This window comes from Oncorhynchus mykiss, chromosome 19, assembly GCF_057628025.1.
Source record: "Oncorhynchus mykiss isolate SJ-2025 chromosome 19, ASM5762802v1, whole genome shotgun sequence".
In the NCBI taxonomy this organism is placed as follows: Eukaryota; Metazoa; Chordata; class Actinopteri; order Salmoniformes; family Salmonidae; genus Oncorhynchus; species Oncorhynchus mykiss.
The window spans coordinates 57,002,196-57,146,374 of NC_143040.1; the positions used below are offsets into that span (position 1 = coordinate 57,002,196).

A 144,179-nucleotide genomic window follows, 5' to 3' on the forward strand; every position below is an offset into this window, starting at 1 on the left:
CACATATCTCTGTAAATCGCTCATAGGGTGCCATGTCATTCTTGGTTCAGAGCCCGTTGAAGGCCTTTATAATGAAAAATGCCAAAGAACACTAACATGCAGTTTGATGATAAGTGGCTTTGGCACTACAGTATAATCTACCATACTGTAATATACTGTATGCTTTCACTCTATGATCCATGGCCTGTTATTTCCTCCTCATAACTGAATGACCACAGGATCCTCTGTAATATCCAGACTGTATGACAGAGATCAGGCAAAAACATCTCTCGGTCTTACAACAACAGTCTATTGACTTTTGTTTACCTCCTGTTGTTGTCAGTCCGTGGGGACTTGTCTTATGAAAGTGGGTCTCACTCTCAGACAGTGTTCTACTGCTTCTAGCAGCTGTGGCTAAATTATACCGTACTGCTCCTTTAAGAGTCAGCTAGGTATTAGGCTGAGGCTCTGTGCCACAGGAAGGTGATAAGTGATAAGGGAGGAGTCCTCTGGGTACTGATTTGACAGAAGGAAGGTAACATCAGGGAGAACTGGATAATGAATGATACTACTAGATGACGTTATGGGTCTGAGGGAACAATGACGTTTGAGACCTGAAACCTTCTAAATGATTAATGAGACAATAGTTTTACCTGTTTATTGTTCTAGTTTACTTAATGTCAGATTAAAGCCAAAACCAAGATGTCTTTCTGTGTTTGATGAATTGATCTGAAAGGGCTATGCAGACGAATTCTTAATTTCATGGTGTGGTTTTTCTTCTACTACAAGGTTCAATGTCCACTTATAGCTAGCCCAGAAATGCACAGCTAGTGGTTCCTGATCTCCAGGGTTCTGTAGTTTACCGGGTAAAAAAGTGCACTAGCATGGAATTGTAGTGCTGAGGCTGGGGATGCATCCTCCAGGGATGGCCCAACCCAGCCCCATGTTTCACACTGCTGTGTCAAGGGGTTTGAGGCTTTGATCCTCAAGTTTACCTTCAAGGACAAGTGTTTTTCACAGACAGCCTCAACATGGCTCAAAATGCAACCCTGTGTGAAGTGTGTACTGTCTAATATGCTGTGTGTGTGTGTGTGTGTCACAAGGACATGCAGTTTGCTCATGATATAGACACCCCACTATTACACCCCCCCCCCAGTGTTTATACCCTGTGGAAGTGTGTCCTCACTGACATGGCCCAAGGCTCCATCCCTGAGACACGATGTCAGACTAAACAGAGAGAGGATGTAGGAGTCATCCAGGGGCATTAGCAGGGGAATACCAGGTCACAGGGTGCTAGCGGAGAATAGGGGAGGGCAAGCTCTCTTTGCTCCAGAACAGATGGCCTATAGCGTAGAGGCTATTGAGAGGCACAGGGCTGCAGGCAGGGTCCAGTGTTGTTGTCAAGGAAGATGTGGTCCCCTCCCCCAAAACTGTTATATAGCTCCGGTTCAGCCCACAGCACAAGGCTGACGTCTACGAGAATGTGAGTGTGCTTGTGCCTTTGCTTTTATTCAGGCAAAGGAAGGCTGCAAGTTTGAAAAGCTCAGTCAGAAGTTGGCTCTGTGTCAGAACTAGCAGTGAAAGGAACTGGAAGCAGCCATTGTGACTCCTGGAGCACACCAGATGATTTTGTCTATTTTCTCCTAAAGAGCTTTGTTTGGTTTCAACTTATTCATTTTGAACGATAGGGAGCAATTCCCCTGCTTCAAACTCTTTAGCTTCGAGGGGCTAATCATTGTCAAAGCTAATCAGAGAGTCAGAAGGTTGGCTTTATAAATACATTAGATTTGATTTGATGCGGAGACTACGGCAGATGGATGGTAAACCTGGCCGAGGACAGGCCGAGGACTATTAGCCTGGTGGAGGGGCCAACTGCAGTCGACCAGGCACTCATGACCTCTTAATCTTGAACACGTGGCCTCTGGCCTTAACTTGGCAGCCCTGGGAACTTTAGCTGCCAAAGGGCTTCAACTTAGCAACCCTTCTAACTGTATCTGTCAGAGATAAAGGTCTTTGACTTGGCAGCCCCTCTAACTGTATCTGTCAGAGATAGAGGTCTTTGACTTGGCAGCCCCTCTAACTGTATCTGTCAGAGATAGGGGTCTTTGACTTGGCAGCCCCTCTAACTGTATCTGTCAGAGATAGAGGTCTTTGACTTGGCAGCCCCTCTAACTGTATCTGTCAGAGATAAAGGTATTTGACTTGGCAACTCTAAACACTTTCTGTCAAGATTTCTGGATTATAATTAATGGATATGTTTTTGTGGGGATTGATACATTTTACGTTAGAGGTAATCAAATCTGAAATGTGTTTGTTGAAATAAAAAACTTTAGAAGCCTTTTTAATCCTTCAATACACTACACGTTTGCAACTTCTCATCAACAAAAGAATGATCAAATGAAGATCCAACATCTTTATCTATAGAGAATAGATGCTTTAATTTTATCACTGTATGACCTATGTCAAGTTCATGATCTGTGTCGTGGTTCTACACGTTGTGGGAACAGCTATAGCTGGTGAAGGCTAGCAGCAGTTTGTAATAGGTCAGGACTAAAAACAAACTTGGCTAAACTGTTTGCCTTGTGCCTGACCCATTTCGTAGAAGCTTGATAGAATAAATTCTCACAACCAAGGCTTCATAACCTTTTAACATGGTGCTGTTTGTCCCTCTGACCACATTGGGAAGGTCACAGGTACCAAACAAAACACGTTTGTGTGACTGTGACATCACACTTATGCTACAGATCTCCTTTACTCTCAAGCCGGAGCTGTGGATTCCTTATTACCCTCAGTCTATATGCTGCAGTACAGAACATCTAGTCATTCTCGAAGGTCTTAAAAGTCAAGGTGCAGTAAGAAGGAGAGGTAAACAGCAGTAATGCCACAGATCAGTTAATCCCCAGGGTATTTACACTATGGCCTGGCCTCTCACATGCTGTATGTGTGCTGCTGCTGCACCAGTAGAGGATGGCTTTCCTGGAGCGTGAGCTACATGCTTATGGAAGGTTTATACTGCAAGGGTCGTTCTCCTCCTTCCGCTGAGCCCACAGCTACAGTAAGAACACTCTCCAGCAGTTTCTGTTATTTGGAATCTGCCCCTGGACAAATGTGCCATTGGGAAGCAAAGAAAAGGCTGGAATTTCCGTGTTTAAAAATAAACAGCGGGGCAAACTGTAGCAGGCTTTCAAAAACTTTCCCAACCGATCAAAGAAGACGTCAGTGAGTTCTGCAGAGTAGGAAAAATGTGAGTAATGTTTAGGTTGGAGAGGAATATAAAAGGGATTTTGAGTCAGAGGAGAGGAGTGAGTTTCTACAGTAGTCATGGAGACAGAGTGGCACAGCAGAGACCGACCTGGGCTGACTCCTTCAGGATCACTGTGATGGAAACCTGGTGCAGGTTTGAGCCTAACACATGGAAGCACTGTATTTCTGTACTGTATATGCTTTTGACAGGGAAAGCTTGTAGTTGTAATTCAATTTTAGTATACCAAGAATGTCCTCTCTTCGGATGAGCTACAGTAGCCATGTGGTGGGGTTCCTCTTGTAAACAGACATTGTGGATTTTGCAAAGTGAATCTGTTCTTCAGAAACCTTAATGGAAAGTAGTCCTCTGATCATTGGCTGGGTGTCCTCTTCTTAACCACTAAAATACCAAAGCTCTACTGAACACCAGATTATGACTCAGCCCTAATTGCAACACCTGTTATCAAACATTGGGGGTTGTCACAGGCAGTTAACAGAGCTGTGTGTCCATAGTGATAACCCAATCGCTACCTAACCCAACCACTTTCCTTTGTGTGTCCCTCAGATGGTCCTGGCTGTTCAGCAGGAGGAGAGAGGGTCGCCTGAGAGCAGAGGAATCCAGGACCACCATGCCCACTGAAGGAACTCTGAGACGAGACTGAGACTTTAGAACACACAGGTGAGTCTCCTATCAGCGATTATTAACAGTGCTTTTATAAGTGGTAGTGATTGTTGGCAAGTGTCAGCACGTTTAAGTGGTGCAGGGAGTGGAAAATGTTAGGCTAACGCTAATGTAGTATTGTCAACTATGCCGATTTATGAAATGAAGTGCGCCATAGCAGCAAGTGCGCCATAGCTGCCTTCAGTAACATATTACAGTTGACAAAGCAATGTCAAACCAAGCCACTACATGCCTCAAACCACGTTCTTTGATTCATTTCCATCACACATAACAGCCATGAAGCCTTAAAGCTTGTTGGTCACACTGGTGATACTGTCGCCTTGGTACCTTTCCTGGAGTGAAATGAGAAGAAAAGGATGTCTTTGCAATTATTAGACTTTTTCATCCTGAGTCTCTTTTGTCTTCCAGATCGCAATGGGAAACTCTGAGAGCCAGTACAGCATTCAGGGGTCCAAGGGCACCAGCTTAATCTTCCCAGGGAAACAAAAGCCCTACTCACTAAAGTTCCGCTCAAACAAAGAAGAGGTTCTATCCCCCCATACATGGTGGAAAGGTGGGCCGGGGGGCTCTGGGTACAAGGCTAGGGCTGTTGGTCGAGGCTGCCTCTCCCCCCTGCAGAGGAGAGGAGAGCCGTACATCTCCAGACACTATGATTACGTCACCAAGGGGGTGAAGGGCAGTCCAAACTGCCATCTCTGGCATGGCTCCCCACCAAGAGGCCGCTCACACCTCCCAGCTGAGAATAGATGCTGCCCATATGAGGGCAGGGGAAGCCTGTACAGTAGAGCATCAGGGGATCTGAACGACTATGCTCTGAACGGACACAGGACCCCAGAGAGGATGCGAGGAGAGGGAGATGAGGGGCTTGAGGAGCAGAGCAGTCCCAGGGTGGTCATCAAGAAGGATGGTAGTCTGAGGGTGGAGTTCACCAACACTAACAGTGGTCTGCTGCTAGATGAGGCATCTGGGCCAGTGCAGCTGCTCAAGTTCTCCCCCACCCTGGAGTCCACCTCTAGTCTGCCTGGCAGCAGCAGGCCTGAGGCCCACCATGGTGCTCCGCAGCCAGCCTCAACCTCCACCGCCAGGACTAGCAAGGGCAGCTCGCTGAGCTCAGAGGGCTCTTGGTACGACTCGCCCTGGGGGCCCAGCGTGGAGCTCTGCGACCAGGACCAGTCCTGTTCCTCCAATAGGTCTATGGGAAACCGTAGGTCTGACCAGTTGGATTCCTTTGGCCAGCAGTCTCCTCCTGTGTCCATCTCAGATCTCTACAGGGACCCCAGTATGGCTGCCACCTTCCCCACAGCTAAGGACCTGTCGGCCCAGTACAGGGAATCCCCTCTTCACTCCCATCACATCCAGCACCAGGCCTCCTTTGTTTCGGCCCTGGACATGTCTGCTGAGGAGCAGTGTCCAGAGGCCCTGCAGTACTCATCCTACACCCTGCCCTGCCGTAAGGCCCAGCCTAATGGAGAGGTTTCCACCCTGAAGAAGGGCACTGGCTCCGTCAGGAGCCGCATGAGACGCCTCAGCGACTGGACTGGAAGTCTCAGCAGGAAGAAGAGGAAGACACAGGTGAGTGGGGCTGTCATCTGGGGCTGTCTGTGTTTGAGCACTGGGACCCTGATCTACAATCTATGAATTTTGTTATATTTTGTTACAGAAACATTTGTCAAAAAGTACTAAACAATGAGCAAACCGAGCCAGTGGCAAGGAAATGCTTCCGCTCAGGTTCTAAAGGGATGTTGTACTTCACAGGTCATAGATCTGTACACACCCTACCTTCATGGCTTGGTATGTACAACCAGTAGGCCTACAGCGTGTTTGCAGTTAGGTCTGTAGCCATAGCATATTTCTAGTCGTCAATCTGTAATAGAGGTACTGCTTTAGCTGCATCAGGTGTTTCTAATCTCCTTAGGAATTTCCCTGCTTTGAGATGTGATTGTCTGCAGTTCCTTGGCTCCACAGGAGAATATGATGACTCTGGAGTCTCCCAGTGCTTGGCACAGACTAGTGTTCCAACCATGTTAGTGAGGGAGGGGAGGCAGCAGAGGAAGCAACTCTCTGACAGGTACTTGGCTGGGGGACTGTTACTGGGCATTGTGGTCTCACCAGGAACACAACGTTGTCCCCGATCCCGAGTACCACAATACCAGCTGTCTGAGTACAGGGAACTACAGGGTACCGCGGAATGAAATTTGGGAAGCGGATGGTGCATTGTGTAGGGACTAGAGAGGCAGTCGTCTACCGGAGAATAAGGCATGAAACCGAGGGAAGGGGAGGAAGGATGAAAAGACAAGGGGTCTGCAGATTCCATGACTACGTCTGGGTGGGTACAAGAGGTCATGTCAGTTTAGTGTTTTTAGCAAAATCATGTCAATGAATGGAATATGTAGAATGCCCTGTGTTGGAAGCATAGCTCCATTGTATATAATTTGCTGTTGAGTGCATTGTTACGATCAGACGATACCCTCCAGTTTGGGTCTAGATGATTGTTGTTACACAGTGGAGATTGAAACAGTGTTTTTTTTTCTCTTGTGTATAAGCTCGTCTGTGCATTTCATTGAGATATTGTGTGAGTGGTTGAAAATGGATGTTATCTACCAGTAGACAGCAGGTCTGTATGATGTATTGTGATGCAATAGAACCAGACCTGTAAAATGACACCAGGCTGTTTTGTACAGTATTAGAAGAACCAGGACTTGTATGCAAATCATTGGATAGAGTGTGTTATGGGTCTGTAATAGTTAGAGCATTTAAACCCCATAAATGTAATCACCATAGTCATATTTTCTGCAACAAAGGCTAAGTAGTTAATTCCTAAAAATGTGTGTTAGATATTCCCAAATTAGCTTAAAAACTGCTTGAAACGTGGCCCTCCGTGACTTTGAGGCTTTAAATCATACAATCCCTAATTCTCTTGTAAACTTTAAAATGCTTTTCAAACCATTCCAAGATAATTGCTGTAAGCCTATGAAATCTCTGTTACTGAAACTAATTCCCAGCTGAAGATTTCGAAACCCCACCCCACTCTTAATGATGTGGTCGTCATGGTGATTATGATTTGGTGGCGCTGCTCTGGGTTTCTACTCAACACTCTGTCCTCCTCTCCAGAGACCCAATCCACTAGTGTGTACTCTATGGATAGGTACTCGTTCATTAGGGCATTAGGTTCTAAGTAAAATATCTGGGTGTAACCGGCGTTGGCACAAGAGGGTTAACTTCTCTTGGGGCCAGAGCTTGCACTCTAAAGTTCCTATTGTCATGACGTTGCACTTTTTGGGTACAGCGAGCACCCCCCCTCTCTCTCTCTCTCTCCTCCCACACCCAGTCTGCTGTTAGGCAGGTCATAAATTCCTGGAGGAGATTCTTCCTCATGGCCAGACAGTATAGAGTGAGAGAGTGAGTTTTCATAGAGAGAACAAGGGAACTCCTTCCACCTCACAAAACTTGAGAACTGAACAATATTCATGTTCTGGAGAATGTATAAAAGGTTGGTGAAGTAGCCAGCTACGAACTGGTCCGTTTGGTACAATTTTGTGAAACTCATGAGACAATACAGCCACATTACCATAACCCTGTTTATACAAGAGTCTCGGTTGTGGGACTTGCATCTAATTGTTGTATGGGATGAATGAGTAAAGATTAAACTATTTGTGAAATGATGTAATGTGATTTTAGACTGTTTAATGAAGGAAACTCTAATTCCCTTTGGAGTTTAACCGCCTCATGAGCACAGACATTGATCTGGCGTCGTGGGACAGCCCCTTTCTGCTCTCCCGAATATAACCCCCACCTTGGGAATTTATCATGACCAGTTCCTCATCACAGAGGGCTAAGGTTTGAATAGAGACCATGCATTTATCTTGCTGAATTCTTAACCATACCACGCGATTAAACTCTTAGACTATCTAACCGACAGAATAAGAACAAATATTTGATACTAATTACTAGTTTGCAGCTAGGAATTCGGTATCATCGAATGCGAAGATCGACAACCACCGAAACATATACTCTATAACAACATTGCTGAATGTTACTCTGAACTATATATATATATATATATATATATATATATATATATATATATATAGAGAGAGAGAGAGAGAGAGAGAGAGAGAGAGAGAGAGAGAGAGAGAGAGAGAGAGAGAGAGAGAGAGAGAGAGAGAGAGAGAGAGAGAGAGAGAGAGAGAGAGAGAGAGAGAGAGAGAGAGAGAGAGAGAGAGAGAGAGAGAGAGAGAGAGAGAGAGAGAGAGAGAGAGAGAGAGAGAGAGAGAGAGAGAGAGAGAGAGAGAGAGAGAGAGAGAGAGAGAGAGAGAGAGAGAGAGAGAGAGAGAGAGAGAGAGAGAGAGAGAGAGAGAGAGAGAACTTTCCAACAGAGATCAAGACGACACACTGAGCGTAAATATATATTGATTGCAATTGTTCCCGAATGAGTGAGCGTTCATGTGCAAAGGATTAGCATTTCAATTGCTATAATTATCAACTTTCTAGTGTCTTTTATCTAGGTCGACCCCCACTTCCCTATTACCACCAAGCCGCCATGCCGGTTTAGCCCACTAGGGCACATTCACTCATAGTGAAGACTGGGTTTGTGCAGATAACCAACCATTTACGACGTTTGGAATGAGACTAACATGAGGTAAAGAATAATTAATTAATGAGAAGACTAATTGATCAGATATTAAAACAGTATCTGACAGTTATATTAGGAAATGTATAACTTTGTAATCTGAATATTTTCCTTGGTGCCCCAACATCCTAGTTGATCACGTAATAATAATTACAGAGAATTGATTTGATAAACTACAAATAAGTCTTCAGTTTAATGATGCCAAAGACACGACTCTATCTTAAACCCTGATAATCTCTTGCAATGTGTTAGGTTTGGGGAGCGACCTAGGATACAACGTCCATGCAGTATTGAACTTGACCTTTTAAGTGAGAAGGACAGGGGCTATTGAGGGACTGTGATTGAAGTTGTTCAAGTTCCCAGCAAAGCTTCAAAGGTCCATGAGAAACACCCCAACAAGCTCCAATCAGTAGCAATCTCATCCCTATTCTCCGTTCAACTCTAACACACATCAAATGTTCGTATCTGTAGGCATTGGGCAATCCCAGGCTTCAGAACAGAATACTAATGAGCAGAGTGATATTTGTTTAGATAAATGGTCTCTTTCAGTGTTCTGACTCAAACTTCTTCGTGGGCAAATGTTGGAGCGTGATGTTTCCAACTGAGCTCTGTATAGACTAGACATTCAGAGTTGTCATAGCTTCATGCTGACACATTCATTGGGTCTCTCTGCACTCTGGTGACTCTGTGGTGCCCCGGACAGAGCTGATTCAGGGGTCCACACTGGCCTGGTTCTGCCCCTGTTTGGAGTTCTCCGCTGGGTCTAGTTCCACCATGGCCACCTAATCACCGCCAGCTTCCAATTGGCTCAATGAACCCTATTTCACCATGTATCACAAAGTCTGGCCACTCAGCCTCTTTTCAATGGGTCGACCCAAATCAGGACTAATTCCAGCTCTCGTTGCCCTCCACCTGGGCTTCAGGGCTCTCGCTGCGCTGCGCCCTCCAAGCCAGACACTCAGGCCCAGCCCACGTTCTAATGAGAAACAGCTGGGGGAGACGGCGGGAGAAGGGGATTGGGAAGGAAAGCGGAGACTATGGGATACTAAGGGGAAAAAGGGTAGATGGGGAGGTACTGGGGGAGGATTTTGAAGACTGACATACAGGGAAGGAAGGGAGAGTTTGACGGACAGGGAAGGAAGGGAGAGGTTGATGGACATGGAAGGAAAGGAGAGGTTGGCAGACAGTGTGAGGAGGGGGGTAGACTCGGCAAGAGACTGAGGAAGGGTTGCTTTGGAAAGTCATTGGAACACTGTGTTTGAAGTTTACCCAACCGAGTTGCCAGGGGAGAATCAATGTTTCAATCTAGTGGAGTGCAGGTGGGATGTCATTACCCCTGAAAGAGCGCAATCACATGAAGTAGTGTTTCTACTGAGATCAGGAAGCCACGGTGTCCTCGCAGACTCAAGAACTTCAGTCGCACTTCATCCTACCCTCACCCCAAAGTCTTCCCCTACCCTCTCTCCCTACTCTCCCCCTACCCTCTCTCCCTACTTCACCACAGTCTCACCCCCCCATCCCTACTCTCTCCACAGTCTCCCCCCACCCTCTCTCTCTACGCTCTCCCTACTCTCACCCCACCCACCCTCTCTCCCTACTCTCACCCCACCCACCCTCTCTCCCTACTCTCACCCCACTCACCTTCTCTCCCTACTCTCACCCCACCCACCCTCTCTCCCTACTTCACCACAGTCTCACCCCTCATCCCTACTCTCACTCCACAGTCTCCCCCCACCCTCTCTCTACAGTCTCCTCTCAAACTCCCATCACCCCACCCTCTCTCCCTATGCTCTCCTCACACTCTCACTTCATCCCTCTCCTCACCTTATTATCATCTCTGTGCCCTTCCAGGAGCCTAGGTATAAGGACAGCAGAGAGGCCTTTGACAGTGGAGTGGACGGTCTGACAGCTGCCACCAGCTCTCCCTCCCAGGTATCCAGCCTGTGGTACCCTGGCGGACCTGGCAATGTTGGGGCCTCCCGGGCCCAGTCTGCAGGGGCCCTCCACCACAGCAGCGACGCCCTCCACCAGAACATCTATGAGAACTTCATGCAGGAGCTGGAGACAGGGATGGGGCAGGGCAGTAGTGGAGGAGCAGGGGGAGGAGGTGAGAGGAGAGACCCGTCTACGGGGACAGAAGGGGGGGAGAGCAGCAGTGAGTCTGCAGGCGGCTCTCTGGAGCAGCTGGACATGCTCTTTGAAAAGGAGCAGGGGGTGGTACGCAGGGCTGGCTGGCTCTCCTTCAAACCCCTCCTCACCCTGCACAAGGACAGGAAGCTGGAGCTGGTCACACGCAGGAAGTGGAAACAGTATTGGGTCACCCTGAAAGGTGAGTAGGGGTGGGTGGTCAGAGAGAAAGACGGTTTGCGACATTGTAATCTAAGGTCCAGTCAATATACACATTGAATTGGACCTTCAATACCTCACTGAAATGAAGTTGAGCTTGATGCTTAATAGGTTTGGTCACATTGAAAGGTCGCGTTAAAGGTGTGAGGAGGTTAATAGGGCAACTAAAGGTCAAAGTGTAACTTGAACTTTAGCGTTGGAGGCATTACATCCTCAGGTTCAGTAGATTTAACCACTACATTGTTTGCTGAATACATAAACTGAAATGTAGTTTACGCTGGGCGACAGAGGGGAATGTCTGTTTCTAACTTTAAATCACATTTAAAGTTGAAGTAAAACCAGACATATCACTTAAGAGAGGCAGCAGCAGCTCTTCACATGGTTTTTCTGGAAGACTACAGTGTGTCGTTTGCAGAGTCCATCTCCTTTACTTAGCCTGTTCATTGCATTTATCGTACACTGATCCTTTCCTATCCTAAAAGCTTACAGGGAATTTTACTGCTGCATTTACCGGCTAAATAGATCAACCTCAGGCCAGGAGCATGAGAGTGTGTGTGTCCTTCAGCCTTCCACTTTACTGTAAATGACTGAAGAATAGCAGAGACAAATAAATGACAGATTATGAGGACATTCCTCTGAGCTGTGTTCATCGTCACTCTCATGACCAACCTCTTCCTCCAGGTTGTACCTTGTTGTTCTATGAGACCTATGGTAAGGGTTCTCCAGAGCAGGAGCTGTCTCCACGCTACGCCCTGTTTGCAGAGGACTGTATCGTCCAGGCCATTCCTGAGCACCCCAAGAAGGAGAACGTCTTCTGTCTCAGCAACACCTACGGAGATGTCTACCTCTTCCAGGTGAGGTCTACCTCTTCAAACTCACTATCAAAACTACAGAATGTAGATGTCCACAGTATTTATCCCCAAGTGGGTGGAAATGCTGTAGAACCAGTTTTTTTCAGAAAAAACATTCCATATGTTTGTATAGCAACAGCAAATTTTCATGTGTTCATAAATGTCACACTACAACTATATTGTTCAGTCCAGCTGGTGGTTCCTCCATCCTAGAGCCTGTGCGGCATTAGCTTGGCGTTAGCATGTTGTTAGCTTAGCGTCAGCTTCATGAGCACATCATGGCGTTCGTGCTCTGATTTCCCCCATTTACTCTGCTCTGCTTGTTGAAATGCTTAGTGTTCCAGCCAATCCAACACACAAATGAGGAGAAGAAGCTGTTACTTAGTGGGGAATGTTTTTTGTAGTTGGAAAGGAAAGTGTGCTACTGTGGCAGCCTGGTCTGATAGCCTCTTCCTGCTTGGGCAGCCAAGCAGATTGGTGTAGTCTACTGCTAGATTACGCTGACTGTGTCAGTCGAACAATAGGGAACAAACGCACTGTTCAGCATATTCACACTGTATAGTAGTGGACGAATATGTTTTCCAAATATAGTCACACACATACAATCACACACACTTGTGTATTTTTAGACTGTATAATCTAGCACATCAATTGAATGATTCTAGCTCGTAAATGACTGCAATTTAACTCTCCAGTTGGAGCTTTTCCGTTTGTATGGCTGAACTTATTTTCACTGTTGGATGCAGAGGCCTGACTTGGCATCACTAGTTTTCTCTTTTCTGAGGGTATTGCATGAAATCCCAGTTGTGGTGTTCTAATAAAATGGTCAAGTGGATTTAACATCACTTGAAACTCTAAAGAGGTCAGGAAACCATTAAGTCGATAAAATGAAGCACCACAGAAGCCTGTGTTCTCCCTCATGTGTCCTACATGAATCACTTCTCCCTCGTATTCCTATCACATTTCATACCATGTCCTCTGATAATGTAATCGTTTTTGTCAAGCTATATGATCCTTTCAAGATTGACTGTATTGACTGTGAAATGACGTAATGGCGTATAGATGGGAAAATTGGGAAAATCTGGCATGAAGATGATAATATACCATGCGGAAGATAGGAACACAATATGGGCACAAAGTGCTCTCCTCTTTTAACTGTCAATCATTCAGATATAGAGCCCAACCCGGAAGCATGTCGTTTATGGCATCACTTTCATCACTGTGTCTTGCAGTGCTTATACCATCACATAAGCCATTGAGGACGAAGTCTCCTTCAGTAATAATCTTGTTTTACCATTTCTGGTCTTACCTCAAACATCCATCTAATATCCTACCTTCACCTCTGTGTGTTCAGGCTAGCAACCAGACAGACCTGGAGAACTGGGTGACAGCCATCCACTCTGCCAGTGCCTCTCTGTTCGCTAAGCGCCATGGGAAGGAGGACACGGTGCGTCTGCTGAGGAGCCAGATCAGAGGCCTGCTGCAGAAGGTAGACATGGACGGTAAGATGAAGAAGATGGCTGAACTGCAGCTGTCCATCGTCAGTGATCCCAAGAACAGGAAGGCCATCGAGAACCAGGTGAGGATGAGGTAGATGATGAGGTTGTTGATAGTGGTGTGTTCTCACAGTGAAGCAGTGGTTAGTGTCCCAGACAGATATGGTCTGTTCTGTTCAGTGTGTTTGTTTGTTAGGAATCTAGCAGCTCTAAAAATATGAGCTGTGAATCAACCCACGCGACTAAAACCACATGTCTTATTTTCGGAAGCGGGAGAAGTAGCCTAAATGTAGCTAATGGCTGTCCAAACATATACTCAGAGGAGAGGAGCGGCAGGCTGCTGCTTCCCATTGGATCAGATTGGGATTCCAGATGTTGTTCTATATAATGACCTCTCAACGTTAGCCCCTCTAACACCCTGCCCGAGGAGAAAAACAGACCAATCACGGATTCTCCCCGCAGCTAAAACTGTCCTGTACATATAATGTAGTGAGCCATGGAGATGGCTAAAGACTCAACACCAAGCTAGCTTGCCCACCCCTCAACAGCCCCCTCAACAGTCCCAACTACTAAAGAGTATATATCAGATTTATAGTGCAGTAATTCATCCTTCGGAGGTGGATCTGGTTGCTTCAAAGCGTTTCAACTCTGAATTAGAAGATAGTGATTTTGGACTTGCAACATTGTGGGGGGTGTTTGTGATGGTTGGATGTTTGTGTTGGGAAGGTTGTGAGTGCAAAGACATCTACCTTGACTGCAAGAAATGAAAGCTCAACATCCAGGATTTTGCTTCGTCTGAAGGTGGATGTTACTATGATTTTATAATATTCTTATCAATGAGGTAACATAGCTGTGAAAAAGATGAATGGCTCATGGCTGTCATGACCAATGGGAATGACATGGAGGGCAGTGTCTGTCTTTCAGACTGACTTGGTGCCTGTTTTCTGTTAGCTATCACAGCACCTCGAGACAGAGAGGTCTGGAGCCAATGATAGGGTCAGAGGGGAGAGGGCGGGGTTAGGCCCTGAGACGGGTGCCCACAGCTGATGATGGATTTAGGATGGGGGTGATTGGGCTATGAGAGGGCACTTTGATGTTTACCCTCCCCCTTCTCAAAATCTGTGCCTTTTTGAAGTCTCTCTTTTCCCCTCCATAGTGAAGTCATAATCAGGTTGGCATGTACAATCATTAAGAGAGAGAGGGGGAAAGTCAAAGGAGGCTGTATGTAAAAGGAGGCCCATTCCTGCCACTTAATGGGACTGAAATGGGAGTAAACAGGATTGCCGTAAGGCCAGATGGGTACAATATGCCTTCAGCGGTAAAGAGACCGACACACACACACACACACATCCATGCCAGCCTCTTTCTGATTCTCAATCTGATAATGGCCATGCTTCTTTGATATGATGATGGATTAACATTGCCTGACAGAAAGTAAATAAGATGTGATCGATCAGACATGGGTTTGTGTGTGGCGCTTCCAATTGTGGCCATGCGGTGTCCAATATTAAACCGTATCAACTATCAAACCATGACCTTCCTGTCTTTACTCTGGGGGAAGAGGAGTCCATCTAATTGAAATGTAATTGTATTGGTCATGTACACATATTTTTCAGATGTTATTGCAGACGCAGCTAAATGCTTATGTTTCTAGCTCCAACAGTGCAGTAATACCAAATAGATACTAAACAATACACACAAATACAAATACAAAAAAAGGAAAACACAAATTCAGAAATATCAGAACGAGCAATGTCAGAGTCCGGAATATAAATATATATCTGTATGGTGGTGTGTATGGACAGTATATGAATAGAAAAGGTGTGTATGTATAGATAATATGGACAGTATATGAATAGAAAAGGTGTGTATGTATAGATAATATGGACAGTATATGAATAGAAAAGGTGTGTATGTATAGATAATATGGACAGTATATGAATAGAAAAGGTGTGTATGTATAGATAATATGGACAGTATATGAATAGAAAAGGTGTGTATGTATAGATAATATGGACAGTATATGAATAGAAAAGGTGTGTATGTATAGATAATATGGACAGTATATGAATAGAAAAGGTGTGTATGTATAGATAATATGGACAGTATATGAATAGAAAAGGTGTGTATGTATAGATAATATGGACAGTATATGAATAGAAAAGGTGTGTATGTATAAATAATATGGACAGTATATGAATAGAAAAGGTGTGTATGTATAAATAATATGGACAGTATATGAATAGAAAAGGTGTGTATGTATAGATAATATGGACAGTATATGAATAGAAAAGGTGTGTATGTATAGATAATATGGACAGTATATGAATAGAAAAGGTGTGTATGTATAGATAATATGGACAGTATATGAATAGAAAAGGTGTGTACAGCAGTAGTTATATAGGATGAGCCTTGACTAGAATACCGTATATACATATGAAGTGGGTAAAACAGTATGTGAACATTATTGAAGTGACCAGTGTTCAATGACTCTGTACATAGGCCAGAGTTGAGTACTGGGTTGTACCCGTCTAGTAACGGTGACTAAGGTTCAGGGCATGGTACTGGGCCGAGGTCGGCTAGTGGGGGCTGTTTAACAGTCTGATGGCCTGGAGATAGAAGCTGTTTTGATAAAACTCGGTCCCAGAGATTGTATTGTCTCTGCCTTCTAGATGGTAGCGGGTGAACAGGCTGTGTTTCGGGTGACTTGAGGTCCTTGATGATCTTCCTGTGACACCAGGTGCTGAAGTTGACAATGCTTTCCAAATAAAATGATCCTCTCCTGTCCCCCAGAATACCCCACTAGCCTTAGACGTAGGGAGACAGGGTTGTCTCAGCGGATTTACCAAGCATGACACTTAGGACCACACAGCCCTGCTCAGACTCTAACCCATGGATGACGCTATATTAATTTAACATTTTATTTTACTAGGCAAGTCAGTTAAGAACAAATCCTTATTTTCAATGACAGCCGTGGAACAGCTGCCTTGTTCAGGGGCAGAACAACAGATTTGTACAGCTCGGGGATTCGAACTTGCAACCTTTCGTTTACTAGTCTAACACTCTAACCACTAGGCTACCCTGCCGCCCTAAATATTAATGACACATACACTAGATGTATGGTTCACATTGGCTCCAGAAGGGCTAAGTGTTCTTAATGTTATTGGGTTGAACCTTTTGTGTTAGCTCTGTCTGAACACACAGCATTGTGCAACAGGATCTGTCATGTACTGTCATGTTGTGTCTTGTCTCTGTCCTTTCCCTTCACCCTGTCTCCCTCTGCTGGTCGTTGTTAGGTTACCTTTTCTCCCCCGCTTTCCCCCAGCTGTTCCTTGTCTCCTCTGACTACCCATTCATTCATTTAATACTCTGATTAGGTCCCTATATCTCTCTCTGTTTCTGTTCCTGTCCTTGTCGGATTCTTGTTTGTTGTGTTTCATGCCTGAGCCAGACTATCGTCATGTTTGCTGTAACCTTGTCCTGTCCTGTCGGAATCTGCCGGTCTATCTGAGCCTACCTATGTTTGGTTATTAAAGAAGCTCTGTTTAAGTTAGTTCGCTTTTGGGTCCTCATTCACTCACCATAACAGAAGAATCCGACCAAGAATGGACCCAGCGACTTCGGATCCTCTCCACTCAGCCGTCGGGATCCAGGGAGCGATGCTAGGCAGACACGAGCAGGAAGTGTCTGCTGCTCGACATGCCGTTGAGACCCTGGCCACCCAAGTCTCCAACCTCACAGAACAGGTTCACCATCTCCGCCTCGATCCACCGGCCACTTCCAGGGCTTTCGAATCTCCGGAGCCCAGAATCAATAACCCGCCGTGTTACTCTGGGGAGCCCACTGAATGCCGCTCGTTCCTCACCCAGTGTGATATTGTGTTTTCTCTCCAGCCCAACACTTACTCCAGGAGCACTGCTCGTGTCGCCTACGTCATATCTCTCCTTATTGGACGGGCTCGTGAGTGGGGCACGGCAATCTGGGAGGCAAGGGCTGAGTGTACTAACCAGTATCAGGACTTTAAGGAGGAGATGATACGGGTTTTTGATCGATCTGTTTTTGGGGAGGAGGCTTCCAGGGCCCTGTCTTCCCTATGTCAAGGCAATCGATCCATAACAGACTACTCTATTGAGTTTCGCACTCTTGCTGTCTCCAGTGGCTGGAACGAGCCGGCCTTGCTCGCTCGTCTTCTGGAGGGTTTCCGCGCAGAGGTAAAGGATGAGATTCTCTCCCGGGAGGTTCCTTCCAGCGTGGATTCCTTGATTGAACTCGCTATTCGCATTGAGCGACGGGTTGATCTTCGTCACCGAGCTCGTGGAAAGGAGCTCGCGCTCTCCGTCGCCTCCCTCTCCGCATCACTACCATCTTCCTCTGCCGGCTCGGGTGCTGAGCCCATGCAGCTGGGAGGTATCCGCATCTCGACTAAGGAGAGGGAACGGAGAATCACCAACCGCCTCTGTCTCTATTGCGGTTCCGCTGGTCATTTTGTCACTTCATGTCCAGTAAAAGGCCAGAGCTCGTCAGTAAGCGGAGGGCTACTGGTGAGCGCTACTACTCCTGTCTCTCCTTCAAGATCCTGCACTACCTTGTCGGTCCATCTACGCTGGACCGGTTCGTCAGCTTCCTGCAGTGCCTTAATAGACTCTGGGGCGGAGGGCTGTTTTATGGACGAGACCTGGGCTCGGGAACATGACATTCCTCTCAGACAGTTAAAGGAGCCCACGGCCTTGTTCGCCCTGGATGGTAGTCCTCTCCCCAGGATTCAGCGTGAGACGCTACCTTTAACCCTCACTGTTTCTGGTAATCATAGTGAAACCATTTCTTTTTTAATTTTTCGTTCACCTTTTACACCTGTTGTTTTGGGCCATCCCTGGCTAGTTTGTCATAATCCTTCCATTAATTGGTCTAGTAATTCTATCCTCTCCTGGAACGTCTCTTGTCATGTGAAATGTTTAATGTCTGCTATCCCTCCTGTTTCCTCTGTCTCTTCTTCACAGGAGGAGCCTGGTGATTTGACAGGGGTGCCGGAGGAATATCACGATCTGCGCACGGTGTTCAGTCGGTCCAGGGCCACCTCTCTTCCTCCACACCGGTCGTATGATTGTAGTATTGATCTCCTTCCGGGAACCACCCCCCCCCGGGGTAGACTATACTCTCTGTCGGCTCCCGAACGTAAGGCTCTCGAAGATTATTTGTCTGTAGCTCTTGACGCCGGTACCATAGTCCCCTCCTCCTCTCCCGCCGGAGCGGGGGTTTTTTTTGTCAAGAAGAAGGACGGGTCTCTGCGCCCCTGCATAGATTATCGAGGGCTGAATGACATAACAGTGAAGAATCGTTATCCGCTTCCTCTTATGTCTTCAGCCTTCGAGATCCTGCAGGGAGCCAGGTTTTTCACTAAGTTGGACCTTCGTAACGCTTACCATCTCGTGCGCATCAGGGAGGGGGACGAGTGGAAGACGGCGTTTAACACTCCGTTAGGGCACTTTGAATACCGGGTTCTTCCTTTCGGCCTCGCTAACGCTCCAGCTGTCTTTCAGGCATTAGTCAATGATGTCCTGAGAGACATGCTGAACATCTTTGTTTTCGTTTACCTTGACGATATCCTGATTTTTTCACCGTCACTCCAGATTCATGTTCAGCACGTTCGACGTGTCCTCCAGCGCCTTTTAGAGAATTGTCTTTTTGTGAAGGCTGAGAAGTGCACTTTTCATGCCTCCTCCGTCACATTTCTCGGTTCTGTTATTTCCGCTGAAGGCATTAAGATGGATCCCGCTAAGGTCCAAGCTGTCATTGATTGGCCCGTCCCTAAGTCACGCGTCGAGCTGCAGCGCTTTCTCGGCTTCGCGAACTTCTATCGTCGTTTCATCCGTAATTTCGGTCAGGTGGCAGCTCCTCTCACAGCCCTTACTTCTGTCAAGACGTGCTTTAAGTGGTCCGTTTCCGCCCAGGGAGCTTTTGATCTCCTCAAGAATCGTTTTACATCCGCTCCTATCCTTGTTACACCTGACGTCTCTAGACAGTTCGTTGTCGAGGTTGACGCGTCAGAGGTGGGCGTGGGAGCCATCCTTTCTCAGCGCTCCCTCTCTGACGACAAGGTCCACCCATGCGCGTATTTTTCTCATCGCCTGTCGCCGTCGGAACGTAACTATGATGTGGGTAACCGCGAACTGCTCGCCATCCGGTTAGCCCTAGGCGAATGGCGACAGTGGTTGGAGGGGGCGACCGTTCCTTTTGTCGTTTGGACTGACCATAGGAACCTTGAGTACATCCGTTCTGCCAAACGACTTAATGCGCGTCAGGCGCGTTGGGCGCTGTTTTTCGCTCGTTTCGAGTTCGTGATTTCTTATCGTCCGGGCTCTAAGAACACCAAGCCTGATGCTTTGTCTCGTCTCTTCAGTTCTTCAGTAGCCTCCACTGACCCCGAGGGGATTCTCCCTGAGGGGCGTGTTGTCGGGTTGACTGTCTGGGGAATTGAGAGGCAGGTAAAACAAGCGCTCACTCACACTCCGTCGCCGCGCGCTTGTCCTAGGAACCTTCTTTTCGTTCCCGTTCCTACTCGTCTGGCCGTTCTTCAGTGGGCTCACTCTGCCAAGTTAGCCGGCCACCCTGGCGTTCGGGGTACGCTTGCTTCCATTCGCCAGCGTTTTTGGTGGCCCACCCGGGAGCATGACACGCGTCGTTTCGTGGCTGCTTGTTCGGTCTGCGCGCAGACTAAGTCCGGTAACTCTCCTCCTGCCGGCCGTCTCAGGCCGCTTCCTATTCCCTCTCGACCGTGGTCTCACATCGCCTTAGATTTTGTCACCGGACTGCCTTCGTCAGCGGGGAAGACTGTTATTCTTACGGTTGTCGATAGGTTCTCTAAGGCGGCTCATTTCATTCCCCTTGCTAAGCTTCCTTCTGCTAAAGAGACGGCACAAATCATCATCGAGAATGTTTTCAGAATTCATGGCCTTCCGTCAGACGTCGTTTCGGACAGAGGTCCGCAATTCACGTCTCAATTTTGGAGGGAGTTTTGCCGTTTGATTGGGGCTTCCGTCAGTCTCTCTTCCGGCTTTCACCCCCAGTCTAACGGTCAAGCAGAACGGGCCAATCAGACTATTGGTCGCATCTTACGCAGTCTTTCTTTTCGTAACCCTGCGTCTTGGTCAGAACAGCTCCCCTGGGCAGAATACGCCCACAACTCGCTTCCTTCGTCTGCGACCGGGCTATCTCCTTTTCAGAGTAGCCTCGGGTACCAGCCTCCGCTGTTCTCATCTCAGTTCGCCGAGTCCAGCGTCCCCTCCGCTCAGGCTTTTGTCCAACGTTGCGAGCGCACCTGGAAGAGGGTCAGGTCTGCACTTTGCCGTTATAGGACGCAGACTGTGAGGGCTGCTAATAAGCGTAGAACTAAGAGTCCTAGATATTGTCGCGGTCAGAGAGTTTGGCTCTCCACTCAGAACCTTCCCCTTAAGACGGCTTCTCGCAAGTTGACCCCGCGGTTCATTGGTCCGTTCCGTATTTCTCGGGTCATTAATCCTGTCGCAGTTCGACTTCTTCTTCCGCGATACCTTCGTCGCGTCCACCCGGTCTTCCATGTCTCCTGCATCAAGCCCGTCCTTCGCGCCCCCGCTCGTCTTCCCCCCCCCCCCCCCCCCCATCCTTGTCGAGGGCGCACCCATCTACAGGGTCCGTAGAATTTTGGACATGCGTCCTCGGGGCCGTGGTCACCAGTACCTCGTAGATTGGGAGGGGTACGGTCCTGAGGAGAGGAGTTGGGTTCCCTCTCGGGACGTGCTGGACCGTGCGCTGATCGAGGATTTCCTCCGTTGCCGCCAGGTTTCCTCCTCGAGTGCGCCAGGAGGCGCTCGGTGAGTGGGGGGGTACTGTCATGTACTGTCATGTTGTGTCTTGTCTCTGTCCTTTCCCTTCACCCTGTCTCCCTCTGCTGGTCGTTGTTAGGTTACCTTTTCTCCCCCGCTTTCCCCCAGCTGTTCCTTGTCTCCTCTGACTACCCATTCACCCCGTTTCCCACCTGTTCCCTTTTTCCCTCTGATTAGGTCCCTATATCTCTCTCTGTTTCTGTTCCTGTCCTTGTCGGATTCTTGTTTGTTGTGTTTCATGCCTGAGCCAGACTATCGTCATGTTTGCTGTAACCTTGTCCTGTCCTGTCGGAATCTGCCGGTCTATCTGAGCCTACCTATGTTTGGTTATTAAAGAAGCTCTGTTTAAGTTAGTTCGCTTTTGGGTCCTCATTCACTCACCATAACAGGATCATTGTTGGTCTTTACAGTCCTGTTTCGATGGTGGAATGTTCTAGGCTCAGATTGGTCCCCTGTCCAATTCATTCCCTACCATGAAGGATTCCATCAGTCTGAATCAGTGTAAATGAGAGGGTGGATTCCGTACTGGTCTGTATTGTAAATGAACTCTCTGCATACTAGCACTATAAAAGTAAATTGTATAGAGTCGTTAAACTCCACAGTTCTCTCATTAAAGTTAACCCCCCCAAGCTTACAAATAAGCACCATCTCATACTTTACAGTACATGGTGCTAAAAGGGTCTGGACGCATGTGTTCATTCTCCGTGTTGGTGAGTGTGTTGTGTGTGTTTTTAGGGGGAGGGTTATACGGTGGTCTGGTGCTCGTCAACCCCTTCCCATGACTTTTATTGCAGTGAAATAAGATACACTGCATTAAACACACGCACACGCACACACACACTACAAACCTCCATCATTATATCATCAACCTTACTGCCCTCAACCAGCACCAGTTTTTGCCCCCCACTCCCACCACCACATCTGTAAGCAATCCCAGCTTGTTGGAATGCACCCTAAATGTTCTCTCTGACCTCCCTTCCCTTCACCCCTCTCTTCTCCTCATTTCTCCAACCCTCCCTCAGATCCAGCAGTGGGAGCAGAACCTGGAGAAGTTTAACATGGACCTGTTCAGGATGCGCTGTTACCTGGCCAGCCTGCAGGGCGGCGAGCTGCCTAACCCCAAGAGCCTGTTGGCTGCAGCCAGCCGGCCCTCCAAGACTGCCCTGGGACGCCTGAGCATCTTCTCAGTGTCCTCCTTCCATGCACTGGTCAGTCTCTGGTTGGGATGGAGGGTGTCTATATAGACTGAAGTTGAAGCAGGTTGTGACTGCATAGGTAGATCTAGTCCTGACGGTGTGTTATGTCTGTTATATCGTCAGGTCTGTTCCAGGGATGAGGCCACTCTGAGGAGGCGCTCTGTGTCCCTGAGCCAGAGATCATGCAACAAGAAAGGCCTCTTCTCCTCCCTCAAAGGCCTGGACAATCTCACTAAGAGGGACCGCGACAAGAGACCGTCCGCAGGACAGGTATGGTACCTGGACATACTGCACAGACAGGACACACCAAATGCCCATACAGAGAACACACACATACCTACAAGGAAATTGACGCAGGACTTTTTCATATTTCTAAGAGAATGTTGAAATGGGGCCCTGGTGTGCATTTGTACCCCATAAACATGATTTTATTTTTTAGAGGTAATAAGCTCATATTTTTTGTTGTTGTAATTACTCTTCTCCACACGCTCATTATCTATTGATGTTGTCAGTCCCCACCCCCTATGCCCTGAAGGTACAGCCCAGCAGTCTTCTAAGGCATGGAACAGACCTACTTCCCAGGATCTAGTCTATTAGGAAAACCAATGCATTTGGATAATGGTGTAGTACACTAGATTAAGATGTCAGTGCTTACTTCAGTACAGGTGAATGTCACAACATCCCTACAATTTTTTCTCTGATATAGACAGTATTCTGCTTTGCGTTGCGTCTGAGCTGGAGGCTTCACTTTGAGGATTCATAAATGTTTCTACGGCCATGTCTCTTACTGGTTTTGACTGATGGACTGACGTTGATTGTAGGGATTATTAAGCACCCATCTATAATGTAGACGCTGCTAACTGCCAGCTTCTGATTCTCTGTAGTGCTCTTCCAAACAGGAAGACAGGTGTCCTTAATGCAGACTAAACCGAGTCTTCCCTGCTCCCAGTACTCTCGTCACCCCTCCACCTCCACGGGGCTCTGTGTGTGTGATGTTGATTGTGGTGTTTGGGAGCTCCAGCAGGCTAGCTAATGAGACCCAGTTTGGTTTCACAGCGCAGAAGGCCGAGGTGGCTCACAGCGCACGACGAGCAGGAACAGTTCTGTACCATGAATTATTAAAAGCCATATGTGGTAAATTGTAGCCTGCTGTACCCAGCCCTACAGCGACAAACAGATGGTTTGTGTAAGTTCACTAAATATTAAACAGCCCCACAGTTATTCACAGGTTCCCCTGCAAAGCTCTCCAGTTGAGATATGTTTCTGTTCCTTTTCTATGATGTTGGTGCCTATTAAAAAGAGTGGCATATTGCTTCGAGTGGAGTAGTGCCGGTCTAGTGCCGGTCTAGTGTTTAGTTTCCCATCTTTCCTGGAGATGAGTTAAGCCTTCAAGTTGCGTGACATCATTGCTCTCTGTCCTCCCAATGAGTCAATATGACACGTGTTTATTACAGAGGGATTTATACTGAACAAAAATATAAACGCAACATGTAAAGTGTTGTTTCATGATTCATGAGCTGAAATAAAAGATCCCAGAAATGTTACATACGCACAAAAGGCTATTTTTCTCAAATTTTGTGCGCAAATTTGTTTACATCCCTGTTAGTGAGAAGTTCTCATTTGCCAAGGTAATCCATCCACCTGACAGGTGTGGGATATCAAGAAGCTGATTAAACAGTATTATCATTACACAGGTGCACCTTGTACTAGGGACAATAAAAGGTCACTCTAAAGTACAGTTTTGTCACACAACACAATGCCACAGATGTCTCAAGTTTTGAGGGAGCTTGCAATTGGCATGCTGATGACAGGAATGTCCAACAGAGCTGTTGCCAGAGAATTGAATGTTCATTTCTCTACCATAAGCCGCCTCCAATGTCGTTTTAGAGAATTTGGCAGTACATCCATCAGGTCTCACAACCGCAGACCACTTGTAGCCACGGCAGCCCAGGACCTCCACATCCGGCTTCTTCACCTGCGGGATCATCTGAAGCGGGGGGAGTGTCTCTGTCTGTAATAAAGCCTTTGTGGGGAAAAACAAATTCCGATTGGCTGGACCTGGCACCCATGGCTGCGCCCCTGCCCAGTCATGTGAAATCCATAGATTAGGGCCTAATTAATGAATTTCCATTGACTGATTTCCTTCTCTGAACTGGAACTCAATAAAATCTTTGAAATAGTTCCATGTTCCATTTTTACATTTTTGTTCAGAATAAACAGCAGGCTGATCTCATAATGCCAAACTCTCACTCCTTTACTTTCTCTCTCACATCCTCATTCCTTTTTCTCTCTCTCTTACCCTGGCTCTCTCCCTCCAGCTCTCTTTCTCTACTTCTATAAACATTAGCTACCGGCTCCCCTCCCACGACGTCCCACAGTCCTCTTATTGAGTCATCTCAGTTGACTAAGCGCCAATCCTATTTTCCCTGCTTGGTGATTCCAAAATCAAAAGCTCTCCCTCAACACAGGCCTCTCTCTGTTAGACAAGGGTGTGTAGCGTTACCCTGTGAGCTGCCTGGCCAGGGTTCAGTGGCTGCAGCAGGCCGGAGGGCCCGGGGATTTGTGGGAGAAGTTTAAGAGTTCTAAAGTTAGTGGGCTTTGCGGCAGTCAGGCAGCGGTGTTTACAGCTACTATAATAAGACCTGCTCGGTGCCTCATACAGCATGTATAACCTCCATAGACGGCGGTCAATGCTCTGTATATCACTACTACTGCCATCTGTCTGGAGAGGCCATGTTCATTTCTCATCTGAAGCGAAGCAGAGTGTTGGGTTTAGCTGTGTTAAAGTACATTAGAGCAGTGGTGTCATCATTCTGAACCTGCTGAGTCACCCTTCCTAGAGGGCTTAGGGACTCATCACATGCCTACCTGCGTGCCTGCTACAACATGCTTTACATCGGGAGGGAGGAAGGGAGATAGAGAGGTAAGGGATCAAGAAGAGAGAGATTAAGAGGTAGAGTTAGCGAGAGGAGATCTGGAGGAGGAATCCTCCGCCCTTCTCTCTACCCTGGCAGGCTGTCTGTCCTCTCATCTCTTCTCTCTACCCTGGCAGGCTGTCTGTCCTCATCTCTTCTCTCTACCCTGGCAGGCTGTCTGTCCTCTCATCTCTTCTCTCTACCCTGGCAGGCTGTCTGTCCTCTCATCTCTTCTCTCTACCCTGGCAGGCTGTCTGTCCTCTCATCTCTTCTCTCTACCCTGGCAGGCTGTCTGTCCTCTCATCTCTTCTCTCTACCCTGGCAGGCTGTCTGTCCTCTCATCTCTTCTCTCTTTCACACTCCTGCCACACAGTAGTCCTGTTTCTGTATCTCTACACTACTTTTTACTGCCTAATCCTAGCCCTAGTCCCAGCCCTAGTCCCAGCTGCAGGGTCAGCCCTAGTCCCATCTTGCAGCCCTAGCCCAAGCCCTAGGCCTAGTCCCAGCTGTAGCGTCAGCCCTAGTCCCAGCCGCAGCCCTAGCCCCAGTCCTAGCCCTAGTCCCAGCTGTAGCCACAGTCCTAGTCCCAGCCGCAGCCCTAGTCCCAGCTGCAGCCCTAGCCCCAGTCCTAGGCCTAGTCCCAGCTGCAGCCCCAGCCCTAGTCCCAGCTGAAGCCCTAGCCCCAGTCCTAGGCCTAGTCCCAGCTGCAGCCCCAGTCCTAGGCCTAGTCCCAGCTGCACCCCCAGTCCTAGTCCCAGCTGCAGCCCCAGTCCCAGCCCCAGTCCTAGCCCCAGTCCTAGTCCCAGCTGCAGCCCTAGCCCCAGTCCTAATCCCAGCTGCAGCCCTAGCCCTAGTCCCAGCCCCAGTCCTAGGCCTAGTCCCAGCCCCAGTCCTAGGCCTAGTCCCAGCCCCAGTCCTAGGCCTAGTCCCTGCCGCATCCCTAGCCCCAGTCCCAGCTGCATCCCTAGCCCCAGTCCCAGCTGCAGTCCTAGACCCAGTCCTAGTCCCAGCCCCAGTCCTAGTCCCAGTCTTAGCACTAGTCCTAGTCCCAGCTGCAGGGTCAGCCCTAGTCCCAGCTGCAGGGTCAGCCCTAGTCCCAGCTTGCAGCCCTAGCCCAAGCCCTAGGCCTAGTCCTAGCTGTAGTGTCAGCCCTAGTCCCAGCCGCAGCCCCAGTCCTAGCCCCAGCTGCAGCCCTAGCCCCAGTCCTAGCCCTAGTCCCAGCTGCAGCCCTAGCCCCGGTCCTAGTCCCAGCCTTAGCCCTAGTCCCAGCCTTAGCCCTAGTCCCAGCTGCAGCCTTAGCCCCAGCCCTAGTCCCAGTCCTAGTCCCAGCCGCAACCCTAGCCCCAGTCCTAGTCCCAGCTGCAGTCCCAGTCCTAGTCCCAGCTGCAGCCCCAGCCATAGTCCCAGCTGCAGCCTTAGCCCCTGTCTCAGCCCCAGCCCTAGTCCTAGTCGCAGCCCTAGCCCCAGTCCTAGTCACAGCCCTAGCCCCAGTCTTAGTCCCAGCCGCATCCCTAGTCCCAGCCCCAGTCCTAGCCGCAGCCCTAGTCCCAGCCGCAGCCCTAGCCCCAGCCCTAGCCCCAGTCCTAGCCCCAGCCCTAGCCCCAGTCCCAGTCCTAGCCCCAGTCCTAGCCGCAGTCCCAGTCCTAGCCCCAGTCCTAGTCCTAGCCCCAGTTCCAGTCCTAGTCCCAGTTCCAGCCCGCATGGAAATAGTATCAAAGCACCAGGCCCTCACTGCACACTTTTTAATTAGCTACATAATAACAAAGTTTGTGTAATAAGTCTGCTGCTATGGGTTACCGCTGTTTAATAGATGACTACAGGGATTTTAACAAGTCAAGGAAACATGTTTCTCTCTGTTGCAGATCTTTGAAAGTGATGGAGGACAACCCTACTGTCTCCCACCCACTAGTTCTGAGGTCAGTCCATATTACACTTTCATATGACTGTTTCATCTAATTCTATTACCTTTTAGAAGTAAGGATATAAACATGTCAAATATCATATATATTTAGTTTTGATTTCTACTTCAGATTAGATATCAAACAAGTGTCAAACAATCATACAATTCATTGACTGAGAATCTACAGGCTAGATTTTCTAAGTGAGCACATATGGCTGAGACATAGATCAACAGTATCATGTGTCTCAGCAAGCCTCATGGTTACGCATTACGATGACAAGCCGTGGGATGACATCTCCCAGGTACAGGGGTCAGGGGTTAAGCGTCATGCCTGCAGCTTGTGACTGAATCTGCAGACTTTGGGCTGGGGTCTGTCCTGTACATAGGACCAGAGCGGGATCAAAGGTAAGATACCTTAGATGCCAATCTGCAGGTGTCTGTCTATCTGTACTGCCATATCTGAATATCACAAAGAGAGAAATCTGCACCCCATTGTATCTAAAGGGCAATAGATCCCACTATAAGCAATTCTGTACAAAGCCAAGATCATAAAGGAATTCTAATGTTTTATTTATAAGTGCTGAAAAGGGTGTGCACAATGAGTTATTTAACCTACCAGAACCAATTGGTTACCAACTAGTAACGGTTAGACACCGTGTCCAATAGAGCCCCTGGTGTTCAATATTCCACCCCTCGTCTGAGCAGCAGGGGTAAAATACAAGACAGGTTCTGGAGATGTAGTGAGTGGCTCCGGTCATAATGGAAATTGCAGAGAGAGAGTGTTGAAAAGCTCGGTCTTGCTCACTTTCCATCTAGAAGCGCCAGTGTTATTGTTTCCATCAGGAGTGTGACCGGGAGCAGGGAGGACTAAAGATTGACACCTTGTAAAGAGCAAAATCAACAACCTCTGCATCATCAAGAGAGTTGCTTTGTGAGAAGGTGTCAACCATACAAAGGTTAACCCATGTTCACAGTTAAATGGCAGCTGAAAAGTGCAGATGTCCAGGCTTTGGCCCCAACTCCAAGCAGGTCCTCTGAGGCCATGGCCCAGTGAGACATGAGTGCCGGTCCATGGAGATGGAAACAAAAGTCTGAGCCTTTTGGGGAAATCACTGAGGTGAATGTGAGGAGTGAGGAGTGAATACTAGAAATACACACCATCTGAGCAGTAACTTTAAATCCCTTTGGATCACACATTGGAGCTATTAGCTGGTTACAAACATGTTGTCAGGCAGTTACAAATAGACTGGCATTTTCTCACACATATAGCATTGTTCCTCTGGTGTCTGTGGCTCTTCCGCTCTCCTCTTCCTCTCTGCAGAACAACTTGTCCTGAATGTGTTGGGATCTATGGGACAGATAAAGATTGACATGAGGGGTCAAAATGAACAGACAGAGAGGGCAGGATATCCATCCGGTAGGCTCACGTCACTATTTCCCTGGGCACAAAGCTCTGTATTGAGACTGAGTCTGAGATTAGGGGACCAGGGTGAATGTGGCCAATGTTGGAGCCATGAACTGCTCCACCCAGCATCAGAATAGCCTGTGGCTGATGTGGCTAGGGACAACAACATCTTTTCTTTAGGACGAGCTTTAATGTTGTTGTCAAAGTGTCATGATGTATTTCTCACTCCTCTTTCTGTTCTGGAGTTGGATGAAGTATGTCCTGGAGTCCATTTTGATTTAGAGTTGGGCTCCTTTATGTCAGAGGAAGCTGTATTGATTTATGCCCCCATGCGTTTCATCCTCTGTTTCTGTTCTCTCTCAACACACACTGCTGTCTCCTGTTTGTTCTCTGCCCGTGTTGGGTCTTTCTTGGTCTTAGTTTCAGCAATGTTTCTATTAATCAGTCATCTAATTCCCTAATCCACTGAAGGAAGGGGTGGATGGGTGGGGGTCGTCTGTGGGTGTCTGCGTCTATGTTACAAGATGGGCAGTAATGCTGCATATCAGCGGTTGGTTCAGGGAGTTTCAGTTTGTTGATGGGGGGATATAAAGGACTCTGACGGTGTCTGCCAGCGAACCCTCACCTGTATCCCATAGGAATGTCATCATGGGGTTACTGTACACACCGTTGACTCTCCAGGGACCATGACAGGCCATTTCACACCTGTGAGATCCACCTCCCATTCCCCCACCACTGCCCCCATCCCACCTATGTTCAACCAGAAGTCCTGTCAGACCTGTTGTCCTGTAGTCCACACCTTGCCCCCTCTTCCTGCCCGTACTTCTGGCCCTTCCTTGGACACTGAGCTTCAATGCCATACAACACTCCTTCCGTGGCCTCAAACTGCTCTTATCGCTAGTAAAACCAAATGCATGCTCTTCAACCATTCACTGCCTGCACCCGCACGCCCGACTAGCATCACCACCCTGGATGGTTCCGACCTAGAATATGTGGACATCTATAAGTACCTAGGTGTCGCTACATATTCGTCGCCAGACCAACTGGCTCCAGGTCATCTACAAGTCCATGCTAGGTGAAGCTCCGCCTTATCTCAGTTCACTGGTCACGATGGCAACACCCACCCGTAGCACGCGCTCCAGCAGGTGTATCTCACTGATCATCCCTAAAGCCAACACCTCTTGGGCCACCTTTCCTTCGAGTTCTCTGCTGCCTGTGACTGGAACGAATTGCAAAAATCGCTGAAGTTGGAGACTTTTATTTCCCTCACCAACTTTAAACATCAGCTAACCGATCGCTGCAGCTGTACATAGTCCATCGGTAAATAGCCCACCCAATTTACCTACCTCATCCCCACACTGTTTTTATTTATTTACTTTTCTGCTCTTTTGCACACCAGTATCTCTACCTGCACATGACCATCTGATCATTTATCACTCCAGTGTTAATCTGCAAAATTGTAATTATTCACCTACCTCCTCATGCCTTTTGCACACAATGTATACAGATTCTTTTTTTCTACTGTGTTATTGACTTGTTTATTGTTTACTCCATGTAAACAACTCTATGTTGTTGTCTGTTCACACTGCTATGCTTTATCTTGGCCAGGTCGCAGTTGCAAATGAGAACTTGTTCTCAACTAGCCTACCTGGTTAAATAAAGGTTAAATAAAAAAATATGAAGGTTCATGGTGGTGGTTTGCTGCTAGAAAGAGGGTTATGAAGGTTCATGATGGCGGTTCTTTGCTAGAAAGTGGGTTACGAAGGTTCATGGTGGTGGTTCGCTGCTAGAAAGAGTTATGAAGGTTCATGGTGGTGGTTCGCTCCTAGAAAGAGGGTTACGAAGGTTCATGGTGGTGGTTTGCTGCTAGAAAGAGGGTTACGATGGTTCAAGGTGGTTCACTGCTAGAAAGAGGAAAGTCTGAGAGGAAAGTCTGAAGTATAGGTTTGAGTTTTGACACACACACTCACACATACACACTCACACATACGTTAAGGGCCGGCGCGTGCTGAGGCTTGGTAGTGTCTGTGGAAAGATGACCAGGCCGTTACAACCCTGCCTGGGTAAATTAATGACTGAGTCCCATGTGGCTCAGGTGGTAGAGCATGGTGCTTGCAACACCAGGGTTGTGGGTTCAATTCCCACGGGGGACCAGTACTCACTACTGGATAGATAAGCGTCTGCTTAATGACTAAAATGTAAAAATGCACTTGGCTTGAGGTGAAGAGGCAGACTGGTCGCCAACTGCCAACAGAGCAGTTATTTTCCAATCACACCATGTTAGATGGACGGACAGACAGACAGGCAGGCAGGGCGGTTATGCATCCTTTCCCAAGACAACCATTTTTCTCTCCCTCTGAAAGTATAACCATGACCTCATTAACCCACAGGAGTGGACAGAAAGTTGTGAAAGAACCAGCTCTCTGTTGCTTGTCTCCACAAAGCTTAGAGCAACCCGTTGGCCAGAACATTGGTAGGCTTTATGTTGGCAGCGCTCTGTCAGGTTTCTCTTCCCAGATGGACATGTTGCTGGAAAATGAAATGACTGTTTTCTTGTTTTCTTGTACAACCATGTTTTTCCAGCAACCTCGGTCAGAAAGCCACTTTGGTATCCTCGCCAGACTCTCTGTGTGCGCGTGTGACTATATGTTTATGCCCAACAAACATAGGCCAGGTCAAAGAGACCTTAGTCCCCTAGTCTCACTCTGGTCTCTGAGGGAGAATGTCTCCCAAGTTTTTCCTCTGTGACACACAGACAGAGTCCAGGAGACACACACCACTCTCTGTAGTCTATCAATGTGCTAAAACGCCACTATTCTACTTCAGTCCACACAGCAACTCTAGTGATGTTTCCATTGAAGCGCTGCTGAATCATTGGTTGTTTCTGCTGGTTGTGATTTTTTAAACATGTTTGAGTGTTTACTCGCTATGTGGAGCCTTGTATAGCAGCTGTGGTTTGTGTAGTTACTGTGGCATCGCCCACAACCCCTTAATGCAGCAGTGGCTGTTTTCCCTTCAGAGACATGGAGTCGCAACCAAAACCCAAATACTGCTGCTTCTGAGGCCCCGTGGCAGGACAACCCAGCATTAATACTAACCCCAACCTCATTGTTAATGTGGATAGGGAATAATTGGCCTGATGGACTCCAGGAAGGAGCCTGTCAAGGCAGCCATTACTCCATCACTAAACATGAAATCATCTGGATGGCACTCAGAACTAAATGAGCCTATTATCATCATGATGATGTAGTCTTTTTGTAGATCGGTGTAGATGTCGCCCAGGCTAGACGCGCTCCTCACAAACTCTTCCAATAACCCCCTGTAATCAATTCCCTTGTGTACACCATCATTATGATGGCTATTATATGAAACAACTGCGTCCTGTGATGTCTAAATGGCTAATTGCATGACATCTTTGTACATGACATCATGACATCTTTGTACTAAACTTTGAGCCACTGCCAGTTTCTGGATCGGTTTAATGGAAACCTATTGATCTGTCTTCTCTCCCTTCCTTTCTTTCTCTCTCGCTCTCTCTCTCCTTTTCTTCCTCCCTTTCTCATTTTCTTGCTCTCCCTCTCTCCCTCCTGTCAGAGACTGGACAGCCTGGCCAACCACTACTCTCTGGCTCCCCCTGAGGGCGGTCAATGGGAGAGCAGTGGTGAAACACTGGGCTGTGTTTACATGCCTGACAGCCACGCCGTCCAAGTGCCTATGAGACGGGACCATACAGTGGCTGATGTCGTCTCCCTAGCCTGCAAGGTGAGAGTCAAGGCTCAGTGAGTGTTTTAATATTAGGGTTCTGGGAGCACTGAACACTTAGTTTTAGTTATGAAACAGTACTTAATGAGAGAAGCTTTTACTTGAGGTTATGCCTTGCTCTTATTAAGCCTGCTTTTATTAAAAACAACTCTTGTCAATGTAGTCATGTTAGAAGCTCCAATCTGTCAGTAATTTGACCAACCCATGCTCTTGAGCCTTTTGTGAACCCCTCATTTCTTATTTAGTGTTATGCCCATTGTTAGACCTCTTCTGTCCATTTTTTAAATGGCTTGTACAGTAGACAGTTCCAGACAGTTACTTTGCTGTCTCATTGTCTGTATCCTACCCCCTGCCCTTAGGGTCTGATGTGTGTGTGTGTGTGTGTGTGTGTGTATATATGTATATATATAATATATATAATATATAATATATACACACACTCGGGTGTGACAGCAGTGGGATGGCTGGCTAGCTCATTCTCACACCCACACAGCAGACACACACACACTTTATTCATCAAACTTGACGCCACTTCATCTTAATCACCTTTGAGCTGTAGTGAACACATCCCACGTCATATGCCTTTTTGTGTAGACCAGGTGCCTGGTCTAGACTAGTTGTATTTGCTGTTTATTGCTGCATTCAGGGTGTTGACAGATAATGTTTCCCTATCACAGTTGACGCAGCTGAACCCTAACCTGCACTGTCTCAGACTGCACAGATGTGTGGCCCAGAACGTAGAGGTCCGCACCCCAGCACCCAGCGAACTCCTACATGACCTGGTGAGCTAACACCTTATTCAGCATAATACTTCACTGGAAATGCAGAGAGGATTTTAGTTGTTTAACATCGCTGACCTATGTGTGAAGGTGTTATCTGACTGAGTTGTTTCCTTTGTGCAGTTGTATGACGAGCTAGAGGTGTTTCCAATGAATGTATTCACCCTGCACATGACGAGACCTGCCTGCACTGGAGACTTTGGTAGGTGTTCTGTACTCTAGCAGACAGGAACCGTATGTGTGTGTCATTGCATCATAGATCCTATAAATCATTAGTTCAGCTCTATTTGTAAATATATGGTCATTGCACTCTACTAGCCATCGTTGACGCTGTCTCTCATCTCTGATGTCAGGCTTTGCAGTCACAGGGCACATAGATGGACAGAGGAACAGCCGCATCTTTGTCAGTGAGGTTTTGCCTGATGGACTGGCCTTCAGTGAAGGTATGTTCACTTCACTTAACTTTGATTAATAAACTCTGCAAAAAAGAAACGTCCCTTTTTCAGGACCCTGTCTTTCAAAGATAATTCGTAAAAATCCAAATAACTTCACAGATCTTCATTGTAAAGGGTTTAAACACGGTTTCCCATGATTGTTCAATGAACCATAAACAATTAATGAACATGCACCTGTGGAGCGGACGTTAAGACACTAACAGCTTACAGACGGTAGGCAATTAAGGTCACAGTTATGAAAACTTAGGACACTAAAGAGGCCTTTCTACTGACTCTGAAAAACACCAAAAGAAAGATCCCCAGGGTGCCTTGGTGGAAGAGTGGGGTAACATCTCACAGCAAGAACTGGCAAATCTGGTGCAGTCCATGAGGAGCAGATGCACTGCAGTACTTAATGCAGCTGGTGGCCACACCAGATGCTGACTGTTACTTTTGATTTTGACCCCCCTTTTGTTCAGGGACACATTATTCAATTTCTGTTAGTCACATGTCTGTGGAACTTGTTCAGTTTATGTCTCAGTTGTTGAATCTTATGTTCATACAAATATTTACACATGTTAAGTTTGCTGAAAATAAATGCAGTTGACAGTGAGAGGACTGTCAACTTTTTGTTTATTTACACTACTTACATATCTCTGTGTTACTGTAGTGTGACTTTATTTCTTACTGTGTGTTCCTCACCCAGGCCTGAGACCAGGTAATGAGATTGTGGTTCTGAACGGTCGAGGCGTGTCCACTTTGGACCTGGGTCTGATCCAGAAGCTGTTCGCTGAGCAGACCCTCCAGCTGACCCTCAGACGGGACGCACCGCCCACCTCACCCCTGACCTCTGACCCCTCGACTCCGACCCCCCTGTCCAACCAATCACAGCTGCTGCAAGACTTCCTGGACACACACCACCATGCCAAGTCCACTACAGGTGAGATTGTGCACCCTCACACACACACTAACACACACACTAAGACACACGAGCACACACACAATACTGTGTCTTCGCCAAAAGGCTGGTAGGCATCACTTCACAGGTCTAACGCAATTACTGTAAATATACAGTGTGGGAAAATCCTTTGCGCTTCAGGTCACTGGCTCAAAGAACTGGCATCAATGGTATGATCGATCTCAGAGCATCAGCTGGTTTACTATGAAGCTAACTCAATCACCAACAATTACATTACACAGTCAGATAACTTATTGATATCTGCCTTGGATTAGTATTTTATACCAGGGGTCTTCAACCTTTTCTTGTCCAGGGGCCTCCATTGAGGCGGCCCAGGGACCCTCATCATATGTTAAGGATATACATTTTTTCTTGTCTTATCAGGTGAATGATAATGTCTAGGAGAGGTAATCACATGTTTTAAATTAATAGATTTGGTAGATTGTTTTTCATTATTTTCACCTCCCCACATAATTGGAAGAAGTATAAACTCTACCATAGCCTATTAGCTAGGAGAACATTTTAGCTAATAGCAGCTGGTTAGCCATGTGTCGGCAAAAATGTATGTCCAAGTCAAAACAGGTTACCAGCAGCCAGCGGCACTTGCCGTGACCCGTACTCGAGGGTGCTTTTTCAAAGCATATGTCAGAGACTCCAGTGAGTGTAATGAGTTCCAGTGAGTGTAATGAGTTCCAGTGAGTGAAATTTGGTCATTAGAAAGAAGATATTCTTCTCTATTCTGTTGCTAGCTATATTTTTATATATGTGTGTGTGTGTGTGTGTGTGTGTATAACTCATATACAGTGCCTTGCGAAAGTATTCGGCCCCCTTGAAATTTGCGACCTTTTGCCACATTTCAGGCTTCAAACATAAAGATATAAAACTGTATTTTTTTGTGAAGAATCAACAATCATGAAGTGGAACGACATTTATTGGATATTTCAAACTTTTTTAACAAATCAAAAACTGAAAAATTGGACGTGCAAAATTATTCAGCCCCTTTACTTTCAGTGCAGCAAACTCTCTCCAGAAGTTCAGTGAGGATCTCTGAATGATCCAATGTTGACCTAAATGACTAATGATGATAAATACAATCCACCTGTGTGTAATCAAGTCTCCGTATAAATGCACCTGCACTGTGATAGTCTCAGAGGTCCGTTAAAAGCGCAGAGAGCATCATGAAGAACAAGGAACACACCAGCCAGGTCGAATACTTTCGCAAGGCACTGTACATACTGTATATAGCAGATGTTATTGCGAGCGTAGTGAAATGCTTCTGTTCCTGTCTCTAACAGTTCAGTAATATCTAAGAATACACACAAATCTAAAAGTAAAATAATTAATTTTAGAAATATAGAAATATTAGGACGAGCAATGTCGGAGTCCAGAGTATAAATACAGTACCAGTCAAAAGTTTGGACACCTACTCATTACAGGGGTTTTCCTTATTTTGTACTATTTTCTACATTGTAGTGAAGACATCAGAACTATGAAATAACACATATGGAATCATGTAGTAACCAAACAAGTGTTAAACAAATACAAATATATTTCATATTTGAGAAATCTTTGAGAGATTCTTCAAAGTAGCCCACCCTTTGCCTTGATGACAGCTTTGCACACTCTTGGCATTCTCTCAACCAGCTTCACCTGGAATGCTTTTCCAACAATCTGGAAGGAGTTTCCACATATGCTGAGCACTTGTTGGCTACTTCACTCTGCGGCCCAACTCATCCAAAACCATCTCAATTGGGTTGAGGTCGGGTAATTGTGGAGGCCAGGTCATCTGATGCAGCACTCCATCACTCTCCATGGTCACATAGCCCTTACACAGCCTGGAGGTGTGTTTTGGGTCATTGTCCTGTTGAAGAAAAAATGATAGTCCCACTAAGTGCAAACCAGATGGGATGGCGTATCGCTGCAGAATGCTGTGGTAGCCACGCTGGTTAAGTGTGCCTTGAATTCTAAATAAATCACAGACCGTGTCAACAGCAAAGCACACCCACACCATCACAACACCTCCATGCTTCACGGTGGGAACCACACATGCAGAGATCTGTTCATCTACTCTGCGTCTCACAATGACATGGAGGTTGGAACCAAAAATCTCAAATTTGGACTCTTCAGACCAAAGGACAGATTTCCACTGGTCTAACGTCCATTGCTCGTGTTTCTTGAACCAAGCAAGTCTCTTCTTCTTATTGGTGTCCTTTAGAAGTGGTTTCTTTCTAGCAATTTGACCATGAAGGCCTGATTCATGATGTTGAGATGTGTCGGATCCTTGAACTCTGAAGCATTTATTTGAGCTGCAATCTGAGGTGCAGTTAACTCTAATTAACTTATCCTCTGCAGCAGAGGTAACTCTGGGTCTTCCTTTCCTGTGGCAGTCTTCATGAGAGCCAGTTTCATCATTGCGCTTGATGGTTTTTGCGACTGCCCTTGAAGAAACTTACAAATTTATTGAAATGTTCCGTATTGACTGACATTCATGTCTTAAAGTAATGATGGACTGTTGTTTCTCTTTGCTTATTTGAGCTGTTCTTACCATAATATGGACTTGGTCATTTACCAAGTAGGGCTACCTTCTGTATACCATCCCCACCTTATCACAACACAACTGATTGGCTCAAACGCATTAAGAAGGAAAGAAATTCCACAAATGTACTTTTAACAAGGCACACCTGTTAATTGAAATGTGTTCCAGGTGACTACCTCACTAAGCTGGTTGAGAGAATACCAAGAGTGTGCAAAGCTGTCATCAAGGCAAAGTGTGGCTACTTTGAATAATGATTTGTTTAACACTGTCTTTGGTTACTACATTATTCCATATGTGTTATTTCATAGTTTTGATGTCTTCACTATTATTCTACAATGTAGAAAACTCTGTAGGTGTGTCCAAACTTTTGACTGGTACTGCATATACACACTACCTTTCAAAAGTTTCGGGTCACTTAGAAATGTCCTTGTTTTTGAAAGAAAAGCACATTTTTGTTGTTGTTCCTTTGTCCAGTGTCTGTGTTCCTTTGCCCATCTTAATATTTTATTTTTATTGGCCAGTCTGAGATATGCCTTTTTCTTTGCAGCACTGCCTAGAAGCCCAGCATCCCAGAGTTGCCTCTTCACTGTTGACATTAAGAATTGTGTTTTGCAGGTACAATTTAATGAAGCTGCCAGTTGAGGACTTGTTAGGCGTCTGTTTCTCAAACTAGACACACTAATGTACTTGTTCTCTTGCTCAGTTGTGCACCGAGGCCTCGCACTCCTCTTTCTATTCTGGTTAGAGCCAGTTTGTCCTGTTCTGTGAAGGGAGTAATGCACAGCGTTGTACGAGATCTTCAGTTTCTTGGCAATTTCTCACATGGAATCGCCTTCATTTCTCAGAACAAGAATAGACTGACTATTTTCAGAAGAAAGTTATTTGTTTCTGGCCATTTTGAGCCTGTAATCAAACCCACAAACAGTTTTCAGCTGTGCTAACATAATTGTAAAATCGTTTTTTTAATGATAAATTTACCTTTTAAATTGATAAACTTGGTTTAGCTAACACAATGTGCCATTGGAACACAGGAGTGATGGTTGCTGATAATGGGTCTCTGTACACCTATGTAGATATTCCATTAAAAATATGCCGTCTACAGCTACAATAGTAATTTACAACATTAACAAATGTCTACACTGTATTTCTGATCAATTTTTTGTTATTTTAATGGACAAAAATGTGCTTTTCTTTCAAAAACAATGACATTTCTAAGTACAGAATAGATATTATGGACAGTATGTGGATAGAACATGTAGTATATCTGAAGAAAACGTAGGATAGAATAGTATATGTACAGCAATAGTTGAAAGGGATGGCCTTGACTAGAATACAGTATATACATATGAAATGGATAAAACATTATGTAAACATTATTAAAGTGACCAGTGTTCCATGTCTATGTACGTAGGGCAGCAGCCTCTAAGGTGCAGGGTTGAGTAACAGGGTGGTAGCCGGCTATTGAAAGTGACTAAGTTCAGGGCAGGGTACTGGGTGGAGGCCGGATAGTGATGTCCATTTAACATAATATGTTTTTCAGTCCCAGCTTTGATGCACCTGTACTGACTTCACCTTCTGGATGATGGCGGGGTGAACAGGCTGTGGCTCGGATGGCTGAGGTCCTTGATGTCTTCTGGGCCTTCCTGTGACACCAGCTATAGATGTCCTGGAGGGCAGGCAGTATGCCCCTGGTGATGAGTTGGGCAGACCGCACCACCCTCTGGAGAGCCCTGCGGTTGCGAACGGTGCAGTTGCCGTACCATGTAGTGATTCAGCCTGACAGGATGCTCTCAATAGTTCATCTGTAAAAGTTTGTGAGGGTCTTAGGGGCCAAGCCAAATTTCTTCAGCTTCATGAGGTTGAAGAGGCGCTCTTGCGCCTTTTTCACTACACTGTCTGTGTGGGCGTACTATTTCAGATTGTCAGTGATGTGTATGCCGAGGAACTTGAAGCTTTTCACCTTCTCCGCTGCGGCCCCATCGATGCGGATGGGGCTGCGCTCCCTCTGCTGTCTCCTGAAGTTCACGATCAGCTCCTTCGTTTTGTTGAGGGAGAGGTTATTTTCATTGCACCACTCCACCTGGGCCCTCACCTCCTCCCTTTAGGCTGTCTTGTCGTTGTTGGTAATCAGGCCTACGACTTGTGTCGTCTCCAAACTTAATGATTAAGTTGGAGGTGTGCGTGGCCACGCAGTCATGGGCAAACAGGAAGTACAGGAGAAGGCTGAGCACCCACCCTTGTGGGGCCCCTGTGTTGAGGATCAGTGTATTGGAGGTGTTTTTGCCTATCTTCACCACATGGGGGCGACCTGTCAGGAAGCCCAGGACCCCCTACAGTATGGTCCACGGATCCCCGGTTGAATACACCTGATGTATACTATACTACCGTGCACTGAGACCAGTAAACTGAGACCAGTAAACATACAACATGTCTCTCTACTCAACGCTGCCAACAAGTGTTCCTGGCTGTGGCAGATGGCTGGTGATATAGTCACAGTCACACTTCCACAGAATTGCTGCTACTTGGCAGATACTGTGTTAGGACTGGGCCTACTATCAGTAGGTGTGGGTACCACCAACCTTCCTCAATTCCGCTCCCAACACTTTCTCTGGAAATGGTCTATCGACAAGCTGTTGCGCTGACTTGCTTCTCTCCACCAATGTGATCTCATTATTGAAAGGATGCCAGAATATCAGACAAATGCTGTAGGGTTCTGTGGAAAGTGCCAACAATTGGTTTTCTGTATGAAATGACATTACTATTATAAACATTATATAAACAAAATAATAATCATCACTCGTCTATCAAATAATTTGGCTGACAATTCTCCATCTCTCTCTCTTTTACAGCCCTCCCTTCCTTCCCTACGTCTGCTTATCTCTGCTTATCTCTGCTTATCTCTGCTTATCTCTGTCTGTAGAGAAGATCATTTAGATGATCTGTTTGTCACTTACACCCTATTAAGTCACCACAGAAGTCCTTTTAATGAGAGTCAAATACTTCCTCAAAACCCATCAGCCCCAATACATTACACTTCCTCATAACCCATCAGCCACAATACGTTATACTTCCTCAAAACCCATCAGCCCCAATACATTACACTTCCTCATAACCCATCAGCCACAATACGTTATACTTCCTCAAAACCCATCAGCCCCAAAACATTACACTTCCTCATAACCCATCAGCCACAATACGTTATACTTCCTCAAAACCCATCAGCCCCAATACATTACACTTCCTCATAACCCATCAGCCACAATACGTTATACTTCCTCAAAACACATCATCTCCAATACATTAAACTTCCTCATAACCCATCAGCCCCAATACATTACACTTCCTCATAACCCATCAGCCACAATACGTTATACTTCCTCAAAACCCATCAGCCCCAATACATTACACTTCCTCATAACCCATCAGCCACAATACATTACACTTCCTCATAACCCATCAGCCACAATATGTTATACTTCCTCAAAACCCATCAGCCCCAATACATTACACTTCCTCATAACCCATCAGCCACAATATATAATACTTCCTCAAAACCCATCAGCCCCAATACATTACACTTCCTCATAACCCATCAGCCACAATACGTTATACTTCCTCAAAACCCATCATCTCCAATACATTACACTTCCTCATAACCCATCAGCCACAATACGTTATACTTCCTCAAAACCCATCATCTCCAATACATTACACTTCCTCATAACCCATCAGCCACAATACGTTATACTTCCTCAAAACCCATCAGCCCCAATACATTATACTTCCTCAAAACCCATCATCTCCAATATGTTATACTTCCTCAAAACCCATCATCTCCAATATGTTATACTTCCTCAAAACCCATCAGCCCCAATACATTACACTTCCTCATAACCCATCATCTCCAATACGTTATACTTCCTCAAAACCCATCAGCCCCAATACATTACACTTCCTCATAACCCATCAGCCCCAATACATTACACTTCCTCATAACCCATCAGCCACAATACGTTATACTTCCTCAAAACCCATCATCTCCAATATGTTATACTTCCTCAAAACCCATCATCTCCAATATGTTATACTTCCTCAAAACCCATCTCCAATACAAAATACTTCCTCAAAACCCATCATCTCCAATACTTTATACTTCCTCAAAGCCCATCAGCCCCAATACATTATACTTCCTCATAACCCATCAGCCACAATACGTTATACTTCCTCAAAACCCATCATCTCCAATATGTTATACTTCCTCAAAACCCATCTCCAATACAAAATACTTCCTCAAAACCCATCATCTCCAATACTTTATACTTCCTCAAAACCCATCAGCCCCAATACATTATACTTCCTCATAACCCATCAGCCACAATACATTACACTTCCTCATAACCCATCAGCCACAATATGTTATACTTCCTCAAAACCCATCAGCCCCAATACATTACACTTCCTCATAACCCATCAGCCACAATATATAATACTTCCTCAAAACCCATCAGCCCCAATACATTACACTTCCTCATAACCCATCAGCCACAATACGTTATACTTTCTCAAAACCCATCATCTCCAATACATTACACTTCCTCATAACCCATCAGCCACAATACGTTATACTTCCTCAAAACCCATCATCTCCAATACATTACACTTCCTCATAACCCATCAGCCACAATACGTTATACTTCCTCAAAACCCATCAGCCCCAATACATTACACTTCCTCACAACCCATCAGCCACAATACGTTATATTTCCTCAAAACCCATCATCTCCAATATGTTATACTTCCTCAAAACCCATCGCCAATACAAAATACTTCCTCAAAACCCATCAGCCCCAATACATTACACTTCCTCATAACCCATCAGCCACAATACGTTATACTTCCTCAAAACCCATCATCTCCAATACGTTATACTTCCTCAAAACCCATCATCTCCAATACGGAATACTTCCTCAAAACCCATCATCTCCAATACTTTATACTTCCTCAAAACCTATCGGCCCCAATACGTTATACTTCCTCAAAACCCATCCTCTCCAATACGTTATGCTTCCTCAAAACCTGGTTCACCAACTACTTTGCAGACAGAGTTCAGTGTGTCAAATCGGAGGGCATGTTGTCCGGTCCTCTGGCAATCTCTGGGGGTACCACAGGGTTCAATTCTCGGGCCGATTCTTTTCTCTGTATATATCAATGATGTTGCTCTTGCTGCGGGTGATTCCCTGATCCACCTCTACGCAGACGACACCATTCTGTATACTTCTGACCCTTCCTTGGACACTGTGCTATCTAACCTCCAAACGAGCTTCAATGCCATACAACACTCCTTCCGTGGCCTCCAACTGCTCTTAAACGCTAGTAAAACCAAATGCATGCTTTTCAACCGTTCGCTGCCTGCACCCGCACGTCCGACTAGCATCACCACCCTGGATGGTTCCGACATAGAATATGTGGACATCTATAAGTACCTAGGTGTCTGGCTAGACTGTAAACTCTCCTTCCAGACTCATATCAAACATCTCCAATCCAAAATAAAATCTAGAGTCGGCTTTCTATTTCGCAACAAAGCCTCCTTCACTCACGCCGCAAAACTTACCCTAGTAAAACTGACTATCCTAACGATCCTCAACTTTGGCGATGTCATCTACAAAATAGCTTCCAATACTCTACTCAGCAAACTGGATGCAGTTTATCACAGTGCCATCCGTTTTGTTACTAAAGCACCTTATACCATCCACCACTGCGACCTGTATGCTCTAGTCGGCTGGCCCTCGCTACATGTTCGTCGCCAGACCCACTGGCTCCAGGTCATCTACAAGTCCATGCTAGGAAAAGCTCCGCCTTATCTCAGTTCACTGCTCACGATGGCAACACCCACCCGTAGCACGCGCTCCAGCAGGTGTATCTCACTGATCATCCCTAAAGCCAAAACCTAATTTGGCCGCCTTTCCGTCCAGTTCTATGCTGCCTGCGACTGGAACGAATTGCAAAAATCTCTGAATTTGGAGACTTTTATCTCAACTTTAAACATCTGCTATCTGAGCAGCTAACCGATCGCTGCAGCTGTACATAGTCCATCGGTATATAGCCCACCCAATTTACCTACCTCATCCCCATACTGTTTTTATTTAATGTAATTTTCTGCTCTTTTGCACACCAGTATCTCTACCTGCACATTTATCACTCCAGTGTTAATCTGCTAAATTGTAATTATTTACTCCTGTGGCCTATGTATTGCCTACCTCCTCATGCCTTTTGCACACAATGTATATAGATGTATATAGACATTACACTTCCTCATAACCCATCAGCCACAATACGTTATACTTCCTCAAAACCCATCAGCCCCAAAACATTACACTTCCTCATAACCCATCAGCCACAATACGTTATACTTCCTCAAAACCCATCAGCCCCAATACATTACACTTCCTCATAACCCATCAGCCACAATACGTTATACTTCCTCAAAACCCATCATCTCCAATACATTACACTTCCTCATAACCCATCAGCCCCAATACATTACACTTCCTCATAACCCATCAGCCACAATACGTTATACTTCCTCAAAACCCATCAGCCCCAATACATTACACTTCCTCAAAACCCATCGGCCCCAATACGTTATACTTCCTCAAAACCCATCGCCCACAATACGTTATACTTCCTCAAAACCCATCGGCCCCAATACGTTATACTTCCTCAAAACCCATCGCCCCCAATACGTCATACTTCCTCAAAACCCATCAGCCCCAATACGTTATACTTCCTCAAAACCCATCGGCCCCAATACGTTATACTTCCTCAAAACCCATCAGCCCCAATACGTTATACTTCCTCAAAACCCATCGGCCACAATACGTTATACTTCCTCAAAACCCATCGGCCACAATACGTTATACTTCCTCAAAACCCATCGGCCCCAATACGTTATACTTCCTCAAAACCCATCGGCCCCAATACGTTATACTTCCTCAACCCATCGGCCCCAATACGTTATACTTCCTCAAAACCCATCGGCCCCAATACGTTATACTTCCTCAAAACCCATCGGCCCCAATACGTTATACTTCCTCAAAACCCATCGGCCCCAATACGTTATACTTCCTCAAAACCCATCGGCCACAATACGTTATACTTCCTCAAAACCCATCGGCCACAATACGTTATACTTCCTCAAAACCCATCGGCCCCAATACGTTATACTTCCTCAAAACCCATCGGCCCCAATACGTTATACTTCCTCAAAACCCATCGGCCACAATACGTTATACTTCCTCAAAACCCATCGGCCACAATACGTTATACTTCCTCAAAACCCATCGGCCCCAATACGTTATACTTCCTCAAAACCCATCGGCCCCAATACGTTATACTTCCTCAAAACCCATCGGCCACAATACGTTATACTTCCTCAAAACCCATCGGCCACAATACGTTATACTTCCTCAAAACCCATCGGCCACAATACGTTATACTTCCTCAAAACCCATCGGCCACAATACGTTATACTTCCTCAAAACCCATCGGCCCCAATACGTTATACTTCCTCAAAACCCATCGGCCCCAATATGTTATACTTCCTCAAAACCCATCGGCCCCAATACGTTATACTTCCTCAAAACCCATCGGCCACAATACGTTATACTTCCTCAAAACCCATCGGCCCCAATACGTTATACTTCCTCAAAACCCATCGGCCCCAATACGTTATACTTCCTCAAAACCCATCGGCCCCAATACGTTATACTTCCTCGAACCTAACGTAGCAGGCTTAATAGAAACACCTTTAACTAGATCCCCCTATATACTGGTCTTAACGGGAGGAGAGAGAAATAAACTGTTTGGGGAGGTTCTCTTCTACACTGTTCAACCAATTCGGTAAATGTGGAGTTGAGACGGAGTGTCTCCTTGGTTAACATACAAAAGTGGAAGTTGCGTCACGGTCTCTTACCATTTTCCCTGAAAACTGGAGCATCCAGTTGTTGAGGACTCAGCAGAGGCTATACTTCCTGAAAATCCTTCAGCCACATTGACCCTTCAGAGTCAGCCGGACCGATGAGCAGTGGAAATGTCTAGAAAGCATAGGAACATGTATGTTCAGGGGAGAGAGGAAGTGTTTTAATAAGAAGATGTTTTACTGAAGGGCTCTTCCTATCGTAGGCTTAGTTTCCGGTGATGACTGACACAGTGAGGCAGGGTACTGGAGTAACGCCTCGCATGCAGCGAGCTGAAACAGTCAGTTGTATGAGCAGGCAGTTTTACTCTTCCCTGACTGGGATTCATTTCTAAGGTGAGGGTATCAAAATATATAGTCATGTTTTCCTGTACTGTATATTTGTTTCATGACTTTGAAGAAGTGTCTTTTACACAGTGGAAATGAAGTTTGTGTAATTGCTTTAGCTGGTGACGCTTCAGTCTGTCTTCATAGTTTTGCTCGTTAGTGAAATGATGATGGATTTTCATGCAGCAATTTGAATCTCTGAGGGATTATCTCACCACGCTATTTATACAGATAAAGTTTTCATGTAATTATGCTTTAGGTCATTTATTCTGCGTATGAGAACTGAGAAAGTTTCTCTTTCAAGTAGTTAGGGTGTTGAGTTCTCACAGTTGTACAAGAGAGTGAATGACAGTAATTTGTCATGACAACATCCTGAACCAACACCCCAGGCAACACTTCACACTACAGGACTGATGATGACATGTAATACAACTTACCCGAAAACTGTGTAGCCACTGGCTTGCCACTCAGATGGAGATAAAAGCATCTTACTGTACAAGATATGAGAGAGGCCTGCAACATGACTGCAGTTTCATCCTCTGCCTCTAGAGGGGGTGTGATCCCAGTCAGGCTGACGAGGGTGATGAGAGGTCAACTCGCTGAACCATACTAGTGTGACAACAACCAGGCAAGACTCCTGGGGTGTGTGAAATGTTTTGTGTCATGTTATATTGCTTTGAGATATGCTTGGTAGGGAAAGGGTTTGTCCAGCTACATATCTCTGATAAGTGCCTCTGAAAAGCCTCATTCTCCAGGTGTTTACCTACCAATCAAAAGGTCAAATCATTGATTGTGCTCATGTGCTGAGTTGATTTCCCAATAGCCTGTGAGTTTGTTAGAAGCAGGAAGGGAAGAAGGCAGGAAGGGTATATGTCCCTACCAGACCCAGTTAGTGTAATCAGATCTGACCTCAGTTAATCTAGTCAGGTGCCTTTAACCAGAGGCACTGTGTGACTTTCCCAAAATGTGATTTTTAGGAAAAGCGCTACAGGAGTGAATTATCATCAGCTCTCCGCTGAGACCATGTCCAACAGACGAAGGGAACTGTTCGATTGGTTCCCTTGACTGACAAATGGAAGAGTCACTTCACTGGGATGATGTTTTAGAATGCTGCTGTTCTAGTCCACATCTCCCTGTAGACACCTATGATTGCATGGTAGACTGGTACTACAGAACTGTGTGTGTGCTATGTGGTCAGCAGATGGATGCTGAACTGTAATCATCACCCCATCTCAGAGGAAATAGTGTGTGACAGCACTGGCCTCGAAGGCAACAGCATTTCCTTCATATATACCACTATTCCAATTGGCTGTGCTTGTATTAAATGGCCAAGCCAGTTAACTATAAAACACTGGACATCATCCTGTAAATGTCATGCTAATTGCTGTGTCTTGCAGATGTGTCCTTGGTGCCAGAGGTCCTTGGTGAGTCCTTAAGCTCTGGGCTGGAGAATGGTCTACAGCACTCCCACAGCAGCCACAGGGCCGTACAACCCAGCAAGGTAAGACTGAATCTACGCTGCCCACACTGGTACTGCCCACACTGGTACTGCCCACTCTGGGCAGGATGAGTCAGAATAAACATACAGAGAGGAATGAGAGAGAGATTAATTCACACTACAGAATAATCAACAGAGCTTTGAGATCATGAACATAAGCAATCTTGAAACACAGTTGCTAAAGTATATGTGTGCGTATAAATGTGTTTACTGCTCGGCGCCCCTCATCAAGGACAGCTGTGCTGTGGTAGCGAGGCTGAAGATGACTTGGCACCACTCTTAGAGAGAGCTCTATATAATTGCACCGTCCTGGGCTCAGTCGAAAGACGGCTTGTTACTGTCACACTCAGAGAGATGTGCCCTGTGTCTCGGTCTAATGCCCATACTGTCAACCTTCCTCTGCCTGCTACTAACCTTCTCACTGTCACGCTGAGTATTACCCCAGATAGACATCCTGAACAGTAGAGAGTTGTAAAGACAGTCAGGGTTGGTCTGCTAGGGATGAGGCAGGGTACTGAGCTCCAAAGCCCACTGCTAGCATAATTTCCTTAATGGCGCCATCCCTAGCATGGAGGGAGAATAGACCTCTGTCTCTCTCTCTCTCTGTCGCTCTCTCTGCCTCTCTCGCTCTCTGCCTCTCTCGCTCTGCCTCTCTCTCTGCCTCTCTCTCTGCCTCTCTCTCTGCCTCTCTCGCTCTGCCTCTCTCGCTCTGCCTCTCTCTCTGCCTCTCTCTCTCTGGCTCTCTCGCTCTGCCTCTCAATTCAAATGTCTTTATTGGCATGACGTAACAATGTACATATTGCCAAAGCGTACAATATTAACATAATTCAAATGATAATAATAATAATCAAGATTGTCAACTCAGTATTCAGTAACCAAAATAATCATACAATAACAATGGCTTAGAGGACAGTGCCTGTCAGTCACTGTCCCTCATCTTGTGGCAGGCAGCAAGGTTTTGATCAGTAACCATGGTTAAATAGTTTTCCATGGTGTACTGCCCATTTTGGGCCAGATAGAACTGCATTTTGCTTTGTGCTTGTGTTTCCCAATAGGTTGTGTAGTTTTTGTTTTGACTGTGTTGTAATTTGGTTGTAATGCTGATTGATTGGGCTTCAGTGTGTTCAGTGTGTTAGAAGAACAGGTTTGTGAACTCAGGACCAGCTGGATGAGGGACTATTTTCTTTGCTTCACTTTCTGCATTGCAGGGCTTGGTAATGATATGAGAGGATGTAACTGTATTTATGTTGTTTCCAAAACTAAATTACTATTTTTATTTTATTTTTATTATTAGTGGATGTTGGCCTAATTCTGCCCTGCATGCATTGTTGTAGTTTTCCCCTGGACATGTAGGAGAATCTTACAGAACTCTGCATGCAGGGTTTCAGTGGGGTGTTTGTCCCATTAGGTGAAATCGTGTTTTGCAAGTGGACCCCACACCTCACTGTCATAAAGTGCAATTGGTTCAATGACACATTCAATTTGTTTTAGCCACGTTTTTATAGTTATTTCAATTAGAATTTGTTTTTTAATTCCGGAAAATGCCTTACGTGCTTTCTCTCTCTGTTCATTCACTGCCTCATTGATGTGTCCAGATGAACCTACGTAATTGTAGTGTGTGCAATACTCAGTATATTTTGTACCAGATGAAAACTTTGGTCTTATTCCCTGAGATCTGGATCTTCTCTTGAAAATCATTATGTTAGTCTTTTGGGGGTTTACTGCCAGAGCCCAGGTCTGGCAGTACTGCTCTAGCAGGTCCAGGCTCTGCTGTAGGCCATGTGCTGTGGGGGTTTACTGCCAGAGCCCAGGTCTTGCAATACTGCTCTAGCAGGTCCAGGCTCTGCTGTAGGCCATGTGTTGTGGGTGACAGCAGGCACAGGTCTTTTAACCTCTTAATTGTGGAGACTCGGTCTCTCTCTTTCTCACAGTCTCTCTCTGTCTTGTACCCTCTCTCTGTCTGTCTCTCTCTCAATTCAATTTTCAATTCAAAGGGCTTTATTGGCTTAGGAAACATATGTTTGCATTGCCAAAGCAAGGGAAGTAGACAATAAACAAAAGGGAAATAAACAAAGGAAATAAGCAGTAAACATTACGTTCACAAAAGTTTTAAAAGAATATAGACATTTCATAAGTTATATTATTGGCTATGTACAGTGTTGTAACAATGTGCAAATAGTTGAAGTACAAAATAAACAACTACATATAGTTAGTTGTATTTACAATGGTGATAGTGCTCTCCTGATTTATTTGTCTGTCTGTCTGGTCTGGTCTTGTCTTGTCTGGTCCGTTCTGTCTCAGGAGGTTTGTTTTTCATTCCTATCTGGGTGAATATTGTTAGCAAGCAATTATACCCCAAGCCTACATTTTTGATTTCAAAGAGTTTGTTGTGTTATCATGTTCTGATTTAGGACTGAATAGTGACTTGGTCAAGGAGGTGAGGCTGGGGAGCTCTAAACCAGCTCTGTAGCAAGAAAAGTGTAGGTCCCGGCTAGTGCACCGCAGCTTTCATCACTTCCAAACTATAAAATCTCCACTTTTCGTTCTGTAAATATGCAAATGGATGTCTCTTGATTCAATTCATGTTTATTTTTGTCCCAGGGAGTTTTTGTTCTTGTCAGTTTATTTTTACATGTAAATAATAACTTATTTATGTCATTAAAGTGTGTTTATGCGTCCTGTTGGAACACTTTATTATTGGGTTGCATTAATGAGTTCAGTCATCTGAAGAGCCAGGTTTTAATGATCTGGACTTCAGTGGACTGAACAGTAACAGTGCAGCACTGAGGAGAGATAATGATCTGTATGCTGTTTGATTCTCCTAAAATATCCCTCTGGAGACTCTACACTGGCTACACATCTAGGCTGACTATTTGCTTGCACCCCTGTGTCCAGTACTTGTATACAGCAGATTGTCAATGTGTCATTCTGTAACGCCCCAATGCACTGTTACATTATAGATCACAGTGCTACCATGCCTGTAGGGTTTACTGTGTAGTATGTCCAAGTCGGCTGTGTTCAGTCTGTGTAGTAGCTGGTCTGAGGTCAGTGAGGAGGTGGATTAGCAAGGACAGGCTCTTCTGCTCTCTCTCTGTTTGCCCAATGACAAGAATGAGCCCAATGACAGGAATGGGACCTGCCCTGCAGTACCTCTGGCTGCTGCTGCACTGGCCACTGTGCTTGTCTTTGTACAAACTGAGAGGTGTGTGTGTGTGTGAGAGAGACTGTGTGTGTGTGTGTGAGAGAGACTGTGTGTGTGTGTGAGAGAGACTGTGTGTGAGAGAGACTGTGTGTGTGTGTGTGAGAGAGACTGTGTGTGTGTGTGTGAGAGAGACTGTGTGTGAGAGAGACTGTGTGTGTGTGTGTGTGTGAGAGAGACTGTGTGTGTGAGAGAGACTGTGTGTGTGAGAGAGACTGTGTGTGTGTGAGAGAGACTGTGTGTGTGTGTGAGAGAGACTGTGTGTGTGTGAGAGAGACTGTGTGTGTGTGAGAGAGACTGTGTGTGTGTGTGAGAGACTGTGTGTGTGTGTGAGAGAGACTGTGTGTGTGTGTGAGAGAGACTGTGTGTGTGTGAGAGAGACTGTGTGTGTGTGTGTGTGTGAGAGAGAGACTGTGTGTGTGTGTGAGAGAGACTGTGTGTGTGTGTGTGAGCGAGACGGTGTGTGTGTGTGTGTGAGAGAGACGGTGTGTGTGTGTGTGTGAGAGAGACGGTGTGTGTGTGAGAGAGACTGTGTGTGTGTGTGTGTGAGAGAGACGGTGTGTGTGTGAGAGAGACGGTGTGTGTGTGAGAGAGACTGTGTGTGTGTGAGAGAGACTGTGTGTGTGTGAGAGAGACTGTGTGTGTGAGAGAGACTGTGTGTGTGAGAGAGACTGTGTGTGTGAGAGAGACTGTGTGTGTGTGTGTGTGAGAGAGACTGTGTGTGTGTGTGAGAGAGACTGTGTGTGAGAGAGAGACTGTCTGTGTGTGTGTGAGAGAGAGACTGTGTGTGTGTGTGTGTGTGTGTGAGAGAGAGACTGTGTGTGTGTGAGAGAGAGACTGTGTGTGTGTGTGAGAGAGAGACTGTGTGTGTGTGAGAGAGAGACTGTGTGTGTGTGTGTGTGTGAGAGAGAGACTGTGTGTGTGAGAGAGACTGTGTGTGTGTGTGAGAGAGACTGTGTGTGAGAGAGAATGTGTGTGTGTGTGAGAGAGAATGTGTGTGTGTGTGAGAGAGACTGTGTGTGTGTGAGAGAGAGACTGTGTGTGTGTGTGTGTGTGTGAGAGAGAGACTGTGTGTGTGTGTGAGAGAGACTGTGTGTGTGTGTGAGAGAGAATGTGTGTGTGTGTGAGAGAGAATGTGTGTGTGTGAGAGAGAGACTGTGTGTGTGTGTGTGTGTGTGAGAGAGAGACTGTGTGTGTGTGAGAGAGACTGTGTGTGTGTGTGTGTGTGTGTGTGTGTGAGAGAGACTGTGTGTGTGTGTGTGAGAGAGAGACTGTGTGTGTGTGAGAGAGAGACTGTGTGTGAGAGAGACTGTGTGTGTGTGTGAGAGAGACTGTGTGAGAGAGAGACTGTGTGTGTGTGTGAGAGAGAGACTGTGTGTGTGTGTGAGAGAGACTGTGTGTGTGTGAGAGAGAATGTGTGTGTGTGAGAGAGAGACTGTGTGTGTGTGTGTGTGTGTGAGAGAGAGACTGTGTGTGTGTGAGAGAGACTGTGTGTGTGTGTGTGTGTGTGTGTGTGTGTGAGAGAGACTGTGTGTGTGTGTGTGAGAGAGAGACTGTGTGTGTGTGAGAGAGAGACTGTGTGTGAGAGAGACTGTGTGTGTGTGTGAGAGAGACTGTGTGAGAGAGAGACTGTGTGTGTGTGTGAGAGAGAGACTGTGTGTGTGTGTGAGAGAGACTGTGTGTGTGTGAGAGAGACTGTGTGTGTGTGAGAGAGACTGTGTGTGTGTGAGAGAGACTGTGTGTGTGTGTGTGTGTGTGAGAGAGACTGTGTGTGTGTGTGTGTGTGTGTAAGAGAGACGGTGTGTGTGTGAGAGAGACTGTGTGTGTGTGAGAGAGACTGTGTGTGTGTGAGAGAGACTGTGTGTGTGTGAGAGAGACTGTGTGTGTGAGAGAGACTGTGTGTGTGAGAGAGACTGTGTGTGTGAGAGAGACTGTGTGTGTGAGAGAGACTGTGTGTGTGAGAGAGACTGTGTGTGTGAGAGAGACTGTGTGTGTGAGAGAGACTGTGTGTGTGAGAGAGACTGTGTGTGTGTGTGTGTGTGAGAGAGACTGTGTGTGTGTGAGAGAGACTGTGTGTGTGTGAGAGAGACTGTGTGTGAGAGAGACTGTGAGTGTGAGAGAGACTGTGTGTGAGAGAGACTGTGAGTGTGAGAGAGACTGTGTGTGTGAGAGAGACTGTGTGTGTGTGTGTGTGTGAGAGAGAGACTGTGTGTGTGTGTGTGTGTGAGAGAGAGACTGTGTGAGAGAGAGACTGTGTGTGTGTGAGAGAGAGACTGTGTGTGTGTGAGAGAGAGACTGTGTGTGTGTGTGTGTGTGTGTGAGAGAGAGACTGTGTGTGTGAGAGAGACTGTGTGTGTGTGTGAGAGAGAATGTGTGTGTGTGAGAGAGAGACTGTGTGTGTGTGTGTGTGTGTGAGAGAGAGACTGTGTGTGTGTGAGAGAGACTGTGTGTGTGTGTGTGTGTGTGTGTGTGTGTGAGAGAGACTGTGTGTGTGTGTGTGTGAGAGAGACTGTGTGTGTGTGAGAGAGAGACTGTGTGTGAGAGAGACTGTGTGTGTGTGAGAGAGACTGTGTGAGAGAGAGACTGTGTGTGTGTGTGAGAGAGAGACTGTGTGTGTGTGTGAGAGAGACTGTGTGTGTGTGAGAGAGAATGTGTGTGTGTGAGAGAGAGACTGTGTGTGTGTGTGTGTGTGTGAGAGAGAGACTGTGTGTGTGTGAGAGAGACTGTGTGTGTGTGTGTGTGTGTGTGTGTGTGTGAGAGAGACTGTGTGTGTGTGTGTGAGAGAGAGACTGTGTGTGTGTGAGAGAGAGACTGTGTGTGAGAGAGACTGTGTGTGTGTGTGAGAGAGACTGTGTGAGAGAGAGACTGTGTGTGTGTGTGAGAGAGAGACTGTGTGTGTGTGTGAGAGAGACTGTGTGTGTGTGAGAGAGACTGTGTGTGTGTGAGAGAGACTGTGTGTGTGTGAGAGAGACTGTGTGTGTGTGAGAAAGACTGTGTGTGTGAGTGAGAGAGACTGTGTGTGTGTGTGTGAGAGAGACTGTGTGTGTGTGAGAGAGACTGTGTGTGTGTGAGAGAGACTGTGTGTGTGTGAGAGAGACTGTGTGTGTGTGTGAGAAAGACTGTGTGTGTGAGTGAGAGAGACTGTGTGTGTGTGTGTGAGAGAGACTGTGTGTGTGTGTGTGAGAGAGACTGTGTGTGTGTGTGTGAGAGAGAGACTGTGTGTGTGTGTGTGAGAGAGACTGTGTGTGTGTGTGTGTGAGAGACTGTGTGTGTGTGTGTGAGAGAGACTGCGTGTGTGTGAGAGAGACTGTGTGTGAGAGAGAATGTGTGTGTGTGAGAGAGACTGTGTGTGTGTGTGAGAGAGAATGTGTGTGTGTGTGAGAGAGACTGTGTGTGTGTGAGAGAGAGACTGTGTGTGTGTGTGTGTGAGAGAGACTGTGTGTGTGTGTGTGTGTGTGTGTGAGAGAGACTGTGTGTGTGTGTGTGTGTGAGAGAGAGACTGTGTGTGTGTGTGTGTGAGAGAGAGACTGTGTGTGTGTGTGTGTGTGTGTGAGAGAGAGACTGTGTGTGTGTGTGAGAGAGACTGTGTGTGTGTGTGTGTGAGAGAGACTGTGTGTGTGTGTGTGAGAGAGACTGTGTGAGAGAGAGACTGTGTGTGTGTGAGAGAGAGACTGTGTGTGTGTGAGAGAGACTGTGTGTGTGTGAGAGAGACTGTGTGTGTGTGTGAGAAAGACTGTGTGTGTGAGTGAGAGAGACTGTGTGTGTGTGTGTGTGTGTGAGAGAGACTGTGTGTGTGTGTGAGAGAGACTGTGTGTGAGAGAGACTGTGTGTGTGTGTGAGAGAGAGAATGTGTGTGTGTGTGAGAGAGAGAATGTGTGCGTGTGAGAGAGAGACTTTGTGTGTGTGTGAGAGAGACTGTGTGTGTGTGTGAGAGAGACTGTGTGTGTGAGTGAGAGAGACTGTGTGTGTGAGTGAGAGAGACTGTGTGTGTGTGTGAGAGAGACTGTGTGTGTGTGAGAGAGACTGTGTGTGTGTGAGAGAGAGACTGTGTGTGTGTGAGAGAGAGACTGTGTGTGTGTGAGAGAGAGACTGTGTGTGTGTGAGAGACACTGTGTGTGTGTGAGAAAGACTGTGTGTGTGTGAGAGACTGTGTGTGTGTGTGAGATACTGTGTGTGAGAGATACTGTGTGTGAGAGAGACTGTGTGTGAGTGAGACTGTGTGTGTGTGTGTGTGTGTGTGAGAGAGACTGTGTGTGTGAGAGAGACTGTGTGTGTGTGTGAGAGAGAGTGTGTGTGTGTGTGTGTGTGTGAGAGAGACTGTGTGTGAGAGAGACTGTGTGTTTGTGTGAGAGAGACTGTGTGTGAGAGAGACTGTGTGTGTGTGTGAGAGAGACTGTGTGTGTGTGTGTGAGAGACTGTGGCCGAGCTCCCTTCCATTCAGGACCTCTATACTAGGCGATGTCAGAGGAAAGTCCTAAAAATGGTCAGACTCCATCCACCCAAGTCATAGACTGTTCTTTCTGCTACCGCATGACAAGCGGTACCGATGCACCAAGTCTGGAACCAACAGGAACCTGAACAGCTTCTACCCCAAACCATAAGACTGCTGAATAGTTAGTCTGGTAGCTATTTGGTTAACTGTTTAACTATCTGCATTGACCCTTTTTCCACCAACTCTTTTGACTCATCACATATGCTGCTACTGTTTATTATCTGTCCCTTTACCCCTACCTATATGTACATATCTACCTCCATTACCTCGTACCCCTGCACATAGACTCAGTACTGGTACCCCGGGTATGTAGCTGAGTTATCATTACTCACTGTGTATTTATTATTACGTGTTTTACTTTTCTGTTATTTCTCTAGTTTATTTCTCTCTGCATTGTTGGGAAGGACCCCTATGTAAGCATTTCACTGTTAGTCTACATCTGTTTACCAAGCATGTGACAAATGAAAATGTATTTTATTTTGTTTGTGTGTGTGTGCGTGTCGGAGGTGTGTTTGTGTAGTCGTAAGCATGTGTGAGCGAGAGATACTGAGACATCTTGGTACATGCAGTAAAAGCGAGCATTTGAGATATTGTTGTGGCAAATCTGATTACCAGAGTCAATTTGTGTCCCCGAGAAAAACAATCTAGTCGATGGGAAGAATATCACCCATGTATCAGGAAGGCAGCATAGATACCCACTGCCGCAGCAGCCAGCCAGCCATCCAGTCTGTGATTGAATGGAGATGAATGGGAAGGAAGGACTCATTTCAAGCCTCTTGTCACAGCATGTAATCACCTGCTGCAGAACACTGACTGACTTTGATTAATTGTTCTAGTGTTTTCTAATTTGCTCATATTACAGGGATGAGCAGTGTTGTTGTCTAAAAGTGCTTACAAATCTTCCCTGCCTGCTGCCATGTTGTTGTTGTTTGGGGACTTGTTGCTAATGCTATTGGTCTCGAACCCCAGGCTGTAGTGACGCTGCAACACTGTGATGCAGTGCCTTAGACCACTCTGCCACTCTGAAGGCTGATTGGATCATTTCTAACAAATCAGAGTATCAAAGCCAATGACTCTTTTTCAAAATGCTGCTTTATAACCTACAACACAAGGACAATAACCTACAACACAAGGCCAAATCTACACTGGAGTTGCTTACCAAGGAGACAAGTGAATGTTCCTGTGTGGCCAAGTTACAGTTTTGACTTAAATCTGTTAGAAAATCTATGACAAGACCTGAAATTGTCTAGCTATGATCACCAACACCTTGACAGAGCTTGAAGAATTTTGAATAGAATACTGGGCAAATATTGCACAATACTATTGGTGGGCAAAGCTCTTGGAGACTTACACAAGAAGACTCACAGCTGTAATCACTGTCAAAGGTGATTCTAACATGTATTGACTCAGGAGGTTGAATACTTATCTAATCAAGGTGTATTAGTCTTTTATTTTTCATCCATTTTTTAGTATTCAAAATTTTCTTCCACTTTGAAATCAGAGTATTTTGTGTAGATCAATGACAAAAAAAAAATCACAATTACCTTCATTTCAATCGCACTTTGTAACGTAACAAAATGTTACAAAAATCAAAGTGGGTAATACTTATGATACCAACTATAGATACCATCCATAAACACTATGACACAAAACATTTTCAACCACATTTACAGCTTGTTGTAATACCAGTTTGTTGTAGTCATTAATACCAGTTGAGGAGCTGTACCACTGAATGAAATAGCATATTATGTCACACTTCACCAGCCTCTATAGTCTGGCAGTGGTATGAAATTGTTGTGTCACAGATACCGTTGGTCAACTGACTGAGCAGAGTAAGTTCCTTAACTTCCTCCACCCCCTCACTAAGATCCTTTTAAAGGGATTTTACCACACAAAGAGCAGCAACCACACCCTTCCCTTACCCTTCCTTTCCACCAAAGTCCAGTGGCTTAGTTTGATTCACTAATTGATGATTTAGTGACTGTGGGGAAATGAAACATGGTGCTTCCAGAAACGGACTGACAGCGTATTGTAAATGGCAGCATGTATTTTGGGTGCCATTGCTGTTAAGAATTCAGTTGCTCTAGGCTGAGAACAGCTGAAAGGGGTGTTCAAAACCTTTTTGTATGTGTGAATGTGAGAGGTCAGACATGCTCTCCATTCACTGTGTTATTACTACTCTCCTCTAGATGTTTTTTGGACCACATAACAGCCAGCAAAGACCAATGGACTCTAGAAATAAAGACCAATGGACTACAACCCCTTTAAACTTCTCCTACTTGGGGGGAGGCCCCTAAACGCAGACAATCCCAGTCTCCCCTCTCGTGCCTGCCTGTGGAGTGGGTGGTGGTGATGACTAAGTCTATCAGTCACCATATGGCTGTGACTAGCCTAATAATCTGGGTTTATGGCTGGGGAGTGTCCCCAGCATCACTGCAGAGTGATAGAGGGAAGGAGAGGTAGACCTATCGAGCTAGGCGTAGATGGCTCGCCAGAGGAGAGGAGGAGGTGAGCTGGGGAGCGTTGGAGTCAGCCCTATAACATAGCTCAGGGCTGGTTGGTGGTTTGATGGGTGAGAGGAGGAGGAGAGTGGTGGTGGTGGTGGCAGAGGAGGAAGAGGCCAGGCCCTGCATCTACCTCACCAACCTCATTTTTATTTTTTTATTTCACCTTTATTTAACTAGGCAAGTCAGTTAAGAACAAATTAGTCATTATTTACAATGACTGCCTTCCCCGGCAAACCCGGACGACGCTGGGCCAGTAGTGCACTGCCCTATTGGACACCCAATCACGACCGGATGTGATACAGCCTGGCTTCGAACCAGGGAGTGTAGTGACACCTATTGCACTGAGATGCAGTGCCTTAGACCGCTGCGCCACTCGGGAGACCAGTCCCAGGCTCGGTGCTCCCTGCTGGCCATGGTCAGTTAAATTCACTCTGATATACTACTAGGTCAAGAAGGCATATTTATTTATGTATTTATTTATTTATTTATTTAGATCCCCATTAGCTTTTGCAGAAGCAGCAGCTACTCTTCCTGGAGTCCACAAAAAACCCAAAACAAGACAAGTAACAAAACACTGATTGATACACTGATAGTCAAGGACAGTCACACACATTTAAAATACAAACCATTTTACCAACAATACAACTGTAGTGCTAGCATTGGGCTACTGTATCACTCTTCCTCTTCTATTTAATACAATATAATATTGGTACTTTTTACCACTTTCGTGATATCCAATTGGTAGTTACAGTCTTGTCTCATCGCTGCAACTCCCGTATGGACTCGGGAGAGGCGAAGGTCGAAAGCCATGCGTCCTCCGAAAAATGACCCCGCCAAGACACACTGCTTCTTGATATACTGCTCGCTTAACCAGGAAGCCAGTAGCAGCCAATGTGTCATGGGAAACACCGTACAGCTGGCAACCGAAGTCAGCGTGTATGTGCCTGGCCGCCACAAGGAGTCACTAGAGTGAGATGGGACAAGGACATCCCAGCCGGCCAAACCCTCCCCTAACCCGGACGACGCTGGGTCAATTGTGTGCCGCCTCATGGGTCTCCCGGTCGCAGCTGGCTGAGACACAGCCTGGGATCGAGCCCGGACCGGTAGTGACGTCTCTAGCACTGCGATGCAGGCCCCACTCCTCCTCTTCTATCTCAGTATTCATTTTCACCCAGGATAGTCCTACTGGTTGGTCAACCTGTCTCTGGGAAGAATTTATTACCAAGTAGGTCAGAGGGAAGGTTGGCTTGGCTGTTACTGGTTTTATGGTTGTGCTGTGTATTAGGGACCGTTCTGTGGGTAGCCTGCTAGATGCCCAATTGGATGTTATCAGACATCCTCTGTGGCAGGTTTGTGGCCCAGCGGGAGTGTTTGCTATCACCATTCTCTGTTTTATATCAGGGCACCAGGTCATGCGGCTAGCAGGTTTTACCATGCTTCTTCCTGTGCTTTCAATTTATATGAACTGGTCTCATGTTGAGAAATTGTTCACTACTATATTAGTGTCTTTCCTATGCTGTTGTTTTATGTCAGTCATATTTGGCAGTTAGGGGTGCTGCTAGCGGTTTCCTACTTTGTTCTAGACGTGGGGATGCAGTATAATACTGTTGTTCTCAACCCCCTATGGGGACTCATCAGAATGGATTTTTAATCTGAGGGTGTTTCATTATTAAAACATTGACTCTGAAGTCTCCTCAGAGACCCCGGTGGAATAATATTAGTTTAGAATGAATAATGAAGCATATAATGGGAATAGAAGAGGGACTGGGGCCCTCCCTCCCTGTTTGATTTATGAGAAACTGTCTTTATTTATTGAGCCCTAAAAAGCAGATGGCAACATGACACAATAGGCCTAACCTGAGGGATGAATCTGCCTCTGTCAGAGCCTTACTGTGGTGTGACGGGACACTCTCCTGTGAGCAATGGGCTGAGCCGGCCTGAGGGACACCCCATATTTTATCCCTGGCTTTACACTTTAGACGTTCCATTCAGGTTTGTTTATTTTCATAAAGAGAAAGTAGTTTGGCGCCTGGAGGATTCTTCTTTGATTTGAAAAGCGGTTCATAACTTAAAGTAGGCTGAGCCTTCTGCTTTTAATGACTCTGTTTTAATGTCTGGTGGTGAGAGGGGAGAATGAACAGTATCCAGCTTCACTCAACTGTTTGACAGCTCTTGTTTGACTTTGGGCTGTGTTTGTTTCTAACCTCACTGTATATGAATACTATTTGAATAACATGTCAGTGTAGCCAGGTTGGAGTGTGTTCTGACCTTGGCTTAGGAGACGTTAGGAGACACAATCTACCTAACTCATCCCCATATTGTTTTTATTTACTTTTCTGCTCTTTTGCACACCAGTATCTCTACTTGAACATCATCATCTGCTCATCTATCACTCCAGTGTTAATTTTTCAAAATTGTAATTACTTCGCTATTGTGGCCTATTTCTTGCCTACCTCCTCACACCATTTGCATACACTGTATATAGACTTTATTTTTTTCTATTGTGTTATTGACTGTACGCTTGTTTATTCCATGTGTAACTCTGTGTTGTTTGTGTCGCACTGCTTTGCTTTATCTTGGCCAGGTCGCAGTTGTAAATGAGAACTTGTTCTCAACTAGCCTACCTGGTTAAATAAAGGTGAAATAAAAAATCTAAAAATTGGTTCTGACCTTGGTTTAGAAGACCTTGGGTGGGAATTACCAGGCTGGTTAATCTCCCCAGTGGGCGAGCAGGAGTAGTAATCTCTCCACAAACCACTCCTCTTCACAAACAGCTCCTTCTGACCTCTCCCAGGTCAACATGCTTAGGCATTCCCATGAACAATACCTAAGCCTTTGCAATCACATTGGAGTTTGTGAAAGAGATCATTAACATATATCCAGTGTTATATCTTTAGTGCAGTTAACCACATACTTTCAGACATTCCGACACCTTTAGACACTGATTTTGGTTGCATTCTCAGAATGCCGTTAACCTCAAGGGGTGAGGAGCTAGTAGAATGAAATATCTTGTTTCTATACTGAAACCTTAGTAAGGCTAGTTATTTGTGTTATGTGTTGGAGTGGTCTGCCCCCACAGACCTGAGCCTCTAGTCAGGTGACCTGACCTGGGTTTGGAACAAGATGGTCTCTGTGAGTGTCACTCAGCTACAGTAGTAGCCTCTACCAGGCTTTCACCTCCACGTCGGAGAGTGAGGCCTGGAAGCCAAAGCTACTCAGCTTGTGACCTCGGGTAGCTTTGTTTGTAAACACTGGACTCAAATCCCCCTCTGTTGTCACACCAGACGCCTCAGTAAGATGTTGTTTTCCGTGATGCACAGCTTCTAAAGATAGGCTTGGACTCATGTTTTTCTTCAAAAGCACCCAAAATACTACATTAAAGGGCCCCTCCTCCCTACAGCGTGACCTGTGTTGTCAGTTTAGATGAATGCCCCTGAATCCCCCTGGCCTGTTGAACAGATGCAGCTATTCCTGATGGTGTCACAGTATATCCAGCAGCCCAGAAGAGTCCTCATTGTATTGATGTGTTGAGGCTGCATGGCCAGTAACACCCGCAGCCTGGCATTATACTCTCTGGAAACTGACCAGGGTCACGTGGACCAGAGATGGGATGGTAGAGAGAGAGAGCGTGAGGGAGGAATGCCCCTCCGTTTGCACTGTCCGCTCGGTCCGGCCGTCCACCCCGATTGATATGCAGATTGGTGCAGGCAGCAGTTCTTTGTCAAATGCCTACACTCTCAGAACCTCTAGGTTCAGGATTAATAGCTAGATCCCATCAAGTACAGTCCAGTCAGCACCAACCACGTGTGGTTTATCGGTCAGACACAGTCCAGCCGTGATGCCAGCATCCAGGCCAGGCAGGCTGCATAGGAAGGGCTGTAACCTGGCCCGTAGGACCCAGAGACAGGCCACAGCAGCCTGGAGGCTCCTCTACAGCCTGCTCTTCATGGTGAGTAGGACAGAGAGGGATTGAGATCGAGAGGCTTGATGATTGCCATGGGAGTAGAGTTGACCGTTTGGGAAGGACAGCAGTAGTGGGTATATGGGGTTAAGGTGTGGCGATGGGTATTAACCTCTATGGCTCAACATGTTTTAGGGCTGTAGTTGCTGTGACAGATGTTGAAACTATTCCTCATGGTGAGAGGGAGAGAGAGATGTCTGGCTTTACAACAGGGATAGGAGATGGGTTGTCCAATTTGGGCTAATTGACAGGATAGGATTCGGCTCATTCTACCTAGCATTCCCACAGGCTTTATGCTTGTGAAATCAGAAAACCCCCACAGTTCTGGGTTTAGTTTTGGGTTAACCGAGGGATGTAGAATTGAGACTAGCGCTGTCGGATGTGCTTGCCCTTTCTGCGACTTCATCCCTGTCTCTCCCTCTCCTCCCTGTCTCTCCCTCTCCTCCCTGTCTCTCCCTCTCCTCCCTGTCTCTCCCTCTCCCGCCTCCCCGGCTCCCGAGCCGGCTTTGCAGGTCTTAATTGGATATTTGGGTCAGGCGTTGGACATAGACTTTGTTGTTGGGATTGTTGTGTGAGACAGACACTTCTGAGTCACGTCTGAGTCTCTATCTCCCTCTAGTCATGCTCTTATTAAGAACTGATTAAAAGTCATGCTGCGAGAAAGGGAGAATCCCTGTGTGTGTGTGTGAGCGCATGTGGGTGTGTGCGTGCATCCATGCCTGTGTGTGTAGCTCTGTGTGTGTTTTCTCCAGATCCTCTGTAGGCCTAGGACCTCAGTGACTGCAGCAGAAACAAACTGCAGGCGAGAGCCGCACACAATTACTGCTATCTGTCTGTGTGAGACAGGTTTGTCTCTGAAGCTGCCGCAGGGTATTTGAATAATATGTCAACATGATATTCTTCAACCCTTTTTCCTCCTTGAGCTGGTCTCCAAGCCTTTCAGCTGCAATATGGAGGAGCTTTGGTCTGTGTTAGTGTGTGGGTTAAACATATCCACTACTTTGTGTGTGTGTGTGTGTGTGTTTGTGTGTGTGTGTGAGAGTCTGTTATTTTGTATATCTACAGTCTACAGCAGTATAGAATCCTGTCAGTGTGGTGCTCTCCTCAGTAGCATAGTGGGACAGTTGAGTCTCAGTGTCATTATCATTGCTCACGCAGAGACCCAGAGCTGCTGACTGGGTGGCCCTGTCTCGAGGCCAGCCTAGCCTATCCCAGGCCTGAATCCTCTTCCCCACAGTGGGTCCCTGAGCCACCAGCCTCCAGCCTCATGCCGTAGCTATACCGTAGCTGCTTTGGCACCCTGTTTCCTGATTGGCCATGCTAACTGATGAGCTGCTGGCTTAATAGAGGACTTGATTTGGGTCCTGCTGGGTTGTTGTAGTGTATTGATTTGTATGGTGTGTGTGTGAATGTGTGTGCGCTGTGCAATATTTATGGTGACAAGCAATTTTCTGAGACTTGCTTTTTTTATGTAATCAGCGTTTCTCTCACTCAAATACACACACGCTCTCTCATGTGCACACACACACACACACACACACACACACACACCCACACCTGTCAGTACTGGCACTGTAGAGATACTAGAACTATAAGAGCCAATCACAACTAGGACTGTGTGATACTGTAAACTTGTTAAGTTGCGCTCTATGCTATGGTTTGGTTTTGTGTGCTTCGTACTGTATGACAGCTTGTTATGGTGATCGTTTTTGACAGAGTTAGTTCGGAAAGTATTCAGACCCCTTGAAAACAGGTGTTTAGACATTTTAGCATATGTATTAAAAATAAACAGAAATACCTTATTTACACAAGTATTCAGACCCTTTGCAATGAGACTTTAAATTGAGCTCAGGTGCATCCTGTTTCCATTGATCATCCTTGAGATGTTTCTACAACTTGATTGGAGTCCACCTGTGGTAAATTCAATTGATTGGACATGATTTAGAAAGGTACACAACTGTATGTATAAGGTCCCACAGTTGACAGTGCATGTCAGAGCAAAAACCAAGCCATGAGGTTGAAGGAATTGTCTGTAGAGCTCTGAGACAGGATTGTGTTAAGGCCCAGATCTGGGGAAGGGTACCAAAACATTTCTGCAGCATTGAAGGTCCCCAAGAACACAGTAGCCTCCTTAATTCTTTTTTTTTTTACCCCCTTTTTCATGGTATCTAATTGTTTAGTAGCTACTATCTTGTCTCATCGCTATAACTCCCGTATGGGCTCGGGAGAGACGAAGGTTGAAAGTCATGCATCCTCCGATACACAACCCAACCAAGCCGCACTGTTTCTTAACACAGCGCCATCCAACCCGGAAGCCAGCCGCACCAATGTGTCGGAGGAAACACCGTGCGCCTGGCAAACCCAGTCTCTCTGGTGGCACAGCTGGCACTGCAGTACATCTCCCTTAACCACTGCGCAACCCGGGAGGCCTCCTCCATCATTCTTAAATGGAAGAAGTTTGGAACCACCAACTCTTCCTAGAGCTGGCCGCCCGGCCAAACTGAGCAATCGGGGGAGAAGGGCCTTGGTCAGGGAGGTGACCAAAAACCCGATGGTCACTCTGACAGAGCTCCAGAGTGGAAAAGGATACCCATCTCTGCAGCGCTCCACCAATCAGGCTTTTATGGTAGAGTGGCTAGACGGAAACCACTCCTCAGTAAAAGTCACATGACAGCCCGCTTGGAGTTTGCCAAAAGGGACCTAAATACTCTCAGACCATGAGAAACAAGATTCTCTGGTCTGATGAAACCAAGATTGAACTCTTTGGCCTGAATGCTAAGCGTCACGTCTGGAGGAAACCTGGCACCATCCCTATGGTGAAGCATGGTGGTGGCTGCATCATGCTGTGGGGATGTTTTTCAGCAGCAGGGACTGGGAGACTAGTCAAGATCGAGGGAAAGATGAACTGAGAAAAGTACAGCGAGACCCTTGATGAAAACCTGCTCTACAGCGCTCAGGACCTCAGACTGGGGTGAAGGTTCACCTTCCAACAGGACAATGTCCCTAAGCACACATCCAAGACAACGCAGGAGTGGCTTCGGGACAAGTCTCTGAATGTCCTTGAGTGGCCCAGCCAGAGCCCAGACTTGAACCTGATCGAACATCTTTGGAGAGACCTGAAAATAAGTGCCCAGCAACGCTACCCATCCAACCTGACAGAGCTTGAGAGGATCTGCAGAGAAGAATGGGAGAAATTCCCCCAAATTAAATCAATCAAATGTATTTATAAAGCCCTTTTTATATCAGCCGATGTCAAAGTGCTATACAGAAACTCGGCCTAAAACCCCAAACAGCAAGCATGCAGATGTAGAGGAAAAACTCCCTAGAAATGCAGGAACCTAGGAAGAAACCTAGAGAGGAACCAGGCTCTGAGAGGTGGCCAGTCCTCTTCTGGCTGTGCTGGGTGGAGATTATAACAGTACATGGCCAAGATGTTCAAACGTTCATAGATGACCAGCAGGGTCAAATAATAATAATCATAGTGGTTGTAAAGGGTGCAACATTTACCTTAAGAGTAAATGTCAGTTGGCTTTTCATAGCCGATCATTCAGAGTTCGAGACAGCTGGTGCTGTAGAGAGAGAGAGTCGAAAACAACAGGTCCGGGACAAAGTAGCACGTCCGGTGAACAGGTCAGGGTTCCATAACCACAGGCAGAACAGTTGGAACTGGAGCAGCAGCACGACCAGGTGGACTAGGGACAGCAAGGAGTCATCAGGCCAGGTAGTCCTGAGGCATGGTCCTAGGGCTCAGGTCCTCCGAGAGAAGAGAAAGAGAGGGAATTAGAGACAGCATACTTAAATTCACACAGGACACCGGATAAGACAGGAGAAATACTCCAGATATAACAGACTGACGCTATCCCCCGACACAGAAATGATTGCAGCATAATTACTGGAGGCTGAGACAGGAGGGGTTTGGGAGACACTGTGGCAGGATAAAACCCCACCCACTTTGCCAAAGCACAGCACCCACAGCACTAGAGGGATGTCTTCAACCGAGTATAGCCCACAAAGATCTCCTGACGGCACGAACCCGAGGGGGGGCACCAAATACATGTGTGCCAGGCTTGTAGCGTCATACCCAAGAAGATTTGAGGCTATAATCGCTGCCAATGGTGCTTGAACAAAGTACTGAGTAAAAATACTTATAGTACCAGTCATTCGTTTGGACACACCTACTAATTTTTCTATATTTTTTACTATTTTCTCCATTGTAGAATAATAGTGAAGACATCAACTATGAAATAACACAAATGGAATCATGTAGTAAATAAAAACGTGTTAAACAAATCAAAATATATTTGAGATTCTTCAAAGTAGCCATCCTTTGCCTTGATGACAGCTTTGCACACTCTTGGCATTCTCTCAAACAGCTTCATGAGGAATGCTTTTCCAACAGTCTTGAAGGACATGCAGAGAACTTGTTGGCTGCTTTTCCTTCACTCTGCGGTCCAACTCATCCCAAACCATCTCCATTGGGTTGAGGTCAGGTGATTGTGGAGGCCAGGTCATCTGATGCAGCACTCCATCACTCTCCTTGGTCAAATAGCCCTTACACAGCCTGGAGGTGTGTTGGGTCATTGTCTTGTTGAAGACTAACCGCAAACCAGATGGGATGGTGTATCACTGCAGAATGCTGTGGTAGCCATGCTGGTTAAGTGTGCTTTAAATTCTAAATATATCACAGACAACGTCACCAGCAAAGCATCCCCACACCATCACACCCCCTCCGTGCTTCACGGTGGGAACCCCACATGCAGAGGTCATCCGTTCACCTACTCTGCGTCTGACAATGACATGGAGGTTGGAACCAAAAATCTCAAATTTGGACTCATCAGACCAAAGGACAGATTTCCACTGGTCTAATGTCCATTGCTCTTGTTTCTTGAACCAAGCAAGTCTCTTCTTCTTATTGGTGTCCTTTAGTAGTGGTTTGACCATGAAGGCCTGATTCATGCAGTCTCCTCTGAACAGTTGATGTTGTGTCTGTTACTTGAACTCTGTGAAGCATTTATTTGGGCTGCAATCTAACTTATCCTCTGCAGCAGAGGTAACACTGGGTCTTCCTTTCCTGTGGTGGTCCTCATGAGAGACAGTTTCCTCATAGCGCTTGATGGTTTTTGCGACTGCACTTGAAGAAACTTTCAAAGTTCTTCAAATATTCCGTATTGACTGACATGCATGTCTTAAAGTAATGATGGACTGTTGTTTCTCTATGCTTATTTGTGCTGTTCTTGCCATAATATGGACTTGGTCTTTAACCAAATGGAATTATCTTCTGTATACCACCCCTACCTTGTCACAACACAACTGATTGGCTCAAACGCATTATGCATAACTTAACCTGTTAATTGGTGACTACCTCATGAAGCTGGTTGAGAGAATGCCTAGTGTGCAAAGCTGTCATCAAGGCAAATGGTGGCTACTTTGAAGAATCTAAAATATGAAATATATGTTGATTTGTTTAACACTTTGTTTGGTTACTACATGACATATGTGTTATTTCATAGTTTCAATGTCTTCACTATTATTCTACGATTTAAAAAATAAAGAAAAACGCTTGAATGAGTAGGTGTGTCCAAACCTTTAACTGGTACTGTATGTAAATGTGACATTTAAGTTTTCTATTTGTAATACATCAGAACACATTTAAAACCTGTTTTTGCGTTGTCATTTTGGGGTATTATGTGTAGATTGATGAGGGGGGGAAAGAATAAGCCTGTGATGTTACACAATGTGGAAAAAGTCAAGGGGTCTGAATAATTTCCGAATGCACTGTATATATACAGTGCCTTGCGAAAGTATTCGGCCCCCTTGAACTTTGCGACCTTTTGCCACATTTCAGGCTTCAAACATAAATATATAAAACTGTATTTTTTTGTGAAGAATCAACAACAAGTGGGACACAATCATGAAGTGGAACGACATTTATTGGATATTTCAAACTTTTTTAACAAATCAAAAACTGAAAAATTGGGCGTGCAAAATTATTCAGCCCCCTTAAGTTAATACTTTGTAGCGCCACCTTTTGCTGCGATTACAGCTGTAAGTCGCTTGGGGTATGTCTCTGTCAGTTTTGCACATCGAGAGACTGAATTTTTTTCCCATTCCTCCTTGCAAAACAGCTCGAGCTCAGTGAGGTTGGATGGAGAGCATTTGTGAACAGCAGTTTTCAGTTCTTTCCACAGATTCTCGATTGGATTCAGGTCTGGACTTTGACTTGGCCATTCAAACACCTGGATATGTTAATTTTTGAACCATTCCATTGTAGATTTTGCTTTATGTTTTGGATCATTGTCTTGTTGGAAGACAAATCTCCATCCCAGTCTCATGTCTTTTGCAGACTCCATCAGGTTTTCTTCCAGAATGGTCCTGTATTTGGCTCCATCCATCTTCCCATCAATTTTAACCATCTTCCCTGTCCCTGCTGAAGAAAAGCAGGCCCAAACCATGATGCTGCCACCACCATGTTTGACAGTGTGGATGGTGTGTTCAGGGTGATGAGCTGTGTTGCTTTTACGCCAAACATAACGTCTTGCATTGTTGCCAAAAAGTTCAATTTTGGTTTCACCTGACCAGAGCACCTTCTTCCACATGTTTGGTGTGTCTCCCAGGTGGCTTGTGGCAAACTTTAAACGACACTTTTTATGGATATCTTTAAGAAACGGCTTTCTTCTTGCCACTCTTCCATAAAGGCCAGATTTGTGCAATATACGACTGATTGTTGTCCTATGGACAGAGTCTCCCACCTCAGCTGTAGATCTCTGCAGTTCATCCAGAGTGATCATGGGCCTCTTGGCTGCATCTCTGATCAGTCTTCTCCTTGTATGAGCTGAAAGTTTAGAGGGACGGCCAGGTCTTGGTAGATTTGCAGTGGTCTGATACTCCTTCCATTTCAATATTATCGCTTGCACAGTGCTCCTTGGGATGTTTAAAGCTTGGGAAATCTTTTTGTATTCAAATCCGGCTTTAAACTTCTTCACAACAGTATCTCGGACCTGCCTGGTGTGTTCCTTGTTCTTCATGATGCTCTCTGCGCTTTTAACGGACCTCTGAGACTATCACAGTGCAGGTGCATTTATACGGAGACTTGATTACACAGAGGTGGATTGTATTTATCATCATTAGTCATTTAGGTCAACATTGGATCATTCAGAGATCCTCACTGAACTTCTGGAGAGAGTTTGCTGCACTGAAAGTAAAGGGGCTGAATAATTTTGCACGCCCAATTTTTCAGTTTTTGATTTGTTAAAAAAGTTTGAAATATCCAATAAATGTCGTTCCACTTCATGATTGTGTCCCACTTGTTGTTGATTCTTCACAAAAAAATACAGTTTTATATCTTTATGTTTGAAGCCTGAAATGTGCCAAAAGGTTGCAAAGTTCAAGGGGGCCGAATACTTTCGCAAGGCACTGTATATATATATATATATATATATGTGGTAAGATAAACAAGATATAAAAGTCCCTGTAATCCTAGTAAGCTTTGTGTACATGTTATTCATGCAGTCCCTAACCTGTCTCTCTCTATCGCCCACTGCAGAGCGTGGAGACGGTGTGCATGCTGTACCACACCTTCCAAGAGGGCTCCGGGGGCTTGATGGAGGGCCGCAAAGACCCCCCGGCTCCAGGGGCCGCGCCCACACTGCACAGACCTTGTCCCCGACACATGAGTGCCACCGAGAGGCTCCGCAAGGTCATCCAGGAGCTGGTGGACACAGAGAAGTCCTATGTCAAGGTAATGATTTGTTATCTGGCTATTATTTGTTTAAGATAATGGCTAATTTCCCCAAAACAGTCAATTCAGTTGAGCCAGGATGAGATGGAAAGAGAAAGGAAAACCACTGAATAGTACCGAGACACGGTCTGTGTGGACGGACCTACCGACCGACCGCATCATTGTTTATACTCTACAGTACACAGGCTCATTATTCAGAGGCCCTGTACAGCTCAAGTTTCCGTTTCACTCCTTTTCTCAGAGCACATTAAAGAACTCCTTTCATGATCTGCACCTCGTCTCTTAATCCCTGTCAGCTCTCTCTCTCTCGGTCTGTCTGTCTCTCACTTGGTCTCTCTCGCTCAATCTCTCTCTCTCGCTCAATCTCTCTCTCTCGGTCTCCTTTCTCTCTCGCTCAATCTCTCTCGGTCTCGCTCAATCTCTCTCACTCGATCACTCTCTCTCTCGGTCGCTCTCGGTCTCCTTTCTCTCTCTCATTCTCTTTCTCTGTCTCTCGGTCTCCTTTCTCTCTCTCATTCTCTCTCGGTCTTTCTCTCTCGGTCTCTCTCGGTCTCTCTTGCTCAATCTCTCAGTCTCTCTCTCTCGGTCTCTCTTGCTCAGTCTGTCTCTCTCTTTCTTGGTCTCCTCTCTCTGTCTCGCTCAATCTCTCTCTCTCTCATTCTCTCTCGGTCTCTCTCTCGGTCTCCTCTCTCTCTCTCTCATTCTCTCTCGGTCTCCTCTCTCGCTCACTCTCGCTCAATGTCTCGGGTCTCTCTCGCTCAATCTCTCTGTCTCGGTCTCTCTCTCTCGCTCAATCACTCTCGCTCAATCTCTCTCTCGCTCGCTTGGTCTCTCTCGGTCTCTCTCTCTCTTTCTCTCTTTCTCTCTCTCTGGGAGGCGGTGGGTGGGTGATTTGTAGAGGGGAGGAGAATGTCTTCCCAGCGTCCTCTGCAGCGGCTGTAACCATTTGTCTGTGATGTGCGGCGGGGGCCGTAAATCAGCCTAATAGGAATATCACCAGTGAAGCCCTGACGATCCACAGCCACATTAAAACACAGGGAGGAGAGAATGGAAGAGGAGGGGATAACGGATCACTTCTGGGGGGGTTGAATAACTGTTGATACCGATAGCAGCCCTATGATGCAGTGTTGGATTCCCTATCCCACCTCTTGTATTTTTCCTATTTCTGTCTCTGTCTTTCCTTCCTCCAGGACCTGAGTTGCCTGTTTGAGATCTACCTGAAGCCACTGCAGAACGAGACCTTCCTTACGCTGGATGAGGTAGAAGAGGGTGCCCTGGGATGAGGGAGTGGAGGGGTTTGGAGGGATGGGAGAGGGGGTTGGTGGGATGGGAGAGGGGGTTGGTGGGATGGGAGAGGGGGTTTGGTGGGATGGGGGATGGGAGAGGGAGGATGGGAGGAAGAATGGGGGATGGAAGGGAGGATTGGATTGGATGGGAGATGGGAGGAAGGATGGGGGATTGGGAGATGGGGGAAGGAGAATTAGATGGGAGGAAGGATAGAGGATGGGGGGATGGAGGATTGGATGGGAGGAAGGATGGGGGATTGGGAGATGGGTGAGGGAGGATGAAGGATTGGGAGATGGGGGAGGGAGGATGAAGGATTGGATGGGAGATGGAAGGATGGAGGATGGGGGATTGGGAGATGGGGAGGGGGGATTAGATGGGAGGAAGGATGGAGGATTGGGAGATGAGTGAGTTCATAGAAATTGAGAATTTTAGGAGGTTGGTTCATAAGAGGTCACAGATTGAGAGATGGATAGCTTGATTAGATTCGGGTGGGGTTAAATTAATTTCTAGTAGCAATAAACTCTAAGGACCTCCCCTTCTTAAAACCCCTACTGATATAGGACCAAAACGATGCTTATACCTCCCATTAGATTATAGTCTTCCATTTTTAATCGATACACGATTGACTCTTCTCTCAGGTTAAGATTAGTCCTTATGTGCCTGTCCCTCCTCTGTGAGCCCAGAAGGCCATGGCTGGGGAATGCTAATGGAGATCCACATCCAGTAGCTAGTGAACACTGATGTGAACTGAGCATGACCTCAGTCTCAGGACGACACTCTCAAAGGAGAGATCCATCGATACACACTGAGCAGTGGGGCTGATTAAACCAACATTATCAGACACTCAGACGTGTCTAGGCACAGAGCGGACAAGAGCGGAAGACACCCTGAACACCTTTTAATGATGGTGTGAGAGAGTGAGAGACTGTGAGATTGTGCCTTTTGTCCCTTAACAGAGAGTACCCAGTGGCAGAATACATGAACACTGTGAATGACGCAAAATTAAGGAACGCTTTGAATATGTACAGACTCAGTGAGCATAGCCTTGCTATTGAGAAAGGCCGCAGAAGGCAGACCTGGCTCTCAAGAGAAGACAGGCTATATGCACACTGCCCACAAAATGTGAAAACTGAGCTGCACTTCCTAACCTCCTGTCCAATGTATGACCATATTAGAGACACATATTTCCCTCAGATTACACAGACCCCCAAAGAATTCGAAACAAAAATCTAATTTTTATGAACTCCCATATCTATTGGGAGAAATACCAGTGTACCATCACAGCAGCAAGATTTGTGACCTATTGCCGCAATAAAAGGGTTAACCAGTGAACAAACACCATCGTAAATACAATCCATATTTATGTTTATTTATTTTCCATTTTGTACATTTAACTATTTGCACATCATTATAGCACTGTACTTAGCCATTTGACATTTGAAATGTGTCTATTCCTTTGAAACTTGTGAGCGTAATGTTTACTGTTAATTTGTTATTGACTATTTAACTTTTGTTAATTATATATTTTCACTTGCTTTGGCAATGTAAACATGTTTCCCATGCCAATAAAGCCCTTTGAAATGAATTGATAGGAAGAGAGAGAGGCTGTTCCTAAGTGCCTCTCACCTGAGACATCAGAGGGGGATGTTAACTAGTGACTGACTGCTGTAAAGAGAGAGCTATCGCTGACTGACTGCTGTAAAGAGAGAGCTATCTTTGACTGACTGCTGTAAAGAGATAGCTATCGCTGACTGACTGCTGTAAAGAGAGAGCTATTGCTGACTGACTGCTGTAAAGAGAGAGCTATCGCTGACTGACTGCTGTAAAGAGAGAGCTATCGCTGACTGACTGCTGTAAAGAGAGAGCTATCGCTGACTGACTGCTGTAAAGAGAGAGCTATCGCTGACTGACTGCTGTAAAGAGAGAGCTATCGCTGACTGCTGTAAAGAGAGAGCTATCACTGACTGCTGTAAAGAGAGAGCTATCGCTGACTGACTGCTGTAAAGAGAGCTATCGCTGACTGACTGCTGTAAAGAGAGAGCTATCGCTGACTGACTGCTGTAAAGAGAGAGCTATCGCTGACTGACTGCTGTAAAGAGATAGCTATCGCTGACTGACTGCTGTAAAGAGAGAGCTATCGCTGACTGACTGCTGTAAAGAGAGCTATCGCTGACTGACTGCTGTAAAGAGAGAGCTATCGCTGACTGACTGCTGTAAAGAGAGAGCTATCGCTGACTGACTGCTGTAAAGAGAGAGCTATCGCTGACTGACTGCTGTAAAGAGAGAGCTATCGCTGACTGACTGCTGTAAAGAGAGAGCTATCTCTGACTGACTGCTGTAAAGAGAGAGCTATCTCTGACTGACTGCTGTAAAGAGAGAGCTATCACTGACTGACTGCTGTAAAGAAAGCTATCTTTGACTGACTGCTGTAAAGAGAGAGCTATCGCTAACTGACTGCTGTAAAGAGATAGCTATCGCTGACTGACTGCTGTAAAGAGATAGCTATCGCTGACTGACTGCTGTAAAGAGAGAGCTATCGCTGACTGACTGCTGTAAAGAGAGAGCTATCGCTGACTGACTGCTGTAAAGAGAGAGCTATCGCTGACTGACTGCTGTAAAGAGAGAGCTATCGCTGACTGACTGCTGTAAAGAGATGACTGACCAGGCTCCTGTCTCTCCTTTCCTTTAGATGGATAGTCTGTTTGGCAGCCTGCCAGAAATGCTGGACTTCCAGAGGGTGTTCCTGCAGACGCTGGAGGAGAGGATTGCCTCTTCACCTGACTTCAGCACACTGGAAACCCCTGTGCAGTTTAAGGTATGACACACTGTTTGTGACCCTTGTGTTACAACTGCCTCTGCCAATCCATCTCTCGTCATACATGCGTGATATACACAAACTTAGATGACATGATTAAACCGCATACTCATCGACGCATTAACCAATGAGCACACACAAATGACATACAAATACGTGAAATCCCTCACCCAAACCACCTCCATTACTATAGATGAGCTATGATGAACAGTGAGTTCGGTCACACTCTGAGATATATCTGGATTTGTTATTGCGAGATTGTTACAGGTTCACACATGATTGATTTACCACATCAACATGGCATCGTATCGATTTTGCCATTTTGACATGGAGAATTGTATGTTGATAAAAGCACTGTACTCAGGGGTTAGAGTGGGCAGGCCTGGGGTATTTTAAATACTGTCCCGTGAGAGTGGTCAGGTCACGACTTCACATGTTCTCTCCATCTCACTCTCCTTCACACATTCTTACTTTCCCTCTCTCTCTTACTCCAGAAGCTTCTCTTCTCTCTGGGTGGATCCTTCCTGTACTACGCTGATCACTTCAAGCTCTACAGTGGCTTCTGTGCCAACCACATCAAGGTCCAGAAAGTCCTGGAGAGAGGTACGGGTCTCCCCTCTACCCACCACCCCCAACCTGCCCGAAATACCCCCTTGCACCTCCATTGCATCATCCCCACCAACCCCAGCACTCTATGTAAATGACATGGTTGACTAGGCGTCTACGGTCCAGCATCAATAATGAACTCCTGTAAAATGTCTGAGTGGAGTTCCTCGCTTGGTGAAGTGATGCAATCCCACTTTACTTCAACCTCTCCTCGTATTCACTCAATCATTCCAGACTCCCATATTCTCTTTCATATCAACTCAACTGTAAATGGCTTCCCACTGTAAAACTGTGAAAGTGCCTAGGCTAGCTGGAGTGTCCCCATTGTGCTGCACAGCTAACGAAGGTTGGTCTATAATGAGAAAAAGACCATGAAACGCTGACAGGAGGAGTGCTAGTAATTTTGAGTGTCCCTGTTTATATGCTTGAATATAAATGTTGAACTTAATTTATGCCCGCAAAGTTGGCCTCTTCCTCTGGTTTGGGCACGCTGCCCAGCGCAGAATGAATGAAACTGAGCAGGTGGGGAAATTGCACCCCGGTGCCTCTTAAATTCTTACCATTACAAGATTCCGCGTTGCATTCCTAGAAGCAGGTACCGAAATGGAGTTTTAATAGCGCAGGGATAATCTTGCAAGCGGCTTTGCATGTTCCCCAACAGTCTCTGATGAAGCAGAATGAACTGAAGTAGGAAACAGCAGCGTAAACATGCATTAGAGCAGAACTCTGCATCACAGCACAACACAGACCAGTCCATCAGAGCACAGCACAACCCAGTCCATCAGAGCACAGCACAACCCAGTCCATCAGAGCACAACCCAGTCCATCAGAGCACAGCACAACCCAGTCCATCAGAGCACAGCACAACCCAGTCCATCAGAGCACAACCCAGTCCATCAGAGCACAACCCAGTCCATCAGAGCACAACACAACCCAGTCCATCATAGCACAGCACAACCCAGTCCATCAGAGCACAGCACAACCCAGTCCATCAGAGCACAACCCAGTCCATCAGAGCACAACCCAGTCCATCAGAGCACAACACAACCCAGTCCATCAGAGCACAACACAACCCAGTCCATCAGAGCACAGCACAACCCAGTCCATCAGAGCACAACCCAGTCCATCAGAGCACAGCACAACCCAGTCCATCATAGCACAGCACAACCCAGTCCATCAGAGCACAACACAACCCAGTCCATCAGAGCACAACACAACCCAGTCCATCAGAGCACAGCACAACCCAGTCCATCAGAGCACAACCCAGTCCATCAGAGCACAGCACAACCCAGTCCATCAGAGCACAGCACAACCCAGTCCATCATAGCACAGCACAACCCAGTCCATCAGAGCACAGCACAACCCAGTCCATCAGAGCACAACACAACCCAGTCCATCAGAGCACAACACAACCCAGTCCATCAGAGCACAACACAACCCAGTCCATCAGAGCACAGCACAACCCAGTCCATCAGAGCACAGCACAACCCAGTCCATCAGAGCACAACACAACCCAGTCCATCAGAGCACAACACAACCCAGTCCATCAGAGCACAACACAACCCAGTCCATCAGAGCACAGCACAACCCAGTCCATCAGAGCACAGCACAACCCAGTCCATCAGATCACAACCCAGTCCATCAGAGCACAACCCAGTCCATCAGAGGACAACCCAGTCCATCAGAGCACAACCCAGTCCATCAGAGCACAACCCAGTCCATCAGAGCACAACCCAGTCCATCAGAGCACAGCACAACCCAGTCCATCAGAGCACAGCACAACCCAGTCCATCAGAGCACAGCACAACCCAGTCCATCATAGCACAACCCAACCCAGTCCATCAGAGCACAACCCAGTCCATCAGAGCACAGCACAACCCAGTCCTTTAGAGCACAACCCAGTCCATCAGAGCACAACCCAGTCCATCAGAGCACAGCACAACCCAGTCCATCAGAGCACAGCACAACCCAGTCCATCAGAGCACAACCCAGTCCATCAGAGCACAGCACAACCCAGTCCCTCAGAGCACAGCACAACCCAGTCCCTCAGAGCACAGCACAACCCAGTCCCTCAGAGCACAGCACAACCCAGTCCCTCAGAGCACAGCACAACCCAGTCCATCAGAGCACAGCACAACCCAGTCCATCAGATCACAGCACAACCCAGTCCATCAGAGCACAGCACAACCCAGTCCATCAGAGCACAGCACAACCCAGTCCATCAGATCACAGCACAACCCAGTCCATCAGAGCACAGCACAACCCAGTCCATCAGAGCACAGCACAACCCAGTCCATCAGAGCACAGCACAACCCAGTCCATCATAGCACAACCCAACCCAGTCCATCAGAGCACAACCCAGTCCATCAGAGCACAGCACAACCCAGTCCTTTAGAGCACAACCCAGTCCATCAGAGCACAACCCAGTCCATCAGAGCACAGCACAACCCAGTCCATCAGAGCACAGCACAACCCAGTCCATCAGAGCACAACCCAGTCCATCAGAGCACAGCACAACCCAGTCCCTCAGAGCACAGCACAACCCAGTCCCTCAGAGCACAGCACAACCCAGTCCCTCAGAGCACAGCACAACCCAGTCCATCAGAGCACAGCACAACCCAGTCCATCAGATCACAGCACAACCCAGTCCATCAGAGCACAGCACAACCCAGTCCATCAGAGCACAGCACAACCCAGTCCATCAGATCACAGCACAACCCAGTCCATCAGAGCACAGCACAACCCAGTCCATCACAGCACAGCACAACCCAGAGCACAACACAACCCAGTCCGTCAGAGCACAGCACAACCCAGTCCATCAGAGCACAACACAACCCAGTCCATCACAGCACAGGACAACCCAGAGCACAACACAACCCAGTCCGTCAGAGCACAGCACAACCCAGAGCACAACACAACCCAGACCGTCAGAGCACAGCACAACCCAGAGCCCAACACAACCCAGTCCATCAGAGCACAGTCCAGCTCAGTACAACAAAGCCTAGCACAGCGGAGCCCAACACAACTGAACGAGGGCGTTCACAGAGAATCTGTGGGTGTCTGTCAGCGGTTCTAGTAATTACACATTCTCGCTCTGCCAACGTGGTACTGGGCCCCTTCTCGCTACGCATACACTTTTTGTGTTCACTCGTTTACTCGTTAATTGCCTGCCAATTACTGTGTGAAGTGTCAATGCAGCTGCCTGTCTCTGTGGCTCAGAGTGCTATAATTAATACTCTAATGGCCTCTCAATCCTTTCACACAAGAGACACACAGCGAGGTGGCAAGAAATGTCTACACCTGACCTCCAGGATGCCTCTCAATTTGTTACAATACTACACAGTGCTTGATTTGGACTGAAATAGGTGCCGGTACTCATGTTGGGTGCCAGTACTGTTAATATTTAGGTGCAAGAGCTCCACAATACCTTTGAGCTAATATTCTATGAGAGGAACAGGAGCTCAAGCAGTAGAACATTTTGAGGGGCCGGTCCTCTGCTCTGGTGAGCTCCTGCCCAAGCTTAGACCACACAGCACCTACTATTAGACATCTCTCCTCGCTATGCACACTGTGAATGAAAATCACTGCTGTGAATCATAGTGTCTTTTGAATGGTATTGTTTGCAATGGAGTGGCAGTCTCATGTCCAAACCATGTTTTACAGTAGTGTTGCCATTTTACTGCAGTGGTGAGGAGTAGCCTATACTGCCCCCATGTGGACAAGAATTATTGCACCAAGATACAGTGGTGGGTCTATTTAGCGTCACTAGGCACAGTCCTCCAAGCGTGCTACAGAATGAAAGATGTGACTGAACAACTTACATGTACAGGGCTTGGTAAATACGTCTGCTTGTTGTCTACAGCTAAGACTGATTGGTCCTTTAAGGAGTTCCTGGCTGCGAGGAACCCTACGAAGCAGCACTCCTCAACCCTGGAGTCCTACCTGATCAAGCCAGTCCAGAGAGTGTTGAAATACCCTCTACTGCTTCGAGAGCTGGTTTCTCTCACTGACACAGACAGCGAGGAGCACTACCACCTCACAGGTAACTTGAAGACACACACACACACACACACACACACACACACACACACACACACACACACACACACACACACACACACACACACACACACACACACACACACACACACACACACACACACACACACAAACCCTTCCTTTCCCTCCTCTGTGCCCAGAGGCCCTCAAGGCCATGGAGAAGGTGGCCAGCCACATCAATGAGATGCAGAAGATCTATGAGGACTATGGTTCTGTGTTTGACCAGCTGGTGGCAGAGCAGAGTGGCCATGAGGAGGTAACTATACTGTAATGTACCCTGTGCTACCCCCTTCTTCCCTTACAGCAGCTTTCATCACTCTCATTCATATCTTCAATCTAGACACGTAGTTGGACTAACACCAGCACAGCCTGAATTTGCTGCACAACCATTAGGGTCAATTTAATCTATTCATCCTAGTGATGTATATCTCTTACAGAAAACTGGTTGGAAATAGCCAAGTTCCCATATAGATACTTCCTCTTTAGATACTCAACAATCACCCAACACAGAGAACTTGTTTGTGCTAGATGAGTGGCTCAGGTCCCTGTACAGATACAGTACTTACTATGTCCCTCACATACTGACTGTGGCCCATGGCCTTTCCTTCTCTCTCCCAGGTCACAGAGCTTACCATGGGAGAATTCCTCATGCATTCCTCTGTTGTCTGGCTCAACCCCCATCCCTCTCTGGGCCGCATGAGAAAGGACCCCGAGATGACCGTGTTTGGTGAGTTAGAAAGACACTGTACCGTTACTGCGGTATCATGGGAAAGAGAGTGCCTGGCCCTTGCCAGAGCCTGGTAGCAGTCTCTCTCAGCCTGGACTCCACTGGCTTAACACAAACACATGTAAACACAATACACATTTTATGACTAGCTATTAGATAAATGTATTGTATATCCACAAAAATATGATGCTGTTCAGTGTTATACTAGTATAGTTTGGGGTTTTATGGATACATTGTAGTGCCAATGTGCTGTAAACTCAGATTGATAATTTGACAGGATGGATTCCTGTGTAAACTCCCAAAGTTGTGCTCAAAATTTAAATTTTGTTTCTCTCATCAGTGTTCAAGAAGGCAGTGATACTTGTCTACAGGGAGAGCAACAAGCTCAAGAAGAAGATGGTGAGTTCTCTTTCATTTACTTTCATATGTCTTTGATGCCAGCAGTGCCTAACATCTCTCTCTCGTGTGTGAGCAGACCACCCCTCGCTTGGCGCACTCCCATGGAGACCTAGACCCCTTCAAGTTCCGCTGGCTCATCCCGCTCTCTGCACTGCAGGTCCGACTAGGCAACACTGCAGGTAAGAGAGCAAGACAGACACACACACCCCCGGCTTTCATTAACTACCAGAGATCATATTCTCTTGGATATTGAGTCTTTTGAAACTAAATTTAGATGTCTTGATTAAAAGGATCTTCTCCAATCCTTTCTTCCTAAGGTACTGAGACGACCTGCATCTGGGAGCTGATACATACCAAGTCTGAACTGGAGGGAAGGCCAGAGACGGTCTTCCAGCTGTGTAGCAGGTAAGAGAGAGCAGTAGTTCTGACTGGATCTATAGCTCTGGTCCTTGAGGGCCAGGGCTTTCTTTATCCTCTTAATCAGAGGTCATGGGCTATCTAGCCAATCAGTTGTCCATTGAGTGTCTGGGGGAAATAAACACCAGCAGGACTGTAGTCGCAGAGAAGTGGGACCTTCCTGTTGTAGACTGTGTGAATTAGCCCTCTGAGCATGGTACCGCTGTTTCCCTCCATAGTGTCCCAGAATGCAAAGTGAACATCATCAAGGTAATCCGCTCCATCCTCCGGGAGAACGTCAGACGGAACATGCTCTCGGCCGAGATGGGGTGTAAGGAGCACCTCACGCCTTTACGCAGCACCCTGCCCTCCTCTGCCAGGATAGGTGAGTTTCATCCCTGTCCTGTTATAACACTGCTTAGATATTTTATCTTTAGACATGACCTTGACTTAAACCTTATAAGCACTTGACTTACTGTACATACAGTAGTGTTTGTGGCCAGATATTAGTGAATGTATTGCTCAGTTGGCAGCTCTCTCTCCCCCCTCCATCCCCCACCAGGTCCATCCAGAGCCTCCTGGCTGTGTAAGCAGCCCCTGCTGGATCTCCCCACCCCAGCCAGCACACTCAAACCTGGCCAGCCTGACTCAGACGAGGGCAGTCTGAGCAGCGGCACCCACAGCTCCTCTGACGCTCCCCCAGCTGACGGTCCCACACAGCACAAGACACTGTCTACCCAAAAGGCCTGGTCTCGGGGCGGCCAGCGGCCCTCTAGCTTCAGCTCTGTGAAGGAGTCATACATCCTGAGTGATGAGGACGATGAGTTCAGTGAGGCTAGAGAGAGTTTCCCCTCCTGTGCCATTGAGGCCCAGTTTCTCAGTTTGAGGCTGTCAGAGGAGGCAGCTTCCTCCCGGGCGCCGGCCCCCCGCGTGCAGCCAGAGGGAGCAGAGGTGAACACCCCGGAGAGCCAGCCCAAGCTTGTTCGGGGCCACTTCTGCCCAGTGAAGAGGAAAGGTAGCAGCCAGCGGGCGCTACTGAGCCTACACAGCCGTTCCCTGGACAGCCAGACAGACCTGGCAGCCATAGACCTCAGCACTCTGCTGGAGAGAGAGTTCAGCGTACAGAGCCTCACCTCCGTGGTCAACGAGGACTGTTTCTACGACCCTACGGACACTGGCAGTGCCCCTAACAACTCATAGGGTCAGGAATAGACACAAGGAGAGGGGCCAAAGCTCTGCCCAGCGCCCGCTCCATGCCTGTCCTAGTGCCAGGATATCTGTTGTGCCTCAGCCCTGAAGTTAAAACTGTGTTCCTTTGAGAGCGTACAATAGGCACAGGTGCTCAGCGACATAGTTGTCCCCCTAGAGAGACGAGGTGACTCAGTCCCTGTACAACTACCCTCCGCCTCCATCCAGCTCTTCTGTATATGCCTCTGCTCAGCTCCCCTTCTCAATAATATGAATTGGCTTCCTAGGTGAGAGTAATGTAGCGAATAGACTTTGTTCACCTTTCAGTTCATTCATGTCAGAGAGAAGGACGGCGATGAGAGGATTCCACTTTAGACTATTGAGACTCACCCTAAGAGCTTCACTTTCTAAAGCTCTATAAGTCAGAGTACATCTAAATCCACAGGAGAGGATTCCACTTTAGACTATTGAGACTCACCCTAAGAGCTTCACTTTCTAAAGCTCTAGAAGTCTGAGAACATCTAAATCCACAGGAGAGGATGGACATTGATTTTGTGACTTGCTGTACATTGTTTGCCTATTTAATTAGGCAAGTCAGTTAATAACAAATTCTTATTTTCAATAATGGCCCAGGAACAGTGGGTTAACTGCCTTGTTCAGGGGCAGAACGACAGATTTTTACCTTGTCAACTCGGGGATTCGATCTTGCAACCTTTCGGTTACTAGTCCAATGCTCTGACCACTAGGCTACCTGCCGCCCCTGTATTTGTACATCAAGTGGATTTTTGTTTTTAAAGCAATGTTAATTTATTGATAGTTGTAACTTTTTATTGCTTTGCAAAATACATATGGGGTTGGCTTGAATTGAAGAATCTGGTATGTTTCACCTAATGAATGTTTTCCAGTGTATTGAATAAGAGTATGGTTGTCATCCTCCCCCAGAAGTGTCGCTTACAATGTACACAGGCATTGTCAAAGGATTTAATTCAAATGTGTTGTCAACTTGCCCTGTTTGTAGATCCCATACCTGAGTAGCTGGACTATAACTTCATTTGAATCTTTGATATTAATACACATACCGACATTGTACAGGTAGAAACGGCTGTAACTTGCAATAAATACACTCTGGTCCCAGTGTTTCTGGGATATTTTGCTGTTGAGACATCCTATTATCTGACACCACCACGTACCCTCCCTCTCGGTTTGCCCTCAACGCGTACCCTCCCTCTCGGTTTGCCCTCAACGCGTACCCTCCCTCTCGGTTTGCCCTCAACGCGTACCCTCCCTCTCGGTTTGCCCTCAACGCGTACCCTCCCTCTCGGTTTGCCCTCAACGCGTACCCTCCCTCTCGGTTTGCCCTCAACGCGTACCCTCCCTCTCGGTTTGCCCTCAACGTGTACCCTCCCTCTCGGTTTGCCCTCAACGCGTACCCTCCCTCTCGGTTTGCCCTCAACGCGTACCCTCCCTCTCGGTTTGCCCTCAACGCGTACCCTCCCTCTCGGTTTGCCCTCAACGCGTACCCTCCCTCTCGGTTTGCCCTCAACACGTACCCTCCCTCTCGGTTTGCCCTCAACTCAACTGTAAACATGCCTTTAATGCTAGCATACCAATGAATGTGAACCATAATGAACTGTTTTATAAATAAACATTTTTATCTGTGAGAGCAGGTTGTTTTATCATGTTGTATTCCTAAGTCTGGCTTTGAGAATCTATATTCTTGTCTCCTTGACAGGTAAAGCACAGGTAAGATGAACGGTTTATTTCCAGCTCTATCCCAGTTGATGAAGCTGTCGGAGAAATTGAGAATCCTTGTTCTCTGCATTGGACCAAAGTATACTCTCAATGATAGGCAATTTAAGTGACAGAAGCAGGACAGAGTAGGAAGAATCATGCAAAGGTAAAATCCAAATGAATGAAACAGTAAACATTGTTCCATCATCACTTTCAAAACAGATGGCCAGCACTTTATTTAACAAAACACTCAGTCCTCATGGCCTGAATACCGTCAACATTCTCTTATTCTCCAAATTGTCCTGAAAAAGTTTCCGGACTCATTTCCCAGAGGACAAAGTCATATGGGGAAATCAGGATCAGAAGTAAGAACCAGGACATGATGGGTTGAGCATTACAAACTCTTCTCACCACTTAACTCTCCTGCTGGTCATTTCACACACTATTCTTCCTTTATAACTGGACTGCCTGTGCTTTAGTCTGATCTGTGTGTTAGAGATTCCCTGTGTCTCACCAAGCACCTCCGGGACACCAGAGATTCCCTGTGTCTCACCAAGCACCTCCGGGACACCAGAGATTCCCTGTGTCTCACCAAGCACCTCCGGGACACCAGAGAAATGGTGTTTAAAAATGCATGCATGTGCCTGGTAGAAAGGTTAGAGCTAAGAGCAGTCCGTTGTCTCGTCTCTAACAGAGACCATTAGGCACTCCTTCCCCTCTGTCCTTCTAGCCTCTCTCTGTCAGGGGCTGCTGAGTGCTGCTGCCTGATCGCCTGTTAAGGTGTTTGAGTCTGAAGTCGTAGGTGAGGAGGCCCTGGTTCTCAGAGCAGAGGCAGCTGTAGGTGTCCGCCAGTCCTCTGTCAGGGATGGAGAGCTCCGTGGGGCGCAGGGTGGAGTCCACGTCTGCCTCATGCATCATCACCTCCGCCAGCTCCAGCCTCTGTCTCCGGGAATAGCATTCTGGGAAGAAAACGGGAAAAGGCTCAGGGGGCTTCCGGTCCATAATGACCACTCATAGGTACAGTACAGGGCCAGATGGAATCTGCTGAGGCAATATGTCCACAAGCCTCCAGCTATCGTTTAGAAATAGAAAACAATTTAAATCAAACATGCTGCCACAAAGAGCATAAATTAATCATGTTGTGATTAAATATGCAGTGTTAAAAAGAAGATTCCATCAGACCATACTAACACTGTAGATGAAAGTAACTTAGAAAATTCAGTTGTCATGTCAGGACCTCTCAGATCATTGGCCGTGGAACGGAAACGAGGAGAATAAACAATTGAAGACTTTCGACTAGCGATGTAGCCCCAGATGCCCTCAGCAACACCATGGGTTTTCACAGTAAGCATAATACAGAACCCAACTTCAAGAGCATCAGATCACATCACAGCACCCACATACCCAGTACAGATGCTTCCTTAGCGCAGTGCCAGGTAGCTCCTCTTCAAGCTGTTAAAGCCGTCTCTCTACCCGCTGCAGTTACATAAGTTATCTTCCTATGACACCCCAATGACTCATAATTGCTGTTCTCTTCTTTTGTTCTCCGGCCCTACAGCCTGCCTACCTACACTCCTCACAGGCATGGATGGGACGGGGAGTGAGGGGGAGTGAGAGAGAGAGTCAAGAGCAGTTTTGTATAGAGCTGGTCATGGATGAACTGAGAGTTCACTTAATGCGGCATGTAACAAAGAGAGAGTCTAGAGCGAGAGAGATTAAAGCGTAGCAGGAGGGGTAGAAATATTGCTTACTGGATTCCATTACGGCAGCGCTTCCTCTGGACCTGGAAGACATTCCTGACTACTTTCTCCACCATCTAGAAGGGCTGCTTGATTTGGGGCTGAGCCAGAGGGGTGACGTGCACCACGTCCACACACAGGAAACACAAGCAGCAGGGGGAAATATCTGTACGTAACACTGAAGTGGCAGATGAAGCGGCAACCTGGCCAGGCTCTTGACAGCAAGGTAGACACAATTCGAGCAAGGGTTGCCTTCCAGAGAGACAGAGATGTTAACATTCTCTGTTTCATGGAAACATGGCTCTCGGGATGTGTTGTCGGAATCGGTTCAGCCACCGGGCTTCTCCATGCATCGCGCCGACAGAGATAAACACCTCTCTGGGAAGAGGAAGGGCAGGGGTATATGCTTCATGATTAACGACTCATGGTGTAATCATAACAACATACAGGTACTCAAGTCCTTCTGCTCACCCAACCTAGAATTCCTTACAATCAAATGCCGGCCATTCTACCTACCAAGAGAGTTATAGTCACAGCTGTGTACATTCCCCTTCAAGCAGACACCAAGCCAGCCATCGAGGAACTTCACAACTGTATGCAAACTGAAAACCATACATCTTGAAGCTGCATTTATTGTGGCTAGGGATTTTAACAAAGCAAATTTGAGAACAAGGCTACCTAAATTCTTCCAGCATATTTATTGCACTATGCACATGCACAATACCCTCGACCACTGCTACTCTAAACTTCCGAGGTGCATATAAAGCCCTCCCCCGCCCTCCCTCCCTTCGGCAAATCCGACCACGACGCCATCTTGCTCCTTCCATCTTATAGGAAAAAACTCAAACAGGATGTACCAGTGACGAGAACCATTCAACGCTGGTCCGACCAATCTGAAGCCAAGCTTCAAGATTGTTTTGATCACGCAGACTGGAATATGTTCCGGTCAGCCTCAGAGAACATGACTGCGTAGCCATGCACGCCTCCAACTCAATCATCAAGTTTGCAGACGACACAACAGTAGTGGGCTTGATTACCAACAACGACGAGACAGCCTACAGGGAGGTGAGGGCACCCGGAGTGTGGTGTTAGGAAAATAACCTCTCACTCAACGTCAACAAAACAAAGGAGATGATCATGGACTTCAGGAAACAGCAGAGGGAGCACCCCCCTAACCACATCGAAGGGACAGCAGTGGAGAAGGTGGAAAGTTTTAAGTTCCTGGGCGTACACATCACAGACCAACTAAAATGGTCCACCCACACAGACAGTGTGGAGGCTGAAGAAATTTGGCTTGTCACTCAAAACCCTGACAAACTTTTACAGATACACAATCGAGAGCATCCTGTCGGGCTGTATCACAGCCTGGTAAGGCAACTGCACCGCCCTCAACTGCAAGGTTCTCCAGAGGGTGGTGTGGTCTGCACAATGCATCACCAGGGGCAAACTACCTGCCATCCATGACACTTACAGCACCTGATGTCACAGGAAGGCCAAAAAGATCATCAACCACCCGAGCCACGGCCTGTTCACACCGCTACCATCTAGAAGGTGAGGTCAGAACAGGTGCATCAAAGATGGGACATAGAGACTGAAAAACAACTTCTATCTCAAGGCCATCAGAATGCTAAACAGCCATCACTAACTCAAAGGCTGCTGCCCACATTGAGACCCAATCACTAAATAATGCCACTTGAATAATGTTTCATATATCACATGTACAGTGGGGGAAAAAAGTATTTAGTCAGTCACCAATTGTGCAAGTTCTCCCACTTAAAAAGATGAGAAAAGCCTGTAATTGTCATCATAGGTACACTTCAACTATGACAGACAAAATGAGAAGAAAACATTTTTTGGGGGCTGTTGCTGGGCAACATGGACTTTCAACTCCCTCCAAAGATTTTCTATGGGGTTGAGATCTGGAGACTGGCTAGGCCACTCCAGGACCTTGAAATGCTTCTTAAAAAGCCACTCCTTCGTTGATGGAAGGAGGTTTTCACTCAAAATCTCACGATACATGGCCCCATTCATTCTTTCCTTTACACGGATCAGTCGTCCTGGTCCCTTTGCAGAAAAACAGCCCCAAAGCATGATGTTTCCACCCCCATGCTTCACAGTAGGTATGGTGTTCTTTGGATGCAACTCGGCATTCTTTGTCCTCCAAACACGACGAGTTGAGTTTTTACCAAAAAAGTTATATTTTGGTTTCATCTGACCATATGACATTCTCCCAATCATCCAAATGCTCTCCAGATGGGCCTGGACATGTACTGGCTTAAGCAGGGAGGCACGTCTGGCACTGCAGGATTTGAGTCCCTGGTGGCGTAGTGTGTTACTGATGGTAGGCGTTTGTTACTTTGGTCCCAGCTCTCTGCAGGTCATTCACTAGGTCCCCCCGTGTGGTTCTGGGATTTTTGCTCACCGTTCTTGTGATCATTTTGACTCCACAGGGTGAGATCTTGCGTGGAGCCCCAGATCGAGGGAGATTATCAGTGGTCTTGTATGTCTTCCATTTCCTAATAATTGCTCCCACAGTTGATTTCTTCAAACCAAGCTGCTTACCTATTGCAGATTCAGTCTTCCCAGCCTGGTGCAGGTCTACAATTTTGTTTCTGGTGTCCTTTGACAGCTCTTTGGTCTTGGCCATAGTGGGAGTGTGACTGTTTGAGGTTGTGGACAGGTGTCTTTTATACTGATAACAAGTTCAAACAGGTGCCATTAATACAGGTAACAAGTGGAGGACAGAGGAGCCTCTTAAAGAAGAAGTTACAGGTCTGTGAGAGCCAGAAATCTTGCTTGTTTGTAGGTGACAATAGTTATTTTCCACCATAATTTGCAAATAAATTCATTAAAAATCCTACAATGTGATTTTCTGGATTGTTTTTCCTCATTGTGTCTGTCATAGTTGAAGTGTACTTTTTAAGTGGGAGAACTTGCACAATTGGTGGCTGACTAAATACTTTTTTGCCCCACTGTATTTTATACAATCTATTGCACCTTGCTTATGCCGCTCGGCCATCGCTCATCCATATACTTACATGTACATATTCTCATTCACCCCTTTAGAATTGTGTGTATTAGGTAGTTGTTGGGGAATTGTTAGATATTACTGCACTGTCGGAACCAAAAGCACAAGTATTTTGCTACATTCGCATTAACATCTGCTAACCATGTGACCAATAAAATGTGATTTGAAGAGGATCCACTCATGGGAGCAAAGTGAGTAGAAGACGGGAAAGAGGGGGATGAAAAAACAGGTGACATGCGATGGATGGCAAGCCGGTTCTGGTTGTCACAGTAACACCTGTGCGAGGAAAAAGCCAGCCCTCTTCCTGTCACGCTGCCACTTAGCAGGTGCCGTTCAATACCAGAGAGCCTGATGAGACATGAGGTGACACGTTCAAACACCCCTTTATCTCTATTGTTTCTGAGGGGGAGTCCAGTGGCTTCAGACCCAGTAGAATGGAGGAACCAGGCAGGGAGAAACAGCTCTTCCTCCAGGCTAGTGTGGAATCCTGGCTGTGGTTCCCCTCTCAAGCCACCTCTCTGCCTCCCGATCCCGCCGTCAGAGCTAAGCTGATATGACAAACAGTTGAAGTAATCATGCCAGAATCAGCAGAGCCTAGTCTTACTCAGAGCTCTCTCCTCCTCCCAAACTCACCCTCATTCTCTCTCCCTCACTGGCTCTTTCTCTGATTGTCCATCCTCTCTCTCTAAGGGTAAAGGGATTGTGCTCAAAGAACCACAACACACAAAAAGGACAACTCTTCTTTAGGTGCATCTGTGAATGTGCAGTAGGAGGGAAGGCTGCCTCCCTCATGAGACTACCAGGGGGTCTAATGCAGTGACCCCCTCTCCTCACCTCTCAGATCAGGAGGGGGGTCTAATGCCACCTCCCCACCTTTCAGATCAGGAGCCAGACCTACAGCTCAGTCTGAGAAGTCAAGTGGAGCTATGGACCAATGACACAGCAGCACCAGTGAGACACTGGGCAACGGAGCAGAGCATTGTAGCCTGCCTAGCTGCCTGCTTTCACCTGGTAATAACCTTGTTTCTCTGGTGTGAACGCCACTCAAGGGAGGGAGAGGAGAGGAGGTGCAGGGAGACGAGAGGAGGTGCAGGGAGACGAGAGGAGGTGCAGGGAGACGAGAGGAGGTGCAGGGAGACGAGAGGAGGTGCAGGGAGAAGAGATATGCATACATTTCCAGGTATGTGAAAGAGGATACAGAAGGTACAATACGAGGCAGAGTATACAGAGCGGACGAATAGAAAACCAACACAGGCAAAAACACACACAGTTATGTGGGTGCGAGGGTGTTTAATTTACAGCAGAACTCTCCTGTTGAGACAACCTGCCCTAAAGAACTACCTCCAGCAGCATATTTGAGTCTGTGGGGGTTGTGACTAAGACTATACCCTCCTTTGTTATTCGGGGCTAGGGAAGGGGAAGGGCAGGATAATTGGGGGAGGATAACTAAAGTGATCCAAGGATGTGATGGAGCCTTTCTAATGAGCTGTTTAGATTCTCTTCCTCCCGTGCTGTGCTGCAGCCTCTGGCTGGGCTTGTAAACCAGGACCGCATCTACTATCTCATCTGATCTATAGCTCTGTATGTTACTGCCTGCCTTACCGCCTGCCCGCCTTACCGCTCGCCCGACTACCTTACCGCCTTGCCCGCCTTACCGCCCGCCCGACTACCTTACCGCCTTGCCCGCAGTACCGCCCGCCCGACTACCTTACCGCCTGCCCGCCCTACCGCCCGCCCGACTGCCTTACCGCCCGCCCAACTGCCTTGCCTTTCCGCCTGACTACCTTACCGGCTTACCGCCCGCCCGACTGCCTTACCGCCTTGCCCGCCCGCCTTACCGCCGACTACCTTACCGCCCGACTGCCTTACCGTCCGACTGCCTTACCGCCCGTCCGACTGCCTTACCGCCCGTCCGACTACCTTACCGCCCGCCCGACTACCTTACCGCCTTGCCCGCCTTGCCGCCCGCTTGCCTTACCGCCTGCCCGCCCGACTACCTTACCGCCCGACTGCCTTACCGCCCGCTTGCCTTACCGCCCGCTTGCCTTACCGCCCGACTACCTTACCGCCTGCCCGCCCGACCGCCCGACTACCTTACCGCCTTGCCCGCCTTACCGCCCGCTTGCCTTACCGCCCGCTTGCCTTACCGCCCGCTTGCCTTACCGCCCGACTACCTTACCGCCTGCCCACCCGACCGCCCGCCTTACCGCCCAACTACCTTACCGCCTTTCCGCCTGACTACCTTACCGGCTTACCGCCCGCTTGCCTTACCGCCTTACCGCCCGACTGCCTTACCGCCTTGCCCGCCCGCCTTACCGCCCGATTGCCTTACCGCCTGCCCGCCTTACCGCCCGACTGCCTTACCGCCCGCTTGCCTTACCGCCTGCCCGCCCGACTGCCTTACCGCCCGACTGCCTTACCGCCCGCTTGCCTTACCGCCCGCTTGCCTTACCGCCCGACTACCTTACCGCCTGCCCGCCCGACCGCCCGCCTTACCGCCCGACTACCTTACCGCCTTTCCGCCTGACTACCTTACCGGCTTACCGCCCGCTTGCCTTACCGCCTTACCGCCCGACTGCCTTACCGCCTTGCCCGCCCGCCTTACCGCCCGACTACCTTACCGCCCGACTGCCTTACCGTCCGACTGCCTTACCGCCCGTCCGACTGCCTTACCGCCCGTCCGACTACCTTACCGCCCGTCCGACTACCTTACCGCCCGCCCGACTACCTTACCGCCTTGCCCGCCTTGCCGCCCGCTTGCCTTACCGCCCGCTTGCCTTACCGCCCGACTGCCTTACCGCCCGCCCGCCTTACCGCCCGCCCGACTACCTTGCCGCCTTACCGCCCGACTGCCTTACCGCCCGCTTGCCTTACCGCCCGACTGCCTTACCGCCCGCCCGACTGCCTTACCGCCCGCCCGACTACCTTACCGCCTTGCCCGCCTTACCGCCCGCTTGCCTTACCGCCCGCTTGCCTTACCGCCCGACTACCTTACCGCCTGCCCACCCGACCGCCCGCCTTACCGCCCGACTACCTTACCGCCTTTCCGCCTGACTACCTTACCGGCTTACCGCCCGCTTGCCTTACCGCCTTACCGCCCGACTGCCTTACCGCCTTGCCCGCCCGCCTTACCGCCCGATTGCCTTACCGCCTGCCCGCCTTACCGCCCGACTGCCTTACCGCCCGCTTGCCTTACCGCCTGCCCGCCCGACTACCTTACCGCCCGCTTGCCTTACCGCCCGCTTGCCTTACCGCCCGACTACCTTACCGCCTGCCCGCCCGACCGCCCGCCTTACCGCCCGACTACCTTACCGCCTTTCCGCCTGACTACCTTACCGGCTTACCGCCCGCTTGCCTTACCGCCCGACTGCCTTACCGCCTTGCCCGCCCGCCTTACCGCCCGATTGCCTTACCGCCTGCCCGCCTTACCGCCCGACTGCCTTACCGCCCGCTTGCCTTACCGCCTGCCCGCCCGACTACCTTACCGCCCGACTGCCTTACCGCCCGACTGCCTTACCGCCTTGCCCGCCCGCTTGCCTTACCGCCCGTCCGCCTTACCGCCCGACCGCCTTACCGCCCGACCGCCTTACCGCCCGTCCGCCTTACCGCCCGTCCGCCTTACCGCCTGCTTGCCTTACCGCCTGCTTGCCTTACCGCCCGCCCGACTACCTTACCGCCTTGCCTGCCTTACCGCCTGCCCGCCTTACCGCCCGACTGCCTACCGCCTTGCTTGCCTTACCGCCTGCCTGCCTTACCGCCTGCCTGCTTGCCTGCCTTACCGCCTGCCTTACCACCTGCCTTACCGCCTGCCTGACCGCCTTGGCATGGGACACCACTGCTAGACTGGAGCCTAGTTGTCAGAGCCAGCTATATTGTAGTCTATAGGAGTACAGCTAACTCCTGGGCTGCTCACATCACTATCAGTTGTCAGAAGACGAGAGGGTTTTGGACACCAGTTACAGTAGACTTTCAGGGCAGGAAGAAGCGCTGCATTGCTTTGTGATATACTGGGGCTGAAAAGAGTAACTGTGACAGGAGCTTTCATCAGAGATGGACTCATCTGCATCAATTGGGTGGAACAAGGCTGACATGAGGAAAATCCATTTTTCCACCTGTCACCTCAACATGCTAGGATGATTTGGGTGAGAGGCAGTCTCATACCTTGGTACTGCAGTGTGCCTTTACCAAAGCACACACCCAGAGTGATGCAGCATCAACCCACCATCTGGTCTGTCCAGGTAGCACAAAATAATGCCTTTCATTTCACTCCTGGAGGAATTAGGCCATTTTATATTCCGCACTTCATTAGTGGGATGATTGGAATGTAAATAGAACTTCATATTGTAACGAACATGTATTTTAACAGGGAAGCAAATCATAATCCCTAATGATTTGTAGATGAATTGCACTACTCTAAATTGGCTTGTTATATAAGGATCTACATAAAAATGATCCTGCCCTCTCCATGGCTAATTTATTCTGACTCTTTTAAACAAAGACTTCAAACATTTACAGAGACTTAACCTACTTTTCCTCTTGCACACTAATACTGTATACTGAATAATCATAACTGAACTTTAACACTTTTATTCCTAGTCATTTTCCACAGGTCTACCTTTGTCCCCCTCAACGACCGTGACCCAACTCATCTCAGTAATATGGAGTCACGCACACATCCATATTAACACTTATACATTTCATCTCTATGACCTTCTGGGAGCTCTGCAGGAAGGAACTCTATTACACTGGCCTTGCCCTGTGGCTCTCCAAGTCCCATTGTCCATTTCTACCTTCCACTCCTTTTTCCCGAGCCCTCTCTCTACCCAATGTTGTGTGAGCAGTAATTTGTCATCTCCCTCTGAGCGTAACCAAGATGAGATGGCAGGCCCTCAGGGTGGCTAGCCGATACCACCTGAGCAACCCGCATTTCCCCTTATGTAACTGCTGCAGGTTCTGAGGGGGGAGCCAGGAACAATGGAATACACAGCTGTGGAATACAGAAAGTAAAATACAATAAAAAGGAAGATTCCCTCAAGGGGAAAGAGATGCATTAATCATAACAAAACTTTCAGAAGACAACCTCCATTACATCAGAAGACAACCTCCATTACATCAGAAGACAACCTCCATTACATCAGAAGACAACCTCCATTACATCAGAAGACAACCTCCATTACATCAGAAGACAACAGAAGACAACCTCCATTACATCAGAAGACAACCTCCATTACATCAGAAGACAACCTCCATTACATCAGAAGACAACATCCATTACATCAGAAGACAACCTCCATTACATCAGAAGACAACCTCCATTACATCAGAAGACAACAGAAGACAACCTCCATTACATCAGAAGACAACCTCCATTACATCAGAAGACAACCTCCATTACATCAGAAGACAACCTCCATTTTCATTTTAACCTTTATTTAACTAGGACAGTCAGTTAAGAACAAATTCTTATTTTCAATGACGGCCTAGTTCAGGGGCAGAACGACAGACCTTGTCAGCTCAGGGATTTGATCTTGCAACCTTTCGGTTACTAGTCCAATGCTCTAACCACTGGGCTACCTGCCGCCCCATTACATCAGAAGACAACCTCCATTACATTAGAAGGACAGATGGACAGGACAGGCACTCAGGAGGTATAGGCACTAGGCAAGCTAAAGCTATGGGCAACTTGCTGGAGGGGGCCCTGTCTTAGTGCCTTTCTGCGCTGTGCTGCCTACCAGTGTTTCCCACACTCTCATAACAGCCCTGGGCACACAGCACAGGTAAACCATCCTGATCCACAGGTCCTCTGAATTGTTTTCCAATTCAGGAAAACTCACCAACTCTACAGTCAAGAATTCCACTAGGTCAGAAGAGAGATTAGGACTGTGGAAAAAATGTGTCTACTAAACAAACAAAACAGGATCTAGGCTGTTTTTACATGACATTTAAAAAAAACTACATGTCTGACCACTTGGTAGTCAATCGTAGTAAAGAAAACATGCAGGCCCTAAATCAAACCAACCCTGGGTAGTTTCCCCTGATGGTTTACAAACGTTCTGCATGTTGAAAATGGGCATGATGACACCTCCGACCATAACGTTAAATGATGAGCACAAAACCAATTAAACCACGAAGTAAAGAATATGCAAATGTAACAATAAAATCCCTCATCTCAGGAAAGGACAATCTTTGTGTCCAGTCATGCCTTGGAGCTATAACATGGAGGACGGGCTGCAGTGATAAAACAAGGAGCCATACTTATAATAGCCTGCCATGTCTTCACACATCTGCACTCCCTGGGTACATGTTAACTGTGGTTTCTTCACCCCCCCCTCTCCCATCCCTGTTATTTATTTATTTCCCAACAGAACATCACTAGCATCAAGGATCTTGTCGGTAAAAACACACTCAAACACAGTACAGTGCTTAAATAGTGTGGCTATTTCTCCTTCTGCAGCAGCAGCCCACGAGGGTCTGGAGACTGAAGTCTGAAAGGTCAGCAGCCAACCAACTCAGGTAATACTTTGTGTGTGTGTGTCTGTTATTGTGTTGGTGATGTCTTATCTGTGGAAATAGTCTCTGAGAGGATATCTTGGGGGATTCAACGAAGGTAGATCATTGGACCAAATTAAACAAACAGATCAATCACCAACCCAATCAATCACTTAGCAGATATACTTGCCACCTCCATTTTGGTCATTACTAGTGTGGAGATCATTCTCCTGAAACTGGCTGTTTATGATGATCTTGCCCATGCAGCAAAATTATGGAAACACACATCTGCGTTATCACGTCTATTAGCCCAGTCTGTTTTTCGCATCTCTTTGTCATTCATGAATCAAGGCCGTCCTGCCTGCCCCTCCCTTCCCCTACTAGACGTCCTCTGCAGAGGGGACTGGAGGAGCAATGAGAGGAGGGTAGCAGCTGTGAGTTTAGTCTCCCACTGAGTGGTTGCTGATGCTGACTGCTCTAGGGAGCGTCCGTTTTGGCATAGTGGACTCGCTACCACATAAATAAAAGAAAAACACTGCCGGGACAGCCACTACCACCTGCTTGGAGTAGGTTTTCTTCATATGGTTATTATTGTAGAAGTGTCATTGTATAATTATTTGGTGCCCAATGTGTATCTAGTAATTCAATCTATATAGTTCAGGATCTACATTAACATGTGTTCATTAGGCTAGATTATAGATCTGACCTGGGGGTGTAGGTAAAACAATGTTGAATAAATTATATTTCCCAGGGTGCAATGGGCTATTCATTGTTCGTATAGATGAAAGAAACGCAGCAACGTGGTTGTGGAAAGTTATTCGGGGTCTCTCTGGTTAGATAGAGATACGTTGGACAAAGTTGTCATTTCTTTAGCTTAAACATTTGAGACTGGCGGTAAGCCCACTGTTATTATGATATGTGTAATTATGAAAGAAGGTGTATCTGTCATTAGGCTAACATTGAATCGCTAGCTAGCTCGGGTTAACTACGGCTAGGCTAACAGGGAGAATGAATATAGCCAAAAGTGTGCACATTGTTTCAGATAAATATTAGCTAGTTATGATAAACAATCCGGTGGCTAGATGCCACCTCTAGCTAGCCAGCTAATAATATGAGTCAATATTGGAATGAAGCAGCTCTGTCTTATGATTGATTGCAGTTTGACTGGTAGCGGGCTGAGCTGGTCCATAATGCGTTTGCTTGTCTCCATCATCTGCTGCATAAATCAAGCATTGCGTGACAAGTGCATTGAACAACTCAATGAATTCTAATGCAATGCAAAATAAATGTAGTACGTAGATGACCCTTCACACACGCTAAAACAGTTACAGAGTGTCAGTGTAAACCATAGTAAGCTTCGCTATGGTGCATACTATTCTGTAGCAGCTCGTCTCACTGTGACGTAGAGAGAGTCTATTCTACAGCACTGAAAGGAAAGCAGAGCAACCCCCTTTCAGAAGCGCCGAGTGAGCATGTGTGGCTCACGACTGGCTAGGATGTCCTTTAATATACGGTTGCTATGGAAATGGATGACATGAAATGGATCCGTACGGCTAAAAAATCTCCTCGAACCCTCCTCACCTCGTGTTTTTACAGACATCACTGCCAAGAACCTGACACGTCATAAGGAGATTGATACCAGCCGAGGTAAGGATCTCAACATTGCTCTCTCTTGCTGCACATCATAAACAATTAGAATTAAAGGATGTTTTCCCTTGTACCTTACTGAAGAATAATCAATACATTTTAAATTAAAAAGCCATGCTGGCAAATCTTAAAATAAAAAAAATAATGAATTGTCTGTCTTCAAAGTTCTTTAAAATGTTCTAAACAAAAATATTTATTATTGTATCAGTGATAAAATGATAAATTTGAAGAAATGTGTTAATATTGAAGTCACTGTGGTGGGGTAACCTTATTGAAGTGTGTTGATAAGGACACTGCAGCTTTAAGTCCACATATTGAGCATTACAATTATCAGAAAGTCATTCTCTTCAGTAACAGTTCCATGAGGCGCCGGCACAGAGGAGAGGCATGCGCAACACAAAATACACACGCACTAAAACTAGTGTCTCCTTTTCCAACTATCAGCCAGAGCCATCCATCTCTCTCATCGGTCCAGTTCACACTCTCCTTTGTTCCTGCAAGAAAAGTCTGTGCATGAGTGTGGTGAGAGAGGGGAGAGAGAGAGTGTGAGGGGAGAGAGAGAAAAGAGAGGGAGACAAACGAAGAGACCTGCTCAATTTAATTTCTCATTCCTGTCTCCTCTCCAGTCCAGTGGAGCCGGCGCTGAAGAAAGGGGCTGAAGATTGGCCGCTGCCCGCTCTAGCACCAGGATCCTCTACAGCCGTCTGGGGTGAGGGGTGGAGGAGACGAGGTGCCTGGCTGGGGCTGGGTGGATGCTGCCTGGAGGAGGGGGGGCCACGGCAGCAGCAGAGGCAGCGGGAGGAAGATGGCATCCACATGCATGCAGATCTTCGCCTTCATCCTGGCGCTGTTGGGCATCATGGGGGCCATGGTGGCCACACTGCTGCCCAATTGGAAGGTGAGTGCCGACGTGGGCTCCAACATCATCACAGCCATCTCCCAGATGCAGGGGCTGTGGATGGACTGCACCTGGTACAGCACCGGCATGTTCAGCTGCACCTTGAAGTACTCGGTGCTGTCGCTGCCCGCCTACCTGCAGACTGCCCGCACCACCATGGTGCTGTCCTGTGTGATGGCTGCCATGGGCCTGTGCCTGGCATCCCTGGGGCTCAAATGTACCCGCTGGGGGGGCGGCCGGCGCTCCAAGAGGCACGCGGCCATCGCCAGCGGGGGCTGCTTCATCGCCGCCGGCTTCCTGTGCCTGGTGCCTGCTTCCTGGTTCACCAACGAGGTCATCACTAACTTCCTGGACCGCAGTGTGCACGAGAGCAATAAGTTTGAGCCCGGGGGGGCCGTGTACGTGGCCTTCCTGTCGGCAGGCTTCCTCTTCGTGGGGGGGTCCATCTTCTGCGTGTCTTGCTCGGGGAAGAGGCCCGGTCACCAGGACATGATCTTACTGCCCCCCCCCAACAAACTCATACTGCAGCAGCAACAGCAGCTCCTACAGCAACAGCAGCAGGACCAGCACCAGTACTGCTCCCTCTCCCCACTAGACAATAAGACAGGCTACAGCCTGCAGGACTATGTGTAGGCTAAAGCAACAAGCCACTTGCTACTGCTAGGCAGACCAGTTAGAGGAACAACCAGGGCTTACACTGCGTAAGAGATTGAGGAGGAGACTAGAGCAGAGGGGAAGGACTTTGATGGCGTCTCTCTTTCCCCTCTTTTTCTGTTCTGCAAGCACAAGCAGTGGAGGTATTCCCCGAGCAGCCCCTTGGAACAGACGGACGGATGGTGAATGTGAAATGCAGCGCAGCCGGGGGAGGAAGGGAAGCGCTGCAGAATGGGAGGGGAGCCGCAGCGACACATGCAGATACCCCAGCAATCATCAGTAAATCCATTAAGACTTCCCGGGGGAATGGATTAGCTGATAACAAGCCTCCCGTTAATTTCCTTTTCCTCGCCAAAGGTTTGAATTAATAAGCAATCATTTAGCTGCTAATAATCGTTTGGTAACCACCCATTCGGCAAGTCGGCAATATTGCTATTATTGTCTCAGAGGCAATAACAGTACGTGCAATTCCCTTTCCATAAGCAAGCTACTGTTGTTTTGAACTATCCACTAGATATGCTAGTTGTTGGGACTGATTTAAGTCAGTCTTATTTTTGGTAGCTAATAGACTGATATTTTGCCTAAGCATGCTGTTTGGAGCCTGTCTGTGTATATTGCAGAGGAATGCCTGTTAGAGACAGACGTATGTAGTGTAGCCAACGCAATGCCTAAAAAGCTGTAGTATGTTATCCTTCCCATTGAAACTGTTCAGAGTGCTGTCAGAATGAATACAAAGGGTGCTGGGCTTGGAGATCGAACAGAATGGCATATAAACAAAATCCTGTAACTCACCCTTCAGGTAGAGACAGACAGAGAGAGAAAGAGACAGACAGAGAGGGAGGGACAAACAGTGAGACACACACAGACAGAAAGAGAGACAAACCGCGAGAGAGAGGGACAAACAGTGAGAGAGACACACAGACAGAAAGAGACAAACCGAGAGAGAGACAGAGACAGACAGAGAGGGAGGGACAAACAGTGAGACACAGACAGAAAGAGAGACAAACCGCGAGAGAGAGGGACAAACAGTGAGAGAGACACACAGACAGAAAGAGAGACAAACCGCGAGAGAGAGCGACAAACAGCGAGAGAGAGACAGAGACACACAGAGACAGTCCCACCTTCAGCAGAGTGGACTGTATGACATACTTTACTATTAAGCTCCAAAACAAAAAGGAGCTGCCTTCTTCAGGCTGGGCTACACACTACTTACTTCATGCATTACGCATACAAAACACTCATACACCCACAGACGCACAGTTCACACCCACCCACACATAGATTACACAACCACACACTGAGGCGCACACACACACACAGATACAAAAACCCACACAAACTGTACCCTCTGCCTCACTGGGCTGTGTGTGCTTTTCATCCTGCTGTCCGCCTCCTCACTGCCATGGAAACGGGATCCTGTGCCCAAATATCTTTATTGTCTGTGATTGGGGGTGGGGTGTCAGCCTGTACTTTGAGGTTGGTTAGGGGGGCATCTCTCCCTCCCCATGGCCCCATAAGCCTTGTGAAGAGCCTCCACACATGCACAGCTGCTTCACTAATCCCCTTTATTAGCCCAGTGACAGGAAGCACCAAGCCACCGTTACACCCAGGTCTGTCTGGGAAATGCTCTCTTTATGTTGTCCCATATTACACTGTGTCTGACATGCAATTAGTATTATGGGGTAAAAGGGCTGTGTTTTGAAAAGTCAGGCTGATTATTAGAATTGTAGATCAGTAGGCAGAAAATGGGGCTTGCAATGCCAGGATAGTGGGTTCGATTCCCGGGACCACCCATACGTAATATGTATACACGCTTGACTAAGTCGCTTTGGATAAAATCGTCTGCTAAATGGTATATATTATTAACTGTAGCAGATGTGCCTCCAAATCTAGAAAACGGTTTGAGGTATTCCACTATGTGACTTGTTTAGTGCGTCAGCAGTGCATATGCTACTGTTCAGCACCTGCAGGAGATTGTGTGGCTAAAGTTAAAGCAACTTCTCTGTGCCATTCTCATCTTTCCTTATAGTACCTGTCAGCTTCTCTCTCCTCGACCTCTCCCTGGTCTCTCCATCTATAGCAGTATTTTTCTAAAGGGAAGTAAAGCAGCATTTCTCTCTGACTGACAGGGAACACTGTTGCATGTTAAGAGCATGCTGGTCAGCACACACACACACACAACTCCCGCCACCAACTCATTTCTCAGGGCTGCTACTGCGCTTTAACACAGTCAAGTTCTCATGTGTGTCTGTCCACAGCTGAGAGTAAGGGAAGATGTGCTGTCTCTGGCCTGAAATGGCTGCTCTGGTGACAGGTCCTGGCAGTGATGTGTGGCGCAGACCGCGTGTTGTTCGTTCTCTAACACACTGTTTTTTACAGGGCGAGCAGATGGCTAAGCCCAGCTCGCCACCTGCAGGCGGCTGCCTGCACACTGGAGGCATCACTAGAGGTCCTGGCAGCCTGTTTCATACCCCATGTATAGAGAAGAGAGGACCGGACTGGGCATCAGTATAATAATAATACACTGCCCAATGCCCAGGCACCCCTTACGAATGCAATAAAATGATGAGAAGAATGTCAATGTGCCCTCGTGAACAGTCTGAATACATACCAACACATACGTGTTGGAGAATGTGCCAAATCAACTCCTGTCAAGTTTGATACTGCAAGTAGTTCATACGGTTTACTTTTTCAATTACATTTGTTTGTATGTGAATTATACATTGGCATATGGTTTTATGGAGTAATTATTTGTTGTGCGAGGCCAAGTCTTGAGTAAGCTAGACACTTGTGTACAGTAGGATGCAGATTTCCATGGTTCCTTTTTCAACCTTATTATTCCAAAGCACACAATTTCAGACGCATAAACAATTCTGATTTCGTCGGGAAAGCCTTGAAACACTTGTTCATTTTTTATTTGTTGTAATGTTTAAATCGTGCTTCTGCAGAGAACAGTATGCATTTGGCTAGGACATTTGTGGACTTATTAGATTTTTTTCTGCCAAGGTAACTTTCTTTCCTATTTAGTTCAAATGTCTTTTATCATGTTCATACACTGCATCTTCTTCATAAGAAGACTACTTGACTGCACCTTTGCTTGTGTTACCTTGTTGGACAGCGCAGTTTGTTTCAAGCGGCTGAGCATTGCAAGTCCTCTGGACCGGTTCAAATGTACGTAACACAACTGGCAGTCTGAAAAAGAGCAAAGCCATTTCTGTCTGATGTGATTTGAGCAGGCCAATGTGAGCTGGAGGTTTGTTCCGTTGTGTAGATGTGCAGCCTGTTCCTCAGCCAGCGCACCATTTCATTAGCTTCAAATGGTCTAGATGTCTAAACAGCTGCAGCTCTCCTGCAGAACCAAGACAGGAATTATCATTTTGATAATTGCAGCTTATTTTCGTGGATGCTTCAGCACTTCTTAATTTGCCAGAGGATTTTCAACAGTTCAAGTGTTCTGGTTACTGTTGTCTAAATGTGCTTGTGCAAGTAGTTATATTTTTTACCAATAAAAAAATATTTTGTGGAAGCAGAGCAATATGCCTATATTAAATGACTGTGTGTACGTGTGTGAGCAGTTCGAGATGGCTCTCAGCTTCCTGCCAAAAACACAGATTTCTGGAAGGTACTGGTTGTACTGTGCGTAGGCAAGCAGGCTGGCTGTCTCTTCATACTGTTCTTATAGCCTCTACACACACACACACACACACAGCAGCTCTCTGAAAAACAGCTCAAAGAAGAGATGGAGGTTTCACTCCCTTCATGAACACGTATCCATAAAACATTACATACCGTCTGCAAATTGGATGAAAAAAGCCGAAACACTCTCCATAAAGCACGTTCAGAATCCAGCTCTCTCTCATTGAGATGTAAACACAATACTTCAGAGGTATGGAGAGAGCATCAGCAAGTGGCATGAAATAACTAACCCTGTGAGAGTTGTGGCAAATGGGGATTATTTTGTCTGAGTGTGAACAGAATGATAATGAATGACAGCATGTGTAGGTTAGCTGCTGCAACATTTGTACAATTAGACTGGAATACAAAGCAACAGCTGATAAAGCCAGTCAGTCAGCCAGCATGGGTAACATGGAGGAGTGCAATCTGCACCCCCCATCCCTTCCTCTGGTTCCACCGAGCATCCCATCAGCCATTGGGCATCAAAACAGCCTCGCCAGCTTCAAAATCTGACTCATGAAGAGTAATGCCAAGTCAGACTGGAGAGAAATATCCAAAACTAAGACCCCACAAATACTGGTCTTACTTCCAGCTGGGGAATAAATCCCTGCTTTTCATCCATGAAGTAGATGCTTTAAAGCCTGAATGCTGTCTTTATAGTTGTATTTTTAAATCACTGTAGGTCTCAATTGTTTTTTTATATATATATATATATATATATACACACATATACACACACATATATACATACATTTTTAATTGAACCTTTATTTAACTAGGCAAGTCAGTTAAGAACAAACTCTTATTTACAATGACAGCCTACCCCGGCCAAACCCGGACGACGCTGGGACAATTGTGTGCCACCCTATGGGACTCCCGATCACGGCCGGATGTGATACAGCCTGGAATCAAACCAGGGACTGTAGTGATGCCTCTTGCACTGAGATGTAGTGCCCCGGGAGCCCATAAATCACTGTTTTGTGTTTATTTTATTTAACCTTTATTTTATCAGAGTTATACTGAGACCAAGGTTTATTTTATAGATGAGCCCCGAATTACATATAAACACATCAAAATACAAGCAGAAAGAAAACGCGGTCATAAAAAACAAACACATTTATTAGTAATAAGGTCCTCAAATCAGCTTCCTGAATCGCACTAGAGGCACCAGAACATAACATTTAACAACATTTAGAAAACTGTTTCACAAATAAGGTTCAAGAAAACTATACTGAACAAAAATATAAAACGCAACATCAATAATTTCCAATATTTTACTGAGTTACAGTTCAATTAAGGAAATCAGTCAATTTAAATAAATTAGGTCCTAATTTATGGATTTCACATGACTGGGCAGGGGCGCAGCCATGGGTGGTCCTGTGATGGTATAGGCCCACACACTGGGGAGCCAGGCCCAGCCAATCAGAATGAGTTTTCCATAACAAACAGGATTTATTACAGACAAAAACACTCCCCCACCCCCTCTCAGAGGATCCCGCAAGTGAAGCCAGATGTGGAGGTCCTTGGCTGGCGTGGTTACATGTGGTCTGCGGTTGTGACATACTGCCAAATTCTCTAAAACGACGTTGGAGGCAGCTTATGGTAGAGAAATGAACATTCAATTCTCTGGCAACAGCTCTGTTGGACATTCCTGCAGTCAACACGCTCCCTCAAAACTTGACACATCTGTGGCATTGTTGTGTGACAAAAATTCACATTTTAAAGTGTCCTTTTATTGTCCCCAGCACAAGGTGCACCTTTGTAATGATAATGCTGTTTAATCAGGTGTGGCATATCAAAAAGCTGTCAGGTGGATGGATAATCTTAGTAAAGGAGAAATGCACACTAACAGGGATGTAAACAAATTTGTGCACAACATTTTTGTGCGTATGGAAATTTCGGGGATCTTTTTTTCAGCTCTTGAAACATAGGACCAACACTTTACATGTTTCAAGCATGTTTGGGATGCTCTGGATCGACATGCACGACTGTGTTCCAGTTCCTGCCAATATCAAGCAACTTCGCACAGACATTGAAGAGGAGTGGGACAACATTCCACAGGCCACAATCAACAAAATGGTCAACTCTATGTGAAGGAGATGTGTTGCGCTGCATGAGGCCAATGGTGGTCACACCAGATTAATTATTATTTTTAAGGTATCTGTGACCAACAGATGCATATCTGTATTCCCAGTCATGTGAAATCCAATTGACAGATTTTCTTATATGAACTGTAACTCAGTAAAATCTTTGAAAATGTTGCGTTTATATTTTTGTTCTGTATAGATAGTAATGAGAATCTCGCGGCTGATTACAGCCAAGTCAACGGTGGGAAGTTCGGAGATATGTGGCTTTCTTGAAACAAACATGGATTATTCAAGGCGTTCTCTCCTCTTGGTTATGCAACAGAGTGGAGATCAAATAGCAGCTCCCCTCTTGGGTAAATGTTAATAAGATCCGCTCCTCTGTGTATTTATCCTACATTCCCTTCAAAGGGTTTCACCCTGAGATGCCGTCATGACAGACCAGGGATGTGGACTCAGAGGAGAACTTTGAACCCTGCAGGCACAGGAGTTAATCCAACTGTATATCCCACCTTGAGCGTCAAGACAAGTTGACTTGCAATGCGCACGCTCAGTAACAGCGAGATGCGTGAGTCTGTAGATGTATGTGGTTGAGGCTCTAAATCAAATCAGCTCTTTATCGATATCATTTTTAAACCGATAACATTTTACAGCCAGAGTTAAATAAAAAAGCATGTTTCATTATAAGGATATCACTAACAAGCATTTAGCCGTGAAGCAGCTCTGAAGTCATGATGTTGGCAGGTACAAAGATAAATATACGCTGGGCCAAGAATCTCAACGCCCTACCGCTCATCAAAACCCCATCAGCAATAACCATAGTGCTGTAATGCATCGCTGAGAACAATCACCCAAGGCATGCCAATATTTCACCTTACTTAATGCAAGGCATTTTCTTCTGGACAACCATCATCTTCATGAGAGTCCATATTGGCGATATAATACGGTCATCGACAGCAGCTGAAAATGACCTTGCATTGTCCAAGACTTTACCCTCCTGTTCCAGTACACATCTGAGGCTGGGGAGTAATGGCAATGACCTTGCTGCGGCAGTGAAGTGCTGAGAGAAGCAGTATGAGCTCAGCAAGATGACAAAGACACCCTGACAGTTCAAAGAAGCATTTGAATATTTCAGATCACCAGAAGCATTAGAAGAGTTACGGCACTAAAAAGATTGGCTAAAGGTAAGGTCCACTACATAGAAAAATGTCTCTTGAAACAGACCTTTCCTCACACGTAGTTATTAGGCATCGTTTCCAGGGCTGTTCTGAATGAACCAAACAGAAAATCAGAGTTGGTTATGTCATCTGGAGAATCAGAAAACAATTATATTGTTCTTGCACTGCAAATATTTGTTTTGATCTACAGTAATGGTATTACTTTAGCTGGAAACAAATGAATCTAACCTTTTTTTGTTTGTTGGCACAGACCATGTTTTTTTTCCAGCAGCCCAGACTTTCTATTTTGTGTGTATATGTGAAAAGCACACCGCTCAGCTGAAGTGCCCACTGAACAGGCTGAAATGAAAAATGTAAAATCAGTGCTTGACCTTTTTAATTAAAATCTTTAAAAATAAACACAGAGTTAACAGCTTATGTATTGATCCTTTCAATACTATACAGAGCCTTCAGAAAGTATTCATACCCCTCGACTTATTCTACATTTATGTTTTACAGCCCGAATTAAAAAATAGATGAAATATATTTAATCTACACACAATACCATTTTTTTGCTAATATATTGAAAATGAAATACAGATATCTCTCACATGTTAGAATCACATTTGGCAGTGATTGCAGCTGAGTCTTTCTGGGTAAGTCTCTAGGAGCTTTGCACACCTGGATTTTACAATATTTGTACATTATTGTAAAAAATATTATCCAAGCTCTGTCAAGTTGGTTGTTGATCATTGCTAGACAATCATTTTCAAGCTTTGCATTAAGATTTTCAAGCTGATTTAACTGTAACTAGGCCACTCAGGAACATTCAATGTCATCTTGGTAAGCAACTCCAGTGTATTTTTGGTCTTTCAGGTTATTGTCCTGCTGAAAGATTAATTTGTCTCTCACTGTCTGTTGGAAAGCAGACTGAACCAGTCTCCTCTAGGATTTTGCCTGTGCTAAGCTCTATTCCGTTTATTTTTATCCCCCCCAAAAACTCCGTAGTCCTTTCCGATGACAAGCATACCCATAACGCGATGCAGTCACATGATGCAGCAACCACCATGCTTGAAAATGAAGAGTGGTACTCAGTGATGTGTTGTGTTTGTTTTTCCCCAAACATAACACTTTGTATTCAGGACATAAAGTACATATCTTTGTAGTGACTGGTTGTAATGATACACCATCCAATGTGTAATTAATAACTTTCCCATGCTCAGAAGGATATTCAATATCTGTTTCTAATTCTTTTTTTTACCCGTCTACCAATACTGTAGGTGCCCTTCTTTGCGAGGCATTGGGAAACCACCCTGGTCTTTGTGGTTGAATCTGTGTTTGAAATTTACTGCTTGACTGAGGGACCTACAGATGTGTGGGGTACAGAAATTAGGTAGTCATTCAAAAACTTTATGGGGTCTTGTGTGTAAGGCCAGTGACACAAAATCTCAGTTTAATGCATTTTAAATTCAGGCTGTGACACAACAACATCTGGAAAAGGTCAAGGGGTGTGACTACTTTCTGAAGGCACTGTAGCTCCTTTTTCTCAGAATTTGCATAGTGTTTCAAGGAACCCGCCTCCAATTGCCTGTTTGAAGCTGACTGTCTTTTCCTGGAACACGGCCAGGATTCCTCAACTATGTTTCAGAATACCTAAATGTTTCTTGGCGTGGATGATGTTCATGTGAATCTGCCAGCATTGAATCCCAGCTAACCCCGCGTTCATTTCAGATAGGAGGGGCAATAGAAAGAAAAGCACATGTCAACTATCAAGATGTTGATAAGCCAACTCTGCCAACCTAGGCATTTTGTTTAAGGGAGGATTCAAAATTGTTTATAAATTTACCTTGGAACTATGATGTATCGAGTACAAGCCTTCAGGCGTTATCTTTCCTATACTGGTAATACCATGGTTGACCCCATTATATAAGATAGGAAAAGGCCTAGATGAATTGTGTGCTGTAGTACAATGTAAAAACTAAACAAATAGAAGAGTAATCACGCGTAATAATACACACAATGATAACTTCGCTATAACTATAAAGTAACATAAACAGTAGCAGCAGCGTATATGATGAGTCAAAGTAGTTGGTGAAAAAAGGGTCAATGCAGATGGTCCGGGTAGCTATTGGGTTAACTATTCAGCAGTCTTATGGTTTGAGGGTAGAAGGTGTTCAGGGTCCTGTTGGTTCCAGACCTGGTGCATCGGTACCACTTGTCATGCAGAAGCAGAAAGAACAGTCTATGACTTGGGTGGCTGGAGTCTGACCATTTTTAGGGCTTTCCTCTGACACTGCCTGGTATATACACTAAACGTATTTGGACACTCTTTCAAATCAGTCGATTCGGCTACTTCAGCCACACCTGTTGCTGACAGGTGTAGAAAATAGAGCACACAGCCATGCCCTCTCCATAGACAAACATTGGCAGTAGAATGGCCCGTACAGACGAGCTCAGTGACTTTCAACGTGGCACCATCATAGGATGCCACCTTTCTAACAAGTCCGTTTGTAAAATGTCTGCCCTGCTAGAGCTGCCCCGGTCAACTGTAAGTGCTGTTATTGTGAAGTGGAAACGTCTAGCAGCAACAACGGCTCAGCTGCAAAGTGGTAGGCCACACAAGCTCACAGAACAAGATCACTGAGTGCTGAAGTGCGTAAAAATCGTCTATCCTTGGTTGCAACACTCACAACTGAGTTCAGGCAAACCAGACGGCAAGGTTTTCTTGCTTTTTTAATTTACGGATAGTCAGGGTCACACTCCAATACGCAGACATAATTTACAAATGAAGTATGTGTGTTTAGTAAGTGTGCCAAATCAGAGGCAGTAGGGATGAGCAGAGTTGTTCTCTTGATAAGTGCGTGAATTGGACCATTTTCCTGCTAAGCATTCAAAATGCAACGAGTACTTAAGGGTGTCAGGGAAAATGTAGAAGAAGAAGAATCTAAAATATGTTTTGATTTGTTTAACTTTTTTTTTTGGTTACTACGAGATCTGTACAGATTAACTATCTTTTCATGAAAAATCTCTCTCGAGCTACGTACAGTACATGGACCCATAAAGATGTATAGAGGGCACACTTTCCAGTAGATTACAGAATCTATGAATAGCAATGTTTGGTAGAAATATAATTCTGAAAGTAACGCACGCCTTGTTTCGCAAAGTAACAAACAATATTAAACATTTTTAAGTAAATCAGTAGGGGCTGTGCACAAGGAAAACATCAGTACGGCCCTCCCCCTCAGAGACTGGAGCTAGGGAAGCAGGGTGGGTAGCCGATCGCTGATGCAGCCATTACTCAGGATGGCTGGTGACGGCCCCAGACAACCATCTGCTGGAGGTACGCTTCACTCTCCCTTCAGATCAATCAACGTCATGAATCTGTCTCCGGGCATTCTCCTCTCCTACCTTTCCTACTGCATGTGGAGTACACACTGACTGTTGCATCATTCTCCTCTCCTACCTTTCCTACTGCATGTGGAGTACACACTGACTGTTGCAGCATTCTCCTCTCCTACCTTTCCTTCTGCATGTGGAGTACACACTGACTGTTGCAGCATTCCCACTCTTATCTCCTACTGCTCTCTCAAACTGTCTTCCAATCTCTCCACCTCTCTTCTCAGCTCAATCACTCCCACTAACTCGCTCCACATCCCATTCTCTCCCTCTTTCAAGCTTTCTCTTTCTGTCTGTCTGTGGAGCTTGGAGGCCCGTGGGTCTACTGTGGAGAAGCAGCCCTCTAGGACGTGATGGAGCAGCTATTGAGCAACTTATAGACCCGTTAATGACAGAGACAGGCAGATTTTAATCACACTCTGCCAGGAAAGAACTGTGCAGGCTAGAGGAGAGGAGGCCGGGGCGAATTGGATGGGCAAGTCTCACTAACATGCTTTCCTCTCTTTGTCTGAATAACCTCAATTTTAGGAAAGGCAGTGAGAAACGCAGGGTTGGCTGAGAAACGCAGGGTTGGCTGAAAAACACAGGGTTGGCTGAAAAACACAGGGTTGGCTGAAAAACGCAGGGTTGGCTGAAAAACGCAGGGTTGGCGATAATGTTGAAGGGATGTCAAATGGTCTCAAATCTCTGTGGCCGAGGTCACAAACCCCTTGACCCTCCGTCAGAATATTACATCAGAGAGACAGCCATTTATGTACTTTGTCATTTCTACTAAGCCAATAACACCTTTTTTGTTTTTTTGGGAACATAAAAATGTAATTTGCAATTTACAAGTGACCTGTATTTGCCACAAGCAGCCATTTTGTATTTTATTCTTGAATATGTATATTAACACGCAAAGCTAATCAAGGAGGAGAAAGAGGGGTGTGAATGTGATCCGTGACAGGCAGACCTAGGGCACAATGGACCGGAGGGCAAACGAGGAGTCATCCAATCACGCTGGACGGAAGCCTTCAAGGACAATCAGACTCAGTCAATGTGACAGAGGTAGTCAGTGCATTCCTTCCAGGGGTGAGAACATGCATGGCAACAGATGAAATAACACAAACGATAAAGCCTAAGTCACAACACTATGGACCAGCAGCTGCAAATGTAAAAATTATCACCAGTCAGCTACAATGTGCCTCTCTTTCCCTCAGGTTAAAATGGATTAACCACCAAATCCACTAATGGGTTTTTTCATCCAATTGCCATTTTCTCACCATTGAGTTTTATAAGGTTCAATGATGTTTTCTGTTCGTTGGTTAGAGTACAACTATTAAACACATTTTCACAGAAGGTGAGGAGGTTACACTGCTAATTGTTATATAGGTAACATAGCCCCTGCTTCTGGTTTGATGTACTGTAAAAATGGGAGATAGCAGTGTGTAACACAGTGTGTAACACAGTGTGTAACACACTGCTATCCATAGAGTTCTTTGTGACACATTTTCTCAGAACTGCTGAACAACATTATTACAGCTACACAGCAGCAACGTTCCTTCGTCTGTATTAACCCGTTCGTTCCTACAGATTTGAATACACACATCACACACACCAGAACCGGGTTACCATAGTTCAGATGTGACTGATACATGACAGGAATAAAGAAAAAAAGAAAAAACATAAGTGAAACTTCAATAAGAGCAAATCCCTATTCATAAAAACACACAATTAGCAATCCAAATCTACAGAGAGAGCAAGATAATACCAACAATTAGAATGTAGAGCGGATGTTGGATTTGTCTAGCTTGGCTATGTGCATGTTCTCCTCAGTCTAAGAACTCGTGCTGCTCCACCAGGCCTCAGCAGACTGTGTGGACAAACAGAAAGACACAGAGGCACAGCCTTCAGGAATACAGCTCTCCATCGTCCACCCTACTTCATGTGCATTGCTTCTTAGCAATGGTTATGGCCAGTAATAGATGTCTTGGCCGAATATACTCTCGTACTGCACTGCCTCAAGCACTTAATATCAGTCCTACCTTTGCCCACAAGTGCACTTCAAGGTATTGATGAAAACACTCTCTGGGTAAGTGGCTATGAACAAAGATTTTGCACAAATCCAGCTGTAAACAGGCCTCAGGGGGACATGAAAATTAGACTAATCTAGAAACACCCTCTCCCCCTTTTGGTAGAACTTAAGGACCTATATTTACACAAAACATAAGTATATACAGTATTGTAAGGGCGGTAGGTAGCCTAGCAGTTAGAGCTTTGGGCCAGTAACCGAAATGTCGCTAGTTCGAATCCCAGAGTAGACAATGTGAAAAATCTGTCAATGCGCCCATGAGCAAAGCACTTTAACCCTAATTGCTTCAGGGCCTAAGTTGATAATGGCAGACCCTGGCTGTGACTCCACAATATGAGGGTGTCTCAGGGAGAGTGGGATATGCAAAAAACACATTTCCATTTCACACATGCATATTAATACACACTTGTACATTTGAAATAGGACAAATATAAAACACACACCTACTTATTATTATTTTGTTTATTATAAATTTATGGTCTATTTCACTGTTCATCCAAACAGGAATTCCTGTAATACCAGTCTTCCATTAGTCAGTGTGTTATGAATTATTATAAACTCAGCAAAAAAAAAAACGTCCCTTTTTCAGGACCCTGTCTTCAAAGATAATTTGTAAAATCCAAATAACTTCACAGATCCTCATTGTAAAGGGTTTAAACACTGTTTCCCATGCTTGTTCAATGAACCATAAACAGTTAATGAACATGCACCTGTGGAACAGTCGTTAAGACACTAACAGCTTACAGACGGTAGGCAATTAAGGTCACAGTTATGAAAACTTAGGACACTAAAGAGGCCTTTCTACTGACTTTGAAAAACACCAAAAGAAAGATGCCCAGGGTCCCTGTTCATCTGCTTGAACATACTTTAGGCATGCTGCAAGGAGGCATGAGGACTGCAGATGTGACCAGGGCAATAAATTGCAATGTCCGTACTGTGAGACGCCTAAGACAGCGCAACAGGGAGACAGGATGGACAGCTGATCATCCTCGCAGTGGCAGACCACGTGTAACAACACCTGCCCAGGATCGGTACATCCGAACATCACACCTGCAGGACAGGATGGCAACAACTGCCCGAGTTACACCAGGAATGCACAATCCCTCCATCAGTGCTCAGACTGTCCCTGTATTGCAGGTCCTCACCAGACATCACTGGCAACAATGTCACCTACGGGCACAAACCCACCGTCGCTGGACCAGACAGGACTGGCAAAAAGAGCTCTTCACTGATGAGTCGCGGATTTGTCTCACCAGGGGTGATGGTCGGATTCGCATTATCGTCGAAATAATGAGCGTTACACCGAGGCCTGTACTCTGGAGCGGGATTGATTTGGAGGTGGAGGGTCCGTCATGGTCTGGGGCGGTGTGTCACAGTATCATCGGACTGAGCTTGATGTCATTGCAGGCAATCTCAATGCTGTGCGTTACAGGGAAGACATCCTCCTCCCTCATGTGGTACCCTTCCTGCAGGCTCATCCTGACATGACCCTCCAGCATGACAACGCACCAGCCATACTGCTCGTTCTGTGCGTGATTTCCTGCAAGACAGGAATGTCAGTGTTCTGCCATGGCCAGCGAAGAGCCCGGATCTCAATCCCATTGAGCACATCTGGGAGTTGTTGGATCGGAGGGTGAGGGCTAGGGCCATTCCCCCCCAGAAAAGTCCAGGAACTTGCAGGTGCCTTGGTGGAAGAGTGGGGTAACATCTCACAGCAAGAACTGGCAAATCTGGTACCGTCCATGAGGAGGAGATGCACTGCAGTACTTAATGCAGCTGGTGGCCACACCAGATACTGACTGTTACTTTTGATTCTGACCCCCCTTTGTTCATGGACATATTATTCAATTTCTGTTAGTCACATGTCTGTGGAACTTGTTCAGTTTATGTCTTAGTTGTTGAATCTTGTTATGTTCATACAAATACTGACACGTTAAGTGTGCTGAAAATAAACGAAGTAAACATTTCTTTTTTTGCTGAGTTTATTTACATGAACATGTGAAGGTATATACAGTGCCTTGAACCCTTGAACTTTGCGACCTTTTGCCACATTTCAGGCTTCAAACATAAAGATATAAAACTGTATTTTTTTGTGAAGAATCAACAACAAGTGGGACACAATCATGAAGTGGAACGACATTTATTGGATATTTCAAACTTTTTTAACAAATCAAAAACTGAAAAATTGGGCGTGCAAAATTATTCAGCCCCTTTACTTTCAGTGCAGCAAACTCTCTCCACAAGTTCAGTGAGGATCTCTGAATGATCCAATGTTGACCTAAATGACTAATGATGATAAATACAATCCACCTGTGTGTAATCAAGTCTCCGTATAAATGCACCTGCACTGTGATAGTCTCAGAGGTCCGTTAAAAGCGCAGAGAGCATCATGAAGAACAAGGAACACACCAGGCAGGTCCGAGATACTGTTGTGAATAAGTTTAAAGCCGGATTTGGATACAAAAAGATTTCCCAAGCTTTAAACATCCCAAGGAGCACTGTGCAAGCGATAATATTGAAATGGAAGGAGTATCAGACCACTGCAAATCTACCAAGACCTGGCCGTCCCTCTAAACTTTCAGCTCATACAAGGAGAAGACTGATCAGAGATGCAGCCAAGAGGCCCATGATCACTCTGGATGAACTGCAGAGATCTACAGCTGAGGTGGGAGACTGTCCATAGGACAACAATCAGTCGTATATTGCACAAATCTGGCCTTTATGGAAGAGTGGCAAGAAGAAAGCCATTTCTTAAAGATATCCATAAAAAGTGTCGTTTAAAGTTTGCCACAAGCCACCTGGGAGACACACCAAACATGTGGAAGAAGGTGCTCTGGTCAGATGAAACCAAAATTGAACTTTTTGGCAACAATGCAAAACGTTATGTTTGGCGTAAAAGCAACACAGCTGAACACACCATCCCCACTGTCAAACATGGTGGTGGCAGCATCATGGTTTGGGCCTGCTTTTCTTCAGCAGGGACAGGGAAGATGGTTAAAATTGATGGGAAGATGGATGGAGCCAAATACAGGACCATTCTGGAAGAAAACCTGAGTGAGTCTGCAAAAGACCTGAGACTGGGACGGAGATTTGTCTTCCAACAAGACAATGATCCAAAACATAAAGCAAAATCTACAATGGAATGGTTCAAAAATAAACATATCCAGGTGTTAGAATGGCCAAGTCAAAGTCCAGACCTGAATCCAATCGAGAATCTGTGGAAAGAACTGAAAACTGCTGTTCAAATGCTCTCCATCCAACCTCACTGAGCTCGAGCTGTTTTGCAAGGAGGAATGGGAAAAAATGTCAGTCTCTCGATGTGCAAAACTGAGAGACATACCCCAAGCGACTTACAGCTGTAATCGCAGCAAAAGGTGGCGCTACAAAGTATTAACTTAAGGGGGCTGAATAATTTTACACGCCCAATTTTTCAGTTTTTGATTTGTTAAAAAAGTTTGAAATATCCAATAAATGTCGTTCCACTTCATGATTGTGTCCCACTTGTTGTTGATTCTTCACAAAAAAATACAGTTTTATATCTTTATATTTGAAGCCTGAAATGTGGCAAAAGGTCGCAAAGTTCAAGGGGGCCGAATACTTTCGCAAGGCACTGTATATATTATTGGGTATAAAAATCACAGAATGAACAACAATGTGCTGTTCGGCCTTGTCATCAGCAGGAGACCAGCTCATGAAATACCCATTATTTGTCTTAGACATCCACTCTCCCTAGACACCAACTCCATCATCAAGTTTGCTGATAACCAACAACGACGAGTCAGCCTATAGGGAGGTGGTTAGTAAACTGAAATTGTGGTGTCATGACAACCTCTCCCTCAACGTCAGCAAAACAAAGGAGTTGATTGTTGACTTCAGGAAGCAGAGGAGGGAACATGCCCCAATCCACATCAACGGGACTGCAGTAGAGTCATGAGTTTTAAGTTCTTCGCCGTCCACATCACAGAGGACTTATCATGGACCAACACCACCACTACTCTTATCAAGAGGGCGCAACAGCGGCTCTACTTCCTAAGCCGGATGTAGAAATGTGGCATGCAACCCTGTGCATTCATCTACAAATACTAACGCTGCACCATCGAGAGCGTCCTAAACAGTTGCATGATGGCCTGGTACTGGAATTGCTCCGTCCACGACCGCAAGGCCCTCCAGCAGGTGATGAAGACGGCCCACTACATCACTGGGACCGTGCTCCCACCCATCCAGAAAATCTACTCAAAAAAAGGCCTGCAAAATCATCAAGGACCCCACACACCCCAGCCACAAACTGTTCTCTCCTTTACCGTCAGGCAGACGGTATCGGATCATGAGGTTGGATACCAACAGGCTCAGAGTCCGTTTCTATCTACAAGCCATCAGACTGCTGAACACTTGAACTGGACTGACCACCTGCTGATTCTATGCATAGTGACTTTGCCCCTACCTACATGTACAAATGACCTCAACCAACCTGTACCCCCTCACACTGACTCGGTACCCCCTGCATATGGCCTCGTTATTGTTATTTTATTGTGTTGCTTTTTATATTATTTGGTAAATATATTCTTAACTCTTTTTGAACAGCATTGTTGGTTAAGGGCTTGTAAGTAAGCATTTCACTGTAAGGTCTACCTACACCCGTTGTATTCGGCACATGTGACAAATAACGTTTGATTTGATTCTCCGCACCTTACCACACACACACGCGCACATTCATGCTACACACACATCACTGCTGCTGTTGCCAGACTTATAATGATAGCTAAATACAGAACAATTTAAACACTTTCTCTAAAACACGTGGAAATATTGGACTATGAATTGTGCCAACCTGTATTATACACTCTTAGAAAAACCAATTCCAAAAGGGTTCTTTGGCTGGAACCAAAAAGGGTACTTCAAAGGGTTCTCCTATGGGGACCCTTTTAGGTTCTAGATAGCACCTTTTTATCTCAAGTGTACTTATGCTAAAATGTGTATTCTATTCTACTGAGCCATTTACTTTATGTTCTTATTCTTATCTTTCATTATTTCTTAATGCTGTTGCATTGAGATGGATCCTGCAACGATACATTTGGTAGGACGATGTATACCATGTGTATCTAATACAACAATACATTTGGTAGGACGATGTATACCATGTGTATCTAATACAACAATACATTTGGTAGGACGATGTATACCATGTGTATCTAATACAACGATACATTTGGTAGGACGATGTATACCATGTGTATCTAATACAACGATACATTTGGTAGGACGATGTATACCATGTGTATCCCGTACATACGACTAATACAACTTAGAACTGTTTGTGCGATGAACATGCATGAGCACAAATTAACAACTGCAGCATAAACACACTACTCACATACTTACACAGACGCCTGCGCACAAACATCATGTGTACTTACACACACACACACGGTGTAAAAGCTGCCTCTGTGTGATTAAATAATCATTGGAGCCATTTCTTCTAAGAGAATGAACAATCAGCCCTAGTTTCATTCACTTCACTTACTCCATCCATTCCATACAGATGAAATATTTACTCATAGAGGGCTCCTAGAGAGGGACTTCTTCTTCAGGGGACCCTAGTCCATCAGACAGCAACCTAAAGCCCATCCCCAAGAACAGAGAAACATTCTCTGTAGTCAATAGCCTAGGCCTATAATCTTATATAATAAGCATTCCCCTGGAACCCACCAGCGACACAGAGAAAAGACAGTAAAAAGGGGCCTCAATACTGCTGTGTGATATATATCCACCAGGCATCATAACCCAACAACGTATCACAATTCTGAAGACACTGAGACAACATTGATTTAACGCAGCCGTAATGAACCCTTGAACTGTACGTGTCTAGTGACAGCAGCAGAAAAGGGGGCAATGGAAGAGGAGGAGAACAGAGAGTAAATAGGGGGTCCTACCCCCTGGTGTGGGGTGATGTGTGGCTGATTGTGAGCCCATTTACAAGTGTGTGTGCTCCACAAACGGAGCATTGTCATCATCAACTTGGATACATAGCCAAGATGCTCTGTGTGTGTGTGTGTGTGTGTGTGTGTGTGTGTGTGTGTGTGTGTGTGTGTGTGTGCAGAGTAGAGCAGAGCGTGGGGTCCTACCTCAAGTTTGGGGATGAAGGCCCGTCCTGGGAAGGTGAAGAAGCTCTTGACAGCACAGAGGTACTGGGCCATGATGGACAGACGACTCCTCTGCCTGCTGGCTGTGCTGGCTGTCAACCTCTGGAGAGGGGAACCCAACATGTTGTGTCAGTATCATTTCTGGCCCTGAGCAGTTAGATCAACAAAAAAGGGCTGAATAATCAGACTGGAAAAGAAGTTACTGATTCAGGAACATGGACCGAGTGAGAATAGACAGTATTGAACAAACAGCACACACACCTCTGCCACCTCCTTCTGAAAGGTAAGGGTCAGTCTGGTCCGGCCGTAAACAAAGTGTCCAATTCTGTTGGATATGTTCTCCAGCCACTTGATGATGAGAGGAGTGGGCACACTGAAGGGAAGGTTCCCAATGATATGCAGGTCCGGTAGATCTGGAGGGACAGTTTTAGTAGTGTTAGGTTCTAAATAAGAGTAAAACTCACAGACCATTAGTAAAGCTCAAACTAAGTTCATTCAGCCACTGGGTCATACAGCTGCAAAGACAAAGACATGGTTCCACCAGTGGTGGTATATAAACCCCAATTTGAGTGACGTGCTCCTTCTCTCTAAACATTACATCGTTATTGCTAGACAGGAAATTAAGTGACGCGGGCCATAAACGGTTCCTTCTCCTGTAATGTGACCTGACCTCGACCCCCTTCCTCAATAAACCACATCTCTCCACCCTTATCAGTGCCTGTCACATGTGATTGCCCTTCCTTTACACAATACATTCCCCCTTTAGATAACCATTAACTTCTGGTGTAGAAACTAGACTATGGCACTCAATATTCCAATAGGATACGTGATAATTAACAATACTTAAAGTTTAGAACTCGTCAGTAGTATCACACTGTTACAACACAATGTACAAAACATAAATCAATGTAATGTGTGTTCCAGACTTAAAGCAATCTAGTAGGCGCTTCCATCAATCAGGCAAGTGGCAAATCTACCTCAATACTAAGTCTACTTCTTCATCTCACTCACCATCCTCCCATGCCTTGGTTATGACTTTTGGGAATCCTCGGTCCATTCTGGACGTGAGTATGTCACCATGGACAACCCTGAGTTTCCTTGGTGCTGCTTCGGACAAAAGCTGTGGAAACGGAATTAGCATATTACAGGCACTTGAGTATTTACTGTTTCCAATTTGGGCAATTATTTTAAAGACAAACTCTTCCTGCTTGGTCTCCTGTAGCTACGTTTAGGCCGTGTATGAAGCGGTTGTCCTTCTCCACCACCAACAGGTCTGCAGCCCCAGCATTGAGGATGGAGTGGGTCAGCCCTCCAGGTCCTGGACCCACCTCACACACATGGGCGTCCCTCAGACTGCCTGCCTGGCATAGAATCTTATCTACACACACAGTTCCGAACACACAGTGACCAGGGTGCATTACTTACAAACATTGGAATGGGTTGGGTATATTAAGGTGAACAATGTATCAAGTCGATTTTACATGCCTTTCAACAACAGTGTCTTCCATATGTCTTGCAAGCAAAATAAGGGTTGGCAGGGGCACGCTATTTTACCATATCCCTGGCTCCTATCGCTCTTTGGCAAAGTTGGCTAAGCTTATTTTGTACTAAAACAGAAACCTTGTTCAAGGGCACCAGAACAGATCTGCAGCACTGCATCACTGATAGAATCACATCAGTAGTATCTGTTGCTTGTGAACAAGCCTATGTGAGCACTGCAGTCCGGCACACTGAATGTGTTGTGAACAGGGGGGAGAAAAAAACACCATTGTGTCCTCACAGTGTACCAGGTGTTGGTGCATTGCAGCTAGAGGAGAAGGCTGACTCACCTGTGAGCCTCATGTCCAGCAGAACGTTCTGGGACAGCTGTTTCTCTGCTCGCAGTTTGTACAGCTTGATTACCTCCCCAATGGTGGGCAGGGAAGGCAGGCGAAACAACGCTATCTTTCTGGGAGCCGCCATCTCTCAAACTGTGCTGCTGTGGGAATATAAAGGGTGGTACTGTAATAGCAATTAAACTCAGAGGGGAAATGTCAGAGTAATTAGTGATAGAACAGAGGTCTGGGGATTATCTACTAATCTCCCATAATTAACATGCTAATGCATCCAGGTTCTGATCACCATGAATATAGGGTTTACTCAGCAATGTATATATCAAGGGTTTCATTTTAGAGCTTCAAGATACTATGTGAAAGCACAACTGCTATTGTCAAGGAATGATCAATGGTAGAAAAAAAATACATGGTACTTTGAGGATTAAAAACATGATCTTGATCGCCACCCAGTGGATAAATTACCAAATGACATCGTATTATGAAATCGATATTGGGCATTATATTTTATAGTGTGTCCTGCCAAAGACACTGGAATTACTCTGCGGTGGTTTTTCTCCATAATGTCATTCATTCATACTATAACAGTCATCTGCTGGCTGGCTAAGAAAAATTCAAAGGCAAGTGTCAACTTACTAGTTTAGCTACTTGAGTTTGGATAAGTGAAGCAGAGTGCGGGACCTACAGACCTACAACAGGCATAATGTGATACATTGTAGCTAACGTTAATGCTTGACACTGTGACCGTGAAGATATATTGCTCTTAACTGAATCTGTGGCTAGCAACTCGAAACGTGTAACGTTAACTCTGTAGCTAGTCAACTGAGAAACCAGCATCGACTTTTTGCTTATTTTTCTCTATAGCTATTTATAAAGGTCGCATACAAAAACCCCTGACCTGAAAAAGTTGCAACAAATTTAGGTTCTCAAACTCGACCATGCAAATATGACTTTGAGAACGGTAAAATAAAGATAAAAGACTTCGCCGGATAACACGCTTCTCACCAGTCTGGATGTTCTTCCTGAAATGCTGCGGTCGTCAGGAAACTGGCTGGATGACATCCAATGAGATTGGAATAATCGCTTCTGCAACCAATCAATTTGGGATAGGCGGAACTTCAGTTTGACAGTGAAGGACTCTATTAAACTGTCCCGGGTTGCACCGGCCATTGGAACGTCACGTGGACCGGCGAAGCCGATGAGGGTGGCGCGCCCTACTTAAATCGAAAAGTAATCGAAAAGTAATCTTGATCATTTTGTCAAAAAGGCCGAATGCTTCGTTGACAAACATACAGATTTTTTCCATAAAATATATGTTCGAATTTTATAAATAGTTTTCAGTGGGACGACAGATAAATCGTTTTCATCAAAAGCAATAACTTTTGCACATGAAAACACAGAATCCTACTTATTACTCCACTCTACGTCACTTTTGTTTTGAGCCGACTTCGCCGTCGGCCAGTACAGTATACCCAGCTCATGCCCCGGGGGCAGCCAGGTTCCGGAACGGATGAAATCCCTTTTCACCCACTGAAAACTACGCTTACAAGCCAGCTTAATCGAACCCCCTCCTTGAAAGTCCACATATTTTTGATGTAACGCTATTATAGCCAGCAGAAGAAAGCATGTTGATGGCAAGCTTACTACGTTTGAAATATACTATGTTATCCAAAATGTGCATTGCAATAAACATTATTGGTTGATGTATTCCCCAGAGAACAATTAATTGTGGTTATGTCATGATTTCTCATCCTCAGCATGTTTGATATGTCTGCTATTTACAACTGTGGACAAACTTGACTCATCCTTGTGGCCGACTGAGATGTTTAAAAAAAACGATTGACAGATGCATGGTACTCAAAGCTGCAATTTTTTGACATAATGTTTATCGTCTACGTTTATAATGATACATCACTATTGTATATATGCTTTAACAGACAATGGGATGATAATTCATGTGATCTAATTCCATCAGTGGGGAAGAGGCAGAGACAAGCCCTCCAGCTGGTGGCGTTTTTTCGTTGTTTTTCCCACCAAGCAAGGAGTTTGTGTATGGAGGTCAATGAGAGTGCCGAATTTGGTCAACCGAAAAAAATGCTACATGGCTTATTTGCTACATGAGGTTTATTTGATCTAATAGAAGTTCCGTAATGCTTAAGTTGTTACGAATACCGATATATGTAGAACACGTGACATCACAAGAGACATCTGGGCGAGTTGTCTTGAGATGGCTATGCATATTCATAGTATGAGGCTAGTAGCATAGCATCTCTTTCCATTGAATGCAGGCGGTTAACGTCAAAAATCATCGTTGAATATTCAAAAATGGATCACAACACTGTATCCACCGATCCAAAGAAAGGTTAGGCGGGAGTTAGACAGCCCGCCGTGCCGCTTTGTGTTCAACAACTCCCATTGTTAGGGCGGATAGATGTATCTTGTCAGTATATCCATAATCTTTGTTTCCATACATCCCTATTTCATAATTACGTAATACTATTGCGTAATAATGTATTATTGTATTGACAAATGACTTTCATCAACAGCTCTTTTTCAATGTCCCCACAGAAAGAAGCAACATGTTATGGATGAGTAGAGTAGCCTGTCAGCTATGGGGAGATGCATAATTTCAACATTTACTTGGGGAGTTATTATAAAGATTCCTCATAACCTCTTGGTAAACAGCATTATAAATTCAGCTTCAGACTTTACAACACATTCGGATAATTACATTATCCTCTCAGCAAGATGGAGTTACTGTAGGGGAGATATTCGTCAAAACAGGTTTTGACTAAGGAGGATCGATCGTGCACACGCAGCTGTTGGTTAGAATGAACCCTGAGTCCCTCATCTCCCCGGCAGCTCTGTTCTCAGTACAGGGAGGGTCAGGGTGCACTATTTTTGTTGAGATGGAAACGCTCCCCTCCAGGGTATGTGGATGAGTGGCAGTTACAGATCCCGCTGTTGCCGACCTTGGTGGAGAGGAGAGAGAGAGGCTCGGTCTGCGATGCTGCTTGCTGCTATGGAAACAAGTCGACCAATCACGTGCTTCAAAGAGAGCTTCGTATGGACCTTTTGTCTTCACTTTCTCTCCCGGAAAGTCACCTTTCTGACAATTTATTCCGATAAGATGCTATTATTTAATTGAAGAGCATTGGACAAATCAGTGCCTTCCAGACTGATAGTGCTGCATGTATATTTTAGAGGTACATCCATATGAAGTGAACACTGATTTTCATACATTCAACTATTGTTATTTAAATGAGCATACAATTAAATACGATTTAAATATATATATATATATATATATATATTTACCAATCTTAAACTATAATGGACAGACAGTACAACACTATAGCCTACACAACAATATAGCCTACACAGAGATTGTGCTGCTTAGCCAATGAAACTGGTACTATAGCATTGGAGGGCTTATTAAAGAAATGATCACAGTCTAGTAAATCCCGTGAATACAATACAGTATCATCTGACAGTCCCTGCTGGTCTGCTTTTTCTGCTGATGCCCCTGTCTTTCTGTGGGGTAACTCCCTGTGAATTGTGCTAGGCAGAGACATGAGCCGACGCTTATGGCCCATCGGCCCCTCGTCATTGAAAAAAAATATTACAGTATATATATATATATATATATATATATATATATATATATATATATATATATATATATATTTTGAAGCTCAGTCTGGGTCTCAAGTTATTGTTGAGAGGTAGAATAGTAGAATACACAAGGTCCTCTTGTTATGTCAGTCACTGACAGTCACTCAATTAATTCATGTCAGTGAAACATTTTTAGATTGCTAGGTCTAGCCAGCTACCTAAACCTTATAGTAATCCTGGCCGAATTACCAACCAGTCATGCAGGACACGTGCCCAGATGTGCTGGCCTCCAGAGGGCTACCAGATATCACAAGAACATGGCATAAATGATGGCAAAACGTGTAGAATTGCAGAAAATTAGCTTTAAAACTACAAATATATATTTCCACACCTTAGCAAAACTGCTAATGTTCTCTCCGCCCCATTGCAAAATGAATAGAATTGCATAAAATGTGTTTGAAAACTGCACGTTTTTCTCTCCACCCTATGGCAGTATGTGTAGAATAGCAGAAAATGTGCTTTGAAACGGCAACATTTTCTTTATGCCTGTTTTACTGTAGTATTGCAGGAAATTAACTTTAAAACTGCAATTTTTCCTCTCTGACGTCAAGAGGGGGGCCACTAAAAGGTTGCATGTGATTTGGAAGCAGGCCTAAAATTATCAAAATCCTTCATGGCTTATTGTCTTCATGCACCGAGTGAGGGTCCTGCAGGCCCTCGCCTTTGCACAACAAAGAAGTAAAGTGACAGTTAAAAGGTTGTATTATCACCACATAAAACTGGATGTCAGCTTTAACGCTAAAGTTCTGCAACTTTTTTTGCCAAAGCATTATGTGCTGCCCTCTACACCCTCCGAATACATGTTAGTTTGTGGGAGAAACCCTAGGTATCTTCACCTCTTATTTGATCTGATTTTATACACCAGTAGTACTGTAGTAACATGTTGAAGCATTAAAAAGGTAAAATGGTGGAGAAAAAAAACGTAAATGCTGCTGTGTAACTGATACAAAGCCAATTTAATGCATAAACAGCCAATTTCAACTACATTTTCAATTTCAACTGCTAGCCCAATGGCCGGCAGATGGCAATATTGAGTGTTTCATCTCACTGTCCAAAGGGAATCTATGCAGCCGGCGATACACTCGTATCCCCCGTGAACCAGTTCGTATATAAAACATTCTCCATTCAGCCTGCATAGGCATCGATTTCCTCCTTAACTCAATTTTTTTATTTAACCTTTATTTAACTTAACTCGATTTAATGGTGAGAAGGCAATAAAAATGTTCCACCACCATGCTACAGTGGCTAATGCTAGTCCCTGATGTTGCATATTGCGTTCAGCCAATCAGACCAGCTGTGAACGCCAATTAACTGAGTGTTTACAGAAATATTAGCATTGCAGCTGTTATTGTGGGACTATACCAAGTCTATATTTCGGTCCTTATGACGGTCCATCAGAATTCCCAGAGACCATTCATTTGTAGGCCTACATACAGTGCCTTGCGAAAGTATTCGGCCCCTTTGAACTTTGCGACCTTTTGCCACATTTCAGGCTTCAAACATAAAGATATAAAACTGTATTTTTTTGTGAAGAATCAACAACAAGTGGGACACAATCATGAAGTGGAACGACATTTATTGGATATTTCAAACTTTTTTAACAAATCAAAAACTGAAAAATTGGGCGTGCAAAATTATTCAGCCCCTTTACTTTCAGTGCAGCAAACTCTCTCCAGAAGTTCAGTGAGGATCTCTGAATGATCCAATGTTGACCTAAATGACTAATGATGATAAATACAATCCATCTGTGTGTAATCAAGTCTCCGTATAAATGCACCTGCACTGTGATAGTCTCAGAGGTCCGTTAAAAGCGCAGAGAGCATCATGAAGAACAAGGAACACACCAGGCAGGTCCGAGATACTGTTGTGAAGAAGTTTAAAGCCGGATTTGGATACAAAAATATTTCCCAAGCTTTAAACATCCCAAGGAGCACTGTGCAAGCGATAATATTGAAATGGAAGGAGTATCAGACCACTGCAAATCTACCAAGACCTGGCAGTCCCTCTAAACTTTCAGCTCATACAAGGAGAAGACTGATCAGAGATACAGCCAAGAGGCTCATGATCACTCTGGATGAACTGCAGAGATCTACAGCTGAGGTGGGAGACTCTGTCCATAGGACAACAATCAGTCGTATAGTGCACAAATCTGGCCTTTATGGAAGAGTGGCAAGAAGAAAGCCATTTCTTAAAGATATCCATAAAAAGTGTTGTTTAAAGTTTGCCACGAGCCACCTGGGAGACACACCAAACATGTGGAAGAAGGTGTTCTGGTCAGATGAAACCAAAATGGAACTTTTTGGCAACAATGCAAAACGTTATGTTTGGCGTAAAAGCAACACAGCTGAACACACCATCCCCACTGTCAAACATGGTGGTGGCAGCATCATGTTTTGGGCCTGCTTTTCTTCAGCAGGGACAGGGAAGATGGTTAAAATTGATGGGAAGATGGATGGAGCCAAATACAGGACCATTCTGGAAGAAAACCTGATGGAGTCTGCAAAAGACCTGAGACTGGGACGGAGATTGGTCTTCCAACAAGACAATGATCCAAAACATAAAGCAAAATCTACAATGGAATGGTTCAAAAATAAACATATCCAGGTGTTAGAATGGCCAAGTCAAAGTCCAGACCTGAATCCAATCGAGAATCTGTGGAAAGAGCTGAAAACTGCTGTTCACAAATGCTCTCCATCCAACCTCACTGAGCTCGAGCTGTTTTGCAAGGAGGAATGGGAAAAAAATTCAGTCTCTCGATGTGCAAAACTGATAGAGACATACACCAAGCGACTTACAGCTGTAATCGCAGCAAAAGGTGGCGCTACAAAGTATTAACTTAAGGGGGCTAAATAATTTTGCACGCCCAATTTTTCAGTTTTTGATTTGTTAAAAAAGTTTGAAATATCCAATAAATGTCGTTCCACTTCATGATTGTGTCCCACTTGTTGTTGATTCTTCACAAAAAAATACAGTTTTATATCTTTATGTTTGAAGCCTGAAATGTGGCAAAAGGTTGCAAAGTTCAAGGGGGCCGAATACTTTCGCAAGGCACTGTATTTCTTAGGAATTTTTTAATTGAGTTATACAGTGTAAATGTGTAAACTCACACTAATACATTCCTTTCGTTTCCTTCTTTGATTTCAGGATTACCATAACTGTGGGCATCAAATCAAATTTATTTCAAAACAAATGTATTTATATAGCCCTTCTTACATCATCTGATATATCAAAGTGCTGTAAAGAAACCTAGCCTAAATCCCCAAACAGCAAGCAATGCAGGTGTAGAAGCACGGTGGCTAGGAAAAACTCCATAGAAAGGAATGGAAGAAACCTAGAGAGGAACCGGGCTATGAGGGGTGGCCAGTTCTCTTCTGGCTGTGCCGGGTGGAGATTATAACAGAACATGGCCAAGATGTTCAAATGTTCATAAATGAATAGCATGGTCAAATAATAGTAATCGCAGTGAATATCTCAGGGTTCCATAGCCTCAGGCAGAACAGTTGAAACTGAAGCAGTAGCACGGCCAGCTGGACTGGGGACAACAAGGAGTCATCATGCCAGGTAGTCCTGAGGCATGGTCCTAGGGCTAAGGTCCTCCGAGAAAGAGAGAATTAGAGAGAGCATACTTCAATTCCCACAGGACACCGGATAAGACAGGAGAAATACTCCAGATATAACAGACTGACCCTAGCCCCCAGACACAAACTACTGCAGCATAAATACTGGAGGCTGAGACAGGAGGGGTCAGGAGACACTGTGGCCCCATCCGATGATACCCCCGGACAGGGCCAAACAGGCAGGATATAACCCCACCCACTTTGCCAAGCACAGCCCCCACACCACTAGAGGGATATCTTCAACCACCAACTTACCATCCTGAGACAAGGCCGAGTATAGCCCACAAAAGATCTCCGCCACGGCACAGCCCAAGGGGAGGCGCCAACCTAGACAGAAAGACCACGTCAGTGACACAACCCACTCAAGTGATGCACCCCTCCTAGGGACGGCATGGAAGAGCACCAGTAAGCCAGTGACTCAGCCCCTGTAATAGGGTTAGAGGCAGAGCATCCCAGACAGGCAGAGACAGCAAGAGCTGCCTTTACATTCACCTTCACACTCCTGGGCCAGACTACACTCAATCATAGGACCTACTGAAGAGATGAGTCTTCAGTAAAGACTTAAAGGTTGAGACCGAGTCTGCATCTCTCACATGGGTAGGCAGACCATTCCATAACAATTTAGCTATATAGGAGAAAGCCCTGCCTCCAGCTGTTTGCTTAGAAATTCTAGGGACAATTAGGAGGCCTGCGTCTTGTGACCGTAACATATGTGTATGTATGTACGGCAGGACCAAATCGGAAAGGTTAGTAGGTTATCAGCCCTTACCTTAACAGGAAGCCAGTGTAGGGAGGCTAGCACTGTAGTAATATGATCCATTTTTTTGGTTCTAGTCAGGATTCTAGCAGCCGTATTTAGCACTAACGGAAGTTTATTTAGTGATTTATCCGGGTAGCCGGAAAGTAGAGCATTGCAGTAGTCTAACCTAGAAGTAACAAAAGCATGGATTAATTTTTCTGCATCATTTTTGGACAGAAATTCTGATTTTTGCAATGTTACATAAATGGAAAAAAGCGGTCCTTGAAACAGTCTTGATATGTTCGTCAAAAGAGAGCACAGGGTCCAGAGTAACGCCGAGGTCCTTCAGTTTTTTTTGAGACAACTGTACAACCATCAAGATTCATTGTCAGATTCAACAGAAGATCTTTGTTTCTTGGGACCTAGAACAAGCATCTCTGTTTTGTCCGAGTTTAAAAGTAGAAAGTTTGCAGCCACCCACTTCCTTGTGTCTGAAACACAGGCTTCCAGCGAGGGCAATTTTGGGTAGTCATCATGATCACCCTGATTGGAGCATGCTTGATTTTGGCCAGACTAACTGCCATAGTGACCAACTCCAGGGCCGGTGAGCACGTATATACAGTAGCAGCCAAAAGTTTGGACACATACTCATTCAAGGATTTCTTTATTTTTACATTGTAATATAATACTGAAGACATCAACTATAAAATAATGTAGTATCCAAAAAAATAGTTTAAAAAAAATAGTCAAAATATATTTTATATTTGAGATTCTTCAAAGTAACCACCCTTTGCCTTGCTGACAGCTTTGCACACTCTTGGCTGTCTGCCTGCTACTTCTGACGGTGGACGGCGCGCTGGAGTCTCACTGTCCCTGCCGGTCCTGGCAGTGACTCCTAAGGATCCTCCCCAGCTCCTGGTTCAGCCCCGCCACCTGCCCGTTACACTGAGGCCTATACCCGGAAGGGAGGCTGACCATGACCACGCCCAGGTCAGCAGCTGATCCTTTATCACCGTGGGAATGTAGATGCACTCAGGAGGACAGGTAGTGGGTGCGGGCTCCCTCTCCAGAGCCTGGCGAATGTCCACATTTACGTCCCAGACCACAGGGGCTACGACTCGAGAGGAAGGGATTATGGGTGTATTCTGGACAGGACCTTCTCTCGAATCATAGAGACAGGGCATCGGCTTTGGTGTTCTTTGAACCTGGGCGATAGGTCAGCGTGAAGTCAAATCTCGTAAAGAAAAAGGCCCACCTTGCTTGGCACGGATTCAGGCTTGGCGCGGATTCAGCCTCCTCGCTGTCCGTATGTACTCCAGGTTCCGATGGTCGGTGAGGATGATGAGTAGGTCCTTGGCACCCTCCAGCCAGTGTTTCCACTCTTCTAATGCCAACTTCACTGCCAGGAGCTCTCGATCGCCAACGTCATAATTCCTCTTTGCAAGGGATAGTTTCTTAGAGTAATATGCACCCGGATACAATTTTTGTGGATTACCTTGTCGTTGAGACAGGATAGCCCCCACGCCCACCTCTGAAGCATCCAACTTCACCACACAGGGAATCGTGGGATCTGCGTGTTTGAGCAATGGGGCGGAGGTGAAACATCCCTTCAGTAGGTGGAAGGCCTCGTCAGCTGCTGGACTCCACACCAACCTACGGTGAACACCCTTGAGGAGAGAGGAGCGGCGATGGAGCTAAAGTTCCTCCTGAAATGGCAGTAGAAGTTGGCAAACCGCAAAAACCGTTGTAAAGCCTTTATGGTGGTTGGGTCAGGCCATGAATACATTGACCTTCTTGACTTCCATCTTCACTCCTTGCGGGCTGATTTTGTAGCCTAGGAAGGAGAAAGTCTCCTGATGAAACTGGCACTTCTCAGCCTTGACAAACAGTTGGTTAGCCAGGAGGTGTTCCAGGACTACTCGGACGTGAGCGATGTGATCCTCCAAGGTAGCCAAGTAGACCAGGATGTCATTGATATATACGACCACCTGGCATCCGAGGATGTCCCGGAGCACCTCGTTGACGAAAGCCAATGCTCCGTCAGCGTTCCAGGCAAAGCAAAATTACATTACCAAGTACTCGTAGTGACCAGACATTGTGCTAAAAGCTGTATTCCATTCATCCCCCTCACAGATGCGGATGAGATTGTATGCATTCCGCAGGTCCAATTTGGTAAAGAACCGGGCCCCTTCGGAGCTACTCGATGGCTGCCAGCACTAATGTGAGAGGGTAGCGTTACTTGGTGGGGATCTCATTGAGTCCTCTGTAATCAATACACGGGCGTAACCCTCCATCCTTCTTGGCCACAAAGAAGAAGCCTGCAGACGCAGGAGAAGTGGATGTGTGGATGAAACCTTATTGGAGCGCCTCATGTATGTACTCCTCCATGGCCTTGGTTTCAGCCACCGACAGAGGGCAGATGCGATTGCACCAGGGTGCAGAGCTTGCAAGTAGGTCGATGGCACAGTCCCAGGGGCAATGAGGAGGGAGACAGGTGGCGCGGGTTTTGGAAAATACCTCTCGCCGGTCCTGGTATACCCCTGGGACTCTCATCCGACGTGGAACCACAGGGGAGGGGAAAGCAGGTCCTCCGACATTCAGGTGCCCAGTCTGTGATTTTCATCCTTGACCATGAGATGGCGGCAGTTATGGTGTTGAAGCTAAAGGAGCCCGGGGATGATCTTGTCAGCTGATGCACTGGTGATGAGGAAGGGAATGTTCCCCTGATGGATGGACTCCACGGTGAGGGTGAGGGATTTGATGATGTGTGTGATGGACCCGGAACCTAATGGCCGATTACCCCTACCTCCATGGGTTCAGGCTCTGATCCAAAGTGTTCACTGAGGGAGGGAGAGAAGCAATGAGAGTGCTGAAGCTCCGGAATTAGATTATCCAGACGGATGGCCATTGCGATGAATGCGTCAAAGGAGAGTCTGGACCTCCTCCCGCAGTCCTCTTCTGAATAGTGTATGAAGCACCGGATGATTCCAGCAGCTGGATGCTGCGACTTTCCGGAACGTGAGAGTCTGCTCCTCCTGCCTTAGTTGGAGTAAGCGCTCACTCCCCTCTCTGCCCTCAGGTGGATGATCGAAGACACCACCGAACAGAGACATGAACCCCTCATACGAATCTAGCTCCTCCTCTCCTATCTCCCAGACAACCGTGGCCCATTCCACGTCCGTCCAGTCAGCAGATAAATAACCATGACAACTTTGGACCTCTCGTGGTGGGGGCTCCCATCTGATGTGCAAAGTAGAGGGAGCACCGCAGTAGGAAGCCACGACATTTAGATGGGGTGCCATCATATTTATCTGGGAGGAACAAATGGGCATTGCTGACCTGTGCGGGTTGCTGAATGGGCTGGTGTGCTGGCTCGCTGGGTCGACTGGTGGTAGAGTATCCTCTGCTAGTTGAAGGTAACGCCTCTCGGGCATGTTCGAGACATTAAACACTGTGAAGAACCTCTTACATAGCCGTCCCCAGTTGCGCCAGCTGGTCGTGGTGTTGTCGAAGTAGGTATCCCTGCTCATCGACCATCTTGGAGATGTTCTGATTTCCTGCTGCCTCCATTTTAAGCAGTATTCTGTAACATAGATGCTGGGAGTCGAGAAGCAGGTGGTAAGTTTAATATAACAAAGTACATGGACCAATACACCATAGGAGTAGCGTTTTGACATGAAACACAGAAACAATACTGCTTCGGGAAAGAACCTTAGGGAGTGCCATATAAAGGGGAGGTAATGAGTGAGGTAATGGAGTCCAGGTGTGCCTTATGATGAATCCCAGGTGCTCAAAATGAAAGATCCCAGGTGCGTGTAATGATAGTTGCCAGGACCGGAGGTTAGGAAACCGGTGATGTCTAACGCTGGAGGGGAGGAGCGGGAGTAGACATGAAAAAGACCAGTGAAAAGCCTCCTTCAGTAGGTTTGTGTGGATGCCAGCTGTATGCATTTTCAAGAGGCCTTATTATGCTATGATGTACACTGCCTGTTCTCCATCGATGCCATCTATCTCTGGGAGAGAACTGCTATCCCAGCAGAACACTCTCACCCAGAATACAGATGGAGAATCTGTCCTTTTGCACTTCTGAAATACACTCACATGGATATCTCATCCTGTAATTGGGAATAAAAAATCTTACTGTTAATAGATGACAGATGATCATGAGATTATACAGTACCAGTCAAATGTTTGGACACACCTACTCATTCAAGGGGTTTTCTTTATTTTTTACTATTTTCTACATTGTAGAATAACAGTGACAACATCAAAACTATGAAATAACACATATGATATCATGTAGTAAGCAAAAAGTGTTAAACAAATCAAAATATATTTTATATTTGAGATTCTTCAAAGTGAACACCCTTTGCCTTGAGGACAGCTTTACACACTAGCATTCTCTCAACCAGCTTCACGAGGTAGTCACCTGGAATGCATTTCATTTAACAGGTGTGCCTTCTTAAAAGTTAATTTGTGGAATTTCTTACCTTCTTAATGTGTTTGAGCCAATCAGTTGTGTTGTGACAAGGTAGGGTGGTATACAGAAGATAGCCCTATTTGGTAATAGACCAAGTCAATATTATGGCAAGAACAGCTCAAATAAGCAATTAGAAGCGACTGTCCATCATTACTTTTAAGACATGAAGGTCAGTCAATCCGAAACATTTCAAGAACTTTTAAAGTTTCTTCAAGTGCAGTCACAAAAACCATCAAGTGCTATGATGAAACTGGCTCTCATGAGGACCACCACAGAAAAGGAAGACCCAGAGTTACCTCTGCTGCAGAGGATAAGTTCATTAGAGTTAAGTGCACCTCAGATTGCAGCCCAAATAAATGCTTCACAGAGTTCAAGTACACATCTCAACATCAACTGTTCAGAGGAGACTGCATGAATCAGGCCTTCATGGTCGAATTGCTGCACAGAAACCACTTCTAAAGGACACCAATAAGAATAACAGACTTGCTTGGGCCAAGAAACACGAGCAATGGACATTAGACCAGTGGAAATCTGTTCTTTGGTCTGATGAGTAAAAATTTGAGATTTTTGGTTTCAAATGCTGTCTTTGTGAGACGCAGAGTAGGTGAACGGATGATCTCTGCATGTGTGGTTCCAACCGTGAAGCATGGAGGAGGAGATGTGATGGTGTGGGGGTGCATTGCTGGTGACACTGTCAGCAATTTATTTAGAATTCAAGGTACACTTAACCAGCATGGCTACCGCAGCACTCTGCAGCGATACGCCATCCCATCTGGTTTGCGCTTAATGGGACTATCATTTGTTTTTCAACAGGACAATGACTCAACACACCTCCAGGCTATGTAAGGGCTATTTGACCAAGAAGGAGAGTGATGAAGTGCTGCATCAGATGACCTGGTCTCCACAATCACCCGACCTCAACCCAATTGAGATGGTTTGGGTTGAGTTGGGCCACAGAGTGAAGGAAAAGCGGCCAACAAGTGCTCAGCATATGTGGGAACTCTTTCAAGACTGTTGGAAAAGCATTCCTCATGAAGCTGGTTGAGAGAATGCCAAGAGTGTTCAAATTGTCATCAAGGCAAAGAGTGGCTACTTTGAAGAATCTCAAATTCAAAATATATTTTGATTTGTTTAACACGTTTTTGGGTTACTGCATGATTCCATATGTGTTATTTTATCATTTTGATGTCTTCACTATATTTATACAATTTAGAAAATATTTTTTTTAAATAAGAAAAACCCTTGAATAAGTAGGTGTGTGCAAACCTTTGACTAGTACTGTACATTAGCCAGACGGTCTTACCCTGTGCAACTTACAGTAGTGACCTCATACATGTTTGTACTCCACCGCATGGGAATCAAACTCACAATCCTGGGATGGAAGGTACAGTTACACATTCACCTCTTTAACACTGGAGGGCAGTATAAGCATGATGATTAAATTACGCTTATTATTGTGTCTCACAACTTCACCCATGCACTCTGTCCACAAGCTCATGACAACAAGATTCATTTGAGCTCCTCAAGACTTAAATACTCTCCTCCAGGTGTCTACTCTACTCAAATGCACTAGCACTGACTATAGCTTATTTTATCCAAATGCCAAGAAACACACACTGTATCTTAACTGCTTCTATTCGGCCTGAAAAGTGTATGTGTGTGTGTCGCAGTATAACAATTTGAAGGACTACATGAGACACTACCGTCTGTACGGCTCTCTGCACAGCAGGATCATCGGCCACCTGGACAGATACCAGGGCAAGTGGTTTGATGAGAACGCCATCCTCTTGGAGCTCTCAGCACGACTCAGACGAGTACGAACTGGAATACTGACATCCAAATAATAATATGCTATTTTACAATACTGTTAACTAAACACGAAGACAACAAACTGCTTGAGTTCTACGCTGAATCATTTTGTATTTTTTGTCTTGCTCAGTATCTGGTTTTCATACTGGATTTTGTTCATTCCCTTGTTCATTTCTCATCCTATGTGTTTTATGTCTCAGCAGGAGGTGATCAGCTAGAACTGTACCAACCTCATCGCCAACATGGCCGTGTTTAAAGACGCAGACCCCTTCTTCCTCTCTGAGCAGCTGGAGGTGCTGCAGTTTGAGATGTACCACATGGGGGACCTGATCATCCGCTGGGGGGGCTCATGGGAGACTGCATGTATTTCAACAACAGTGGAGCCGTGGAGGTAGATCCAAATTGACAAAAAGATTGTCTGATTGAGCCTTCTTTGGAGGATATAACCACTGTGTCAACAGAGCATCACAGTACCACTGTCAAGGGTTAATCAATGTTGGGGTTTATGTAGTGCCTTCAAAGAGTATTCACAACCTGTGATTTTTTTTCGCAACATTTTGTTTTGTTACAGCCTGAATTTAAAATGAATTCAAATGAGAGTTTTTCTCACTGGCCTACACACAATCCCCGTAATGTCAAAGTGGAATTATGTTTTCGCAATTTTTACAAATTCATATAAAATGGAAAGCTGAAATGTCTTGAGTCAATAAGTATTCAACCCCTTTGTTATGGCAAGCCTAAATAAGTTCAGGAGGAAACATTTGCTTAACAAGTCACATAATATATTGTATGGACTTATTCTCAGTGCAATCATAGTGTTTAACATGATTTTTGAATGACTAGCTCACCTCGGCACCCCACATATACAATTTCAGTGTACGATTTCAAACACAGATTCAACCACAAAGATCAGGGAGATTTTCCAATGCCTTGCAAAGAAGGAGCTTAGTGGTGGCTGCATCATGTTATGGGTATGCTTGTAAACCTATTGGTAGATGGGGTCCTGAATACAAAGTGTTATGTTTGGGGAAAATCCAATACAAGACATTACTGAGTACCACTCTCCATATTTTCAAGCTTAGTGGTGGCTGCATCATGTTATGGGTATGCTTGTAAACCTATTGGTAGATGGGTCCTGAATACAAAGTGTTATGTTTGGGGAAAATCCAATACAAGACATTACTGAGTACCACTCTCCATATTTTCAAGCTTAGTGGTGGCTGCATCATGTTATGGGTATGCTTGTAATCGTTACGGTCTGGGGAGTTTTTTCAGGATTAAAAAGAAACAGAATGGAGCTAAGCACACGCAAAATCCTAGAGGAAAACCTGGTTAAGTCTGCTTTCCACCAGACACTGGAAGATGAAATCACCTTTCAGTAGGACAATAACCTAAAACGCAAGGCCAAATCTACACAGGAGTTGCTTACCAAGAAGACAGTGAATGTTCCTGAGTGGCCAAGTTACAGTTTTGACTTAATTATATTTGAAAATCTATGGCAAGACCTGTAAATAGTTGTCTAGCAATGATCAACAACCAATTTGACAGAATAATGGGCAATTGTTGCACAATCCAGGTGTGGAAATCTCTTAGAGACGTACCCAGAAAGACTCAGCTGCAATCGCTGCCAAAGGTTCTTCCACAAAGAATTGATTCTGGAGTGTGAATACTTATTTAAATGAGATATTTCTGTATTTCATTTTCAATAAAGTTGCTGACATTTCTAAAAACATGTTTTCACTTTGTCATTCAGGCCGTAGCATAACAAAATGTTGAATAAGTCAAGGGGTATGAATACTTTCTGAAGGCACTGCATCTGGACCAAGAGTCTAAAGTAATGGTTGCTAATCCAAAAGAAGTAAGATTATAAAACGGTTTGGTTTTTGTAAAGCACATGGATCATTAGTATCCTAGATTAGTACTTTAGACTAGACTGATCTTGATGAGATGAAAGAAGATCAAATGGTGTGTAGCTGATATAGTTGTGCTGCTCATGTACAGCACGCTGTGGCTTCAGAAAATAATTGTGAAAGAAGATACATTTTGTTATCATTTCCAGTTGATTGTGTGTGATTATGTACCAACAGTAAGCAAGTAGTCATTTCACTGTTAGTCTACACCTGTTGATTTACAAAGCATGCAAGAAATAACATTTGATTTCTAAAATATAAAATGTACTCGTTTAATAAGGGGAGTTTTTGCAAAGCCGAATGTGAAAACATCAGTGAAAAGCGTGTCCTGGAGGAAACGGTGTTGTACTGTGCTTCAGCATATCCACCACACACTTCCTATATTTAAATATACACAGAATTATTTACATCTTCAAGGCAGCTCGATTGAACTGCACATCAGTCAATTAGCAAATCAGAAATGTTCTATGATTCCAATTTAGTGTGGAGTCCTTGGCTCCCTTTGGTTTTCCCCTTTTAGATTCTCACCCTGACAGTGACAAATTACTACTCTGCTTGGTGAGATTGAAAATTAAAAGCATTTAGAGTTGCTCATGCATTTATGCTAATGAGAAATTCTGATATGATTTGCATGCAAAAGAGGCCAGTCTGAAAGCTCATCACTTCTCCCTCCCAGCCCCAGCCTCGCTGCGTTTCTCTGGGTATTTCTTTTCATTTTCATGCGATCAAAGAAACACCACACACTGTTTATTCACTTCAAAAGTGACATTTCATACGCCAAAGTTCCATTACGTGAATAAAATTCTGTGATGGGCTGTGAGGTGATGTTAGTATTTACATAGCCAGCAGGCTGATTATCAGCCCATGACCACTCAGCCAAACTGGGTCATTGTGTCTAGAGGTTTCCCATAGCACCACACCACAGGAGGTGAAGCTAGGAACATAACCCCATTGTACAGCTTCTCCTTGTGTTTCTCCTTTTGTTACTATCTATAGAGAAGGAATATTAAATCACATGCTAGATAACAGTGGATAGTATTAGTAGTAAGGTTATTAACATACAGTACCTATTTAGTATGTTTAATCACACTTACAAAAATCACTTACATGAACATGCTGTGAACTTTATCATTGCATCAAATGATAATTACTAAAAAGGCTTATTTTATGATAGACATTTATAGAGCCACTGGGATAATTTAGGTTTGAATATGTAGCTGACCTGTGTTTTCAGTCCAACCACTTCTTCTCTACACAGCAAATGGATTCGTTCTATCCATTTGTTTGTTTCAGTTTCTGTAATGATTGTAACCTTGGCAACAGATGCATTAATGAAGGTAGAAAATGAAATGCAGGCTTAATTTGCTTTAGTGTTCAGGGCTTCTGCAAAATGGATGTTCTTTGATGGAGGAATTTGATGAGAAGGGAAAGAGCTGACATGACACTTGTATTTGTCATCATGTCATTTCAAGGAGGATGGTGCCACAATTATGAATCCTGGTACACAGCAATTAAAAACTGTAGCATTCATTAACCATTTTTATATTCATTGATCAGCGAAGGCTGAAATGATTGCTACTGCACTGGCTTTCCAATTACGCTGCTTAATAAGAAATGTCAATATTAAGAAATAATTAAACTTGGGAATACATTAAGGTTGTCACATAATACTTCTTTTAAAAAGTTACCACCATCACTCAAATGCTATCTCCTGTAATGTGTTTTACAACGGTTTGTAAAAAAAAAATAATAATAATAGTAGGGCTTTCCACTCAGAGGCTTCTCATTTTCCTTATACTGGTTTTAAAATAGCTGTTATTTTCTTCCCTGTACTTTGCTCCTTTAATTATGATTCTTATTTTTTAATTTAACTAGGCAAGTCAATTAAGAACAAATTCTTATTTACAATGACAGCCTACATCAGCCAAACCCGGACAACGCTGGGCCAATTGTACGCTTCCCTAAGGGAATCCCAATCACAGCCAGTTGTGATACAGCCTGGAATCAAACCAGGGTGTCTGTAGTGACACCTCAAGCACTGGGATGTAGTGCCTTAGAACACTGCACCACCTGGGAGCCCCTGTCCTGACCTCTAACCTTTCAGAGCTGTGCCTGGTGACATCGAAGGGCAAGCCAACGTGACAACGCTGACCCCCTGCCGGCTCTACTCCCTGTGCTACCAGAGAGTCCTGAAGCGCTTCCTTGAGCTTAAACCCAGACAAACAGCATAGCAAAGGAGAGACTCAAAGGCCTCTCGGGTACAGTCACAAGTGATTCTTTAAAAATACCACAAAAAATACCCTATCACCAAGCATAGCAATAAAGTAACTATTTACTATTGCTTCCGAACACCTAGGCTACCACTGAGTTGCTATTAAGTTGCAGAGGGTGCTACTACCAGGCGATGGTTGTTCATTTTGACACCATTCTAATGTTGATAACATCATTTCCATGGTTGTTTGTATGTAGTGTTTTTTAGGGTGACCTGAATCTGTTCTAGTGTTTCTTAGTGACAGTCTTGTCATTTCGTATTCACTTACAGACTCTGAGCTCAGGTCCACTGAGTCTCACAAAGCTGGGTCCAAAGGGGACAACAAGGACAAAACTGGGTCCAAAGAGGACAATAAGGACGAAACTGGGTCCAAAGTGGACAATAAGGACAAAACTGGGTCCAAAGAGGACAATAAGGACAAAGCTGGGTCCAAAGAGGACAATAAGGACAAAGCTGGGTCCAAAGAGGACAATAAGGACAAAACTGGATCCAAAGAGGACAATAAAGACAAAACTGGGTCCAAAGAGGACAATAAGGACAAAGCTGGGTCCAAAGCGGACAATAAGGACAAAGCTGGGTTCAAAGAGGACAATAAGTACAAAGCTGGGTCCAAAGAGGACAATAAGGACAAAGCTGGTTCCAAAGTGGGCAATAGGGGACAATAAGGACAAAGCTGGGTCCAAAGAGGACAATAAGGACAAAACTGGGTCCAAAGAGGACAATAAGGACAAAACTGGGTCCAAAGAGGACAATAAGGACAAAGCTGGGTCCAAAGAGGACAATAAGGACAAAACTGGGTCCAAAGAGGACAATAAGGACAAAACTGGATCCAAAGTGGGCAATAGGGGACAATAAGGACAAAACTGGGTCCAAAGTGGACAATAGGGGACAATAAGGACAAAGCTGGGTCCAAAGGGGACAACAAGAACAACAAAGTCCATCCAGTTAAAAATGATTTAAACAAGGATAAAGACTACAAATACCACGTGGTAAGTTTGTTTACTTCTATTTCAAATCAGTGGTTCTTATGTACAGCATATGGGTTGATTTGACCGAATGCGATTGGCTGGAAATATATTTTAAAAATGTTTCAAACGATAGCAAAGTTGTACATAACACTGATGCATTTCATTATGCTCCTCACCTTTGGTCATTATTTCACCTCACAAAATATAATCTAGACTTAATATGATAAAACACACAAGCACGTGATAATGTATGTTTGCACTCAGTGTGTGCGCTCACTTTTAAGAGTATATGTGTTTTCAGCTCAAAGGAAGGAAGGCAGGCTCGGCTCTAATGACAGGATCAGTCTCTGGGCTGCAGCCCAGCTAGCTTCGTCTGGCTCAAAGCACACTTGTGACAGAAACACTAATTACACTGCACTGTTCCCTCACCATTCAAATGTCCCAGCACCGGTGTTATTGAAGCTGTTGTGGGCTATTTACTTTGCCATACCATAGTAAAGGAAAGTAAAGGAAACCTTAAACTCATGGACATATAGCTGAATATGCTTAGATAAATTTAAACAAGGGTGTTTTGATACTCTTATTATCCCATTAGCGGCATTTTAAATACTATTGAATCATGGTATTTATTTTCCCAAAAACAAACAGATACCAAGCACCACTCATGCATGAAAAGTTATTTGTGAATGAAGAACAAATCATGTTTGGGTATTATATTTGAGCGTTGTGTTTGTTTCAGCGGAAGGTCATTTTCAGAACCGTGTCCAATTACATTTCTGTTGTTCAAACTGGAGTCGATATCCATGTTTTATGAATAAAAGTGAAAATGGTCTGCCTGTCTCCCTCTCAGCCAGCATGTAACACTGATAGGTGAAGTATGTTGTTGTGCTGTTATGAACACACCATGACCATGTCCACGTGAGGTTATTGCTCAGACCCTGAGGTTTTCTCTCTCCGTCCTCACGGCTTCACTAATTTTCTCTGCTGAACGAACAAGGAGATTAAAGAGACCCTGGCAACTGAAAGGCTGTATCAGTCAGTTTAGAGAGAGAGAGAGAGACAGAGAGACAGAGAGAGAGAGAGAGAGAGAGAGAGAAAGAGAGAGAGCGAGAGAGAGAGAGAGAGAGAGGGAGAGAGAGAGAGAGAGTGATTCCCTCCCCCAGCCAGCGACCCCAGATTAGCTCTGAGAGGCAAAGGAGCGCCCCCGCTCTCTGACAGATGAGAAAATCCTCCGCCGGCCAAACTGACAGGGTAAATGGAAGCAATTCCTCCCGGGGCGGGGGAGAGCAGCTGTGACCAGGGCCTGGCATTCCAGTACCATTCCAGACGGGGAAAGGCCTTGCCACTAGACGCTTACCTGTGTGAAACCCCATCAGTCTCGGATCACGGGGGAGGGGGTCATGTCAAGGCTACATTGATTTCAGTCCAGCACCGCCCAGTCTCAGCCCAGTCTCAACCCAGCCCAGTGTCAGGCCAGCCCAGTTTCAGCCCTGTCTCAGCCCAGCCCAGTCTGAACCCAGCGCAGTCTCAGCCCAGTCTCAACCCAGCCCAGTCTCAACCCAGTACAGTCTCAACCCAGTTTCAGCCAAGTCTCATCCCAGCCCAGTCTCAACCCAGCCCAGTCTCAGCCCAGTCTCAGACCATTCTCAGCCCAGTCTCATCCCAGCCCAGTCTCAGCCCAGCACAGTCTCTGCCCAACCCAGCCCAGTCTCAGCCCAGTCTCAACCCAGCCCAGTCTCTGCCCAACCCAGCCCAGTCTCAACCCAGCCCAGTCTCAGCCCAGTCTTAGCCCAGCACAGTCTCAACCCAGTCTCAAGCCCAGCCTAGTCTCAGCCCAACCCAGCCCAGTCTCAGCCCAGAGCCCTGTGATAGAGTGATTAACACTGAGATCCTGATGGATTAAACAGTCCCCTGGTGAGATGTACTCTGTCTGCTACCATAGATTGTCACCAAGGATACACTCACAGAGGTGACTGTGGTGGGAGGATGGGGAGATGAGAGGAAGGGAAGAGGAGGTGGGGTGGAATGGTGGAAAGAAAAGGAGTAATGGAAGGGGGAAAGAAGGAGAATGAAGGATTAGAGGATATACAGGGAACAGATGAGGAGGGGGAAGGAGGGAGTGGAATGAGAGAGAACAGTAAATAGGAGAGAGGGTTTGTAGTGGAATTGATACAGCAAATATGAAAGGGTTTGTGGGAAAGGAACGGAACGTTTGTTTCCCCTGTCGGTGTTTAGTGCGTGGGTGTTGAGGCTGACTGGGTAGGTGAGTGAGCAGAATGCTGCATCATGGGTTGAATATTGCTCTCTGTGCACTGCTTCACCCAGGGCCAAATGGTCCAGTCTTCACTAACACAAACACAGCCACTGTTATTATCTCTCTTCGCCTGAGGAATCAATTATAGCTAAGCACCATTGTTACCAGACGGGGATCCGAGCATTAAACTTTAAAAAGTTCCAAATATAAAAAATGTATCCTTTCAGGGACACACACACAGAATATTTACTGTTAACAAATAACTTGATATCTTCAACTCCAAATGATTTATTCATACTCTGTGCCGTCTCAACACGGGGATTTGACTTACGGTTAATTTTTCTGGATTTATACATTGTTTAAATAAATATGCATCGCCTCTTGACTAATGTATAAGTGTGGCTGACAGATCCATCAGCTGCTGGCTTTATAAGGAAAACTGAGCTATGTTCCCATTGCTCCTTACAGACAGGTTTAAATACTGAGTCTATACAAGTGGAATTACCGTTTTGAGTGTTAACCTTCCAAACTAACGCCCAATGGCTTTAGCTCAGTCTTGCGACCAAGGCTAGGCTAATCTTATTCCTCCTTCCAAATTCATATGAACTCCATAATTCAGCAGGGAACTAAAATGGTAGGAGGTGATGGAGGATCAGGAAAGTGGAGCTAGCTTTCCGCAGCCCCGCTCCTGCTGAAAGCATGAGAAACAGTGTGGCAGATCTGAAATAGTTCACAGCTTCAGAACGTTCCCCGGGGGGGTGCAAATTGGCTCTCAGAGCAGTAAAAAGAAACAATTGCCCTTTACCTCTGAGGTTGCATGTCATCTCTCAACCACTCACCGCTGGGCAGTTTAAGGTCAAGTAGACCATTTTACCTTATTTCTCTGCTCTGAAGGCAGAGAGAGAAAAAGAGGGGGAGAACCAGAGAGAGAATGAGAGGGAAAGAGAGAGACAGAGAGATTCTGAAGGTCTTTGAAAGAGGTTTTACAGCCATCCCTAGTGATTTTCTTCCTTCCCTCAGTCTAAGAAACATGTTGATAATGGCTGCTTGTCAGAGGATGAACTCAGGACTCACCTTCTGTTTCTCAGGCTGACTATGTGACCTCCATACAACATGAATTATGAAGAGAACGCCATGTTGAACTCATTGCTGTTGGTTGTGTTTGGGCGTATCTCACAGTTGTCCATGAGTACAGGAGGCTACATCCAATACATATCTCTCTCTCTCTCTCTCTCTCTCTCTCTCTCTCTCTCTCTCTCTCTCTCTCTCTCTCTCTCTCTCTCTCTCTCTCTCTCTCTCTCTCTCTCTATATATATATATATATATATATATATATATATATACAGGTAACTGGCAAAACAATGGAAATACTTGAGTAAATTAGTGATACATCCCATCACGCTTTAAAAATGCTTGCCAGTGCCTGCATCCACAGGGCACGAGTGGTCACTGAATGGTTGGATGAGCATGAAAACGATGTAAACCACATGCCATGCCTGTCTTAGTCACCAGATCTCGACCCAATTCTGGAGCAGCGCCTGAGACAGTGTTTTTCATCACCATCAACAAAACAGCAAATGATGGATTTGCTCATGGAGGAATAGTGTCACATCCCTCCAATGGAGTTCCAGACACCTGTAGAATATATGCCAAGGTGCATTGAAGCTATATTCAAGTATTTAATCAGTAGCTAATTTCTCCAGATTTAGTCACCCTCCCACATGTATTGGTTATAACACGTACTGCTGTAGTGCAGTGTAGTAAATAATATCTTGCCTTTGCAGTTATGGATAATAAATCATTGAAATATCAGCATATTTTTTGCTTTGCATTTAGTGGTAGAGTGGTGAATATAATTTATTGTGGAAATGACGGTTCTTACATTAATCGACATGCAGTTCGGTATTTTGCTGTCATCCTATTATTTTGCTAATCACTGAAGAGTTCTTTCACTCATAGACTGCTTGTAATTAAATAATACAAAATAATGTACTGAGTCTATCATGGAAGCATAAATATGCAGCAATTTCTTCAGCTACAACTGAAATTATTCTTATCAGGTACCTCACCTCACTGAAGGTGAGGCATCGGTCTGAGCAGTCAGTCAGCATTTCTCTACATAACTGAGAGGAGTTCTGAATGAATTGTATAATTAATCTTGTCAAATTAAGTTACACAGAAGTCCGACCCTGATTTAGGCTGTCTGGAATATCCAAATTGCCTTAATGTGAAATCTGGCTCCAGAATGCACTTTGTTCTCTCATGTTGAAATGAGGCAAGTTTTTAGCGGAGATGAAAAGTGTATGCTGTAATAACCAGTTATTAGTTCTTATCACGCTGTGCCTTTATGTGATTAACTTCCTCGCAAAGTAATTGTAATGTTTTTTGAAAGGACGGCTTCCTTCATTAGGCATATGTACAGAAATGAAAGCAAAAAGAAAGATGGTTGGATTAATGAAATACAAAGGGCCAACTTAATGTCACATTTACTGTAACGAGATGAAAACTTGACATACACAAAATACTTGACATAAATAATAGATTACTTTCACTATGTGTATTGAGTTTAAAAAAAACTGCAATAAGTGTTGTGTCTGCTCCGCCTCCTCACTTCCCGAGTGTTCTTTATGGTTCTTTAGCACATACACCATGTCACTCAGGGATTTGTGCAGTTTCCTATCAATGCTCAAACCTTTTAGCACATCATCAATGTCCCTCCTGCCTGCCTCCCCCCTCAAGCCTTTCCCTGGCTCCCAGCCCTCTGGACCAGGAGAAAAGAAAGTGCCAGCCTCTTTCCCCTCCTCCCTTCTCCTCCCTGTGTGGAGGGGACTCAGCAGGGGCAATAAAAACGCAGCATGCAAACCCCCTGTCTGCCTAAACGGCACCCATTATCACCTGATTAGCAGTGATGGAAAACACCTCGTTAGGCTCTGTGGCAGGCAGGCAGCTTCAGAGGCCTGGGAAGGAGGCAGGCAGGATGGGTCACATTAATGTCTGGGTCTCTCTGGTGCTATTGGGTTACTGTGTTTTGGAAGCACTTACTGTAGCGACCACTGGAAACTCTGCACCCCTTAAATTTCACTGCCTCCACAATGTGGAATCGTTACAGTGAGCTCTGTACTCCAGCACTTCGGATTTGAAATTATACAATGACTATGAGGTTTAAGTGCAGACTGTCTGTTTTAATTTGAGGCCATTTTGGTCCATATCGGTTGAACTGTTTAGAAATTACAGCAATTTTGTACATAGTTCCCCCATTTTAGGGGACCAAAAGTATTGGGACCAATTCACTTATATGTGTATTAAAGTAGTCAAAAGTTTAGTATGTGGTCCCATATTCCTATCATGCAAGGACTACATCAAGTGTGTGACTCCACAAACTTGTTGGATGCATTTGCTTTTTTGTTTTGGTTGTGTTTCAGATGATGTTGTACCCTATAGAAATGAATGGTAAATAATGTATTGTCATTTTGTCACATTTATTGTAAATAATAGTAGAATATGGTTCTAAACACTGCTACGTGAATGTGGATGCCACCATGATTACGAATAGTCCTGAATGAATCGTGAATAACGATGAGTGTGAAAGTTACAGAGGTGTAAATATCCTACCCCCCCCCCCCCCCCCCCCCCCCCCCTCAAAATGCTTACCTTCCCTGACAGTTATTGTAATGGTGAGAGGTTAGCATGTCTTGGGGCTATGATATCTGTGTGTCTGTAACCTTCTCACACATTATTATTCACAATTCATTCAGGATTATCCAAAATCATTCAGATTCAGATTCAGACAACGTGATGTCCTCTGAGAGCCACTTCGTTTTGCAGCAGTCATAGAACATATCACATATACAAATCGAATAAAACAACAACAAATATCAAAGGATATTTCTAAGCCAGTAGGCAGGGTAAGTGCAATTTCATAGTTAAAGTGCATGTGCTAATGTGCAATCAGTCTAACATTTTGTTAAATTGCAGAATTGCATTCGGAATAAAAGAGTACTTGGCCCTGTTTTGGTAGCATCCACATGAATGTAGAACTATTCCAATCCAAAGTGCTGGAATACAGAGTCGAAAAAAACAAAATTGTGTCACCGTCCCGATACTTTTGGAGCTCTGTGCATTTCTAATGATTTAATGCAAAGGTTTGTGATTGGATGTAAGAATGAAGTCCTCGCTATACCACTAGGGGGAAAGTTCATCAGATAGACTGGTGGTGGCCTGGCCCCAGTGTTGCAAACTCCAGGAGTCTAAACTGTATGTGTGTGTGTGTGTTTTGTATCTGTGTGTCCACTTTATATCACATACTTAACTGTACATTTTATAGCACACTTGGCTCAATAGTCACTTAGGCCTCTGCCAAATCTGTTACTACTGAATGTATTGAACATTTATATACATCAGGGTCAAAGCAAGACTTAGTGGTAGTTTGATTTGACTCCTTTCTGGTAGTATGTCACACATCATTCAGTGTCAGAGTCCAACACGGCATGTGATTTCTGGAAGGTCAGTGGAATTCTTCTTTATTGCAGGGTGTTACTGGAGGGCTATAAAGCTTACAATCTGCTTTGACAGATACTAAAGTTGTTGTTTCAGTTAAGTGCTATACAAATCTACTGATTGGAACCCATAGATTTACTGTATGAACTGTCACTGGGTTTTAAAACCATGCTATTGTTTATCTAACTCTAATGACAATGATTTGAATCTGCATAGAAATGCATGCACAGCCGTCTCTCTCCTGGAAAGCTTGAGGCCCCTGGGGTATTTGCAAGCATAAATCTCTTTTTAACAAAACGACCTTACTCCGCTCTGTTGTTGTCATATTTAGTAACAGCAGTAGCAGGAGAAGAGGCAGGTTTGTGTGGATGCCAGCTGTATGCATTTTCAAGAGACCTTATTATGCTATGATGTACACTGCCTGTTCTCCATTGATGCCATCTCTCTCTGGGAGAGAACTGCTATCCCAGCAGAACACTTTCACCCAGAATACAGATGGAGAATCTGTCCTTTTGCACTTCTGAAATACACTCACATGGATATCTCATCCTGTAATTGGGAATCTTAATGTGAAAAAATCTTACTGTGAATAGATGACACAGTATATCATGAGATTATACAGTACCAGTCAAATGTTTGGACACACCTACTCATTCAAGGGGTTTTCTTTATTTTTGTACATTTTCTACATTGTAGAATAACAGTATTGGTATTTTAACATGGCACACCTTTTAAATGAAATGCATTCCAGGTGACTACCTCATGAAGCTGGTTGAGAGAATGCCAAGAGTGTGGAAAGCTGTCATCAAGGCAAAGGGTGGCTACTTTGCAGAATCTAAAATAAAAAAATATTTTGATTTGTTTAACACTTTTTTGCTTACTACATGATTCCATATGTGTTATTTCATAGTTTTGATGTCGTCACTGTTATTCTACAATGTAGAAAATAGTAAAAATACAGAAAAACCCTTGATTTAGTAGGTGTGTTCAAACGTTTGACTGGTACTGTATATGAGAACGTTTTGTCTCTCTGTTGTGTGTGCCAGTCCTCCTCTCCTCCATCCAGTGCCTAGTTCTCACACAGGGCCCAGAGATGGTTTTGGGTTTGCTGTCCTCAGGCCAGGGTGAATAGTTTCCTTGGCTTAAAGAGCACTTCAGGATCTTATTAGGCCTTATGGGAGAGAACATCATCCCAGGCTAAGATTCCAGGCATCCAGCATTTCTGCCCTGTGACCGCTGGCATGTTGAGGACAACCACCTCTCAATTCTTCC

At 45.6% G+C, this 144,179-nt stretch overlaps 3 protein-coding genes across 8 annotated transcripts; 2 read left to right on the forward strand and 1 right to left on the reverse strand.

Moving 5' to 3' along the window:
- The first annotated feature begins 3,810 nt into the window (after positions 1 to 3,810).
- On the forward strand, positions 3,811 to 81,293 carry LOC110498040 (rho guanine nucleotide exchange factor TIAM2). Of its 2 annotated transcripts, XM_036954958.2 has the most exons (26): positions 3,811 to 3,901; positions 4,313 to 5,476; positions 10,386 to 10,863; positions 11,562 to 11,734; positions 13,086 to 13,310; positions 22,109 to 22,294; positions 22,406 to 22,552; positions 27,060 to 27,113; positions 32,097 to 32,264; positions 32,942 to 33,046; positions 33,167 to 33,245; positions 33,397 to 33,486; positions 34,184 to 34,417; positions 46,671 to 46,774; positions 68,474 to 68,668; positions 69,859 to 69,927; positions 72,645 to 72,770; positions 73,265 to 73,373; positions 77,239 to 77,418; positions 77,576 to 77,691; positions 78,054 to 78,162; positions 78,503 to 78,561; positions 78,638 to 78,740; positions 78,879 to 78,966; positions 79,197 to 79,342; positions 79,520 to 81,293. In XM_036954958.2, exons 2-26 carry the CDS (start codon positions 4,319 to 4,321, stop codon positions 80,155 to 80,157), a joined length of 5,139 nt encoding a protein of 1,712 aa, XP_036810853.2. In that variant the 5' UTR covers positions 3,811 to 3,901; positions 4,313 to 4,318; the 3' UTR covers positions 80,158 to 81,293. The 2 variants fall into 2 exon arrangements, with proteins under 2 accessions (XP_036810853.2, XP_090067550.1); XM_090211424.1 differs by lacking the exons at positions 3,811 to 3,901; positions 4,313 to 5,476; positions 10,386 to 10,863; ... (3 more) ...; positions 22,406 to 22,552; positions 27,060 to 27,113 and adding an exon at positions 27,400 to 27,502.
- LOC110498045 (dimethyladenosine transferase 1, mitochondrial) lies at positions 68,504 to 117,803 on the reverse strand. 5 transcript variants are annotated; one of them, XR_016489023.1, is made up of 7 exons: positions 117,323 to 117,715; positions 116,684 to 116,832; positions 116,081 to 116,232; positions 115,866 to 115,974; positions 115,116 to 115,267; positions 114,837 to 115,001; positions 68,504 to 68,638 (listed from the first exon to the last, which is right to left on the reverse strand). XR_016489023.1 is itself a non-coding variant. In XM_090211430.1 (7 exons), the coding sequence occupies exons 2-7, from the start codon at positions 116,814 to 116,816 to the stop codon at positions 82,794 to 82,796; spliced, it is 708 nt and encodes a 235-aa protein (XP_090067556.1). In that variant the 5' UTR covers positions 116,817 to 116,832; positions 117,692 to 117,803; the 3' UTR covers positions 82,076 to 82,793. The 5 variants fall into 5 exon arrangements, 2 of the variants coding, with proteins under 2 accessions (XP_090067556.1, XP_021430271.3); XR_016489022.1 differs by lacking the exon at positions 68,504 to 68,638 and adding an exon at positions 82,076 to 82,835 and having other exon boundaries at positions 117,692 to 117,803; XR_016489021.1 differs by lacking the exon at positions 68,504 to 68,638 and adding an exon at positions 82,076 to 82,835.
- Positions 94,540 to 99,862, forward strand: LOC110498044 (claudin-20). Its single transcript, XM_090211429.1, has 2 exons — positions 94,540 to 94,779; positions 95,406 to 99,862. The coding sequence occupies exon 2, from the start codon at positions 95,585 to 95,587 to the stop codon at positions 96,308 to 96,310; it is 726 nt and encodes a 241-aa protein (XP_090067555.1). The 5' UTR covers positions 94,540 to 94,779; positions 95,406 to 95,584; the 3' UTR covers positions 96,311 to 99,862.
- Positions 117,804 to 144,179: the final 26,376 nt, after the last annotated feature.

What these genes read in the sequence shown, in the direction of transcription:
- LOC110498040 (XM_036954958.2), top strand. Translation starts at nt 4,319, where the DNA reads ATGGGAAACTCTGAGAGCCAGTACAGCATTCAGGGGTCCAAGGGCACC. An exon ending in CCAGAAAGTCCTGGAGAGAG is followed by an intron (nt 73,374 to 77,238) that starts GTACGGGTCTCC and finishes TGTTGTCTACAG; the next exon opens with CTAAGACTGATTGGTCCTTT. An exon ending in AGCAGAGTGGCCATGAGGAG is followed by an intron (nt 77,692 to 78,053) that starts GTAACTATACTG and finishes TCTCTCTCCCAG; the next exon opens with GTCACAGAGCTTACCATGGG.
- LOC110498045 (XM_090211430.1), bottom strand. Translation starts at nt 116,816, where the DNA reads ATGGCGGCTCCCAGAAAGATAGCGTTGTTTCGCCTGCCTTCCCTGCCC. An exon ending in GCTGGACATGAGGCTCACAG is followed by an intron (nt 116,233 to 116,683) that starts GTGAGTCAGCCT and finishes CTGTGTGTGTAG; the next exon opens with ATAAGATTCTATGCCAGGCA. An exon ending in TTCAGAAGGAGGTGGCAGAG is followed by an intron (nt 114,957 to 115,115) that starts GTGTGTGTGCTG and finishes TCCCCTCTCCAG; the next exon opens with AGGTTGACAGCCAGCACAGC.
- LOC110498044 (XM_090211429.1), top strand. Translation starts at nt 95,585, where the DNA reads ATGGCATCCACATGCATGCAGATCTTCGCCTTCATCCTGGCGCTGTTG.